The sequence below is a fragment of the Haliotis rubra genome, unplaced genomic scaffold (genome assembly GCF_003918875.1).
Source record: "Haliotis rubra isolate DU_JTF1 unplaced genomic scaffold, ASM391887v1 Scf112, whole genome shotgun sequence".
NCBI classification, from domain to species: Eukaryota; Metazoa; Mollusca; class Gastropoda; order Lepetellida; family Haliotidae; genus Haliotis; species Haliotis rubra.
Window position 1 is genome coordinate 1,686,916 of NW_025765026.1, and position 132,435 is coordinate 1,819,350.

At 39.4% G+C, this 132,435-nt stretch overlaps 1 protein-coding gene across 2 annotated transcripts; it reads right to left on the reverse strand.

The window, feature by feature from the left end:
* Window positions 1-45,546: 45,546 nt before the first annotated feature.
* On the reverse strand, window positions 45,547-119,635 carry LOC124289763 (acetylcholine receptor subunit beta-like 1). Of its 2 annotated transcripts, none has more exons than XM_046726423.1 (6): window positions 119,255-119,635; window positions 54,344-54,477; window positions 50,848-50,892; window positions 49,724-49,833; window positions 47,798-48,770; window positions 45,547-47,204 (listed from the first exon to the last, which is right to left on the reverse strand). In XM_046726423.1, exons 1-6 carry the CDS (start codon window positions 119,325-119,327, stop codon window positions 47,043-47,045), a joined length of 1,497 nt encoding a protein of 498 aa, XP_046582379.1. In that variant the 5' UTR covers window positions 119,328-119,635; the 3' UTR covers window positions 45,547-47,042. The 2 variants fall into 2 exon arrangements, with proteins under 2 accessions (XP_046582379.1, XP_046582370.1); XM_046726414.1 differs by lacking the exon at window positions 119,255-119,635 and adding an exon at window positions 74,522-74,695.
* Between the last annotated feature and the right edge of the window lie 12,800 nt (window positions 119,636-132,435).

Genomic DNA, 132,435 nt, shown 5'->3' on the forward strand with positions numbered 1-132,435 from the left:
AATTTTAAGGCGAGAAAGCGATGGCCCTAATCAGCCACCATACTCAACCTATGCATATCATGACGTTGTTGAAAGTGTTTCTCCACTTCATATTTTCACATCTACACAAAGGTCGTTGCACTGTGCTTTCCCATATAATTTTACATGGGAATTCTCCATGTAAGCCCTTGCGTTGGACTAATATTTTAAAGAGTAGTACAGGACTATTTGCTATTTTGTACCATCATTGTTACTGCAATAATCCGACAAGGACACTGAATTGAACTTCTATTTAATTCCCGTTTGACTTTGAATGTTCGACAAAGTTGATTCATAATTACAAGTACTTCAACATTGACTTACGTATCTTGCATGCAGAAGTTGCATGTGCTGCTGGTAGAGCAGACCATTCTGACATTTTGCACATACACTTGGAGTCTAGTCATCCATCGATATATTGTTTATTTCTTTCTAGGCCAACGGCCAACATGACAAATACATCATACATACTTTCAAAAGCGCATTGCCACTATTTGCCTCCCCCTCCCTACCCCCACTCAACCCAACCCACTTGCAAAGACCTTTCGTGACAAAAGATAGCACTAAAAAGGAAAAAAACATTCATGGATAATTCGGATTATAGTTTTGCTTTACCTGAAATATATGATAAACAAATTTGGCTAAGTTGAAGGTTAATACTTCAACTTTAGTTTGTAAAAGACTTATAAACTTCATCATGTTTGGAGACTTGTATACGTCCAGAGGTAGGTAGCGACGTCTAAATGTCAAGTACTTCGGACAAACCATGATAACATGATATTCATCCTCTATGTCATTTTTGCAAAAAGGACATAATCGGTTTTCTAAAGCTAGTTTTGGTCGAGCCCATCTTCCTTTCTCAATCATAATGGTTACTTTGTGTATGTTACGTCCACAGAATCTGTTTCGGCATAAAGAAACTGTCACATTAACTGTTGCAAACACCACTTTTACATCTGCATTGCACTGGACTATCTGGGCCAAATGATCCATACTTTGTGAACAATGTAACTTGTCAAAAATAGCAAATCGTTTAACAGGTACAGATGAAAGGCAAGCCATGTTGCTAAATGATTACAATGTTATCTTTTTGTAATGTATACATATCTTCGTGGTGAATTAATCAGGATGTTCAGTTTGTGGTGAACATGATTAATCAAATGAACAGTAACATCACTGAACAGTAAATTATATATACTGGCAAGTGTAGCTTTGTATCCTCCTGTCAACCCTTTCAATATTTCTCGGACCACCGTATGATCTATGTTTCGTGCCTTCATCTACACAGTGATTAAGAATATTGGCATGATGTATAACGACAGTGAGTGTAGTCAAACCCTATATTTGTGCCAGTGTACGCGTGACGTTCAGCAGCTAACTGAATGTACCTGTCGATGAACATAGTTTCAACATACTTCACCACTTTTCTGCCACAGGTTTCTAGGCTCGTACATTTCCTCTTCTGGTGTAAATCGAACGGAACCCATCCAATTAATGCTTCCTTCTTGTGGCCTCCCTTGCTTTATTTGATAACGATTCGTTATGAGTTATAACATCTTGGTAGTGTCGCAGTGTCTCGCTAGAGGGAGCCAGATGCTCACACCCATCACCGCTCTTTTGTAGAGGCACGTGCTGTTTCGAACTGCCCTCTGGCGGTGACCCTGTAAACCACGGCACATTACCCAGAGGAAATAATCAACAAAATTGCTAAAACTCGGGTTTTCTCTTGCACCAAATCCAGATCGAAGACGCTGAACAAATGCTTGAACAAGATTGAGAAGATTGATCTGCGGCTAATGGGGGGTCTGTGTATTTGGGCCATCAGGTCAGTGGACTGCACACACAACACACAACACACACATCCACAACACAACACATACACACACGCACACACACGCACGCACACACACACACACATGCTTAGTCTACTATAGGAAATTACACATCATTCATGAATCAAACGATTTGGAATAATCATGTGTTAATGTCCGTTCCATAAACAGAAACATAACTAAAATAATCATCCTGCTCATCAGGTTCACATTTATCTGTCTATTGGTTCAGAACGATACAAACAAAAACATAAAAACAAGAATTTATTGCCATTTAAAACAGAAACGAAAAATTGGATGTGTCAGTTTTCGCAGTTTCACGAACCAAAACAAGAATGGGGTGATATTAATCAGCTGTGATTGTTTGCCCGGGCTCCACGTCAATACACGGCTATAGTCATGGTCATCTCTGATAAATGACTTGGAAAGTTCGGCCCTTGGGTAATGATGTGAAAATAAGAAAGTGAGGGATGGCCGAGGGATACGGTGGCACAACACGTCTGACTTAGTGACTTGAGTCAAATGCCATGTGGAATGTATCATCCACTACTGATTGGGGATCCAAGGATCTCCGTGGCCACTGTCTTTGATTAGTGCTGCGGAATAAAATGGTTTTCAGGAATCAGTTTTGTGATCGTAGCTCTAGACGCGGACCAGGGTGAAGCTACTTTAGACCGATTGAACAAACTAGGCTTTGCAGTAGTGGCTGTGCGCAAAGACAGACATGTTAACGAAAGACCATTAGCTGGTCTGTGTAGACATGGATGTCACAGCAGCAATTAGTGCGTTGGAAACTTTAGAGTGACACAACAGACACGGGAACATTTGATGTCTCTATATCTACTTTCCATGCAATGAGATTAACCCATCTAAAAAGCCATACAATTATTCAAATGAAATGTTTTCCTTGACATGCGCTTGACATACTACAAAATGTACGTACTTTTAGATTAAAAACCCAGAAACGTCAGATGAATCACTGAGAAGAAGAAGAAGAGCTTTATTCCGCATTTATGGCCACATGACCAAGAGTACAATTCAATAAACAAAGTATAGCACATGGACAGGTAAAACAAAGTACAATTTATACAGGTAAATCAGATAAATCAATGAATTCTTTGTGTGGCTACCTGCTTGGGAATAACAAATATTGTATCTCTACTGCATCATGTTACTTTAAGCGTCTACAAGTACTGTTGATTAGTTGATATATACAAAAACATATAAACTTAGCAAGTTTACCACGGATGTCTTAAACATGTAAAATCTAGATAGCCAACGGGATCCATATATTGGACTGGTCGATTGGACCGGACGGGATAAACTATGAAGACTGGCGATTTATCACCAAAACACATGATAGTTTTAGGGATTGGTTCTTTGTAAAAATTCACAGTTTCGTGCAGGGTATTAAAGTTGGACAGTTATTGTTCATGGAAATATTGATCATATTGTTGAATGAATATTTCAGTCCCACTAACCACTTTGAAAACAGAGCATCGGCTGTGAGCGTCACGGGAATATTGGGCAGGCATTAGATCGTAGAGGAAGTTACTTATACATGGCACATTTCCTGGAATAATAACATAGGGTTGACAAGTGACATTTTTCGTACATGAGAGCAGTTCTTCATATGCATGCTCCCCATGATGGCTATCTGTATTTCCTCCATGTGAGTAGAAGGTTTCGAAATGTATTACTCAAGAGTATTTCCCATAGCTGTACATGTTTAGGTAAATAGCAAAGCATTACTTTAATATCTCGATAATATTCTCATTATCAGAACATGTCATATTTATACTTCTACAGAAGTACATAATGAGTTAGTGAGTGAGTGAGTGTGAGTTTAGTTTTACGCATTTGGCAATATTCTAGCAATATCACGGCGAGGGACACCAGAAATGGGCTTCCCGGGTCTTCAGTGGGACGGCGAACGCCACAACCACTACCCCACCGTCCCATGTAATGATAAGAAGCGTTGGAATATCCAGCATTATGTTCTTTAGGTTTAGTGTATTTCCTCTGAAAACAAAATTAACGTCAAAAGAAAATGTGCACATAGCGATGATATCCATCGTCCTGAAGTACTATCCTACCTCCAGCAACAGCCCCGAGTTGTTTTGCACCGTTGTTTTGTTGTTAACTTCCTTGACGCTTTACTGTCTACTCTGGAACATCTGGGACAGGCAAGTTAGACTTCGACAACATTCACCCCCAACAGACAAGAGTTGACACCGAACTCTACAGGTAGAATGAAACCGCTTGGCTCGCGACCTCATCAGACGTTTAACGTTTTGGGCTCGACGTATAGTACGTGCATGTTTGGAGGCATAGGTGGCCATACTAGGTATTAAAGTGACACATATTGTGGCTGGAGCCACGTTCAGGGTTAGCATGATTGGTTGTTGGTTTGTTGTTTAACGCCACACTCAGCAATATTCCAGCTATATGGCAGCGGTCTGTAAATAATGGCGTCTGGATCACACAATCCAGTAAGCAACAGCATCGATCTACGCAATTGGGATACGATGACATGTGTCAAACAAGTCAGCGAGCCTGACCACCTAGTCCCGTTAGTCGTCTCTTACGACAAGCATGGGTTACTGAAGACCAATTCTTACCCTAATCTTCACGGGACAGTGTTTGAATGAACTGTGATGAAATATGGACAGTCGAAATTTACACCCAAGTGTGTGTGGTGCAATATTTGACTGTCGCACGCTTAATCTCAGATGGCCAATATTTAATGGAATTGTATTTAACATATTCGACCTAATCCTTTTGCTGTTTTTAGTTTTTTCATTTGAGTCATTATGTTCTGGTACAAAGGTAATTTTGCCGTTCAGTTGAGTATATATAACTCTACATGTATGCATTCTTAAAACAAAGCAAGCTATAACATTTTCCAGTAAACCCCCACAAGACCTTTTCAATAATCTTACGAATCCTTTGTACTATATTTTATTGTTTGTATTTTTGTTAAACCGCATTCTCATCAATTTCCACTTTATGACTGCGGCCTGTAAGTGATCAAGTTTGGACAAGACAGTCCAGCGATATTTATCAAGAATAGGGTGTCGGAGTATGGTGTCACCCAGTGAAGCAAGTTGCCAATCCTGACATAAATGATATATACAGTAGTTGGCCATAAGTGAGTCATCATTAGTGAAATTCCCATAGACTTGCATGTTCATTAACTCTCGCAAGAATAATTTTCATAAATTTAGTTCCGATCGAATTGCTTTCAATACTTATCTACCAGCTGGGAATCATGTCAGCTACATACACATAATTTCCATTTAATTTTCCGATGATTATTAAGAAAACTGCAACTATTTAAACAACATATATTAGACATACCAATCAGGTTTAACATGGCTGTCTGTGGGATAGAAAAAAAGTTGTACTTATGGTGTTTAATCAGGTGTCATTCGATAACTAATCAACGGGAAGATGAAAGAAAATTATGTACACGAAGCTGAATATGATTTCCAAGATGTTTGCAAAATATCAAAATAAAATGACTTCTACTCAATTTATGAAAGTTATTTTTGCAACAGTTAAATAACATGTACGTCCCTGGAAATTTCACTAATAATGACTCACTTATGGCCAACTACTGTACGCATTAATGTTGCTGGGGACCAATTCCTATTCTACGCATGACAATGCAAATTCGAGTCTGGACCAGACAATCTTGTGATCTACGATGACATGATAACATGCACAATGTCAAGAAGCCTTTCTTGTACCAACGGGTTTATGAATCACTGTCATGTAGGTGGTCGCGAAATAGGTGAGATGGTGCTGTCCCACAGGTGACACTCATCACAAACACACGCAAAGGCAAGTCATGAACAAAACGGGAAAATATGGGAAATGTATCAGATATAATTTTATCAATGATGTGTCAAATTTGGAAATATCCTTCGCATACCAATCATAAAACATATAGCTGATGCGGCGTTAAGCAATATTCACTCACTCACTCACTTATGAATCAGCTAAAAGTTGTACGGCGCTTTTTGAAATCTTCCTGGAAAAGGCATGATCTGTTGTAGCTCTAAGGTTGTTTAATGAAGACACCAAAGGCTTCTGATACTGAAATATTGCCCGATAGAAAGGGTAAATTGACTTTTGGAAAGATTATGTCATTCATCTTGTAGTGAGTGGGTGAATGAGTATGGTTTTACGCCGCTTTTAGCAATTCCAGCAATATCACGACGGGGGACACCAGAAATGAGCTTGACACATTGTACCCCTGTGGGGAATAGAACCCGGGTCTTTGGCGTGACGAGCCAACGCTTTAACCAAAAGGCTACACCACAGCCGTCATTCCTCTTGTAACACAGGCTTGTGGTTTTCCTTTTTATCAGTCTCAATGTTTATGCATGGATCTGGGGGTGGTTGGTTAGCCTAGCGGTGAAAGCGTTGACTCGTGGCGCCGAAACCCGGGTTTGATTCCCAAAGAGGGTAATATGTGTGAAGCCCATTTCTGGTGTCCCCGCCGTGATATTGCTGGAATATTTCTAAAAGCGGCATAAAACTATACTCACAGATGAGGCAGTTTCACCGGTCTCCTTTATTGTTAAGTATCGACTACCCACATACAGTTCATTGACAGAACTTTGATCTCTTTTACAAGCCCTTCAGACATATGTCTGTCGGAAGCTGAAAAACGTGACTGTTGTGTGTTTTGCTATTCATTGCTGCGAACATCCTCTATATCTATAGGGCTCGCATTTCGGTAAACCTACACCAACAGATATCAAACGATCTCAGATTACCCGCCCTTGATTTCCCCCGTGTCAGTTTGATTTGCTACGCTTCTGAGTCTTGCGAACCAATCAAAATGCTAGTTACACACCAGCCTCGATGTTGGGTTGGCGATGACAACACGGCGGCAAGTCCATTGCTTACAATAGGGTTTGCGATAAATTGAACGTTGAAATAATGACATGCACGCAGACGAAAGCCCTAAAAATATATTCCTCTTTGTTGGAAAGGATATTTCTATGTCCATTAAAGGTGGCGGAGTCAAGTCCTCCCTCAAACATTTCCCCTTTCTTTATTTTGACGTTTGATTGGTCGAAAAATGTTAACGAACTTCAATGGCGGATAATGTGATAACGCGAGAACCACAGGAATATATTAGGGGTTACCGTTGAGTTGAGTTGAGTTGAGTTTTACGTCACATCGGCATTATTCCAGCTTTATAGTGACGAGATCAAGTCTAAATTCATACAGATTTTAAGTACAAAGTATAAATGAGTTCCACTTTGAAAACATATATATTCATTTCATTAATTTATTATTTAAAAACAGAAAATGTCGTAGCACCAAATTCAAAAGCAGGCAATTTGTTATTCACATTACAGAGCTACAATTTATGTACAGGTCAACTTCCCTCAGGTAGCTAATAATGAGATGCCCTCTAACGCGGGAAAACAGGTCTTTCAGATTTATCGCTTCATAATGCGAGTCCGCAAAGTCCACGCAGTCAAGCAGTACATGCTTGATGGTGAAAACTTCATCTCAAAAGACACACATAGGTGGTCCATCTACATCCGTTTTCAGCAGACAGCCATGTGTAAACCGACTGTGGCCAATACGATATCGCAAAAAAACCCCTCATCATGTCTTGACTGACAACCCAAGTACGTATAACCAATTGTTGGCTTCAATGGCATGAGGTCCCGAGTATAACTTTTGATAGTGGGTTTGAAATCACTATACAGGATTAGCAGTGGAGATAAGGGCTTGTCGAACTGGGTATATGAAACATGTAAAACGAAAGGTGTTCAATATGATTTCATGCAGATGTATGGGGTTTCAGTGTCATATTAGAAATCCATATGCAAATACCTAACAGTCTCTATGTTTTAAAATTGGGATGGGTGACGTCTTTGTCTCAGTGCGCTTGGCAGGTTCGCGTACCTTACATTCGGCGTAACAGAAACATGATCATGTCTCCGGACCCCTGTCCTTACATTTGTTTTGTGCAGTTTAAGCAAATTTGAAAAATAATCATCCCATCATCAATCACTCACCCACTCACCCACAAATCCTTGTGGAAATCTTTGCAGTAAAGAATAATGTTCCAGATGGATTACAAAAACACCCACTCATCCAAAAGGCAGGCAGGCCCTAACTGACTGATCTTTGTATTAGCAACAGGTCCTTGAACCAATATCCACAGCGAAGAATAATCTCCTAGATATGGTTACATTATCTTCAACTGTATCCAGATCGCCTACGTATGGAATATGCATGTACGAGTATTACGTCTGAGCAACAGCCTTGAGTTAATTTAAATTGCAAACTCAACAAAAAAAAAAAAACAGATTCCGCATCAAGTGTCATCTAAAATTTATCCACGATGATGAAATAACGAGGGGACCATGGTTATTTATGAGCATGTTTTCGCCTTAGTTACTGACAGGCTGCCTCGAATGCACGCAGCGAATGATGTAACGAGTGGAGAACGGGTTTGAGCCAAGTGATAAAAGCTATCAATTGTCTTAATGGACGAAAGATGAACTTGATCTAATTTTAACAGACACTAAGACAATACCGTTTCCAATGTTATTGCGAACATTTGTATTCCGTAAAAACTACCTCTGCGTGTATATGTAATACATTCCATAACAAAGGAGCAGTGTGGTAGAGTCATTTCAGGCGCCCTAGTTCTCTTAGCAGGGTTACATCCTTTGTGTCTTGCAGAGACCTAGTATGGTTGTGGGTTCACAACCTAGTTCGCCCTCATTAGGGGTCTTGGTTGATCGTACAGTACTCCTTTAAACGTTTAAGCCCTGCGTCATTTTATGACTTCCTCTCTCATCAAGCTGACGGAAATCCTGAAAATTAATATATATCTGAAATACTTTTCAAAACATCTTTAAACCAAACACAGCTACTCACGAACTGGGAATCTTTCGTTCTGAGGAGTTTTTTTAGAATCAAATTCTGAAACAAAGAGAAATCAACAGGGCAGTTAAGCTACCTTGAATCACCTATACGTGTTTATGGAAATCATGGCGTTTTTGTGACGCCACTCTGAGTCTATGACGTCAGATACTTGTAATTCATAGATGACTTTAACCGTTAATACCATTGCTTCCGTTGATAATTTCCGAAGATTACTCCTCAAGCACGGTGTCGTGGTTTCTTTCACTTGTAATCATGTCATTACTATCGGGGATACCATACCGCTTGAACCAATTATCAGGCACACTTGTATGTATATACTGAATCATGATTCAAAATTGACGCTGGAAATATACTTGTTATAACATTTTGCTGCATTTCCTGCTAAGAAAGATTTCAGCAGCAATTGGCGACACATCTGTAATTTGAAGAAATTAGTTTGTCTGTTTTCCCATTTACAGGAGGGAAATCGATAAAATTTGTATCGGAGCGACAGTTTCTATGTCCAAACATTATCATTTTAAAGGAACTATAACCTGGTGTAATAGCTTCTGGACAAATGGAAATTTGTGAATCAGAACTACTTGTGGAGTCATTATAACCGAAGATAAGTGGTGAAGACTGAAGAAGCGGCGTCAATGAATTACAATATTTATTGAACATATTTTCATGGTCCATCTTACACTTGAGGGCGGAGAATTTATTTTGTGTAGTAAGTTCCATAAGCAACTAGTTCGGCCAAATGAAAGGTCATATTGATAATATGTACCCCTCATCAGAATTTCAGAATGGCTGCCAGGAATTCGGAATCAGACATTTCTGCATTTAGCAGATATTTCTTCTGGTTAGGCAGGTATTTACATAATTGGAAAGCTTCTTATACACTCGAATATACGTTGACTGAATCAGAACTGTAAGCTTGCACATGCATTCCAAGTAATACCTACAAATATACTGCTGTCTCCGGACATCGTGTTGGACAAATTAAAATAAGATGGTACAAATCTTTTGTTTCACGATATATATATCTTGTTCTTAACAATGCTCAAAGAAAATGTTCTTTAACCTCATGTATATATTGTTGGGACATTCAAGTTTGATGAAAAGTTACATTTTACATACAAATCTACAAAAAAATTAAGTTAGGTTGCAATCAGTAGCTTGAAGGTTACATTTCGTTTCACGCGTTTCGAAATATCATTTCCATTGTCCTGTCTTTCTAAATAAAGATCTAAGAAAATCACACAGTTTACTATTGAAAAGAAGTTAAGGACCGAACGATTCTCTCATATTTTACTATTGTTGATCTGTCATGGTATAACAAATTAACTTTAATAGTGATATGAATTGGATGGACTTAGTTTCTTTTCAATACATTGTCTTTTGTACAACTCTGTCGGCAATTTTTTATTGACCCAACGAACAATAGGGATCGATCTTATTCCCGAGAAGAAGAGTTTTTAATTTTTGTATTTTTTAAAACAAGTCATTTGTTTGCATGAATAGCAGATAAAATACTTTAGTACACACCTCATAATCTAAACCTAATGCAATGAATAACTCATTTGAAATAATGTACGTTGTAAATGAATCAATACAATGGACAATAATTCTCTCATCATTAGGGACACTTGACATAAGCTTGTAATGATTAGTATAAATTAACTCATTAATATCATGGCATGTGTCTCTACGTACACATTTATTGATTTACACATTAACAAACTTGAAAATATAATGTACATTAAAACAAAATAACTAGACACTAAATCTTCGCAGGAACCATCTTAAGATGTTCACCGTCATATCATTCTTCATCTGTCACTGGTTCAGAGCTCCTCGAACATCGGCTGCTGAAGTAAAGTTAATGACCAAACAAGAACGCGGTGGCAGGAGAAATATTAAGCTAGTATTTCACATCCAAAATTATATGAAGTCCCGTGAAATTGATGAACTAGACATCGAGAAATCATTTCATATTGTCTAACTCGGTGTGACTGCGATATGAACCAATGAAGTGACACGACTACAAGATGTTATTGATGGCTCCTCATTTCATCAGATAGACTTTGACATCACCGCTGGTGTGTGATACGGTTTCGGATGACGGCTGTGCCGCAGGAGGTCGTTATATGATATATTATTTGAAGAAATCAGATCGAAATGGCGCGCCGCGTGGTCCCTTTCGCATCAATATTGCTATGTCGAGATTGGAGAAGAAGACATAGATTAAAGCAAACATTACACTATTTAATTGCAGATTTATTTTGCAAAGATGATCGCTAGTCTTACAACAATAAAAGAACGAAAAATAAAGCATATTATTTAGTTTTATAGAGCAATATATCAACGATATTCACCATTCTGCAGAAATGATATCTTGACACTGTAATGAAATGTGGCATTTACGTGGCGACATTTTAAACATAAGATTGAAAAGGGAACATAATACGCCTAAACTAGCGTGCCCGTGAGTATAAAGGAGTATTTTAACATTTAAAACGTAACCCCTGGCGTCAGAAATGCTACTGCGTGATTTATGAACGATATAGATATGCATATCGGCCTACTCACTTTAATATATTCCAATTCCGTGCAGTGAGTTAGAAGATGCTCATATGATTGTCTTTGGAATTCGTTAATGATGGTTTTGTGTTATGGCCAATTGGACTAGGTTCGTGAATATAATGACACTTCTATTGGTCATTTTAGATTTGCTGTTGGGCTGCAAATAGAAAATTCGATTTCTTTTAACCCGAATATAACGCTAACTGCAACGTGGCGTAAAGATGAAACAGGCTGAAGCAGTTCTGATGTATAAAGTATCTCAACTTAGGTCCGTCTGATACCAGCTTTACTCTGTCTTGTAGCACTGGACACTCGATGTCTGCAGTGAAATGACAAGGTCGTCAGAGCCTGAAGCTGTCGCCTTAGGTTTAATCCAATAACAACATAAAAGAAGTTGAAGAGTAGATAGTCGGCAAATTTCTTTGATGTACGAACAGCGACCCCCCTTTAAAGTGCCAATCAAAGACATCCCCTAATGAATGCACCTCTATTGATTTGTGTACACTATTTCAATAAATCGCAAAGGTTTCACCGATTGTACGAAGAGGGTTTCTGCTGCTCATGTCCCGAGAGTACTTTGACTGATTGATTGAATATGAGGCCAAAAGCTGTCATCATAGATGGTCAACGCGTGTCCACAGATTCACTGCCCTCCAGATCGCTCGTGACGGGTAACACACAAGCTGAAGACCTGACTATTGTGTGATGGCTATTGATGTTATTCTATATTTGTAAACCAAATATCTCTAAGAGGTATTGTGGATAATAGAAGTCACATATATTATTATCTCAGATGTCGTACAGTAGGCACATATCATATTAAGATGGACAATATTATTGACGTGAAATGCATGTCAGATATGAGGTACTCTGGAGTAAATCTAAAGTAGGGCCTTCATTGCCACAGAAAACGGGAGCTATAATCCATGAGTTCTGGCCTTTAGTGATAGCATTTCACATATTTTAGGCCTATCGAGCGTTCTCTTTCAACATAGATTTCAAAGAGCGTCATATGATTCTTGCTCAAAACGTCTTTGATCAGGAACACAACATTCAAGTTGGCAGTAAGGTTTTCCAAGGTTTCGTTGTAAACATGTAGAAGTCCTTTCAGAATCTGACACATCAGTGTCTGGTATGGTTCCACATTTTGACTTTTCCCCTGTTTGTTCAGGTGAATCATCAACTTGCCTCTGTTAGGTAATTGTGACGGGTGGGACAGCACATAATCATCTTTCCACAAACATCTGGTGTGATCACTATTTATACAATGACTCATGGTTAAGACACTGCAGGTATTAGGCAAGGGACTCTACTTGAAACACATATTTCTTACTATTTCTAGATTTATTTACTGGAAATATACTGAACAACATTAGAAACGCACCACACTGAAATGCATCGACGATGCTCAGGTATCATGGGTACATTTCAATCTGACGGGGATATTTCGTACCATATGGGTGGTGCGTTTCTAATGTTGTTCAGTATAGTTTCTAGCCTGTTCTGTTAAGTCTAAAGAACTAAATATCAGAGATTCATGAAGCAAGGATTTCTTATCATTGTGGACAATATTTTGTCGGTATATTACAAACACCAAAGGTTTTTTATTCCAACATATACTCCAATTCCCTACATCGAAAATGTGAAAATATCAAGACTGTGCACCACAAGACCATTGCCACAATGTCTTCGGAGGAGCAGTCACATTCACAACACATGCTCATGACATAGTCGTTGTTTTCTTTAATTATTGCTTCCTCGGTAGTGTGTCATATATTGAGGACAATGTGAGGTTTCTGTATTTACATAACAGAGACGTCTCCGCTGATTCCCATGGTTTGTAAAACTGTATTGTCCATGAATAGATATTTTAGGGTCACACAGTTTAATGGTGTCTGTGTTTCCTCCTGTGAATCTTTGCAAAGAGGCTATTTTTGTCCAGGATGAATGTTCAGACTAAATATACGAAGAATAATTTGCCCGCTGTTATAAAACCACCACCAAGAGAGTAGAATAGTTTGGGGGAACAAGATGACGTTTCCAACGATTAATCAATACAGTTTATATTGCGATGTTACCTGGAGAAAATGGAAATTGTGACATCTGTACATTACAAGCTCTGCATCCATGAGCATCAGGTGTTGTACCCGACACAATATGTAGTCCACCAAGTCTGCCATGATACCAATGGTGAGAGTTGGCGGAATATTCAACAACAATTGCGATCGATCAGCACACGATACGAGTACACACGGACAAAATCTTGTCGAGAATTTTGTATGATTTTGTAGCGATTTAGGAAGCGAATGTGTTGCGTATTTGAAATTCATGTAAAAAATCAATCGTCCAGTGGACCAGTGTTTACTGAATTAACAAAGGTATGTCATGAAGCATGAAGAACTGTATGACAGATCGCCTAAACGATCATCCTTTACATGGTAAGGCTTCAGACCGGCTATAACCTGGTTGCCATTATATTTGGTTTGTATCCCTGTAGCATTCGTGTAGTGGAGATGGAAGGCTCTTTCAACATCAGTAATCGAAATCAGTTATAACGAAGTTGTATATCGGGGTGAAGGTTTCATTTGATTCTCGGTCCTTTGAGGGATCCTATTATTCATGTGTTTGCATTGATTTATGGGTGATCAAACTGCAAAGATATATGACAACATATATTGTGTTTGTCATTGGTGCCGGCTTGTCAGAGTTGTGGTGAGGCATCATACAGAAGACCCTGTGTCCACAGTTTATGTATGGCTGTAACCGAAGATTTAATATTGTTGTGGTTGAGGGAAGGTGACGGGTTGGGGATTGTTTGTGTGCTTGGAGTGTTGTTTAAAGAAGAATATTTATCTGTAATTGCACTAAAACAGACCATTGTTAATTCAGCAACGATCAGCTTAGACCAACAGTATGTTTTCTTATAATCTTTGTTTCTTTCGTTCAAACCAAAACCCAAATAACTTTAGAATAAAATCTCTATAAAAAGTTCGTGACAATAAGGGACCGTCCATAACTTATGGCTGGGGGGTGATGATGATTTTTATTGAGAACCATGTACAATTGGAATGACCCCCCACCTTTATGTACAAAGACAGTGACCCCGCCTCCCATTATTTTAAACCAATAATCTTTGATATTTTTATGTACAAAGATGCTCCCCCTACCATTACATATGTACAAAATTAATGACACCCCTTACCCCAGAACAAAATGGGTGACCCCCCTGAAATCATCCTCACCCCACCTTGCCATGCCATAAATAATGTCCCCAGAATACCAAAAGCAATCTGCTGGACTATCCATGAGTAACGGGGTAGCTTGACATGCAAACCAAGTCATCGACCCTGACCAAGTGATGTATTTGTTCGATTCTTGCGACCAGCACTAGATAGCCGGAACCTATTCCAGACCTGATCCACATTCCCAGTGGAGTTGCTGAGTATGAAGCTGCATGTATGAGATGAGATGCTGATAAAGAGGTCAAGATGGGCAACGTAGTTATTTCTTGACAGAAAATAATATTATTCAACCGTCATAAATAACGCAATTCATTTGAGCATCCATGTTTTCAGTCTGTTGGATTCAAAGTCCTTAGATATATGTCTATGGAAATATGTATGATCGCCCGCTGAGCATTCTCCTTAATCTAGTCAAAGGTACTGTCAAAGACCGTAGTTACTCTTATAACCCAAGGAAACCTTTCATTTAATATTCCGTAAAAACTATTCATTCATAAGTCCGGAACTGACAGAGGGTTTACACCCACAAGTAGCGTGTGAAATTACCGCTTCCTTTCAAACATGAAATCTAATGTACACAGCTCTATTTTCGATGAAAGATGGGCATCACGAGAGCACTTTACTCTAAAAGTATCCCACGGTCTGATATGAACGAGATCAGGAGCGTGTGATGAACTCCGCTTTCGGTTTCGTAAGGGGAAAAACTTTTGATTTACGCGCTGTGGGCGTCTTGGGTTCTGCGTGGCGAAATGGTATAACGTCTGCGAGCTATTGTCCTGTGCTGGTCCGTCCTGCACGAGATCCACGACTGGGGATTATATATGGCCTTCATGGCCAGCAGGTTCTATTCAAAACACGCTTTCTGTGTTGGAGAAAATATGAATTGAATAAAGTAATTTGTTGCCGTGATTATTTTGTGCACTCAAACAGAGAATAACGCTGGTGAGTTATTGATCACCTGACGTGTCATGTGACAAACTGCCAATATTTTCCTCATGACTTGTTACACGAAGCTATTATTGAAAAGCTCCAGATGAACGTCATAAAAAAGCGTGTTTGTACAAATAGGCTAAAATATTAAACTTTTGTCGATGCTTTCTGCTCTCGAAAAAGTCCCCAGGTCGTGATGCAGTGATTTATCAATAAAAATGATCATTAATCTGATACAGCGAACATCGTCAAGCAATATTGTATCCAATAAACTATGGAAACAGTTCTTATTAGCCTCACGACGTACGCTGTAAAATGTCTGAGTAGGGAGTATTACATTGACCAGCGGGAATCAGGGAGCCAATCAAAATGGCTTTATGAAACATTTGTGACTACACCCGCAGCGACACTGTCATACACACAGCGAGACCATACGTTTGATATTTGAAAACACCCCCCTCCCCCCAAAAAACAAAAACAAAACAAAACAAAAAAAAAACGAAAAGAAAAAATAATAATGGGAATAAAGAAAGAAAAATAAAATAAAACATGAAACAAAAACAAAATTTAAGACAACAACAACAACAACAACAACAACAACAACAACAAAACTCAAAAATCAATATAACTGCACATGATGTGTCAATTCCGAATCGAACTAAACCTAAGTATCAATCTGACGATCTAAGGATCAACATTTGAAGCATGAATGAATAGATATTACCTTACGCCACATCAGTAGGCGAGGCTGATACATAACTATATATGAGTGGTTTCAGGGTTTTTATGCCGTTTAAATTCAGTTTATACTCACTCAAATATAATCTGTGAGATGGTAATAATTGTATATCATTTGTGTCATTAATTATCTTTGTTAACATCCTACAACAGACCAAGTAACTGATAGATCGGTTTCTATATACCCCTCTGCTGACATACTTATCATAATGATACCTCCCGTGCGGTGTGGATTGCAACAATTACATCAATAAACAGTAGTTATGTCCATCAAGCACACGTAGTTTGGCCATCACAGACGAGGGCCGCTTGTCTACTGTACGTGATTAGTGAACTATAATCAGGGTCTCGGTTACCGTTAGTGCTCCATGCAGACTTCCAGGAATATCAGCGTGGCTAGAGAGCTCTGGACTGAAGCACCGTTATCATCTGGTCAGCTCCCTTCCGATAAGTACCGTGCGTTTGTTGTTGAAAACTCAAGCCAAGTATCTGACTCACTGTCACCGGAACGGACAAGACGAGTAAAGTTTTCAAATATTCGTGCAATCATAGTTGTTTCACATTTTGTATTCCCGATGGCTGGATTTTTATAGACGAAATAAAACGCATAAAATATAAACCTCCCCACCAGGGACAAATAAATGGTTTTCATGAACTGTTATAGACAGATATCCATCGTTACGAGGGAATGAATGCCTTAACTACATGCCTGTTTCATCACCTTGTGCAATGTAACACAGATAACAGAAATTCTTATCACTCTCTGTTAATCACACGCACGTGCATCATCAGACGTACATTTCAAAATTGAAAAATGTTATTTATCGACCATTTCACACAAAGGAATATATTGCTTTTACTGCTTTGAAAACAACGTAAGGTGTTACATATTCAAACTTTAAGTGGTTAATACTTTATTTTATAATCGTCAAACAGCTTTAAAGCACCCCTAAGATTATGTTTTCGAAATCTGAAGTACTTAATATTATTATTTGTGAATCATGCACACATTTCTTTGCGTGAAAGAGACACCTAATGGTAACTTTAAAACTTGAAATATATCAGGGCCATTACCAATACAAATAACAAACTGCCAACTTATCATGATCCAAGGTTTTGTGTATCTTGCTAAGAGATTTGCGAGAGTACAATGTATGATTCAGAATCTATTTTCGCCTTTTCATGCATATGATGACATGGGATAGCACATCACGTTTAGGCATCACTGATGTTGGGTATCGAACGCGGTCTTTCGATATCATGAACCAACATTTTAGTAACTACGATACTTCATCTTCCCTTTCTAAGACACTCGTGAAGAAACGGCTTAGAATTCATCTTCAGCAACCCATGGTTGTCGTAGGAGGCGACTAACGGGATCGGGTGGTCAGGCTCGCTGACTTGGTTGACACACGTCATCGTATCCCAAATGCCTAGATCGATGCTCATGCTGTTGATCACTGGATTGTCTGGTCCAGACTCGAGTATTTACAGACCGCCGCCATATAGCTGGAATATTGCTGAGTGCGGCGTAAAACAACAAACAAACCAAGCTTTCTGAGATAAGGGAATATATGACAAGCGGCTTTGCACTGCTTCTTATAATTTTTCAAAAAGGATATACAAAGGGACAACAGAATATACATGTTGTACCGGCATTATACGATCTTGGCCTTTGATCGCTTTGACCACAAAGTCATCCTACCTACAGAGAGTATGAAGGACGTCATCGGATATTACTAAAAAGAAGAGAAAATGATATACTTCCACGTGGACTAGAAGAGTAAAAAAGTTAATTGAACATCCTCATAATTAATTAGAAAACCCTCAATAAAAGAAAAAGCAATTAAAAGTACCCTGACCTTTTTTATGCTGTTAATTATATTTAGTTTCCCGCTGTGCTACATAATAGTAGTGGGACCTCATAACTCGTTATTTAATCAAACATTATCAAGGTAAATAACAGGATGTTCAACTGCTGTGATGTAACATCACATTGTTCTTTTAAACTTAAGAGGGAAAAACATCCTTGGAAGATTTATGCTAAAGAAACTGTACTTTTAAAACGACTTTGAATATTTCATTGGATTTTAGTCAAGGTCGAATGTTCATAGCTGTGTTAATTAGATGGAAAAAAAAATCTTATTGTGTTAAGGTTCGTGGTGAGTACCATGGCTGGGCCAGGATACGCTCATCCATTCGCAAACACATATTGTCATCGCTATTTGCTAAACACATGAGCTGATCTACGAGGATTCGGCTTTAGTATAGATTCCAAATGAGTGACAAGACACATGACAAGTGTGAAAAACACTTTCCACACTACTGCATGACATGAGGGATGACGTCAGGGTTCCAATAGTCAACCTTTACTCTGTCCAGCAATATTCCAACAGCTCCACCTTGGTGTCTACATTTCACAAAGTTTGCGCGCAGCGTAGTACGAATCAAGGTTAGATAATTCAAAGCTTCAGAAAAGAATTTAAAATGTTTCATGGTAGACATAAGGAGGGCATTAACAAACTTGACATATCGGTTTCAAAAATGATATCCGACCTCTTAATTTTGACTCATAGGGTATGTTGCAGTGTATGTTGCAGGTGGACAACTGACTTGCCTCTGCAACTGACATATGTATGAAACTGACATAAATAACGGGTTCCCTCAGCATCATCACTATTAGATAGTCATTTATAAACACATGCTCACAATATAGTCGCAATGGATTTTGCTTTAGAGATTTCGTGTGTCCATGGAAAAGTTGTTTTGAGGTTATTCATGATTATGGAAACACCTGTTGAGTGTATTTAAAAACAGTTTGAGTTCAAAATTTAACATGGACACAAAGTTCCCTGGAAATATCACACATGGTTCGGGGATACGTGTCAAGTAACCAGTGACTTGTTTCAATGTTCAAAAACATATTAACCAGCTGAAACCAAAAGCAGTCGTTGAAGATTTCATGTTTGTTGACGTTAGGATGCCCAGAATATTCGCGACAGTTACAGCGAGCGTGGGTGAGTGATTATATGAGTTACACACAACCTGACCACGATCCTTATGATGGTTCGCTTGATCAGCATGCTGTGCCACCTACTGACCCAGATTCCCAACAGGAAAGTTCACACTGCAACACACCGAGGCATACAAGCGATTGAAAGAGTGAGTGAGTGAGTTACTATTTAACGTCACATCGGCAATATCTCAGCCACATCGTAGCGATTGAAAGAACGCCACGTGCATGGTAATATGCACATTACTTTTACTGGTTCAGATAACAGGTCACTAATCTTTGTAAGTAGTTTTCAAATTTTTTTCTTTAATTCTTGACTATATCGTTAACCAAAGTGGTACACGAGAATGAATCTTCAAGTTAATCTTAAAGTCTAAAATATGGTGCATCTGGTAAAATGTGACAGATGTTACCTCTGCGTTCGTTTCACCTTCTTACCCGATGTTCGCCACCACTTAAGCAACAGGAACCTCCCCTTGAATATTCCCACAGTTCTGTTCAAACTAGCCGCCATTCTGAAGTCCCGCAGTAAATATATCCAGCAAATCCGGTGGACCTGTTGGGGACAAATAGTAGTCTCCTAATCAGACAAAGGGAGACTGACGTCAATCTGGCACCTAATTCTGATGTTTCAATTCACGAGCACTCGTATTTCAAGGATCGGTTACAAATCAATGCTTATCAGGGAACGAAGAGGGGGAATGTATTGATATCTATTGCCCTGTTACCCGACGTCTAATTACCTTGTCGGGGGATTTGTCCAATATGTGTGTAGACCTATGTCTAGAAGGGGGACAAGAGGTTAGTGGCTGGTTATCGTTCGTTTTCAATATGCTCATGTCTCTTTCAAACGGATATGGAGGGGCCTTTAACGCTCAGGAAATACATTCACACTACTTAGGCTTGGGGAATTGATATTTACGACCCCTAACAGCAATTTATAACTTGAAATGTCGATTTTATTGTATTGGCTCTCTATTATGGTCTGTCAACATATTTTACCATGTAAATTATACTTCGACGTTTCCGTACTCGAAATAGCTGTTTTCCTCATAAATACATTATGTCCATCCGATTCTAGAGTCAATCGTCACACTAAAGACTTTGAAAGCCTTTAAAAGGCAAATATAGACCACGTATAATATATTCCATGTTCTTTATTTTAGGTTTAATTATTGTTTTAAAACGTATTTAATGTACAACTAAATGAAAATTGTCAGGACATATAAGAACATGATTAAATCATGCTTAAAGACTTTTTGCAAAACCCCAAGCAGATCGTTTCCTTGGGTGAAACATGCCCTAACGTGCGAATAATGTTTACTGAAATTTGCGATTTCCTAAGACGTCATTTAAATTAACCTCAGCAATGAGAGTATTCGCAGCTGTTGAGTTGGAAAGGACAAAAAGATGTTTGGGAGTTCTTTTCTTCCCGCGGGCAGTTTGTCTGTTTGGACACAAAATCCTGGCTGAGAGCAATGTTTGTTGAAAACGAAGCTCACATTTACGGCAAACAGATCCAAAGGCCTCATGAAACAAACTGATATGGCCGTCTACCAGCGACACACCAATTCCAAATCAACAAAAAAAGGCGCACATTGCATTTAACCAATGAAGCAGATTACTGTTTTCCATTATATTTTTTTGCATGGTTGCTTTTGTTGGCATTATCGTAACATGCCGGGGGCTAAGATGCATCCACAGGACGATTCCCTAGTTTTAAATTAACCAGCGAGAAACCTGCGGTGTAATATATGTCCAAATACAGCAATGTGCGGTTGAAAAACGAGTGTTGTCTAAATACAAGTTTGTTCATGAACGAAACATGAAAGGTTTCCAAATTTACATCCAAATGCTTGCACAGTATTGTAAGGCCACTGTTTATAAACAATTCTAAGTGAAAGGCAATAGATACTGCAGCTAAAATTATCAAGGAGGACATTATTTTCTAATGACTATCTCCCTAACAAAATAGTGAGTGAGTGAGTTTGGTTTTACGTCGCTTTTAGCAATATTCCAGCAATATTACTGAGGGGGACAAAAGAAAAGGGTTTCACACATTGTACCCATGTGTGGAATCGAACCCGGATCCACGGCGTGAGGAGCGAACGCTGTAACCACCAGGCTACCCCACCGTCGCTCCCTGCCAAAAGAAAGGTTAGAGAGATTGTATAATGATGATACTACGTTAGCAATAGTTCGTGTGTGGATATTATAGACTGTCAAATCTCAAAGCTGTATATTTAACATTTACAGTTTGCTGGACCCCATGTGCCAAGCCTTCAATTCAGCTTATTTTCCCAGCACGAATAAGATCTAGAATTAGGGAGAATTTTTCAAAATATAACAGCATGCATAAACACTTTATCAGTATCATCGCAAGATACATAATATGCGTTGATTTTAACATGATGTGATACATTACACCACAATTCTGTTGTGTGCTTTATGGCCGAATACATATAAAGAGGGGGCGGTGGGGTAGCCTAGTGGTTAAAGTGTTCGCTCGTCACGCCGAAGACCCGGGTTCGATTCCCCACATGGGTTCAATGTGTAAAGCCCATTTCTGGTGTCCCCCGCCGTGTTATTGCTGGAATATTGCTAAACGCGGCGTAAAACCATACTCACTCACTCACATATAAAGCACGGGTCTATTGTTGACCTTCAGAGATAACAGTATCCGATGAACGTCTATTAAAGTTACCCGATCATGATCTGCCAACATGATGCTGTTTCCTGGGTTTCACACTCACTACCTACAGCACATGTTTCTCAATATTTCGTGTGGTCATCAGTTTTTGTGAATTTGGTCTTTTTTCCCTACGTTGACCAGGCTGAGAGTTCAAATCCCACATAAGCCCTCATTATGTACCTGGTACGGACATTTTCTGAGTTGCATTGAACTTTCTACATACATTAAAATAAATAAATCACACATCTAGTATACCTTAATGATGCGGCGTTAAACATAACTCACTCACTTATTTATTTATTCTTACTGCCATCGCCGACTCATATACCATGATTAACACACCCTGGTACCATTGCCAAAAACACGCTTACAAACTTCCTGAACACTTTGATAAACACAACAGTTCCATCAACGTAACACTTGCTATCAACCAAGCAGAACAAAGAGAGAATGGTGTTGAAGGGTCCAGTATATCCTCTCGGCATTTGCAATAATCATTCACTTCTTCCTGCACAAGATTTATACATGTGGGCATACACGAGAACAATAAACACTACTTATAACAAACTCCCAATTCATTACGGACCTGTTCTCCAGAAAGTTTCAGACATCTAGTTGCAAAATGAAGTTAGCAATCAATATAGTTCCGTCGTGTGTGTGAAACGTACGATGGAACCACATCGATCCTTCTCATCATATTTTGTTAGTAATTCACGATGAGATCCACGCCATCATGCCACACCGGCCTTAAGGCTGCAGCTCAAATTTGATTTCTTGCTAAATTTTCTGCTGGGCTACCCTGGACCAGTAGAAATTGTCTACATCTCTGTAAGACCTCTGGTGGGAGATGTACTGCTCACTTGGCTCATTCTATCCCCTTCTAATGAGAAACGGCCTACAGGCCCCTCAGGAGCAATAAAACAATTTTCTAAAGGCACCGCTCTTGTTGTCAAAAGGGGCTTGGAATAAAATCATCCGATCTCAAAAGCCTCCATGAATGAACTTCCTCCCGAAAGGCCTGTTTGTATGTATGAGACATCTGCCGGCTTTTACTACGGATTATTTGGTCACGTAATACCTGGCAGTATTGCCCAAACCGTTCTAGGGTGCTGAGTTGAAGGGATTTACATTTCAGGGCGTATTCAATAGTGGTAGAACAATCGTTTCAGACGTCTGGTTCTGTGTAGGATCAGAAGTTGCTACCTGGGGGCATGCAGACTACACACGGTTACAGCAACGTGTACTAAACAAGTGTTTCCTGTAGTTCAGTTTTACTGAAGAGTAGAAGTATTCCAGAATACACCATTGAAGGCAACACAAGGAATCACCTTTACACACTATACCTGGTGGATTCGGATCCAGATATGGACATGTCTCCACCTTGAACTCAAAATGAACGTGTGAATGAATGGATGAATGATATTACGGACACAAAGATAGAGAGAGTGAGCATGGTTTTACCCCCTGTTAGCAACATTCCAGCAATATCATAACGACAGGGGACACCAAAAATGGGCTTCACAAATTATGCCCATGCCCCCATGTGGGGAATCCAATCCAGGTCTTTGGCGTGACGAGCGAACGTTTTAACCATTAGGCTACCAAGCCGTTCCTGGCTTTGAACAGCGACTTGTCGCACCTTAGCCAACTTGACCATTGGTGTCAAGGAATCTGTGATGGTTTAGGTAATGACCACTTCCAAATACAGTACGTACACCACAGGCAGAGTACATAGCCTTCAGTGTAATTGACCAGCGTTCAAATTTAGTTTCAATCATTTTTATGAGATAGTAACATCACAAAGAATGTCCATGAAAGAAGTACACGGAACCTAACGTCATTCTCATGACATGAACATTGTTTGGGCATCTTTCAGAGACCATAATACTATATGAGCCCACAAACCCATACAGCGAATTCCCCAGGCGATTGCACATATCTGTCAAACAGCCAAAGCGACAGCTCTCAACCCTAACACAATCTAAACTCAACATCAATCAGATTATTGTGGACGACCACCGTATCCACTCTGTTTGGGGATGAATGACATTAACATCTTTGGAATTGATGATCGCCACTTGAGCCAGAATCCCTTTGTCAATGATCGGCACATTGACATAAGGGTGGCGTAATCTTTGTTGATTTCGTCACTGATGCTTCCTCTTTGAAAGCAGAGATCGCGTAATTGAAACAGTTAAGTACAACACGGATGGACTTTATTCCTGTTTTACGCTGATCGTGTTGGTTGGAATTGACATTAGTGAAGGGTTCTTCATTCTAAACAGAGTTCCGCGTTTTCAGGGTTATTACACAGGATTGTCAGCTATTGCAAGGCGACTGACATGGGCCGTGTTGATGATGAGATAATAGGCAATCTAGCATGGCAATAAACTCGCTGGGTGTCAAGTAGAAGCCATTTCATCCTGTCCCAGATTCGATCAGTTGAAATGAACATGTCAGAAGACTGGTCCGACGAAAAGGCTTCATTTACTGCTCTTTTGAACAAGGGGATTTCACTCAGTCACTCATCTATGCACTAAACTGGTTTGGTGTGAAAAACGGAGGGCAGTGGAGAGTTCCCTGGGGTTATTTTTACGTGAAGCATTCACTTCGGGGCTTGCAAAGGAAAGAGGACTTAGAACAGTGAAAGGTCCAAGAAGCGAGTCTCGAATTTGAGAAGCAATAATTTGTATTTTGGAATGCAAGTCATGTACATGTACTCCCGAACACGTTTTAGCAGTTAACAAGATTTTGTTGTCAATTTGTTTACAATTGCTCTTAAACTGTTCCCGTTGCTATAGAGCAGATACGATCCGATTGTTAATCTACGTTTCGTTGATCTTAACCTTGGTTTTACCGAAGGATTGAAACTTGAATGGTGTTGAACCCCAATGACAATATGGTTCCACACTAAAATAAGTGAAAATATATAATAAGTAGAACATTTAGCCATGTCAGATAGCATGTATGTAACATGTGGTGGCCGGAACTGGAACTTGTAAGGTCACGCCTTTAGATAGAAATCCTCTGAGAGTAAGCCTTCTTTTCTGAATGCAGCTGTTGAATGCTGACTGATATTAAATTGCACGGTATAGTACTTTGCTAAGTTTTGAATATCAGACTACAATCAAGGACATGGTACGGTTACGTCAGTCGATATTATAGAGTGTATAAAGTGCTCCAAAGAAATATGAAAGGTGTTTACTCTTTCATACCAAAGCATCGTATCCCAATAGCGTAGATCGATGCTCATGATCATTGGAATGTCCGATTATTTACATATCGCTGCCATATAGGTGGAATATCGCTGAGTGCAGCGTTAAAGAACAAACAAGCAAATCATACCAAAGACCGACATTTGGACGCATGATAATGAAATAAAAGAACGACGGAAGCATCCTCATACATCCAGTTGGTTCCAAACCAAGCAATACGATGGGTGATATGTGTACTAAGGTAATCCTTGTGTTAAATCTATAGTGACAAGTAGTTCCCCATCACAACTGTATCTGCACTGCAATGTATTATTGTCCCTTAAGGATTCCATGTCTGAGGAGAAGACGTACTGAAATCATTCGCTTATCCATCTTTGTCAAATGTCGTTTCGTCTCAGATGAACATGACATTCTGATTGGCAATTGATTCAATCAAACAAATTCATGTTGATCTGATTTGTTCAGGTGACGTTTATTATGATTTACGATCATAGATTTTCTTGCCAAAATTAAGACTTTACAGAAACAAATAATTGACAGAGAAAAATCACAGTCGTTAAAAAATATATGTTTGTCTTGGGCACGGATCAATGGAGGAGCACATTCTTGAATCCAAGATGGCGACTTCCTGTATGTCCGCACGCACTTGTTTTCCGATTATTGATTGAGTAAGTTTTAACCAATGAAAAGACGCGAACGTGAAGGAAGACAAATCATGTCATTACTTTACCACTTGTTCGAAGAGAAACAGAATCGCTCAAGCGGTGTAATTTTGGCGTAGCAATTATTCTTGTCATAAAATTCGATTATAGAAATGTCAGTAAACCTATTTGAGATCTTGAATAGCATGACTGGAAGAGCCAATAAGTTTTGATGGTTGTAAATACTGAAGTGAAAAATATCAACGTTTGCTCCGACCGTTCCCATTCATTTTCTTAGGAACCGACAATCGTCTGGACCAGCGAAAACACATTTGATCTTGTTCATAGGCAACAACTCTACCGATAACACTATCAAAGATGGTTGTATCTAACTGCAAATACACTTATGCTTATCTGCTTCGCTGAAGTGCCTTTTCCCATAATTTCAAAAACTAACACCCGTCCATCACAATAAAAACAAAAAAACCTGAAGTATCTTTTTTTGAATTACCGGCCCGTATACATTCCAAGTTTGTTGAATAAGTTTTTGGTAAATTAAATTTTTCGCCATTTTTGGGGTCATGGATCCAGCTGAAAACGCTTTCATAGCTACCAATAAGGACGTCTTATTGGCACGTGGCTATGGTTCGTGTTGATCCGCAAATAACCTTATAGATTTTTTCACTTACGCCAATCGTTGTATGCGATCATGTTTCATGGTAGTAAATATGCCTTTTACTTCACCATTGACATATGTCAATCATATTTGTTATCACTCAGATTTGACATTGATTCACCTTCTCGACTCTCCCGTGGTGATAGATTACAGCTGCAAGTCGTCATATCCATGCGTCTCTTTTCCGTTCTAATTTCCCGTTACTTTTTTCACAATCAATGTCCTATTTACCTGTTTTAATTTCATTTTAATGAAAGAAATGACATATGTATGTATTTTCGGTGAAAAAGTGGAACAGTATTAAGTTGTATGAACATAGTATTCTTAATGTAAATACTGTCTAGACGTAAATATTTGTGCGGACAGATCATGTAATTAGTTTATATGTATGAATACAGTCATTAAAACGTTCTATTCTATATCGATATTTATTGAGGTTTCCATCAAAATGAATTTTTTGATCAACTGACTGAAAGAATGAACTCTGCTATAAGATTCCTCTCTCAATCGACGTTACAACATATTACAATAAGGGTTCCTATCCCATGTGGGGAGCACGTATTTTTCAGTGTCTCAAATATCTTTTCATCAATAGTATCACTAACAACATCTGCGTTTAAGCTTCCGTAGAAAGAAGCATTCATCTTATCAACGTTCAAATGATTAAGTCCACAAAACAACCAAAAAGACGGATGATTACACGGAAAACTCCAATAAATAGTCATCAAACAAAATACCGTGTTTTTGTTGACTCGTTTTATGTTTCCATGTGACATGATTTTTTATGAACTGATTAATGTTACAATGTACCCATTGGTTTCTGAGTACTTTCAAGAAGCATCACAGCTGAAAACAAAGGATGATGCAGCTGGCTTTCTACGTCCTTGACCCAGCGGCTGTAACAACCTGTAAGAAAACAGACTGCTGTGATTAAGAGCCACAGATCTGCATATACTTTATGACGTAGCCATCATACAACCACCTTGTTATCTTGCTATAAAGAAGATGATATGCTTAGTGCTTCTACTGTGATGAAGGCTGTGTGATCCGCGTCAGCACGGCGGTGCTATAGCAGATGGCTAGCTGGTCATGTTATTGCCGTCATTTGGCTCTGAAGTACTCATGCCAACAATAAACTTTGAGATGTGACGAACAGATAGATAGGTAGAGTAAGTGCAACATTAAACTTTGAGATATGACGAACAGATAGAGAGGTAGAGTAAGTGAGTTTTACGCCACAGAGAGAGAGTCCTTTACGGTACTATTCTTCCTAGAAACGGTATCACAACCCGTTTTTCAGTCGACAAACGACAAATAAAAAGAAAACCCAAAACATTGACAGTGTGTTTTTCAATCGATAATTATCTTTTCTCTGTAAAACCTGAGGCAAATTGCTTTTTAAAGTAGGTTTCTTCTGTTGAGAGTATTCCATTGTTAAGATTAAATGGGGCATTCTGCATATAACATTTTGAAACTGCTGGTGGTGGTGCTACGAATGATACACATTAATACGACTGTATTACCCAGTGAAAATACAATTATAAGTTGACTAAAAGATGACTGTTTACTGCAGACCATGAAAGACGTCACTACCAGAATGGTTCTTTTGAAGATGGTGTCAGTTTTGTTGGAGTAATGACCAAATAAAGAATTACTCAGTGGTCAGTGATTACTGCGTCTACTCGGAGAGCGGGAGGTCTGTGGTTTCGATGCCCAACCAGGTCGTACCTGAAGACGTGAAACATATCATTTCAGCTCATCCGACGCCATCGATAAGTGATGCTGAATACAGCATAATTCATTATAATGAAGACCACCCGCTGCTAAATACATTTGATGCTAATGTCTGGGCAAAGCTATATATTATAGGTAGTGCATCTATTATGTATATGGCAGCGTGAGCTGAGGTCGTAGTCTAAGGTCCTGGTGCAGTCAGGGTATCAAAGCAATCTTCATCATCATGAACACGGGATGAAGTCCACCTTATTTACCTGTGTCTCACAGTCAAGCAGCTTTTCCATTACAGGTGAAATTTACACTTCCAATTAATCTAGCATTAGCTGAGAGCTGGTTGCTGGGATGTCAGTGTATCGTTGTCCTATGCAGCCAGATTGATGATGTAAAGTAGAAAACATAAAAGTGTCTTGAGTAATCTCAGACGTGTCTTCATGTGGCAGGAATACATTAACAGAGTGTATGCCTGTAGTTTTCCTAATGCACGAGCGTTAAGCTGAAAGAGGCAAGGACAAAATAGTCCGTTTAAAAAGATAAAACATTACGTTTTTCCAGTATCACATTTCAGGTGTGTGTGTGTATGTATTTTCTATTTTTGTATTTTTACAGAACTTCAATTTATGAGGTTTGTGAAAGTGTGAGCTAAGGAACTGTAGATATAACACTTCAGTAGCTTGGGGTATCAGTTGAATTCAGAACAAAGGTGGTTAATGTTGATGCATTTCGAGCCAAAAGGGATATTCTTGAAGTTCGAACTAAGGAGGGTCAAGTGAATCATGTTTGTGTACACAGCCAGGGCAGAGGTTTGCCGAGTGTCTCGGCTAGGGGGTTTCATTCTACACAGTTGGAGGCAGAGGTTTGCCGGATGTCTCGGCTAGGGGGTTTCATTCTACACAGTTTGAGGCAGAGGTTTGCCGGATGTCTCGGCTAGGGGGTTTCATTCTACACAGTTGGAGGCAGAGGTTTGCCGGGTGTCTCGGCTAGGGGGTTTCATTCTACACAGTTGGAGGCAGAGGTTTGCCGGATGTCTCGGCTAGGGGGTTTCATTCTACACAGTTTGCCGAGATGTCTCGGATAGGGGGTTTCATTCTACACAGTTTGAGGCAGAGGTTTGCCGGATCTCGGCTAGGGTTTCATTCTACTAGATCGAGGCAGAGGTTTCGGCTAGGGAGTTCTCTCAGCTAGGGGATTCACAGATCGAGGCAGAGGAGGCAGAGGTTTGCCGGGTGTCTCGGCTAGGGGGTATTCATTCTACACAGTTGGAGGCAGAGGTTTGCCGGATGTCTCGGCTAGGGGGTTTCATTCTACACAGATCGAGGCAGAGGTTTGCCGAGTGTCTCGGCTAGGGGGTTTCATTCTACACAGATCGAGGCAGAGGCATTCTACACAGCCGAGGTTTGTGTCTCGGCTAGGGGGATTCAGTCTACACAGTTCTACAGAGGTTTGCCGGGTGTCTCGGCTAGGGGGATTCAGTCAAACAGTTGGAGGCAGAGGTTTGCCGGGTGTCTTGGGGATTCCGGGGCAGATGTCTCGGCTAGGGGGATTCATTCCACACAGTTGGAGGCAGAGGTTTGCCGGGTGTCTACACAGTTTGGCAGATGTTTGCCGGGTGTCTAGGCTAGGCAGAGGCTGTGTCGGCTAGGGGTCAGTCAACACAGTTGGGCAGAGGTTTGCCGGGTGTCTCGGCTAGGGGGTTTCAGTCCAGTTGAGGCAGATGTTTGCCGGGTGTCTAGTCTCTCACACAGTTGGAGGCAGAGGTTTGCCGGGTGTCTCGGCTAGGGGAGTTCAGTCTACACAGTTGGAGGCAGAGGTTTGCCGGGTGTCTCAGGCTAGGGGGGATTCAGTCTACACAGAGGTGAGGCAGGCAGAGGTTTGCCGGGTGCCGGGTGTCTAGGCTAGGGGATTCATTCAGACACAGTTGGAGGCAGAGGTTTGCAGAGGTGTGGCCGGGGGATTCAGTCACAACAGGGAGGCAGATGTTTGCCGGGTGTCTAGGCTAGGGGGATTCAGTCTACACAGTTGGAGGCAGAGGTTTCCCAGGTGTCTCGGCTAGGGGGATTCAGTCAAAACAGTTGGAGGCAGATGTTTGCCGGGTGTCTCGGCTAGGGGGATTCAGTCTACACAGTTGGAGGCAGAGGTTTGCCGGGTGTCTCGGCTAGGGGGATTCAGTCTAAACAGTTGGAGGCAGATGTTTGCCGGGTGTCTAGGCTAGGGGGATTCAGTCAGTCGGAGGCAGAGGGGAGTCTCTTCAGTCTACACAGTTGGAGGCAGAGGTTGGAGGGCAGAGGTTTGCCGGGTGTCTCGGCTAGGGGGATTCAGTCTACACAGTTGGAGGCAGAGGTTTGCCGGGTGTCTCGGCTAGGGGGATTCAGTCTACACAGATCGAGGCAGAGGCGTGCCGAATGTCCGGGCAAGGATGTTTCAGTGAACACAGCTCGAGGTAGGGGTTTGCGGAAAGTCCATTCTTTCATCAAAGGTAGAAACATCTGTAAACAGAATTATGTAAGTGTGAAGTACAGATTCAGTACCTTTTCCGGTTAAGTTCCTTCAGGGATTCGCACCCAGCCTCTCAGTGTGCTGCACCTCGTTGCCAGATATCAAAGTTAGCAACCTGACCATTTCTTCAGGGGCTTTAATGCAGGTTAGATTTCTGACTTTGTACACTAGTGTCCCATTTTAAGTGTGGGTTCTTGTGCCTGATGGTACATAACACCCAAAATGCAAAAGGACTAAAATTTACACTTTTCGTAGAAGGAGCGATCCCAAATGTGTCATATGTTTGACCAGTTTCTGAAGGGCATTGCAGCATGTTTTATGCATTTAATCTGGCAAAGCATACATTAGCTGAGAGCACCGAAAACCCGTTTTTAGTTCCATACATATGTCCAACCAATTTTGGTGTCTCAAAGCCGTGGCTGGTACTGGAAGAACGGGATAAAACTAAAAATGCTAAATGTTAAGTAATATGAATATAAGTAAAATGAATTATTATACATATAAAACTCATGCATAACATAGATTAATCAAGTCATGATAATTTGATTTGACGCATGATGTATACTATGACCAAACAGTAACATTTTTTCTCACGATGCAGACGGTGGGGTAGCCTTATGGTTAAAGCGTCCGCTCGTCACGACGAAGAATCGAGTTCGATTTCCCATATGGGTACAATGTGTGAAACCAATTTCTGGTGATATTGCTGGAATATTGCTAAAACGTTGTAAAACCACTGATGCAAATAAAACTAAACGGTATATTAAAAATATATAAATATAAACACATAAACATAGATTCAGTTATATTCGACCAAACCCTTAAAACCATAGAAAAACAACAGTTATAACTACACATCACTCGGATATCTTTAATTACTGAGAGATGATTAGTAATCGTAAACGTTCAGCATTTTTGGGATGGAGATCAATATAAATGCAACGATACACTTCCAGATTACAGCAGCAGAATAACGACAAGGTTTCAGACACGGTTATGACACTGAGACGGTTGGGGCTTGGCAGTGAATCAAAGATAATGGGTGAGAGTGAGTAAGTTTCGACAGAGTCCATACTTTCTCTGTGAGTTTTTTTCAATGCAATAGACAGCTCCCTTCGCTTGAGTAACCTAACATGCTATTAAATATTCTAGGTTCCCGTTGCGTTGCCTTGTCCTACATTCGCGCTAATCAATTCGCTGATGTATGAGGTCGGCTAATCTCCCTCCGCTCAGGACGTTATCTTGTTTTGTGAAGTTATCGGGAACTATTCACCTAACCATGATGGTAAAAGAAAGTAGTTCACTTTGAGTTACATATTCATGTAGATAAGACATCGATCGATCGATGTAAAACATAAAAACTGCACTGTGATGCATTTGATACACGTATCACAATTGTGTTTTAGAGCTTAAGTTTTCCCATAGACTAGTAATTGTTAAAAGACATTAATAATATCCATCCATTCGACACATATCACATAAACATTTGTGCATACTCTGGGCTTAAAGCAACAATAAAAGCAAAAACATTTACTAACTTAACTAGTTTCTTTTCTGACTATAGAAATGTAAACACCCAAATTCCAGTCCCGCATAAAATGTCAGCTTCTTGAAAATGTCGGTGGTCACATTCAGCGGAAGACATCATGTCAAAACGGTAGAGAATCAAATATTGACATACATGGTAAATTATAATTACTGGATGGATGTTCATTTTTCAAAGGATAAACTTCTTACACATAATCAACCAAACACAACTGCCACATAGCTCAAGCCCCTCTGAAGGCTGTCCACGAATGCTGCTAGTCATACAACTGATTCTGATTTGGTGTTGCGAGACCTGGAAGACAGTTCGCAGCCTAACAACGTTTGACAACATTCTGATCGTACTTTTTCGGACAAATCAAATTTTCATGGGTACTGTCTTTTGCTCGGCAGTTTACATAAATGGGATGACGACTTAAGTATCATTTGAGAGAACAATACCAAAGCTAAAAACTTCAAAATATGCAAATTCGAAAACACAATTTATAGACTGAACAATAAAATATTCATGAATATTTTTGGAATGTTTTTATAAAATTGTGATGAAATAGTGTGCTCAGTGTTCACTAAATAAAAATATCCCCTGAATGATTCATGATACCACAAATTCGTTTTTCAGTATACACAGAGGCTCATTCAATCACAATTACACGGACATATAAGTGTTACTACTTGGACTTCCGTCGATTTCCGACCCTCCATTAGGGACTAGTAAGTTCCGTCAGGGATAGTCTTGATCCAATCCATCCAATACGTTTACCGACTAGGTCTTGCAAGGGCTATACTTCCAAATCGATGAGAATCTATTTATTTATTTTATTCAGTAGAAGAGCAGCCTTTCGTTTTGTTCGTCACGGAAGGACAACAATAATTGCCAGTTGGTGAGGTGTGGTGAGGTGTGGTGAGGTGAAATGGGGTTTAACGTCGTACTTGAGAATATTTCGCTCATATGACGACGTGCATGCGTGTGTATGTGTGGCTACTTGTACTAACCCAGATTTAAGCAATGATGCTTTTTTTTATAGTGCTAGCTCACTGAAATACCATGTCGCAGTAAAGCATGAATACTCCACTAAGACACATTATAGACTCCGTGCCGACCGGTCCTTATTTTACCCATTAACGCCGAGCGCCAGTGCCATATGTTAACGTCTTTTGATCTGGGGCGTCCGGGGATCGAACCCGCGACCTTCCGCTCTCCGGGCGGACGCTCTAACCACTACACCACGGAGGCGGTCTACAATTGCCAGTAACCTATGCCATATAAGAGTTGAGTCAAATTATAGCATCTATTACGTCATATGAGTTTATAAAAATATACATATAGAAACACAGTGTGTCGAGACAGCCTACTCGTACAAAGCAAAACAGTGTTAGTCCAAAACGTATATTTCTGAAACACCTCCTTCCGGAGAGTACCTTCTGGGCACATCTTCATCCATACAAAGGGATATTACTCTACATCAATGATTCATAAATTCGTTAGCGTAGGCACTCCTGTTCGAATACACCCCAGTAAGATAAGTTTATTGTATGAGGCGATTAAAGAATGGCGTGATCTGGGTGGGTGAGTCGATCGGTTGCGTGTCTACCTTGACAGCGAGGAATAGAATAGAATAGAATAGAATAGAATAGAATAGAATAGAATAGAATAGAATAGAATAGAATAGAATAGAATAGAATAGAATAGAATAGAATAGAATAGAATAGAATAGAATAGAATAGAATAGAATGCCTTTTCAGGAATTTTTGTTACATCAGCAGAGCAACTGACACATAAGAGTGATACCAAACATATTTACATATATGCTTTGATTTAAGTATCTTCACATTTGTTTAAGGGAGATATGGTACTTGGAATAAAGGATGTACGGGCTCTCATAGTTTTCACAATTGGAACTTTGTAGCGGCGGCCTGAAGGGAGGAGGTTGTATTCCGAATTTAAGTAGTGAGTACGGTAGTAGTGATATACCTTGCCCTTAAATTACAACAACTCTCTTCTTTAATCATATTCTTATCGATCACATCTTCAGTTTCAGTGTGTATTGTATCAGTCACAAGTTGTCTAGTACAGATTTATCTGTGTACCTGTAGTGTCAGCATTTGACTTTGGGGATAAAGCAGCACCTTTAAAGAATAGTACGTCGCTCGTTTAATTAGTATTTTTTTAAAGTGTCTCATTTTATACAAAACAACAAAAATAACGTATGAGTGTAACACTGTTCATTTAATTGGTTAAATGCATGTACACACATGGTTTATTCTTGCAACCAACCGGTTTGTGTATATTACCATTTTGTGTATCATACATGTATGTGACATATATAACTTGTACACGACAATGATGTAAACATATACCTCCAATACCACAGAACGCGACCGGAATGTAAATTTAATAGAGCTCAGTCTAGTTCATTACATAATTGCAGATTTCGATTTGTGACAAAACATGAAAGCTGAAATCATCACACCGTCGCTTAGAAACTGAAGATGTGATCGATATGTATTAAGTAAGATTAAAGAAGAGAGTTGTTGTAATCACTGTTAAGGGCAAGGTATATCTTCGATGCATGTGAAAGCATGTTTGAAAGACCACTCTCGATTCACTCTCGCCTAAGTATCAAATGATGAATTCTTTTATAAATATTGCAATGATGAACCCATCATACGTCCCATAACGTTGGTCTCAAACACGGCAGAGAGGCTGTAAATAATCAAGCAACATGTAGTCCCGACTGATGATTGATAACATGAGCAACATGCCACACCACTGGGTACCATGACATAATGAGTCAGAGAGCCTGACCAACTGATCCCCACCTTTACATCTCGCAACTGGGGAACACAATAGCACCCGGAATCCCAGATGACCTACAAGACCATTTATGAGTGAGGGTATGTTTATATTTGGCAGGAAATCCTGAAATAATATGTCCGAGAAGTTTATCGCTTCCGTAAAACCCAGGAGCATGTGTATAGTGCCTACTAACCTAGAAACGTCATCATCAGGATCAGGATCCGATCCAATGATCCATAGGTGTCTGGCGTGACCAAGGGGCGTAACACCGAGCAGAGAATAGTGGCTTCTTAGACGGCAGGGCCATCCTTGTCCCCGACAACAACCCCACCATCCCCGAGGTGTGGATGACTGAATAGAAAAGCAATGTATGTGGGTTGAATTTGATTGAATGTGACTCAGATGTGTAATGGGTGAATATTATTTTAAAAATTCAACATCCTCTCGTTTTTGTACATCTCTTAAGTTGCTGATTCATCTAAAATGATTGATTTGATCATTCATGTTGTATCCTGCTACATTTCACTTGTAACATATCACATAAACATTAAAAGGATTATAGTTTTTCTTATCCTTGCAAGAAAATGCACTTCCCTGAGAGTTAAGATGGGATTTGATAGTTTCTTCACTTTTTACAGCTGAATCCACAGATGAGCCTGGCTAGCACACTTGTCAATAAAGAGTATTTCCTTGCTATTTGAAATGCCTACACTAGGTTATTGATAGCGTTCAATGACTCGTTCTCGAACATAACAAGGTTTACTCCCTGCCTGCTCTTGGAGTTGGGATGTGCAACACACAGAGACAATGGTACGCTTTTTGTCAATACTGTAATTGGTCGCATTCATTCAGCAGGCGGAGACCTGGCGCGGCAGCCTCTAATCACAACATTATCCACTGTCGTAAATGCCTTTATAAGTAGTCAAAAACTCCCGAAAATGTACGCAGTATTAGAAATGTCCTTTAAGATTTATTTGGAACGTGAAGATGGTTTTGTTGCACGAAATCTCGTGTCGCCAACCATCCCAATAGCCAGTGTGATGCCTCTGTAAATCTTATCCCGCCCAAAGGGGAAATACGATCAATACCCATTTAACTTTGGAAGGACTTGAAAAATGCATCTTTCTTTTCTACATAGGATGGACATTTCGACTTCCTTCCTCAATAAATCTCTGAGGTTTTCGATATTGGCAGAATTTGGTTCCACAGTGCGTGCAGGCCTTTGTGATCTATAAAATAAGTTTAAGATTTTTCGAATTTCATAAATTTACGAGGATTTTGTAATGGGAGTCTCATTACAGATCTCGGCGTGATAGCTAGCAACTGTAGACAATTAGGAAGTAGACACACATGAACGTAATTTATGACTGAACGAAGAAGAAAGGTCGAAGAAGGTTACCGATGATAAACAAGTATATGTGCTATGACAAAAAGCTTTGTTGATGTCTATCACTCCATACAATCATACACTTCATACGATCATGTATATTCTTCTTCGTTGGGTGTAGTACAGCTTGATGTTCACTTCAGTGTTTTTGTCTTACATTAAATGACAGTCACGTTCACAGTTAACTCGCTATAGGAGTGAAGGTGATTCAGACCAATTACGATAAGCTGCCCTATTGACACAAGTTAGGTGATCAAGTTCACTCCCGCGATAACGGGCTACCAAAATAAAAGAAGTAAGGCCCTAATTTACACAGGGTATTAAATAGTGTCTAGACCGGCACTGGGCACAGGTACAATGGATAATGTATTTCACCTATCCGTGTTACCTTCTGATGTTCTCGACTCCATATTGCACAATTTGAGCGTTTGTCGATGTAACGTTATGAGCATAACATGAGCTTTGTTGGAGTTTGGTTGCTAAATATATTTCCACAAATACTTTTATACGTAATCCCCTCCAACGCTCAACATGTTCCTGTCATCGATGTGCCTAAATCCAACTAGACAAGAAGGTTTCTTCCCTGTGGTGCAAAAAGCCCTCCCCAGCAGAAGTGACATCATTATATACATACTGATTGCCTTAGAATTCCTTCTTTTAGTTCGGGGCGAGGTAGAAATGTATTCAGTGTATTCAGGCACACATTTAGTGCGTTGTCCCCAGCGTTTAGTTTTTACATTGTCAGAAGGTTGCTTAAGCAGATACGCATTGGCAATTAATGATCTGACCTTTCGGAAGTTAGTCCATCAGTGCGAAGCCATAACCTTGCGTCTTTGGACGAGGGGCCGAAAGATGTTTCCACTGTTGTGACTGTGGGTTAACGTTAGTCTGTGTTTGGTGGTGGTGAAGCCAAGGCTTGTTATCATAGGCTCCATAAAATTTGCTGGATCGGCTTCAAAACAACAGACATGATGTACCTGTTGCGTTTCTGATCAGGAGATATAAACCTTGGGAACCAGTTTGCTGAAACCATTGTTACGTCCAGTTCATTGCTCAGACTGTTCTCAACGCCCTCTTGAGAGATCATGTCATATCAGCATTTGAAGTCCTCCCTGACCTGTGGTCGTCTTCAAGGTACCCTCTTCCCATCTTAACCGCTGCCAATATCTTACCAGCGACAAAGGAGATAATGGACGTGGGAATTGGAGTAATACAGGTGACAGCGTAGTTCCTAGTTTTGTCCATTTCGTCATCAGAGAATACCTAGTTGCTTTGAAGTCTCCGTACATATGTCGCCTGGTTATTTGGTTTATAATTAGGTAAGGTCTGTGAGCCTGAAATATATTTTACTTACTACACGTAGACTGTTATGGGTACTTAATGCATCCTTCGTATTTAGGCTCAGAACCTTGCTGAGTCTTATCGAACAGTGATGCATGGACATTGCCCATGATACATCAGTAAAATGTTGACGTAGAAACATTAACCATGGCGCTGAGTGTATGTGATCGACTTAAATGAAGTGAGTGAGTGATTGAGTTCGGTTTTGCGCCGCTTTTAGCAATATTCCAACAATATCACGGCGAGGAACACCAGAAATAGGCTTCACACATTGTACCCATGTGGGAAATCGAACCCGGTTCTTCGGCGTGACGAGCGAAGGTTTTAACCACTGGGTTATCCCACCGCACCCTACTTACATATAAAGGTAAGGTTAGGCGACTTGGCTGATTGGTTTACGTTGTTCATAACTGGTCACTGATACCTGGTTTGTCTGGTCAAACTTCAATTATTTCATTGTTCAAAGGTAGCTTTTATAAAGCTGGCATAATGTTTGAATATTGTCGGAAAACAACAAAGCAAACAGTCGGTGCACGTGTACCGATGTTACCTCATTAAATATAATTACACATGATACTCTTTATTAAGAGCACACTTAGCGGCGTCTAACAGTTCGTGCAAATACAATAAAAATACAATATGATCTGTTCATCTGCATTATTCTGTGGACTTCTTTTAGTATGTCGATAAAACGAGATCTCCCTGATGATAACTTTTTCAAAAATAGGAGTTATTGCACTGTATAACATCACAAACGGAATAATGAATTTAAATGGAAATAATGTCTTCACTATCTCATTACGAAATGAATTTATATTTTGAATTTTGCTAAATGAAATTCTGCTTATGTCAGTTCAAAAATACATGAAAAGTGTTTGGATGTGTACAGACCACGTCATGGGAAATCCATACTATGTTATGCAACTTTGACTTGATTAAACTTTGCAATCCATGTGCATGGCATTTCTCATTCGGGTAAACAAACGCCACAAACCTTTGAATTTCATGTTTTTTCATCAAACATTTTCTTGTCACAAGAACGCCGGTATGTGAATGTACGCTGGACGCACCTGGAATTTCAATGATTTATAGAGACGACACTTTGTTTTAGAGATACCTTCTACAAGTGTTGTACAAATCGAAAAGGATCTTATCTACATGTCGAGTATCATTCATGTGGCTTCTCTGTTTTAGTGTATTCTATTGCATTGACATACCTCGCAGTAAATACTACAAAATGTTGCATCATATGCATGTTAAAAATGTTGGTTCTCCTACATTGATAGCCTAACAACGTGCCCAAGGCTCTATTTAAGGAAACAAAACCTGCTTGCACCTTGTGCAACCTTGGGTAATAACCTTGTTACACAAAAACAGGCTGCACTTGCTGATCAATATAGGATAATATACACGGATTGAGGTTTGGTATTGATGATATCGAACACCAATATTATTCTGGGCCTGCTAAGGTAATTTTACCTTAATTCATAACATTTCATGGGCAGTAACAGTCATTCAATCACTGTCCGTGCTGTCTTCAGAGTCACTGTTCCAAGCCAGTCTCTCATCATTCTGTTTTCCAACTGAAGTCTGTGTTCTTTGAACAGCAAACTATCAATAGACGCTTGGTCCAAGTTGGTAGAAATATTAGGTTGCATGTGCATTATTGCACGTTCTGAAAGCTTAAATCGTGCCCTGATCTCTGAATGGAAAATATTTTATCTAGACGATCAGTTATCAAATGATCTTAAAATTAAAACTACGTTATATGTCAATGGAAGCTTTGAATAAATATCGATGCGTCACTAAATAACAATAAGTTTATTTAGTACTAAATAAAAATTATTGTATACTTTGCTGGCATTAATCTGTTGCACAGTGTAAAGAGTGAGTGAGTGAGTTTAGTTTTTACGCCGCACTCAGTTATATTCCAGCTATATGGCGGCGGTCTGTAAATAATCGAGTCTGGACCAGACAATCCAGTGATCAAGAGCATGAGTATCGATCTGCGCAATTGGGAACCAATGACATGTGTCAACTAAGCCAGCGAACCTGACCACCCGATCCCGTTAGTCGCCTCTTACGACAAGCATGGGTTACTGAAGGTTCATTCTAACCCGGACCTTCACGGGTACACAGTGTAAAGAAACAAAGAAGGAGAGAAAACATTTTCTTAAATTAAAGCGACAAAACACATAATCAAAACAAGAATCCACCGTGCGATTTCTGCTATTTTATGAGAATGTGTTGACGAATCACTATCAAATGGTGCTATTGTGGACGATGTGTGAACTGTGTGGTCCCTAACTCGTAGTCCAGAAGCATGATGAACCTTTGCGGCAATCTGATTCGCCGTTTAAGCTTGATTTCATAAATCCATTCTGTACTCTTGTCGTTGACCTGGAACACCTGGAACGGGGTCGATCGTGAAGATTTTGGTTTTGTTTGTACCATTCCTATGGTCTGCTCATCACAGTGTGCGAAACAGTGAATGTATTGGCCACTGAACGCTGTCCTCAGTTTCGTATGCTTGGCAATAGCCTGTAAACGCTCCGGGCGTTGCTGACGCTGAATCGCTCGTTCACACACAAATAATGAATGAAATCAAGTAAACCAGAACTGTATGATAAACAGTCAATAAGATGGACACAAAGAATTGTCCAGAGAGATTAATCGACCTTTCATGAAAGTGTCAAATTCAGGGATGACACCTTACGCAAGTGTGTGATGCTAAGAACAAAACTGCCACCTACAGGATATGTTTTGGTGTTACGTAATAGGCATGAACGTTCTTTCAAATGGCTGACTGACTGAGTTTGGTTTTACGCCGCTTTTAGCAATATTCCAGCAATATCACGGCGGGGGACACCAGAAATGGGCTTCACGCTTTGTACCCATGTGGGGATTCGAACCCGGGTCTTCGGCGTGACGAGCCAACGCTTTAACCACTAGACTACCCCACCGTCCCTCTTTCAAATGGTGTTTTATTTGTCCTTAAGATTATTTTTGTCCTAATAATATGTATTAAAAATATATACCATGATCCATTTAAGAGTTCGTGATTATGATTTGAAGTAGACCATAGACTGTATCCCTACATAGTGAAGTAGACCATAGACTGTATCCCTACATAGTGAAGTAGACCATAGACTGTATCCCTACATAGTGAAGTAGACCATAGACTGTATCCCTACATAGTGAAGTAGACCATAGACTGTATCCCTACATAGTGAAGTAGACATAGTGAAGTAAACCATAGACTGTATCCCTACATAGTGAAGTAGAAGTCCCTACATAGTGAAGTAGACCATAGACTGTATCCCTACATAGACTGTGTGAAGTAGACCATAGACTGTATCCCTACATAGTGAAGTAGACTATAGACTGTATCCTACAACGACCATAGACTGTATCCCATAGTGGAGTAGACCATAGACTGTATCCCTACATAGTGAAGTAGACCATAGACTGTATCCCTACATGTAGTGAAGTAGACCATAGACTGTATCCCTACATAGTGAAGTAGACCCTACATAGTGAAGTAGACCATAGACTGTATCCCTACATAGTAGTAGACTAGACTGTATCCCTACATAGTGAAGTAGACCATAGACTGTATCCCTACATCCTAGTGAAGTAGACCATAGACTGTATCCTGTATCCCTACATAGTGAAGTAGACCATAGACTGTATCCCCTACATAGACCAAAGACTGTATCCCTACATAGTGAAGTAGACCATAGACTGTATCCCTACATAGTGAAGTAGACCATAGACTGTATCCCTACATAGTGGAGTAGACCATAGACTGTATCCCTACATAGTGAAGTAGACCATAGACTGTATCCCTACATAGTGAAGTAGACCATAGACTGTATCCCTACATAGTGAAGTAGACCATAGACTGTATCCCTACATAGTGAAGTAGACCATAGACTGTATCCCTACATAGTGGAGTGGACCATAGACCTTGATGAAAATGATAATGTCATACATACATGTATCTTTCTCCAAGAAGAAGAAATCGATATGGCTTCGGAAAAGGATAGCCGCTAAAACACGTTATTTACATACAGCACAGTGGACCTTAAAGAAAGGGACCTAGGACTACATAATATTTAGGTATATGCATCTGTGTGTTGACATTTTCCTATTCCTATGATCAGTATTAGGAAGGATGAATTCTGATGGACTGAACTCTTCAGCTGATATGTCTTGACACATTTTCGGAAACATTTCTCAGCAAAAAGACAGGACATTGTAGATACATTTTATAGATTTCATTGTGATAAAAAGGTAACAATTTTAGGACGGAAGCTAAATATAAATATTGTACACGTGTACGTTTCTCTGGTATGTTTATGTAAGTGTACATTTGTACTACAAAGTAACTATATTATCAAATTGTATTTCGCGTATATTTTATGACGGTATGGGATATCGAACTTTCTGTAACAGGCAGTGCTAATGATACGTACATGACAGTTATATAACGAAGGACACTGAAAGGCAAAGATTGATCGTTGTATGTAGTATCGGGGTTTAAGAAGGACACTGAACGGCATTTCTCTTTTGGAATGTTGATGATCACCTTTTGAGATGATGTCATGGAAAGAAAAGCCCTTTCAACCAAAATACATTTTTCAGTCCAGTATTTTGTAGTTTGTTGAAAACATTTCATCAGCTTGATATATATATGCATGCAGTTTTAATTCAGATGAAAATGAAGAATTCGAAGATGTCAAATACTATACAGCATGTTAATGAGATTACTGATTAATTAATTAATTTTTAATAGATTTCAGTAGTTTCGCATTTATCATAAGAAAAAGATAGCACATGTAGGACTGAAGCTAAATGTACATGGCAGCTTGTTAATATTACTATTGTGTTGTAATATTGTCAATGTAATATTTTATGACCGTTAAATGCTCCGGAGCTCTTATGAATGTAAACCAAATTTCCTCCGTGGATAATAAAGTCTTATCTTATCTTATTTTAAATAATGTACGCATACTCTCACGCACGAACACACACGCTTCATGATATTCAGTATTCGGAGGACGTTTCAACACAAAGGGTGCTCAGTATTTTAAATCGTTTTTATTTATTATTTCTGCTGTAGCAGATGTCTAATGGATATATTCCTTGACAAAAAGTTCCACGTGTCTACGTTATTTGTGGTGCTGTTGGTGGTAGGTGATCACGGGGAGGATACATGTATACCTCCAACATGCACTATGCGCCCCCACTGTATGCCCTTGAGTACAGTCAATGTGATGACCTTGCTGAACATGTCTTGGTGGGATATTTATTGACTTGTATGTATTCTCCACTTGTTCAGGAGTTATGTCCCTTAGCATCAATCGCATGTAGTAACTGTAAGTGATAATTGTTGGTCAGCGGATGTCTTGTTTGTAGTCATTGTTATCATCATCATCACCATCATCATCATCAAGATCATCGTCATCATTATCATTATCATCTTTTTAAAAACAAATCAGCATCATAATCATTGAAACGCAGTTCGCAATATACTTCGAATTCCTTCTTTCTGTGAGTAAATTGGAATTTCTGACCACCTTTTCGAGACACCTTGTGTCGGGAATCGAACTCGGGGCTTCGACTTAACAAACGAACGCTTTAACAATTACGACACCCATCGTCCCTATTCAACCGGAAATGGCAGCGCTCGGATGAAAAATGCTTTATGTCACCTGAACAGGGTGAAATTTGCTGTATTCCTGATACATGTACTCTCTCATCATGGGGACAATGTTGCATGAATTTTCACAAAGAATGCATTTCATAGGCGGGTCTTTCGTCGTGATACATATCTCGGGAAATGTGGTGAGGTATGTCTTTGTACCGACCAAAATATATTTAGAGATTGATTGACTGGTTGCCTGATTTAACTATCCAAAGAAACCAAAATAGAAAAGCGGACCCAAATCAGTGGTACTCCATGTGTGTATGCGTGTTGTATTAATGTTGGTTTCTAAGTATATATTACCTTTCAACTCAACTCAGACTTCTAGTGATCTCAGATGATAGTGTGAAAATGAATGGGTGATTGTTGTTTAACGTCATATTTACCAATATTCCAGCGAAATCACGGTTGCGAACATCATGTTATTTCACACATGTAGGGAATCGAACACGGGCCTTAGCTGTGAGGAGCGAGCACTTTAACCACTCGGCAAGCTCTTCGCCTAATTTAATATTTCTTGACTTCGAAGTGTATAATATGCTCTTCAATAAAGAAACCCCAAAGTAGAAAAAATGAAACTATCTTACGGAATTTTGTTGATATTCATACAATATGAATATCAAATATGAATTTCTCATGTGTGCATGCATCGGTAGTGATTTGTGCGGGTAGAATCAAGTACGGTTTTACCCCGAAAATGTGGGGGGAACGCAAAAACACAGCCACATGGCGGCTTAACACACACACAAAACGATTTTGGTTGTTTGGTTTGTTGTTTAACGCTGCACTCAGCAATATTCCAGCTATCTGGCGGCGGTCTGTAAATAATCGAGTCTGGACCAGGCAATCTAGTGATCAACAGCATCTACGTATGTGCAACAAAAACAAATGAACGTGCAACCTGACTTGCTGGGCTTATGTCTGTCATTTGTTCAGCAAGTGAAAACCTTACGTGAAAACATGTCACGATTCATAGAAGCTCAACCAATAACGTCAACGGCTGACTGCAGACAGGCGACTCGTCCTCGGCCATAACAAGGGTTTTCCACGTATCGCCAAGCACCATTACAAAACAATGGAACCGTTACCGGACGCAGAGTCCAACACGTGACCTACCTGGATCCGGTCGTCCACGGGTCACAGCAGAACAGGTTTCTATTCATACCGGTTCGTCACATACGTAACAGACTCACCACGACTACGTCTACGACTACAGCGCGAGTGAGTGAGTTAAAAATTATAGTCATATCGGCAATATTTCAGCCATAACGTGACTAAAACTAGATAAACTACGGCTACAGCAATACCAATATTGACTAGGGTTTCAGCCCAGACAGTGCCCCAGGTATTCGCCCGATTAGAAAAATGACCAGTTCGAGGCGTCATTGTGAATGTAATAGATACGATGTTGAGAACAGATGACCTTCACCTTGACATTCGATTGTTTCACGTGTGCCGTGATGAACCTCGGTCTGTGACAATGACTTGTGCCAAATGTGTTATCATCTGTGGATAATTTATATAATTTAAAAAGCATACATCTGAAAACTATTTTGCGTTTCTTTTTTTTTGCAACCGAAGCAATGTAACGTTGTGTAATAACGTAATACGACATAACTAGTAGGAGTTTGAGTGTTGGTTAACGCCGCACTCTGCAATATTCCAGCTATAAATATGTAATTATGTAAAAAGTTTGGACTAGACAATCCAATGATCAACGGTATAAGCATCGATCTATGCAATTGGGCTACGATGTCGTGTGTCAACCAAGTCAGTGAGCCTGACCACCCGTTAGTCGCCTCTTACGACAAGTATGGGTTGCTGAAGACCAATTCTAATCTGGATCTTTACGGTGAAAACAAACATGGGATGCTGATGACCAATTCTAACCAGGATCTTCACAGGTCTCTACTAGGAGTAATAAGCTGTGTTTTACTGACTGTTCCGCGAGAGTCACATCCCAAAGAATGTAACACATCTCAGTGTTCTTGTCCTGAAAGACGAGTAAATTAACTCTGTCCATCGTCAGTGAAAAGTAGACACATTCAGCTTCTAAAAATGGTTTTAATATAAAGCCAACCCAGGTTTGGACACACAACATTCGGGACGTCAACTAGAGATTATGAGATAAAATGTCTGAGACCGCCACCAAAGACAGACTCCCACCTGCTGACCAAGTGAGCTAACGAAAGGGATGTCTACAGAGAAACACAATAGGATATAAGTAACATAGGGCAATAGTGTGAACAGATACCCGCGCAAATGGCAATATTTGCACCAACAAAATAAGAACTCGCGTGCAAATAAATTATTGCTTCAGAGTAATTTACAACCATTTTTAGTGCCTTTTGCCTACATTCATTCCACATTTTACAGTCAACCCTGAATTACTTGTCTGAGTGTTTTAGAAATAAAGGTATCATGTTTTCGCTTATAACAATCGTAGTATGTAGTAACAGTGCACGGGTAAAATAGATGCGTCCCTCGTTATACATTTGCTATAAAATTCGAACCCGATCTAAATTCTGCCTAGCTGCACATCGGTTGACCGTTTCCAAATCCTGTAACTTGTATTTTTGTTGACTCCATAAATAGTGCAGATCGGTTGTATAATATTCTATTAAACCCAGACATTAACATTGGAATATGGATATATGACATATCAGTCCACAACACTTCACCAAAACACGCCTGAATAAAATGTATGTCTAACAGATCTTAATTTAACAAGCGTTAATGTGTATGTATTACTTGTCAAGTACTCAACTCCAATAAAATGACCAAACGTATAATTCACATGTAAAACCATCTTAAACATGCTTTCATGTGTTGGTCAACAATAACCCGATGATATTTACCCACCGTTTACTGGCGTAGACTATTGTGAATAGCATAACAATAATTATGTATCAAAACATCTTCACTGGTAAATCTACGCTAGCCCAATCACAATGTCAAACCTGCTGACATTGTCAGAGAATTGTACCATCTATCACATGAAATAAATATCCTCTACAAAGTAAACAACGTATTGAAAACAAAAACACTCGTGAGAATCCATTTTGAGAATTAAGACCATTTGCATTCATGATGATTATTCCTCGAACCCCATTGTGTGTACACAGAATTACGACGGGGAAAACTAGGAGACGGGATTATATAATACCCATTTCGCTTCAAACAGTGACCCGCCATTCATGTTTATGAAAACATGGAAAGGTCAAGGGTTGGATGAAGAACAAGTCGACATCCGTTGCATAAGACAACATACACACTTCACCCTTGGAGACCCTTGGAGACCCTTGGTGTTAGGCCTCAAACACCATTTGCATTAATGCACGATCGTCCAGCTTTCATTTATGACGTCATCGTGACGTCATACCTGTCACAGACTTGCACGTCCTTGCAAAGGTTTCCAACGTGATCAAGAGGGGCTGTGACTCTGTGTCACGTGACCAGACAATTTTCACGTGAAAACACCCTGTTGTCGGTCTCTTAGCAACCTAAGGGTGGTGCCAGCGTTCACGTAAAATGACGTCTTTATCCTCTCAAGCCCTCCAAAATTTTATCTTGGTCTACATATTCGAGAATATGTGGCGCGTTGACAAGGATCCCAACTGTTCCACCGAACGTGACGAAGAGAAAAATGAGCAGCATCATCCGATCCAGAACCCGTGCCACGTACTTCCAGTCACCGAGCACCTGTTGACGACAAACATGCCTGTGGTGAGATCAACAAACTTCGGTAGATTTGAGACTGAGTATCAGTAGTAATAAATGGAAATATGACAGAAACTGTATCTACTATCAACAATGAAAGTTACGAAATAAATGTGTTAGCATAAAATGTTGCTTGTTTGGTGTTTAACGCCGCAATCAGCAATATTCCAGCATTATGGCGGCAGTCTGTAAATAATTGAGTCTGGACCAGACAATCCAGGTATCAATCAACAGCAGGTGCATCAATTGGGATGACATGTGTCAACCAAGTCAGCGAGCCTGACCACCCGATCCCATTAGTCGCTGACTGACTGACTGACTGACTGAGTTTGGTTTTACGCCGCTTTTAGCAATATTCCAGCAACATCACGGCGGGGGAACACCAGAAATGGGCTTCACACATTGTACCCATGTGGGGATTCGAACCCGGGTCTTCGGCGTGACGAGCCAACGCTTTAACTACTAGGCTACCCCACCGCCCCTCCCATTAGTCGCCTCTTACAACAAGCATCGGTGGCCGAAGACCAATTCTAACCCGGATCTTCAGGGGTCGTTAACATATAATCCATCCTTACTGTTTCATAGTCTTCCTCTGTTTTCAAGTGCTTGTAGATGAATCTCACTGCTTCTGTTGCCTTGTAGAGGTCAGGCGTCATCCTGAACGCTTCTTCCCCGTCATCAATGCCATTCCCGCGGTCTAGCGGAGGATTCAATTTGCAGTGAGGGTGGTGGATCTCCGTTAGTTCTAGGAGGTCTGAGGTCATATTCAGAGGTACCCGCCTTGTTTCTGGTGTATTCTGATACGACGGTGGCGGAGTAATCTCTTTCTTCTTCCACCGTTCATCATGATCCGGTCTTTCCATGAGTAAAATCTTTGGAATATAGTAAAGAAATATCTTTCGCACCCAATCTGGCATCTGATGAGTACGAGGGGTCCTGTAATTTCTATTAATTATAACAACAGTCGACAAGATGGCTATAATATTCATGATAAACGTAAATAGTAAATATTTGGCTATCAAAGGTATCCTCAAGGAAGGAGGAAGGATCTTTGAGACTAGCAACAAAAACACGACCAAAGCCAGCAAGATGGATATACACAGAGTGATTTTTTCTCCGGCATCTGCGGGCAATGCGAACACACAGACGCTGACAAAGCTGATGAGAACACACGGGATGATAAGGTTCACTGTGTAGAACAAGGTCTTCCTCCTTAGAATGAATTTGAAAATAATCAATTTGCGTATTTCACGTCCATTTGTTTCATTCACAATGGTTCCCGGACAATCAATCAAATCCCAGGTACCGCTCTTCAGATAATCTGTCAGATCCAGCTTTGTTCGTCCTCCCTTGAACCCAAAAGACAGCTGGTTTCCCTGGAATGTCCAGGAACCGAATTTCATCTCACATTCTTGCTGATCGAAGGGAAAATAGGCGACGTCGATTGTGCAAGAACTCTGGTAAATAGCTGGAGGGATCCAGTTGACTTCTCCAGTGGAGTAGATGACGCAGTTGGACTTGTAGGTTACTTCATAGTTACCGTCGGCGCTGTATGGATGAAACAATCATATATGTAAGGTAATCTTTGACTTTGAACTCTATGGAACGTTATACTCATCAATACTGTAGAATAGTCTTAAGACTTTTCAAATCAACTTAGTCCAGTTCGTTGTTTTTCAGGCAAGAAAATTGCATAAGTACGTTATTTGATAAGACAAGACAATTGATCTGTTTTGCACGTATTGTTTACCTATTTTCAGTCTTTGAGGCAAAAATGAAAGTCTTTTTGGGAAAGGTTATGTTTAATCGAAAGAAAAAAACCCACCGTATCAACTAGCGCATATCTCCAGATGTTTAGTACATAATGAGAACAAATTTACCACACTCGAGGGACAAAATATTTAAGGTAAGGTAAAGCTTACCCAAGGTAAATACACATGTATTCGACTGAACTCTACGTGACCCGTTTCTGTCGTTTCTGAAATAATACTTACCGGGTGGACAACAGCCCGGGTGGATACGAAAATTGACTTATTTCGCTAAAAACACTGTTCGTATGGGTAAAATGTGAAGTATCTGCACAATGAGTACCATAGAAGGCCCGGAAACCTTCATTCTAATGCAGAACAATCGCAACCATAGCTAAACAAATGGTCTGGTCACAGCATTTAAGTACTTAAAAACGACAAAGAAGCGAGGATGTTCACTGGTGATTCGTTTTGATACACGAATACTAATTATCATATCTGAAACACACTGCTGTCCATATGTAAATGAAGCCAATGTCATGAGAATAAAGGGTTAATTTACAGTGTCTGTGACAAGGAAGTTAATATTTTCATAAGGTTTGTATAACGGAAGTAATTCCAAATTGGCGGTGAAGTGTTTCTAAAAGGCCGATGATATCTTTTGTTAGTTAATAGCTTTGTATGAATAGCACTGTTGGATGGAATACATTCATCCCGGGTTGTCAAGAGGGCGTTGACTCGTGTGATACTCACTTATTAAACAGAACGATATCTGGTGTCCATACCGACTCTGGTCGGATCCTAATGGAGTCGATGTTCCCGTACTCGGCGGTGTTCCAGAACAGCTGCGTGTCGTTCCAGTACTAAACAGATAAGTAGTAATATAACTCGTGATGGTTAATATAATAGTACACCGACTAACTATTTTGTGACATTACATAAAAGTTATAAGAGATATGGTTCTGGCATCTCATCTATCTCACAAGTTCTCGCAGTTTGGTTTGCTTGTGAACGCATGGAGGCATGCTGTGTGTATGAATAAGGAATTCTGTTTATGGACATGCAGCGAGAGAGAGAGAGAGAGAGAGAGAGAGAGAGAGAGAGAGAGAGAGAGAGAGAGAGAGAGAGAGAGAGAGAGAGAGAGAGAGAGAGAGAGAGAGAGAGAGAGAGAGAGAGAGAGAGAGAGAGAGAGAGAGAGAGAGAGAAGAGAGGAGAGAGAGAGAGAGAGAGAGAGAGAGAGAGAGAGAGAGAGAGAGAGAGAGAGAGAGAGAGAGAGAGAGACTGAGAGTGCGTGCACGACGGAAGTAGGTGTACGTATTATGTATGCCCACTCCGAGCTGACCAACGTTTGTTGTATCCCTCAATACCGAGTGACGGGCAGTGTAACCAGGTGTTATCTACTTGCCCATCGGCGGCCATGTACTAACGGACAATGTTTGAACAAGATATCTGTTTAACGTGATGAGTTATGTTGTTTTTCAGTGAGACATTTCTGAAACGAGGGACGTACATAATAATCACAAACATAAGTTCTTCAAACTAGATGAAACGCCACCAAGCATTTAATATTTATCGTTTTAATAATATATTTTGCAATCTGGACATCCGAACATTAAAGTTAACACACTGTAAAAAATGAAGGAGAGCAGATCATTATACTAAGACTGCGGATTTTATCGAAATAAATATATTATTATAATGTTTCATATCTGTAACTATGCATTCTGGAACTTTTATTTATTGGTTATTAATAACCAAGATGGTCGTTATCATTGTTCTTTCGAATCGGATATATCTTGTTGTGGTTTGAAACCCACTGACCAATCAGAATCGTGTATTTTTGACAGTAGTGGTATATCACATTTTAAAAATCCTACCATTTGCAGCCACACATTCGTCTTCATCACCTGGTTCTTTTCATCCTGAAAGAAAAGATGAAGAAACCCACATATATTATTTGTATAATCTGGATTAATTAAACTGTAACAGTGCTAGTGTGTCCTGAGCATGTTTTCTCAAGAATCTTCTTCAGAATATTCTGTGAAATTGAAAGTTTAAGACAACCGGCATTGTGATATCATATCAGGAAAAGAACTAACAGTATCTCCACTAAAATCGAACTCAACAGTGTCTCAAATGATTCGTGGTCTTATGTTCATAAAATACTGAGACAAGCACACGACTACAGACAATATGTTACCCATTCCTATTGCCCTGTTGTGACAATATATACTGAGAGGCAATTTTGTGCATGAAGTTTATTATTTGAACCAGAGAAAAAGTGTGTTTAATGGTCCAATAAACGCAAAAAAGCAGTTGTTCGAATTGCACGAAATTTGCAAAAAGCGTGACATTTACAGGAAAAATGGTCAACTAAGTTCACTCTAAAAGGCCAGAATTCGGACGACAGAGGTGAAGTGGGGTGAGGTGAGGTGAAATTGGGTTTAACGTCGTGCTTGAGAATATTTCGCTCATATGACGACGTGCATGTATGTGTATGTGCGGCTGCTTGTACTAGCCCAGACTGAAGCTGGTTTTATAGAGCTAGCCCACTGAGATACCATGTCGCAGTTAAGCATGAATACCCCACTCAGACACATTATACTGACTCCGAGCCGACCAGTCCTTGTTGTACCCATTAATACCGAGCGCCAGGCAGGGACCAACAAGTACCATATTTTAACGTCTTTTGGTATGACGCGGTCGGGGATCGAACACGCGACCTTCCGCTGTCCGGGCGGACGCTCTAACCACTACACCACGGAGGCGGTCCGGACGCCAGAGCATCGGCGTTGACGTCTCCAGTGGAGCAGACAGCACTGGCCATGGGTATCACGTGAGTGGAGAAGAGTTCTCGTCACCGATGAGTCACGTTTCCTTCGTCACGAGCTAAAAGCAGGACACGCGTCTACAGGTGCGCAGGTGAACGTTACATGAAGCCATGTGTTCTGGGAGGGGATCGTTTTGGCGGTGGGAGCGTTATGATCTGTGTTGGGGTAACAGCTGATGGTGATTGAGTGGAACTTGAACAGAACGGCCCTGGAATGACGTTTCAACACGATAACGCCAGACCACACGTTGCTCGAGTTGTATAGCAGTATCTTAATCAGAACAAAACTAATGTGTTACCCTGGCCAGCAAGACCCCCCTGGTTTGTGGACCACTGAACACGTCTGGAGCGAAGTTTACGATGTAATTCGAATCCTCTAACAACGCTTGACGAACCAGATTCTTCCTAGGATATGGTTTGATCTTCAGCAGGACTTTCATGGACGTTTAATGGACTCAAAGAGGCAAACGCCCTTCCATCAAATACCATCAGGAAAAGTAACACTGACAGACAGCCATCATGTACCTGGACAATTGCGGTGCGGCGTAAAACAATATATATTTGGAAGATACCTCGTAAGGTTCAATCAGCATACCGGGAGACACTGTGACCCTGCGGTTAAACCCTTAAATCTGTGGTTTCTTTATCGAGATGCACTTAAATCGAGTTCTTTCAGTGTAGCCTTGTCTGTGAATATAGACAAGTAACGGTGGTGGCAGTACGCCCAACAATAACCAAGTTAAACCCTATCCTTCCGCAACCACTGGAAGCAACACTTTCATTTGGAATTTTTCTTCTTGTTACCCTCTAAAATTGACATGCCTAAAAGCCTGAAGCACATTAGAAGACTTAAATGTATGACACGTTCAATCCCAGAAGAGATCCTAGTGACTTCTCCGCATTTTTCCTTCTGCTTTTTCTAGACAGCCTCCTGATAATTTGAATAGATTTTGTTGACAAGCAAATATTTACAAAGCTACAAGTTGAACATTTTTTTCTCTCCACTGTAAACAAGAAAAAGCCAATAAAATGTCATAATCATGTTTTGTTGTTTGCTGTCAAATATTTAGACAGCAATGGCTAACACTTCATTTTATTTGCACTACGCAATCACATGTTACAACCACTAAATTGACGTCATAATTACCGGGGGCAATGTGACGACTCTGGTATTACAATTTTTCTTGTACAAAAAAGATGTCTCTTATATTTGAAAAGACTATGCTGGGGCCTCTCAAAGATCAACGGGTAAGAGTCCCTGGGGCAAACATAATGTAAATGTTCAGTCTTCATCGTCAAAGCCATATAAAGGATTTTCTATTTGCTCCAGTGAATAAAGGCCTTAGTTTGGGACACATCTTCCAGAGATGATGGCCAAAAAAACCCTGTGTTATGTCATAATTTCTTTACCGTGTTTTCACTAACGGCATGATATCTTAATAATTGCCATGAAAACCTGGGCTGAAATGTTGACATTTACTCTCAAGTAATACATTGAAAGAGAATCGAAAATGAAAAGAAATAACATTTTCAAACACAAGTATTGGAATGTCAACAGAATATTGCGGCCGAAATAAAAGGCTACAGCTGGGGGAAGTCGTGTTCACAAACAAAATATTAACCAAAGCTATAGTCTGTAAAAATAATTACAATTATGTGTCATACAAGGTAACGAAAATCATGATGATCACCTAATTCTGAAAATGTTCGCGTGATGTCTCCAACTGATAATCCGTTTTTCATTAAATTCGATCTACATTTGCTTCGTTTTTTACTTGCTTCAGGTTGGTTTAGAATGACCAGAGAATTCCTGATTCAGAAACAAACTTTAGCAACAATGGCGTGACGTCATTATAATACTTTGAGTGTCAAACGGATGCATTACGACAATCATTAATAGTGGTTGAAGGCTTAAGTAGTGATCAACAATCGATGTCAATAAAATACCCGTAATGGCTGACTTGACAGATTTATTGACTAAGACGATCCAGTAAGTATGTGGAACAGTAGATGACATACAGGCTTTCCACTTAAGTAAACTAGAAAGAGATATAGACTTGGATGTTATTCCGAGCAAATGACAGGCGTTCCTATAGTGGACATTGTCAGTTGATGGCTCGGAGTCAATTCAATAGGATCTGCGATGGGGAGGAAGCCATGTGACGTCAACACAGAGTCAATTAGACATCTATGAAAATATAAAGCTGGTCTTCATCCACATTTGAACCATCAATTAGATTCAGCGTCAGATTATTAGGCTCGAGATGCAGAACGTATTACGGTAGCCCTCAGAGAGGTCACAATTTGCTTTTCGTATCACATGTAATCTTTACAAGATGCTTTTAAAGGTTTTTAAAGGGACGAGGCGAGAAAGTACAACCTTTTTAATGCCATCAAATATTTGCGTCAGTTTGATCAACATTAATCAGCTAACGTGACTTCACTTCAGGAAGGCTGTGAATAACTTCCATAGCTAACACCGATCACGGGTGATATCAAACACAATATATGGAATGAATATAGAAAGTGTATGCTATACTTACCAGGCTTATAATCTGGCTTAGCTGTAAACTGAAGTCTATATGGAGGGAATCGTTAACTTCATTTACTGGTCTGATGAGAGGATTGTACCCGTTCTTCGAGAAAAGGTCGTACACCAAGCGGTCTTGGTCCGCCGCTGAAACGATCAATTGGGAAAGAATTATTAAAAAAGAAAAGATGCATGTAAAAGACCCAAGTCAAAAGTAAATTACAATCATCATCATCATCATCATCATCACTTCAGAACAAAACCAACATAATAATAACATATTGACGTTCTCTGTGTTCTTAGGTTTATATGTACTGCTATTTTTATTACCAGCCATTCATTTGAAATGGGCCAAAACAGAAGAGGAATCTGTTGAATGTCTGTCAGAGTAGGTTCAGTCAGTGCGACATGTCACTGGCAGAATGCACAAACTGTACAGCGGAATCAGGACTGGGAAAAACCTTCTGGCTCAGCCAGCTGTTATCCAAAATTTGGCTTCTCTACTCGAAATGTTTGTAGTTGTTCCAACAGCCTTCATTTGCATTACCTTCATAATGTAAACATCGCTACATAAATCGTTTGATCAAAGAACAAGGCAAAAGTGACATATCGAAAAACACCACATGTTAGACCTGATACCTCGGGATGAAATCGACAAAAATCTTGTGTTAGTACTACTTTTTGGCTTGACTTAAAACCAGAAGACATGTCTCATTCTTTATTACACTGAATTCCGAAAGCTCCATAAAACTCGTACAAAGAGAGATATAATGCTGGGCCCGGCGAATGTACCATCAAATCCAGATTAACCATCATCTTTCAAACTATACTCATGCCAATAATGGTTTGTCACCCCCTTCAATTTGTTTAATTGGAGAGGAGGTGTGGGGTGGGGGTGTTAGGTGTGTGTGGGGTTGGGGTGGGAAGGGGGTTGACAACCATTATTGGCATGAGTATATTAAGAAAGCACGTACATTCACAGAACGTATGTGAGACTATCGGAATTAACACCATGTGGATTTTCAGACATACAAAGGATAGGCTTGAATTTGGACACTCTCACACACGGGCTGAGTTCTGTCCAAAACGTTTGATCTTTTAACTTTGTACACCAATATCCAACATGAAAAACCTAAGACAGAACTTCGTTGTGTGATCCACGAGGTATTCGTTGAGAGAACAGATATACTGGGGTATGTTTCTAGAGTAAATGTCATCTAAAGGTTACTGAGAAAACAATATATGAAATGCTAAGATTTCTTCATTATAATATACATACAAAATGTGAGGTAAAACGTTTAGACAAATGGGTATTACCAAGAGCAGTTGTGCTCCCCTTCTACCTGATCTGTTTCTTCCTAAAAGAGTAATTTGGCCAAGATATGTACCTTATAAGCTTAAGGTAGATCGATGATCAAACCACCAAACAGTTAATTCCCTTATACTGATTTACCCAACTGAACTAGAAATAAAGGAGAGATCGCCTCATGTGTACCACATTCAGATCTATGCATAAACATTTAGAGTGGCAAAAACCTCTACAAGGTCGAATGACTATAGTCAACAGTCCCTTCACGTCCAGTAATATCCCAACAGATCCAGCCTTTGGGGTTAACATTTACGAACTTTTAGGGTACAATCAACCATGCCCTCTTTGCCAAGATTTCATTTTCGGTAAAAACCGCCAGTGCAAAAGAATAACCAGGCTTAACTATCATCAGAAACAAATTCCGTTTGTGTAAAGAGGAAAATATCTGTGAAAGTCATATGATAGGATTACTGATAATCAGTGATGATACCAGGTGTTCGCAAAAAGGATAAGCATGTCTTGCCTTACTGGAAGCACCCGCCATTTACTAAAGCGCGACATATATGACTCTTACTCGGAGTTGTTTTAATCAAGGTTTCTCATTGAAGCTTTCAAAACGTTCTTTTGTAACCAAGCGGAGGATAGAAATGATGCCCGATGCAATTCCCTATTTTGACTTGTATATACGTTCTCGGTTGTTTTCAGGAGACCAACTGACTAGTCTTTATGGCCGTACCGTCGGCAGGATACGCTCAACGTTTCGCGAACGCCTCCTATAATCTCTGCATGACATTGATTCATAAACACATACTTAATATAATATGATATAGTCGAAATCACACAATGGAATTTTATCTTGGCACAGTTTTGATGGATGTGGAAAGGGTGGGTTTGTTTGCTTCTATGATACAAAATCCATTTTAAAGGAATCATAATATTATGAATTATGTTTTCCCCAAATGCTTCCGAGTCTGAAAACTTCAAACAATTTTAGAGCTTCTACTTTACAACCGCTTACAAATGTCAGCTCTGGGTTCACGTGTTCTGAAGGTATCACGTTATGTTCATATTTCCGTCAGATGCAATGTATAACGTTCTGGATGTTATTTTTTATGTCTGATATTTATAACATTTTCACTCTAAACAATCAAAAACATGCTGTGATTAAGAATACATACAGGAAGGTTTTATATATTTTGCAACGCATAATGCATGGTATAAATATGTTGAAAAACGGGAGATGTATGTGCTGTGAAATGAGTAAATAAATGAATGAATGAGTGAGTGGATGAATGAATGAACACTTGTCGTCGATGGCATAACACATTTGTATTGAGAAACTGTTAAAAGTATATCATGAGGATCTTGTTTTCCAGAAAAACCCCAAAAGATAACATTATCAGTGTATGAAAAAGGCCCGTCCGACCGCCCGAGACGGGCTAGATTTCTGACGGACAGTCAAAATTTACAGCTAGCCAGCCCGATGGTCTGATAAAAATTACAAATAACATGTTCCATACATCGGAGTAATTTTCTTTGGATTGTCCCGTTTGGTTAAATCCATTTTGGGCTGGTAACATTTGAAGTTACCAGCCCTGATGTCTCGCTGGTTTGTTGACTTATTTCATACACTGACATTATATAGTCCTACATCATTATCATTTTATTTTGGTTTTGATTGTGGTTTGTGCCCTTTTCAAACCAGGATTCCCTTTTCTGTAGAACCTTCACCCTGCCCTTTTTGTTGTCTGGAGGAAACACTATCATACTTTTAGTCAATTTTGTAAGGGATGTCCATATGACTGTCAGATACGTATCGTCTTTTGTTATGACTTGTAATCAAGGTTTCAGTCTTTTGAACTTATAACCTACAGCGGCAGGGCCTGAAGGAGTGGCAATCACAAAACAAAATCCTCACAAAGAGAAAGCGATTGTCTACCAAACATGCAGGTGTCGTTAAAACAACGTTTAAATCATGAGCCCATCTGCGAATTCGTATCATTTGTTTACATCATGTTGGTCGTTTGGTTTAACAGTACGTAGCAACAGAGAGGTTTGGTTATTAGTTCTTAAATAACTCCATATATAAGGTCACCATATACCTCTATCACCATCTACATCAACGTCTACATCATGATGTACAGATATGACAATGCAATATGTCCATGAAGAGTTTGGCGTGTCTGGGTGCACTATTCGAAGTTCGATTCCCAGATTTGACCTGAATATGTTTTGCATCTTAGTACCATACCCGTGGTAAAACCGTAAAGATTGGTCCTCAGAATAGGTCCTTAGCATCTTATAATATGAGTAAGAGACGTGGATAGGAGTCCACAATATCATTCACACTCCGTTCTAGGTTAAGTTACATACCGCCGTCTTATAGCTGGAGAATAGCTGAGTGCAAACAACACACAAACAACATACAAACAACATACAAAAACAACACACAAACAAACCGAATTGATCAAACAGGTCAATAAACAACCTACGTACTGTTCACCTCAGTAACGTCGTTAATATAATATTCATCACTACACATATATCATATCTAATCTCCAGATGAATAATAAAGATTGTAGTACAAGCACACCACGACATACCAAACCAAGACAGGAATGTGAGATACAACAACGCGCATACTAGATTGAAAGTTGAACTGTAATCCTCGTGGATCGAGAGGATCCAATATAATACTGCCACTCACTGCAAAATGAAAGGAATATTCCTAATTTCATTTCGCACATGACCCCCTGTTCCCGTCCCAAACAAACCACGGCGTGAAACACAGTGATCACCCAAGTGTAAATGTAGCTCGGTCCAGGGCCCACACTGGTTAAGTATGCCAGTGGTGCGGTGTGTCCCTCGATGCCTGTATTCCACGCCGGAACATTTGTTCTGGGCTGCATCTCTACTCGCACATACTTTAACAATGGCAATACAGGTAATAGCTGCATTACCCAAATTATATTGTTCTTGCAATGGATTCTAATCAAAGGGGGTCACTTCAGTATTGATTAAAATAGATAGCGCATGTGTTTTGGCTTTGAGTACAGAGACCGTCTTGGTTTGTTTCAGCAGCTTCTATTGGTGAAGATTGAGAAGGAAGATGACTCAATAGTCTATCTACATAATATTCCGATAACTATTCTCCTATTATATTATTTTTTTGCTGATGTGAAAACTTATACTATAATCTAAATAATATTTGCATACTTTCCAAAGGGTAATTTGATGAAATCTCACTGGAACAAATCTACACTTCCGTGTTGCATCAATTACTGAGTTAGATACTAAGTTAAAGATATACCAAATACATTAGACATGTAACCTGCAAGTAATAAGTTTTTAATACCTTTGCCCTTTTCCGTTCGGACTGGCGTAGACTAGACAGGACTGAATAGGGTAGATGTTTACTGAGTCAGTGTGGAATGGCCTATCTAGGTCGCGGAGACGCGTGTTGTGTTTTCGGTTGGCTGGTAAACTATGCTTATAGCAAAAGTGTCTGCAGTCATCCTCTTACAGGCTTCCTTCCACCAGGCACTATAGTTAATGAGTCTTTTGTTCTTTTTCTCAGATGAGCATGGAACTCTGCCAGGAGGAAGCTCTGGCACACATTCAGTGTCCTGATTTTGGACGGGCTATGACACACGTGGCAAGGTACACCCTCTTTAATTGGAATAATATTCTCTTTCCAGATACTCCCATCAGAAGGTTGGCTGCGATGTTTGAGGAAATGGAGGATAACGCCGTGGAATCAGCCTCGTGAGGATGAAACTCTCATAGGTGGTTCAAAGAGTAAAAAGACGATGTGCCCTCGCGCCTTCAGCACGCGCGGTTGCCTGGAAACGGAATTCTGATCGCTCCTGCTGCCTGATGGATAATGAAATCCCGTAGCATTCAAAAGCCAAACCTGCTCAGTATTGACAAAATCTTTAATTAACTGCATTGATATTTCTTTAAAAGGGATAACAAAAAGATATCTGGGTCAGAAAGGAATATTCGACCGGAATATTTGGAACCATTTCCTATTATTCCATATGTGTACACGTTAGGATAAAATCTCTAAGGAGGTCATTACGAGTTTAACTGAATATGAAAACAGATGTCATACCGTGAAATGAAATGATATGCGTTAGGTTGGTGTACTATTTCTGCCATTCATGCATAACAGACGACAATGAACAGTTGTGAAAAGATGCATCAGTTAATAATTCAGTGTTTCCAAAGTTAGGAACTGACGTTTATATTTCTTGGTGACATTCATTTCATATATCAAACATTATCAACCATCTTGTGAAAATATGGTATCATAAGAAACAGTTGTGTGGATTAGTATTTTCACGTAAGCGATTCAATACTGTCTTCGTTATTAGTGGATTTTATCATAAATTAACTACATTTGACAATGGAAATCATACAATTTGTCTATGCTTTTCCTTTCATCTGTACTGCTCAATAGTATTTCTCCTTGTGAACTGCAACATATAAAATCACGGTGTTTATCTGGAGCCCTTCGGGAGGGGAAACATTATTGTTACTTAGCAAAGTATTTTAACCCTCGTCGTTGCCCTAGAGACAATATTGAAACTCCGAATCGGCCATTATGCTCGCCACCTGTTGAATCAACCCACATCGGCTCTTAAACTAGGACATGATTACGATCAATATCTTCACGGGCGAGCTGCAAGTACGGGAGCCATCAGTGAGTTTTAGTTATCTTGTACGACATCACTGAACTCCCAGCACATGATATCACTTCGGGTCTATTTGTCAGTAGAACATGACAAAATGTATCGTTATACCAGATCGTATCGTGTTGGAATCCAGTTGTCATTAAGGATATGACTTGATCGCCCGAAATACGATATCAGAAGCAGACCTGCTTGTCATGTGAATACGAATAGGCCTCCTTACAAAAACAACATGACGGCAATAACTATATGTCACGAACAATTTATCTGAAATATCTACGTGAAATATTTACGTATCTGCACACATATAAGATAATTAGCTGGTCTTCGTTTACAGAATATGAGAGTATCTGCTCACATGTAGGATAATTACCAGGTCTTCACATGTAGGGTAATGTAATGAAGTAGCTCACATGAGAGGTCTTCTTCATGTGAATAGTATGAAAGTGTCTGCTCACATATAAGATAAGCACCGGGTCTTCATATAAATAATATGAAATGATCTGCTCACATGTAAGATAATTACCAGGTCTTCATGTGAATAGTATGAAAGGATCTGCTCACGTATAAGATAAGTACCGGGTCTTCATATAAATAGTATGAAAGGATCTGCTCACATGTAAGATAATTACCGGGTCTTCGTTTACAGAATATGAAAGGATCTGGTCGCACATAACATAATTACCGGGTCTTCATGTGTCTGGTATGAGAGTATCTGCTCACATATAAGATAACTACCAGGTCTTATTATATATAGTATGAGAGGATATGCTAACATAGACGATAATTACCGGGTGTTTGCATATGGAATATAAGAGGATCTACTCACATATAAGGTAATACCTGGATCTCACCTACATGGCAAGGGATATGCCCGTTATGTAGAATACGAGCAGATTTAACGTACAACATGGCAAGAGTTATACACGTTATGTAGAATACGAGCAGATTTCACGTACAACATAGCAAGGGTTATACACGTTATGTAGAATACGAGCGGATCTCACGTACAGTATGGCAAGGGTTATACACGTTATGTAGAATACGAGCAGATCTCACGTACAGCATGGCAAGGGATATACACGTTATGTAGAATACGAGCGGATCTCACGTACAACATGGCAAGGGTTATACCTGTTATGTAGAATATACGAGCAGATCTAACGTACAACATGGCAAGGGTTATACACGTTATGTAGAATACGAGCAGATCTCACGTACAGTATGGCAAGGGATATACACGTTATGTAGAATACGAGCGGATCTCACGTACAGTATGGCAAGGGATATACACGTTATGTAGAATACGAGCGGATCTCACGTACAACATGGCAAGGGTTATACACGTTATGTAGAATACGAGCAGATTTCACGTACAACATGGCAAGGGTTATACACGTTATGTAGAATACGAGCGGATCTCACGTACAGTATGGCAAGGGATATACCTGTTATGTAAAGTATGAAAGGATCTCACGTACATCATAACAGGATCTCTTCACATACAACATCACTCGAGTGTCTACTTGTCATATGGATATGAATCTACTTGTCATATGAATATGAATGAATCTCCTCACATTCAACATCACTAGGAGAGGTACTTGTTATGTAAATATGACTGAATTTCTTCATATAAAACTTAGTATGTGCTTGGATCTCCTCACATACAAGAAACCCGTGAAGATCCGGGTTAGAATGGGTCTTCAGCAACCTATGATTGTCGTAAGACGCGACTAACGGGGTCGGGTGGTCAGGCTCACTGACTTGGTTGACACATGTCATCGTATCCCAATTGCGTAGATGCTCATGATGTTGATCACTGGATTGTCCGGTCCAGACTCGATTATCTACAGACCGCCGCCATATAGCTGGAATATTGCTGAGTGCGGCGTTAAACAACAAACCAATCACATGTTTAGGTTTGCAGATAGGTGTTTACAGTCCCAAATGAAGGGAAATACGGAAAGGTAAACTATCATATACTACCACAAAGAAGAATAAGGTACATATACATATATATATATATATATATATATATGAAATGCCAACAGTTCGAGTAATGTACTCTCAGCACATGGTCATTATCTATTGGCACCAACGTCAAGCACAACTTTGTCGAATTTCCATGTGTAGAGAGTACGGTTGTCTCGAAGCAACAGCCTGATCCTAGCGTATTCCTTATTTCATCATTATGTCGAACTTGGTATTTTCGTAGCCTATCAACTAGGAAAGGGTCAGTGACTGTAATTAGACCCCACAGCAACAGAAACTTCCTCCTTAGTTTAAGAATGTATATTAGCTGATTCAACAGGTGGTGAGCATAATGGCCGATTCAGAGTTTCATTATTAGCTCTGGAGCCGCTACAAGGCTCAGAGTACTGAGCTTTTAACTCGTTGTGAAGACGTACCGCGTGTGATATACATGTATTGGACTACCTTCCAAGATACCCTTGGTCATTGTGACCGAAATAGCGTCAAATACATCATCATGCCTTTTGTGGTTGAAGCGTTCACTCATCACGCCGAAGGCCCGGGTTCGATTCCCCACATGGGTACAATGTGTGAAGCCCATTTCTGGTGTCCCCCGCCGTGATATTGCTGGAATATTTCTAAAAACGGCGTAAAACCATACTCGCTCACTCAACTGGCAGTGCAAACAACAGATGTTGTCTCTTCATAATTATACATTCATTGCTGGTCCATTACTCGGGACACGCAACACCAGACACACTCAATTCCTACGGCTACTAAAGACAGATCCTCCCCTTTTATAGCTGCATTACTCTATTTTGATATAAAACTTGGGTTTTATTGCCTCCAGTTTAATGTCAACTCTGGCTCAACGTTTACGATGATACGATGTGTTGATCAAAGATACATGGCCTTTGATGAAGCCTGTACATTTATTGGGACGTCAGTGTGACGCTCCTGTGGCTACAAAAACTGATTTTTCTCTTCTATTTTGACCATTTGATATTCCCATGAAATCTTCAGAAGTAATATTATGGTTCTTTATGGTAATGCGAGTCCCTTTTGTACTGAAACTTGACGACTTTCGTTGATGGCTAAATTGTCTGATGAGAAGAGCTGCAAATGCATGCATGATTGTTTTGAGAAAATGCCTTTTAGAATTATATAACCTGTGTCTCAAAATCACATACAGCATGGATACTCGTCTGTTTGGGAGTCAGCAGTATGAGACAGCTATTGGATACTCGGAATTTGAACATAAACATGTTGGTAAAAGGGAAGGTCTGTACATATTTGGCTTATACGTATATTGGGCACCGCCATGCTAATCATTACTGTTTGAGATCATTTCTGTAAGCCCTTCAGCGTGCTTGGAATTGCTGTGATACATCACTGGTGCTATTGACTCGGTATGGAATTACGGTTTTAAACTTATACCAGTGTTTCCATGGACCACGATTACCACTATCGCTTCAGTAGAATACAATAAACACTAACGTTTCAGTAGAATGCAATGAACATTTGTGTTTCAGTAGAATATAATTAACACTAAATTTTCAGGAATATACATCCAACACAAGTGATTCAGGAAAACACAATTAACTCTAATATTTTAGAAGAATGCAATAAACATTTCAGTGTTTCAGTAGAATACAACACACTAGTGTTTCAGTAGAATACAACACACTAGTGTTTCAGTAGAATACATCACACTAGTGTTTCAGTAGAATACATCACACTAGTGTTTCAGTAGAATACATCACACTAGTGTTTCAGTAGAATACAACACACTAGTGTTTCAGTAGAATACAACACACTAGTGTTTCACATCACACTAGTAGTAGAATACATCACACTAGTGTTTCAGTAGAGATACATCATCACACTAGTGTTTCACACTAGTGTTTCAGTAGAATACAACACACTAGTGTTTCAGTAGAATACATCACACACTAGTGTTTCAGTAGAATATATCACACTAGTGTTTCAGTAGAATACAACACACTAGTGTTTCAGTAGAATACATCACACTAGTGTTTCAGTAGAATACAACACACTAGTGTTTCAGTAGAATACATCACACTAGTGTTTCAGTAGAATACATCACACTAGTGTTTCAGTAGAATACATCACACTAGTGTTTCAGTAGAATACATCACACTAGTGTTTCAGTAGAATACATCACACTAGTGTTTCAGTAGTGTTTCAGTAGAATACAACACGCTAGTGTTTCAGTAGAATACATCACACTAGTGTTTCAGTAGAATACATCACACTAGTGTTTCAGTAGAATACAACACACTAGTGTTTCAGTAGAATACAACACACTAGTGTTTCAGTAGAATACATCACACTAGTGTTTCAGTAGAATACAACACACTAGTGTTTCAGTAGAATACAACACACTAGTGTTTCAGTAGAATACAACACACTAGTGTTTCAGTAGAATATAGTCAACACTACGATAAAAAGCATACTTCAAATATCAGTGCGTCAGTACAACAGAATATACGTTTCATTAGGATACAACAAAACAGATGATGCTTCAGTAGAATACAATAAACACCAATGCTTTGTAGAATATGATGAAAACTACAGCTACACTGGAAGACAAAACAATTATCAGTGCTTCAATAAACACAATAAACATAAGTTCTTCAGCAGAACACATCAAACAACTGTGCTTCACTGGAATAAGTCAAACACAGGAAACCGACGAGACCGTTTCAGAGCACATGCTTGAATAAACGATGTCGTTATACACCTGATATTTACTGAAATAAGTCTGTTCTTGGGCAACGCTTTTCTATTGCTTCGCGTGGGTCTTCATCTCTTCTGTACGTTCGCTGGGGGTCCTGGGTGTACAATCAAGGCTAAGTGAAAAAGCACGGCGAAGAAAGAGACGTTTCTGCCAAGTTATAACCAGTGCTCATAAATCACTCCATGTTATGACGTCACAACCCGGAAGCAGCGTATGCAGGCCGAAAGTGTTCCTCCAAAATCATCCAATGAAGAGTTGAAACAAACATTCAAAGATTATAGAAGATTCAGGATATAAACTCTTTATAAGACGCATTCTTTACAACAGAGGCATATACAACGGTCACCCAAATTCAATCAAAATTATAGTAATTTGTAGTATGCGTGTTAGAAACCGACAAATCATGGATATTGCGAGACAATCTATTAATAGCGTTAAACTAAGACGACAAACAAGGCCATCAAATAAAATCTCGTTCCAGATTGGTGTCGTATGTTCAAGCATCAATATATGTCATCGGGTGCAATGACCAACAAGGTCATCCAATAACATTCTCCTGGATATGAACGTAGTGTCACACACTTTAATCACTTTATGAATCCAGTTTGGTATGCATGAGTGTTCCTCGACAGTGCTTAATCCACCCGTGGTTTCCAGCAATGAGAAGCGTTGCCCTGGTGTCCTTGTTACAGCGGTAAATGAACTCCTGTATGGCTCATAACGTTTCAATCAAATGCAGGGACCGTATATATACCCATGTAATAAACACCGTGTAGGTTGGCTGGCATTCATGAAATCAATCCTCGGAGTGCCAAATACAAACCTTAATCCGTTCTTTCCCTATCTTAGACAAAGACCTAGTATATGTTATAGTGTTGTATATCTTGGTTTTCGTATTAATAAACCATCTGTCCATGTTATACAAGTCTGTAAGTTGTAATACAATATGCGAATAAATACCATATATAAGGATACAGAAATGTGTATAAAACAGGTATTTGTGGATATGAAGTTGAAAGTTCATCTGCGCGAATTTGGACACGCCCAACGAAAGACATAGCATTGATTTCAACGTTTCATAGCAATGGTCAGGAATAGATACTTTCTTGTCCCCCTCTCCCTCCTCCCAACAGCTAAAAAGATCGAGCCCCAAGCTTGTCTGTGGTGTTGGGCTTTGATGTATCTCTAAACATGTCTGTAATTGATAATGTTTCCCCACTGCGTTCATCTCATCCCATGTGCTTCCCATATGCAATTGTGGGCTATCTTCTTAATGGGCAGGCAATCTTGTGCATTCTGTCTTAAGTTGATTGTAGTCTCTAAGAAAAGGTATGGCACGTACATTCCCATCTGTGCAAAACAGATGATAGCATTTTGATTTTAAACTCAGAAAAATATATTTGAATTTGAAAATGACTGTAAAACACTTAATACAACAGTATAACAACACATATATCTTACAAATGCAGACTGATGCATAATTATTCACATTATGCTTTGACTTCTGTGTGCACCATGCAATGTTGTTGGCCCAATAGCCGTAAACGTTTGATCAATGAGGTCTGTATATTGGTACTTTGCCATTCTGTCTGTTGTCTTAATGTACTGACATACCATATTGCTGGGATCAGCATTATATACTGTGAAGGGGATAAAATATACTCTGGCCCAATTATACCTTGACGCGAGACTGGTCAGATCGCCGTTAGCATGAGACTCGCCAGGTCAATGGTCCAAAGATTTCCAACAGAAACATGTGGCCTGATGGCTGATCCACCAATACACACAAAGAACATGAAGTATACAAAACCAATTGGTTCAGTAGTTTACAAAATGATCAGAAGACAAACCTTACCGATTAATTCAACACTTTACAATATGGACAACGGATAAATCATATCGACCAGCTCACAAATTGACTACAGGTTACAAAAAGGAAGTGTACTGCAGTATCCCACACCAAAAGTTTCATATGAACATGTCGTTTTATCATCATAGGTTATCATTTCTAAAAGGTCACATGTTCTGTTTTATGCTGTACGTGAAATCTTCTTGCACGACATCCGCACAGCATATATTCCTGCCACATGAGCACTCACAGACCCACACACCTGTTGACCCAGGGCTGACAAGAAAGTGAGGCAATACTGGGATATGATCTCATGCTACGTTCATCCTCTCCGAGTAATTCAGTAGTCATTACTCAAGCTGACAGTGTGTCACTGATGCAGTGGCTAATATTTCTGTGTGGGTATCCATGTCCGGGACAAACCTGGACGAGCAGCAGGATTAGGGGGTATCTAACATCACACTTTACTCTCTGAAGCTGGAGAAGGTTCAGGTGATATCCAACATCCAGGAGCACTACGAACCATATGGGGTAAGAGTCACAACAACATAAAGAAAGAAACCAAGGCCACTACGTGAAAGAACATGCATCCACAAATTCACATCATTTGTAAAACGATCAATACTCTTTCACCTGGCTATGCTATGATCTTGTACAACCTTATGTTTCAGAAGCAAAAGGAAACGACCTCAGAGAGTGAGTGAGTTTCGTTTCACGCCACATTTGGCAATACTCCGGCAATATCACGGCGGGGGACACCAGAAATGGGCTTCACACATTGTATCTATGTGGGGAATCGAACCCGGGTCTTCGGCGTGACAAGCGAACGCTTTAACCACTAGGCTACACCACCGCCTCCAACCTCAGAGAAACGGTATAAAGTGCAAAACAAAAAAATATTATAACTAGTTTCTTCCAACCAAGGTAAAACTTTGGATTTTACTCCCCCATGCATGTACAGGATAAACTTTGGGCAATTTTGAAAAAATGATAAAAAACGATGGAAACGATTATTCTCTTCAGTAGCGATCTTAATGCCCACAGATTAGATAGATATATCTTTGATAATCCTAGTTTCTCCTGTGGCTTCCAGAACGAAGATTTCTCATCATTTCTTCTTTTCTTGTCGAAGTTACTTCTATATAAGAAGTAACATGTGTTTCTGTCGTACATCTAGTTCAGTCTTGTTTGGAAATTCCAGTGCTTCTACATGGGAATATCTTGAAAATTTAAATCCTGTCCATAAAAGTATTGATCAATCAGGGACGATTCACCAAATGTGTGTAAGTCTGTAACAGTGTCGATGTTTTAGTGTTAAATAATATGCCTCTGTCGTTTCATCTTTATTTTACAGCCTCTGGAACCTGTTGACAAGTGTATAGATACAATTGTGTATACATTTATTGATATCACTTGTAATCTGGAGCGGCATTAAGTTATAACTATCAATCCAGATCACATTTCAGGGAAATACATATCTTTCGAACAAATCCATCATGACAAATATCGTCAGGAGTTGGTGAAAGAATTGAGGTTACCCAACATGGCACGATAATGTCATGACTTGGAAGAGGAGCACGTGATAGCCTAATGACACAATACTGCCATGAGTTGGAGAAGAAAGGTGATATCCTTTATAACATATCAATGTCATGAGTTGGAGAAAGAAAGGCCATATCAGACTTGACACAACATGTCATGAGTTGGAAATGGAACGGGTTATATCATACACGACACAATACTGAGTTATGTGGTGTACATGTTGAAGAAACGGTAGTTGACAAAGCGGGTTACTTTGACACAGTGGAGAGTTCCTTCTGTTGTCGTATAATAGCACTGATCTGGGTTGTGATGATGCTATAATGTAAGTAAGTATATATTATGTGACCTTTAACAGCCACAATAGACAACGTGTGCAGTACACTATAAACATGAGCCTAACCAGATTGCTGGTACAACAATGTACATTTGAAGATAAAACTAATAAAAGTGTTGGTTCAACAATATACATTTGAAGACAAAACTAATAAAAGTGCTGGTTCAACAATATACACTGCAAGCCTCAGCATCACCAGGTCGCTGAATTCATCTATATACACATGAACACCAGATAAACCAGATTGCTGTTCAACAATATACACATGAACACCAGATAAACCAGATTGCTGTTCAACAATATACACATGAACACCAGATAAACCAGATTGCTGTTCAACAATATACACATGAACACCAGATAAACCAGATTGCTGTTCAACAATATACACATGAACACCAGATAAACCAGATTGCTGTTCAACAATATACACATGAACACCAGATAAACCAGATTGCTGTTCAACAATATACACATGAACACCAGATAAACCAGATTGCTGTTCAACAATATACACATGAACACCAGATAAACCAGATTGCTGGTCAACAATATATACACATGAACACCAGATAAACCAGATTGCTGAATTCAACAATATACACATGAACACCAGATAAACCAGATTGCTGGTCAACAATATACAACCAGATATAACAGATGAACACCATATAAATGAACACCAGATAAACCAGATGCTGTTCAACAATATACACATGAACACCAGATAAACCAGATTGCTGTTCAACAATATACACATGAACACCAGATAAAACCAGATTGCTGGTAACAACAATATACACATGAACACCAGATAAACCAGATCGCTGTTCAACAATATACACATGAACACCAGATAAACCAGATTGCTGTTCAACAATATACACATGAACACCAGATAAACCAGATTGCTGTTCAACAATATACACATGAACACCAGATAAACCAGATTGCTGTTCAACAATATACACATGAACACCAGATAAACCAGATTGCTGTTCAACAATATACACATGAACACCAGATAAACCAGATTGCTGTTCAACAATATACACATGAACACCAGATAAACCAGATTGCTGTTCAACAATATACACATGAACACCAGATAAACCAGATTGCTGTTCAACAATATACACATGAACACCAGATAAACCAGATTGCTGTTCAACAATATACACATGAACACCAGATAAACCAGATTGCTGTTCAACAATATACACATGAACACCAGATAAACCAGATTGCTGTTCAACAATATACACATGAACACCAGATAAACCAGATTGCTGTTCAACAATATACACATGAACACCAGATAAACCAGATTGCTGTTCAACAATACACACATGAACACCAGATAAACCAGATTGCTGTTCAACAATATACACATGAACACCAGACTAACCAGATCGCTGTTCAACAATATACACATGAACACCAGATAAACCAGATTGCTGTTCAACAATATACACATGAACACCAGATAAACCAGATTGCTGTTCAACAATATACACATGAACACCAGATAAACCAGATTGCTGTTCAACAATATACACATGAACACCAGATAAACCAGATTGCTGTTCAACAATATACACATGAACACCAGATAAACCAGATTGCTGTTCAACAATATACACATGAACACCAGATAAACCAGATTGCTGTTCAACAATATACACATGAACACCAGATAAACCAGATTGCTGTTCAACAATATACACATGAACACCAGATAAACCAGATTGCTGTTCAACAATATACACATGAACACCAGATAAACCAGATTGCTGTTCAACAATATACACATGAACATGAACACCAGATAAACCAGATTGCTGTTCAACAATATACACATGAACACCAGATAAACCAGATTGCTGTTCAACAATATACACATGAACACCAGACTAACCAGATCGCTGTTCAACAATATACACATGAACACCAGATAAACCAGATTGCTGTTCAACAATATACACATGAACACCAGATAAACCAGATTGCTGTTCAACAATATACACATGAACACCAGATAAACCAGATTGCTGTTCAACAATATACACATGAACACCAGACTAACCAGATCGCTGTTAAACAATATACACATGAACACCAGATAAACCAGATTGCTGTTCAACAATATACACATGAACACCAGACTAACCAGATCGCTGTTCAATAATATACACATGAACACCAGACTAACTCGATTGCTGTTCAACAATATACACATGAACACCAGACTAACCAATATACACATGATAACCAGATCTGTTAAATAATATACACATGAACACCAGATAAACTAGATCGCTGTTAAACAATATACACATGAACACAAGATAAACCAGATTGCTGTTAAACAATATACACATGAACACCAGACTAACCTGATCGCTGTTCAACAATATACACATGAACACCAGACTAACTGATTGCTGTTAAACAATATACACATGAACACCAGACTAACCAGATCGCTGTTCAACAATATACACATGAACACCAGACTAACCAGATCGCTGTTAAATAATATACACATGAACACCAGACTAACCAGATCGCTGTTAAACAATATACACATGAACATGAACACCAGATAAACCAGATTGCTGTTCAACAATATACACATGAACACCAGACTAACCAGAACAATATACACAGATTGACTAACCAGATTGTTAAACAATATACAATATACACATGAACACCAGACTAACCAGATTGCTGTTAAACAATATACACATGAACACCAGACTAACCAGATCGCTGTTAAACAATATACACATGAACACCAGATAAACCAGATTGCTGTTAAACAATATACACATGAACACCAGATAAACCAGATTGCTCTTAAACAATATACACATGAACACCAGACTAACTAGATCTCTCTTTCCTCAATATACACAGGAATATGAAACCAACTACCAACGGTGACAACAACCATAGGATCATTGATCCATCCACAATAATTTATGCTAGAGATACACAGATCTGATCAATAATTTTTCAAAAGAAAAATGAACATAGTGGTTGTGGTGCCACCTATCCGCGGCATCTACAGATCAGTTCTTGGATGCCTGATTTTGTTTTGACAGTGATTCATTATGATACACTTTACCACATTTCCTATTTGCTAAGTCAGTTGTATATGAACACCAAACGAACTACGATGTGGGGTAAGTTCAACTGAGATTAATTAATCAGGCACGACGCCCTGTGTTCTCAAGTGTCAAACTATGTAATAATCTGTGTCAAAACAACAACATAGTTGTATATGCATCCCGAGAACGCACGACTACCACAGATGGCTTCCGTTATCCAACAGCTGTTCCTTATGGATCAGATCTTTCACATCCGCCATATGCACGGCCCTGGTGTATACGGCTTTTAGAATGACAATACTAACACAGTGAAATAGATACATCATTTCTTTCAACGCGAGGAATTTTCCAGATAAAGTTGTGGTTATTACAGCTACAACAAAACTCAACTTTCCTCCGACTTCGACATGGACAACATAATAATCATCTGTTTTGGTTTATTATCATTCAGTATTTTACAGTAGGTTTCAATCTGCATGTACTTGTTATACAGATATTGATGTGGGGTCCACTCGATACATTGTGAATGATGGTGAGATGTCTAATATTGGCAATACGTCTCCCAGAATTAGATGTAATCCACGAAAACAGCCTATATTCTAACATGGACGGTACATTTGATACTTGATATAGCCTTAGTGACGTGAAGGTGGTCGATCTGTGCATCAAATATATAAATGATTAATATAAACCAACGCACTTGAGGAAGCACTAGATCCTCGCGACAAAGAGCCAAGTTTAATATTCCGAGGACAACATATAACATATATTTGAAATTATATGAGAAATTATCAAATAGCCAAATATTAAATAAGCTCATGTACGATTCATTGATTGGTTAAAGTTAAGGAATCGACTGTGCAAATATACGCCCTCAATGGGGATCATCAGTGATAAGGGCAACACATTACACAGCTGATTCACAAGGAAACCAATATACGATAACCAGGCGGCTGATGATGACGCTAATATGATGATTGAATGTGTGATGCCCATCTGACTAATCCACGGCTGTCTCCAGTGTTGAAATCCTGCTTGTCGCACTGCCCATGTCGCGGCTACATGTATTGATCTGCATGTGCTATCATTACCACTTTCATTCACGCACACACGACTGGTCCTTGGACGTGTTGGAATAAGCAACTGACAAGATGGCATGAAAATGTTTCCTTTGTATGTCTGGATCCTTGTGACTTTCAGGAATAATGCTTAATGTGTGGGTACTGAAACATCACTGTGCAGGTCATATTGACTCAGGCTTTCAACGAATGAGAATGAAATTATGCTTTCTCATGTGATGGTTGCTTTTGTGATGCATTCATGACGGTTACTTTCATACGAATACACACAACATGTAATTATACCAATAATGCTATTTGGTATGTGTTTCGATACAAAGGTAATTTCTATCGAGGTTATATGTGTGTTTTGGATGTTAAGATGCTTGTAGTGACCGATTCTGACCAATTACAGTTATAGAATACATACAGGAATGTATCTGCCTCTTCATAAAATCGAAGTTATTAATTATTGCCAGTATACATGCAATGGTGATTCATCGAGTGACATATATATGATATTACTTACATCCATTGCATGACATTTTCAACCACGTCAGACTGACTGCACAGACATTCAAATTAAACCTATATACAGCCGAATACTTATCCTATCAAAAGACACATCTTGACCCCAGATCTTGTGTATATGCATACCATAATGACAGCCATGCAGCATAGGGTTCAACAAGTATCTCGGATTGATGATAAACTCAGATATGGTAACGATTTCTTCCTCGTACGCTGTATATTCAAAAGCCCTCAATCTAGTGGAGTGATGGGACGATTGTAGTAAAGACTTTGTGTAGCAACCATCATGGGTCAATACTGGAGTTGAGACTCTCACAGCTTAGACACAGCGTGGTTTTCTCAATGCCTTAGTATTGAGAGACTAGCACAACATGTCTGTCATATATCACTGGCGGTGAATACAGCTCACACGTTGGCTTTATTGCGTCGACGCGCATGTTTCTTTGTGAACAAAATGTTATTAAGCCGCGACTGTGAAGATGAGTATGAATTGTGGTCTTACCGGTGTGTACCATATGAAAGTCTATCGTTCTAGTCATTAAAAATAATAGCCTTCCCATCAACGTGAAACTTTATCCTAATGGTGGGATTGATTGAACCCATGGGCTGGCTATCGATCAACTTATAGCATGCTAATATAATGAACGGCCGTGTCTTCAACATTTGTTCACATGTGGCATTAAACATTGCCGCGTTTACATTTTGCCGACGCTCATAGCTAAATTCACTCCAGTCAACATAAATTCCAAAGGAATATTCGTAAACACATGACACAAAATACATGGCGACTGGAAGCTATATCCCCATCTGATCAAACCCACAACGGCGAACACTTCTACGGTCAGTTCGGCCGTGTTTTGGTGATGAAGGAATGGAAATGGTTGAAGATACGGACGCTGCGAGATGCTGAGCGTCAAATGGATGAGTGTGTGAGGGAGAGCGGTGATTATTGCGAGGGGCTTGAATCAATGGGAGTTGGGAAGAGATGGCGCTTCAAGGGTGGCATTACTAAGTCTGTCTTACCTCGCTCCTCGTGCTGTTCTCTGGCTTCAACTAAAACACTGACCAGCGTCACCGCAGTTAATAGTAATCCCGAACTCCCGACCTGCATAGTGCATGATCTCTCCAACTCCAACACTCACTCCGAGTCAACATAACCTATTACTACAGGTTTTAAGGTCGGTTGTTGTTCGGTGTGTCAAGACAGTCAGTACGCATGCGTCAAGGTACTTCCTGTAAAGTTTATAGTTCCCATGGCAGCACGTGCTTTGGAATATCAAAGTCAGTTAATCGGATGGAAAGTGTTTGGTTCTGGCAATGAGACAGTGGGATATGTGTATCTATTGAATATTGTTTTAGCGTCTTTTTTCAACGTATGTTTCGCTCGTGTGTACGGCTGATTCAGACTTGTGGGGGAATGGCGAGAGGTGGCAGAGGAAACAGCCGGCGGGCAGAGTAAACAGGATCTCGCGGATGCTGGAGGAGTTAGCCACGTGGGCGCTGTGTTGCCACGGCCACGCCGACTCGGGCGGCAGCGTTTAAACATGCATATACACTAAGAGAAATAGATAGATAGATAGACAGACAGACAGATAGATAGAGAGATAGAGGACGAGAGAGAGAGAGTTATCATGATTGTTATTCTATGGGCAGAGAGAAAGAAAGGGAGAGTGGAGGGAGATTACTGATGTCAGTTATCATTATGATCATGATTATTATTCTATTGTCAGAGAGAGAGAGGAGGGGAGAGAGAGAGAGAGAGAGAGAGAGAGAGAGAGAGAGTGTGTGTGTGTGAGAGAGAGAGAGAGAGAGAGAGAGAGAGAGAGAGAGAGAGAAGGACGGTTTGATTAACTATGTCAGTTGTGATGATTATTATTCTATTGTCAAAGAGAGAGAGCGAGCGAGAGAGAGAGAGAGAGAGAGAGAGAGAGAGAGAGAGAGGACGGTTTGATTAACTAACTATGTCAGTTGTGATTATTATTATTCTATTGTCAAAGAGAGCAAAGAGAGAGAGCGAGAGAGAGAGAGAGAGAGAGAGAGAGAGAGAGAGAGAGAGAGAGAGAGAGAGAGAGAGAGAGAGAGAGAGAGAGAGAGAGAGAGAGAGAGAGAGAGAGAGAGAGGACGGTTTGATTAACTATGTCAGTTGTGATGATTATCATTCTTATTGTCATGAGCCTTGTGTGTAATTCATGAGTGTCATGTGTGTGTGTGTGTGTGTGTGTGTGTGTGTGTGTGTGTGTGTGTGTGTGTGTGTGTGTGTGTGTGTGTGTGTGTTGGTGAACTTCCAACGAGAGGATAGATCATTGTCTCAATGGTTAAAAATACATGAAAATTTCACTCTTGGCATCATTACATCCCCCACAGGTAGTGTTTGTTATTGACATTCTTAAGTTCATAGGATAAAACACTTCGACGATACCTCACGACGAGTGAGTTGTGAGTGAATATAGTTTTACGTCGCTTTCCAAATAAGCTTCACATTTTACTCATGAGGGTAATCGAAAACCCGAGCGAACGCTGTATCCACTAATCTCTTCCCCCCTCGTGTCATACCCCAAATTAACCCTGGTTATGTTTCTTGGGGTTAACCCTTTGCACGTGGCTCTAACATTGAACCCTAAGACCTGCATAACTTGTGTTTCATCCGACATCAAGACTGATGAAGAGACAGAAAACCCAAATTTATTCAACTAATAATTGATGACATGTTGTTTTGTTTGAGAAATGATTCTTTTTGTGAATAATGCAATACAATTATTTCTGTTATATGAAGTATCCGTCGAAACGGACGTAGAGAGTAACATCATTACAGCATTCATGAAGAACAACAGGAAGTCCTACACTTTTATAAAAACCGCAACAATCTCCAAACGTGATATGAAACCTTGTAACTTTAACCATCCACGACGGCATATTTGTGTGCGGGGGAGCGCCGTCCAACTGAGTGCCGTTATACTACCTCTGAGACTCATGGGGAATGCTTCCTGAATGACTCGCCTACCTTGTGAGTGCCTAGTCAGTGTACTTTGAATACAGCAAAGGCTAGTCATTGGGCTACGGGAGGTAATTCCAGGAAGGACTAACATACCGTGAAATTCCTGACGTCGTCAGGATGTAACATACCTAATGCAATCCACAAATAAAACTGCCCGCCGTGTCAACGTCAGATTAATGTCATGTTGTTGATTTCAAGATGAGATGTTGATAAGCGGGTTAACCTTTGCAATGACATGTCACTGTCATGTTTGACTCAACGTTATCCGTTATATTAGCTGATAGGGTGGGATAGCCTCGACCACCCTCACGGGTACAGTGGGTTGTACTATTGCTGTTGTGACGTATTGTATATCATCGAATCGTAATTTGCCAAATATCGACAATATTTTGAAGTCATCTAAGATTACGATTATTTTCAATTAAATCGATTTGAATACCGCGTGAGTGAGAGAGTGAGAGAGTGAGTGAGTTTGTCTTTTTGGACAGAATGTCAGAAAACCTCATTGTGGCACAGGACATTACATAGTCCTATGAACACAATTATTAGATTCGAGCTGGGCACCGTTTCACAAAGCACTCGTAAGCCATAAGATCTCGTAACTTTTCTCGTAGTATTCGTACTTCCTATACTGTAACTTTGACTTACGATAGTCGTAGCGCTACGAGAGATTAGTGAATCCTTGTACAGCTAATGGACATTAATTGACCCCAGGAGGTATGTAGTAAGTAGATAAAATCGTGTTTCTAAATACAATTATGATCTGTATACATGTTTGACTATGAGCCGCATATTAAACTAAGACGTCATTTTAAAAACTGAACTTGAACCTGAAAGTAATACCCGTTTACTCAGGGAAGACCCTGGTTAAAAGTGACCTTCATCCTCCATTGTAAGAGGCGACTGATCAGGTGGTCAGGCTCGCTGACGTGATTGATGATAGTCATCGTATCGCAGTAGCATAGATCGATGCTCATGATGTCACTCACTAGATTGATTATTTACAAACCACCGTCAACAAAAGGATACAAAAACAAAACAACAAAACAAAACAAAACAACAGTAAGCCCCTAAAACCAAACAAACATAACTACAACTTGTTTTGCTATGCAATAATTTGGCCTGAAAGTCATTTCTAAATCCATATAAAATCATTTACAGAAAGTACCACAAACACACACTACAAATCCCCACACAAGTATAGGATACTGGTCGCATAATGCAAATATGGCGTTCGACCATGACTCAATCCTTCTATCAATTTTATTGTGAATAATGTAGTGTAAAGCACAGCTTGTTAGACAGCTCCAGCTGTGCCTGACGACCAGCTGTTGTATTCCCCCGCCGAACCATCGTACATTTTGCTGTGATTACTTCAACCCCGACTCCACGCTCAATTAATGATCACATTCCGCTATAATTGACATGTAAACAAATTAGATTTATGTTGCAGCACAGGGGCAGATGTAATTGACATATGTCAGTTGTGTTGGAATATTTTACCCCAAAAATCAATTACAGGCTTTCACATTCCTTTCACGTGAAACGTGAGCTGGACGAGAATATGAATGAAAAGTCGTTAGAGAAGGGAAAAAAACAACAGAAATTTGAGATCAATGTTAGACATGTTTTCGTCTGAGTGTAATATTGAATTTGTATGTGAATGAAAATCGAGATAAGATGGCGCAGTTATGAAACACATGTATTGCAGTGATTATGCAACGTTCATTCGGGTCAGTGGAGTGCATGTGGTTAAATTGTTTGGTCGTGTCCTTTGTTGTAATTTCTTGATTGTACACACACACATAACCTCAATAGATATATGAAGTAAATAAACAGAACCTATCTAGCCATATGATGTAAATAAATAGAACTTATCTATCTATGTGCTGTAAATACATACACCCTATCTAGCTATATGAAGTAATACATAGAACCTATCTAGCTATGTGCTGTAAATACATACATTCTATCTAGCTATATGAAGTAATACATAGAACCTATCTATCTATGTGCTGTAAATACATACATTCTATCTAGCTATATGAAGTAATACATAGAACCTATCTATCTATGTGCTGAAAATACATACACCCTATCTAGCTATATGAAGTAATTCATAGAACCTATCTAGCTATGTGCTGTAAATACATAGCTATATGAAGTAAATAAACATAAATTGTCTATGTGCTGTAAATACATACATTCTATCAAGCTATTTGAAGGAATTAAACAGAACCTATCTAGCTAAGTGTTGTACATATACATACAATCATCTAGCTATATGAAATATATAAACATAAAATATCTATGTGCTGTAAATACATACATTCTATCTAGCTATATGGAGTAATTAAACAGAACCTATCTAGCTATATGGAGTAAATACAGAGAACCTATCTAGCTATATGGAGTAAATACAGAGAACCTATCTAGCTATATGGAGTAAGTACAGAGAACCTATCTAGCTATATGGAGTAAGTACAGAGAACCTATCTAGCTATATGGAGTAAGTACAGAGAACCTATCTAGCTATATGGAGTAAATACAGAGAACCTATCTAGCTATATGGAGTAAATACAGAGAACCTATCTAGCTATATGGAGTAAATACAGAGAACCTATCTAGCTATATGGAGTAAATACAGAGAACCTATCTAGCTATATGAGTAAATACAGAGAACCTATCTGGCTATATGGAGTAAATACAGAGAACCTATCTATCTAGAAGTATGAGAAATCTAGCATAGAACCTATCTAGCTATGTGCTGTAAATAAATAGAATCTATCTAGCTATATGAATAAACATAAACCTATCTGGCTATGTGCTGTAAATACATACAATCTATCTAGCTATATGAAGTAATTAAACAGAACCTATCTAGCTATGTGTTGTAAATATACATACAATCATCTAGCTATATGAAGTATATAAACATAAAATATCTATGTGCTGTAAATACATACATTCTATCTAGCTATATGAAGTAATTAAACAGAACCTATCTAGCTATGTGGAGTAAATACATACAACCTATCTAGCTATATGGAGTAATTAAACAGAACCTATCTAGCTATGTGGAGTAAATAAACAGAACCTATCTAGCTATATGGAGTAATTAAACAGAACCTATCTAGCTATATGGAGTAATTAAACAGAACCTATCTAGCTATATGGAGTAAATACAGAGAACCTATCTAGCTATATGGAGTAAATACAGAGAACCTATCTAGCTATATGGAGTAAATACAGAGAACCTATCTAGCTATATGGAGTAAATACAGAGAACCTATCTAGCTATATGGAGTAAATACAGAGAACCTATCAGAGGAGTACCTATCTAGCTATATGGAGTAAATACAGAGAACCTATCTAGCTATATGGAGTAAATACAGAGAACCTATCTAGCTATATGGAGTAAATACAGAGAACCTATCTAGCTATATGGAGTAAATACAGAGAACCTATCTAGCTATATGGAGTAAATACAGAGAACCTATCTAGCTATATGGAGTAAATGCAGAACCTATCTAGCTATGTGGAGTAAATACAGAGAACCTATCTAGCTATATGGAGTAAATACAGAGAACCTATCTATATGGAGTAAATGCTCTGGCTATATACAGAGGAACCTATCTAGCTATATGAGAACCTATCTATATGCTAAATGGGAGTAAAATACAGAGAACCTATCTAGCTATATGGAGTAAATACAGAGAACCTATCTAGCTATATGGAGTAAATACAGAGAACCTATCTAGCTATATGGAGTAAATACAGAGAACCTATCTAGCTATATGGAGTAAATACAGAGAACCTATCTAGCTATATGGAGTAAATACAGAGAACCTATCTAGCTATATGGAGTAAATACAGAGAACCTATCTAGCTATATGGAGTAAGTACAGAGAACCTATCTAGCTATATGTTGCAAACACAGAGACCTACCTATGTATGTGATGTAAATACTTAGACCCTATCTGACTACATGAAGTAAATACACAGAACCTATTCCACTATATGATTAGTCGGCCATACAGACCCTGAAACAAATGTCCAAGAACGCATGTATGTGTAGAATGTGTGGCAAATCTAGATTACAACTATTTCTGAAAATGAAGAAACTCTCTGGGCTCCCAATGTTATGATTCTAATTTAGGAACCTGTTTTCTGTAAAATATGTTCATTTAAGAGACTAGATGTCAGTCTAACATTATGATGTACACACACAGAGACTTTATAGCTATATGTTGTACACATACAGAACCTGTCTAGCTTTATATACTTAAATAAACACCAATTCAATTCACCACACCAATTAGAGAACCTGTCTAGCTTTATATACTTAAATAAACACCAATTCAATTCACCACACCAATTAGAGAACCTGTCTAGCTTTATATACTTAAATAAACACCAATTCAATTCACCACACCAATTAGAGGACTGGCCTTCAGCATCCTGTTCTTGTCACTAGTGCGGATCAAACTGGGGATCGGTTGGTTACAGGGTGTGACCATAGATGATACCCAGTCGGATCAATCCTTATGCCATTAACCACTAGCTTCTCACGTCCAGACCAGATTATTTACACGTCACTGCAATTCAACTGCAAAGTTGCTTTCTGTGGTATGAAACAATATTCATGGCACTGCACTCAGTCACCCCTTCTTACATATGCCACGAAATATGATATATATCACTGAGTTATACAGCCAGTTCCTACTGCACAATTTGGAATCGGGTCTTCGTCTGACTGCATACTTTGTCACCAGAGATGTATATTTTTTCAAAAGCGTCGCTCTGCGACCTGTGTTACTTAAGGCATTCCTCCCCACCTTAAGCCGGTGCGCCGATATATACCTGAATACGGTTCAAAGTACCATTCACTCACTCACTCATTTCTCCTTCGTAATAATCGAATTTTGATATACCTTAAAGTGAATCTTAATATAACATGCACATTTCAGCTCACTATCTAGGCAGTATTCTCGTCACGATATGGATGGAATATTGTCAATGTGTCGCTAAATATTACCTCAAAGCAGTATTACATAGTATATTCTTTAACCCATCTGATTTCTGGTATGAATTATTTGCAACATATAATCACGATTATTATTTTCACCATATATAAGTACCAAAGGTTAAAGCGTTTGCTCGTCACGTCGAACACCCGGGTTCGATTCCCCACATGAGTACAATGTGCGAAGCCACCTTGCTTTTGCTGGAATATTTATATAAGGGGCGTAAAGCCATATGTACACACTCATTCACAAAGTACCATAACAGTAACATTCATGCTTCATTTGTGTTAAAATGTGTTTAAATATGTACTTAGTACACAATGGTACACTGAAAAGCGTGTATGTGCCCCGGGGACTAGGCCAAAATATTTGAAAAGAAACCGTGCATCCCATACAAAAAGGCAACAATAGAAAGGGACATACATAAATCGATCAGGGTACCTCTGTAATTAAATGCTAATGATTTATTTTCCAATTTCTTTCTTTCTTTTGGTGTACGGGTCAAAGCACTCTCATTGCTGTAATAAATTCAATAATATGACCCAGAAAGCGCCCCAGCTACCCATTCTTGTCGATACGAGCACCATTGTACAACACAAGCAGGTCGACGCACCGCCATACCCTCATCTCAACCCACACAGCGTATCGCAGGAACACTGGTGCCTCGTAAATGGATTGATACAGAGATTGTTTCACCATACTCCCACAAAACAGGCAGGTCGTGAAATATGAGAAATGTTTCTGACAGTTTCAAGCTATTAATACGAGAATATGTTTCAAATTTACTTTCGCATTAGTATGATATATTGGAAAATAATCAAGTTACCATGATGTTTCAACCGTTGGTTATCAATGGTTTACCGTCAACACAGATAATATACTCAACAAACCCTGTGTGAGTCCCATAGACGCCTGGCTGAGAAGGATACCCCATTAATCATTGTCTAAATGATTGTATATGTCAGCCCATAGAGTCAAGAGACGATGTGTTGTTCTGATGACGTCGGTTCGAGACATCAAATAGGGCGGGGAGCTTGTCAAAAACAAAGACAATGGCTCATCATGCTGAGAACCTGTGTTCGAATTTTGCACCGTTTGTATAAGGCAGGGCCATTTCTGGTTACTCCATCTTGATATTGCTGTACAAATTTGCCACATGCTACGTAAAAACATACAAACTCACTACCTCCCCATAAGCACATCGGATGCTGCGTTAAATGCCAAATCAAATGTCACTCCAATCATTGCACGTAATGACACATTGAATACAGGTACCAGGTGTTCGCTAAGTGCCTGAGCTGAATATAACAAGATTAAAATAGCAAAATATAAAAATACCACGGACCTTTTTCCGAATGTATGGGGATATGATGTGATCACAGAGAGGGTAATCAGGCATATTAGATTACAGTGGCACTGCAATGAACTAGACTACACAAGTGTCATTTAACTGACTGACATGGAAGACCATATTTTGCTTTAAAATGACTAGCGTCAAACACACGTGACTTCAAAATTTCATTACCATCTTTAACACATTAATCATTTTCCAAATAGTTTAAAGGTGTTGTCACAGTGAACATTGCATCACGAACAGTGTTGATCTCAAAGATGCCGCCGTGAAGGTTTGCTTGGTTAGATGTGAAGATGAAGATGTTCCGAAAACAGGAACAGACTATACATTATATATTGTGAAGAACAAATACCATGTATGGCAACAACAAAAGACTATTTTATGGCCAGTTTGGAGGTCAGTGTCTATAATACAACATCTTGTTCCCTCTGTTATATTTCATGTTTGAGTGAATTTGGTTTTATGCCGCTCTCGGCAATGTTCCATTCTTGTACAGCTAGGGATAACAAGTTAACGCATGTGTAGAATCGAACTCATGCCGAACTCGACAATGCTACTGTGCCTCCAATAATCATTTCTGGACCAGGCAAACCATTAACTTAAAAACAAAACATCGTCAAGTCTACAGCCTATTCCTAACTGGGTTCTGGCACCAAAACATATCAAGAAAACACACATTCCTAGTGTAAAGAAACGATATAAAACTGGAACCAAAAGGTGATACAACTCGGATATCAAGAGGAGTTATTATCCTGATGTAAGGAAGACATGCACTACTGACACAATATAAGCCTGAAACCACGACAGGAAGACACGCACTGCTGAAACAATATAACCCTGAAACCACGACAGGAAGACATGCACTGCTGAAACAATATAACCCTGAAACCACGACAGGAAGACATGCACTGCTGAAACAATATAACCCTGAAACCACGACAGGAAGACATGCACTGCTGAAACAATATAAAACCCTGAAACCACGACAGGAAGACATGCACTGCTGAAACAATGAAACCAACAATATAAAACTATATAATCCTGAAACCACGACGAAGACACGCACTGGAAACTATATAACCCTGAAACCACGACGGAAGACATGCACTGAAACAATATAACCCTGAAACCACGACAGGAAGACATGCACTGCTGAAACAATATAACCCTGAAACCACGACAGGAAGACATGCACTGCTGAAACAATATAACCCTGAAACCACGACAGGAAGACATGCACTGCTGAAACAATATAACCCTGAAACCACGACAGGAAGACATGCACTGCTGAAACAATATAACCCTGAAACCACGACAGGAAGACATGCACTGCTGAAACAATATAACCCTGAAACCACGACAGGAAGAAATGCACACTGCTGAAACTATATAACCCTGAACCCCTGAAAACCACGACAGGAAGACATGCACTGCTGAAACAATATAACCCTGAAACCACGACAGGAAGACATGCACTGCTGAAACTATATAACCCTGAAACCACGACAGGAAGACATGTACTGCTGGAACTATATAACCCTGAAACCACGACAGGAAGACATGCACTGCTGAAACAATATAACCCTGAAACCACGACAGGAAGACATGCACTGCTGAAACAATATAACCCTGAACCACGACAGGAAGACATGTAAACAATATAACCCTGAAACCACGACAGGAAGACACGCACTGTTGAAACTATATAACCTTGAAACCACGACAGGAAGACACGCACTGCTGAAACAATATAACCCTGAACCACGACAGGAAGACACGCACTGCTGAAACTATATAACTTTGAAACCACGACAGGAAGACATGCACTACTGAAACAATATAACCCTGAACCACGACAGGAAGACACGCACTACTGAAACAATATAACCCTGAACCACGACAGGAAGACACGCACTGCTGAAACTATATAACCTTGAAACCACGACAGGAAGACAGGTGAGAAGACAAGAAGAAATATAATCCATATATCGAGACACGACATATCAAAGATACAAAAAATATAACCCTGGCTTCAACCATGATATCAAGACAAGATATAAATCTGATATCAAGATGACATATAAGCCTGATATCATTGAGATATAACTCTGATATCAAGAAGACATATACACTCTGACCCTGATTTCAAGAAGGACGATCTTCCAAGTTTCATGATAGAAATATAACCCTGATATCAAGAATATACAAGAAATATAAGAAATAAGTAAGCCGTAATCCTGGACTCAAAAAGAGATTTAACCCTGATATAAGGAATGCATAAAATCCTGCTTCCAAGAATAGACACAACTCTGATATCAAGACGATATACACTCCTTTAACCCTGATATCATATCAAAGATATCAAGAGGAAATGTAATCCCAATATGAAGACGCGATATATCCGTCCATTGAGAAGACGTATAGCCCTGATATCAAAAAGACATAGTATCAATAGTATCATAGTATTGATATCAAGAAGACATAGTGTTGTTATGCCAACAGCCATTACCCTGCAATCAAAACGTGATATATCCAGACATCAAGAAGAGCTACATAGATATCAGCAAGAGATATACGCCGTCGGCCAGGAGCCTTTTCAGCGTTTTATAATGATTTCCATGATTGTCATGGTGAATGTTACAGGATGGTAGTTAAACAGTTCATTCTAAGACACAAGTACACACATTCCTACATTCTCCAGTAAAGATGCCGAAATGAAGACAAAATGTAACAGACTTTGTTACCGTCCATTTCTTATGTGTAGTATTTTCAATTAAACTTTCAAACAACTCAGATGCTTTTTATCTGAAACGGAGTGTTTATAGTGATCGTATACTGTTGCTTAGGCAAATTATACCCTAGTTAGTGTCCGTATCTTGTGGTTAATTGGATGTGCTTGATGGGCAACAGAGGGACATACACAAAGGGCACGGAGGCAGTAAAGTATAGCTAATGTCTTGAATATCAGTGCTTTGGGTGGAATGAGTCATTTTCTATTTGGCAGCCTTGTGTATGTTCTTTATTTCCTTAATGATTCAATTCTCTGGCTGTGTATGAAGTTCACAGAATCAGGCGTAATAGATATCAGCATAGAATGTCTGTGTAGGTCAAATAGAGTAGTGTTGTTTTGTGACGTACACAGAGCCGGTTTGTACACGTGGTAAGTGTTCTGTTTTGTGACGTACGCATTCCCGGAGAGTACTGGGGTGTACTTTGAGACGTACCTGTTACTCGTGAATGGGGTGTGTTTTTGTGTGACGTACATGACACTGGAGAATATTCGTGAAAATGTTGTATTTTGTGACGCATCTGATAATCTTGAATAGGGTGTTTTTTGTGACGTATATTTTGTGACGTACCCTCTACTTGTGAATAGTTTTGAGCGTGTGTGTGTGTGTGTGCGTGCGTGCGTGCGTGTTGTGTGTGTGTTGTGTGTGTGACAAATGGTATATAGTGCTGGTGAATAGGATAATTATGCGACGTACTCGCGGATCGGCAGTGGAGAGAACAAGTGATTAGGGTGGAGTTTCGTACGTACATCGTTACTGGAGAGTACTCGTGAATAGGTGAATGTCTTGTGGCGTACACGGTACAGTTGAGTACGATACAAAATACGATAGGCTTTAGATCGCAAAGTGGCGTTCACAACAGCATGTTTGTAGACATACCTCTGCTTATAAGCATAACGCACCGATAGCAGAATACCTTCCGATAGCAACAGACTGAAAATACCACAGAACTGGTAATGTTAATGTTACGCTTCTTTCAGCGAGTAAAGTAAAATACCGATTAGCATCCAAACTTGAATGAATCGGGCGAAAAACGTATTTGAGTTACGATTCAACCAGGTTGAAGTGGAAAAGCGCAAGCAGCTTTTATGGTTTTAAGTGAGGTACAGACTTTATGGGGCGTTTTGCACCGATGTCCTGACAAACTCCCAACACAGGGTAACAAATAAAGTCGGGAACTAGCTTGATGTTGTCTTGTACCTCCCAAGTGTATGGTAAACAGTGCCAATTTCTATTCTTCTTTTTCCATGCCATGCACTTAACCATTCATAGGAAACCATCAAAATATTTACAGGATGTAGACAGAAAAAGAGTATATATCTGTAAAGATGTGCAATATCCCATTTTCTAGACTATGAGGGAGACAACGTGGAGATAGTGCCGTGTTTATCAGTAAACACAGACACTATATGGCATAGTCGGTGTAAACATGGGCGATTCTCACCTCCTCCAATGAAAATCGACACTCACTTCTGGAAGTGGCTCTGACTTAAGGGAATATTGAACAGTAAGTGTCTCGAATCCACAAAGAACGTCTCTTGCACTGAAGGTCATAACTTTAAAAAGAGGAAATCAACATATGCTTCCAACGATATCATCACGGAAGAAGTTCATCACCAGAAAACGCACTAATGTTCACTCATGTTTTTCAATCTAAGATGGAACTACAAACAAAGAGACATGATAACGTTATAATACTGTTGATATAGCTGAACTGTTTACACATTATTTCGACACTGAATCCGTTATTTTTTTGTATTTTGTGTTTCAGAAGGTGTGCAGTGAAAGTCAGCTACCTTTGTGATAATGCTGATATGAAGCCTTGAGAACAAGTTCTTAGAAAACCAATACACGAAGGAACTAGCATCTGTCACGAAATGTCGCATTTAGAAGTTCAAACCATAAGTAACTTTTTAATGATACAGTTTCTATATACAAGGTGAATTAAATGATGATGTTATAATCTGCTTGCTTGATGTTTTCTCAGCCCGTATGTATAATTTTAACATTCATACTAAGTATCATATTGCGTCTTGTGTAACCAGTGCTTAATAATGCGTTTCGGTCTGTCAGTCTGTTGTTGATGAGGACTTCAAGAACAACCAGTGTGTGCGACGTTAAACAACTAACACATAGCCTAGTTATTGTTATTTACACATAGTAATTACCTATATGTAAACCATCCCCAAATTAACTGTTTCATCGGGAAACAAAATGTTGTCATCCATAAAGCTGTATGTTTCATTATCCCCAAAGTAATATGGATAAAAAGTGCCAAACTTTGCAAAAACGGTACTTATAAATGTAAATGACACATTTAGAGTGTTTTCTGCTCCACTGATGACACCAGGCTTTCGGGGGACTCTGAGCTGTTTTCAAAGCCAATGACTCTAGGTTTCAAAAACACCAAAGGTGTTCTAGTGTACTAGTGCCACCATCGGAAAATGTTCAAGAAAACGGGTGGCATTTTCTGTTCTACCGTAAGCACCCGCTGACCTATAAAACTGTAGCAAACATTGACATCCGTAAAATATATATCATTAACCTACATTCCCTGTGTGCTTTTCAACAGCTGTTTGGCTGAGCTGGTGACTTCAACAAGGCTCACACCAAGAGCTGTCACCGTTTCAGATAAGCTCTAAGATCAGACATCAGACCAACAGCCTGAAGTTAAACATAATAAACTGAATGCTTGCCCTTGTAAATGTCTGTCTGAATCAGGCTTTTCCCTACTGCAAATGTACTGTTTAACAAAGAAATGCCACAGACTTATGCCCCGTTTCTCTCTTCGCCAACTCTTTAGAAGGGTAATACGAGGAGGGAAGTAACTATCCTATGCGAAATCAATACTGGCTTGTTTTAGTATCCTAGCCTGCTCCAAGTGGTGTGTTTTGTTTTGGCTTTGGTAACCCCGGTCTGTCATAACACAAACCAATTAAACAGTACTTTTGGGGTCCCAGCTCTGTCAAAACAGAAAGAACACAGGTCAACGCCATTTCGGGTACCAACTAAAACACCCATCCAAATTTGGTGAATACACGAATATAATACTTTTGCAAACGAAAACTATTCATTTACAAAAAGAATAATAATTGTTTCTTTAATCAATAAGTGATAATATTATGTGAAATTTTATCTAACCAGAGAATTGATCTCGAGCAATTATCATACCGTTAAATACGTTGGCGAGTTTGCACCTTTGGCCTCCCGAACAACCTTAACTAGATATACTATAATGAAATTCATGCTAATGTTTCAATTCTACCCATGCATCTAAAGATGTCTAATGGGCTAAGGACACAATGGAGCACTAAAAGCGTTGGTCCAGCCACTTACAACTGGGACGAACGTGTAATACAGACCTAAGTCGACCGTTTACGCCAGTAAAGAACAGGGATTACAAAGCAAGAGATGGACAGCGGTCCACACACCCACTTCCTTTCACAATAAAATCATTACACAAGTAACTAAGTCACGCAATAGCACGAACCCAAAAAGTACCCTCGTGAATCTTCCCGACAAGATGGCTAGGCCGTCAATGAACTCCATTTGAAAACCGTCTATTTTTGTAACCGTGTACATTTGCGACATGTTTATGTGTATGAGACAAATAATTTGTTTTGCTTTAATGATAATGGTATTCAAATTACATGCTTGATCTGTTTTAAAAAAATACCCCTGCAAGTTTCAACATACCGTCTTCAGCAGATATTGGACAGAGTTGGATTTCATGTGTATCTCACATGTATCCATTGGATGTCGTTGCAATGCGTAATTGTGTCTAGGAGAATGTGCAGGCCGATGGAATTTGTATGTCAAGACAAAGATACAGAACCGTAATTTTGTGTGTTCCCCATGCCCCATGACCACCTTCCCCATCTTTATAAGGAACCTGGTGAAAATATTGTCAGAATGGACAAGAGAATGCATACATACGGAGTTATCATATCAACCGAAGAACGCATAGCGACAAATACCCTGTTGAGACAGTTAGGATGACAAAATTTATAAATTACACATACTATTTGTTTCCTGTTTACTATTTAAAGTATGTGAAGGGAATTAACGAATGTATACTTATTATGACATCAGAGCGTACGTTATAAAGAATGCTATTAATACACTATGTAATTAGTTTAATTGGATTCTCGTCAGTCAGAATTCGAAAATCATGCACGAAAATCTACACTCGTTCACTCTCCATACTAAACTGATGTGCAGTTATATATTATTGATGAACCCCTGAAAGAAATCACAGAGGTTCGTAGGTAGGAAACCCAAATACGTGTTAATTAAGTATACTTAATGTTGTCATCATGGATTGTGGGACAAAGGAACGACGACGAACATGTATTCTTCTAAAACTGTACATCAGGTGGCATTAAGTCCACGAGAACGACGATGTCTCCGATTAATAAAGGACAGGAAATCCAACATTGCCCACATCAAAGACTTGGTTAATCTTCGATATTACCATATGCCATCCGGCGACTTAGCATAGTTAATGGTTCTAGTATAGCCATAAAATGAAGTTAATAACCGAAACTGCTCAAGGGGAGGTCTGAATTTCATTCTACATCCTCCTTTGCAACTCTTTGATACAAGGCCGAGAGTGGGGTATTTGGTGACCCTTGTAAACCATTTTGAAAGTAAAATCTGAAACTGTATAAAGCTGTAGCTAATACCGCGGATTAGATGCTGAGACTATGCAATAAACTATCTCTAGAGTGCCATGGCTCATTTAGAAAACGGAAATAAAATTCTACGCGGAACCTTCATAATTTGTGAAAAACCAAACCAAACAGACATCACTCGCTTTTGGAAGATATGGGAAGCTACACCATGCTAGAGTTTATTGAGATAAGAATAGACAAGCTGTTCAAAGAATTGACACCAAGTAGATTGTTTTGGTATTATTCTACTGCCTCGGAACCTCTTTAACCACTTTAGGGTTAGGCACGAACGCTCCGGTGCCAGATGGTGTGAACGTCTTTAGCGAAGCAAATTACAGTCTGACCTTATCTCTTCCTGGTCATGACCTCTGTACCGGAGGATTCGGAACGGTCATTTCCTTAGAAGTCATCTAAATATTCTATCAGAGTGCTGTATCATTGTTTTAGCACTGGTTGTAATGCATATGTGCTTGAAAAATTTAAGAAACGAACGTGCCCCTTTAGTTCACCGTATATACAATTGTGCTTTATTATTGTAACTGATTATTATCTAAGATCGATTCTAACGGTGTGGTTTGATTAGATACGATTGTGAAAGGGTCTCTGTCAACAGTGCCAGACAAACCGAAAATGGTATTTATGTACATGAAGCTTGAAATATCAATGATATCAGAATGAGGATAATTTTTCATTGGCTCGTTTAACATTGAATCCTTATCTGGAGGATTTAGAAAAATATTCCACAAGGCATTTTTGCCTGCTTATTTGTTACCATTGAATATAACCTAAAGAATAGATGCCTTTCACAAGGTACAGCAATCTTTTTGTTGTTAGTCATTATCAAATGTAATCAAAACAGTATCATAAGGATATGCAAAGATTATTTCTACGCTGGCATTCGTTTCTAAGAATTATACTTAGAATAGTGGCGATAACAGAACCCGAATATGTATCTTTGGAGGACAATTGTTTGAACTACACAAACGAGATGAAGTAATTAATTATATGTCTTGTGACGTGCAATGGCTTCCAGGCATTACTACCAATGAGATGCGCGTCTCGAGCCCCCCACTGACTAGGGCGAATGCGTCATCTAATACCATTTATTCAGAGACAAATGACATGTAAAGAGGCAATTATCACAATTGGCAAGTTCGGAATCGCCTCAGGAAAACACTGATGTTGTCGAGCGCAATCCAAGGGGAGCAACTCTATTTCATAGCTAGCAAATTTGGATAAGAAGTAGTGAAAACCTATTTTCAGCTCACGTTCTTCGCCTACCGGAAGAGAACGGGAGGCTTAAGATATTTTGTTCGTTGTTGTAGTTACTTTCTAAGAAGATTCCCGAAAAAATATATCATTTTGTCTCAACGCATCCATTAGTAGAGATGTCACGTGGTATCCGGTTGTGATTTCTGCAGTTACTTTCGTTCTGACTACTGCACTTTGTAACCTGGGAACACGACATATGGCGGATTATTCACCAATAGATTTTAAACTGAAAAGAAAACATATAATTCAACCGTAGATATTAAGCAGAAATGATCCTTCACCGGTAGATCTGAAGCCGATTTGTTGTAGTATTTACAGTCGTATAAGAAGCAGATGTGACACAATTTTCACCAGTAGATAAGGAGTAGATGTCATTTAATATTCAACAGTAGTCTTGAAGAAATAATGAATAAATATTTGCCAGTAGTTTGACGCAGATATGACACATTTTTCACCAGAACCGGGGAATCTGTAGGGAGCAGCATCTTAATTGTGTCTTATACGTAAGATGACAGTGATTAGTGACAGTAGGTTTCGATAAATTCATCATTTCCTTTTATCTGAAACTGATTCTTGTTACATAAATGACATACTAATGTGTGTGCTACTGGTATGTTCATGTATTGCTAGGCAGAAGTAGGAAAGTCACCCGGAAAGCTGGGTAACTGACCTATACGGGTTTCACGGTATCCGACCTTTGTTTCAGGTATAAGGCATATACTGAAAATGATATGAGAAATATCGCTGCTGTTGAACAGACGTTAGTCGATACTGTTTTGATATTCGATTTTGTTTTAAAGTTGCTACATCTCACCATCCTTAACACGTGACAATGACGTGTTCCCTGATAACCATGACAACGGACTCCATTGATTGCTTAACGTCCCTTGGCCATGTAAGAATGTAGTTTGCGTTATTGAGGTCTCCGTCGTATTACGTCATAAGCTGTACAACAAAATTAATAACATCGCAGGTATTCGTGAGAACATGCGCTAACCGTTCAAATTATCAAATATTTTTCTATCCCAAAGTCTAATAATCTTCATACGTCTTTTGTTTGTTGCTCTGGTTGGGACAATTTCCTTTGAAATATAATATCATGTGTTAGGTCACTTTATTGCTCTCACATATGATTTGATATTCTATGAAAGATCAAGGCGATACTGTAGGGGAGGTATTGATGGGTATCGATTCTATGCACAGATGGGCTGTACATTAACGACTTCAACAGCTGTGGGCTGCTAGGAAGCCAGCTGTAAGGGAAGGAAGTCTGCCGTTACTGACGTTGCGGTTTCACCATCTCAAGAGAATACATCGACGGTGCGCAGGTAGTAAAACAAAAGCAGCGGCAGTAAAATGTAAACACCTGTATGTGATTAATGCCTCTTCGGAATTAGATTTTATATGTATCTAAAGAAAAATAACTCTTCGATGTGAATATATTTTGCGCTTTTGATGATGAGAGTATGATATAAAATATCTCACTACATTAAACCGATTTTCGGCATGGTTTGATCAAGTGGATTCATATGTAAGCAGGTAAGTAGGTCCATGAATGTATGTCGATATATCGATATGTGTGAAACATTTGGCATTGCCTTTGATTAGCAAATCTGTCTTTATAACCTTACAATTGATACTCAAAGATGTAGTTGTAAAATCGTGTAATAAAATATCAACTCATCGTTAAATCTCCTTTTATCATTAAAACCCAAAATATCATTTAATGGAAAGAATATTTGTGAACTAGGGTTCTCGCGAGTCGCAGAAATTGTGTTACCTTCATTTATAACAATCGAGTCGAAATTGAGGGTGGGGTAGCCTAGCGGTTAAAGCGTTGGCTCGTCACGCCGAAGACCCGGGTTCGAATCCCCACATGGGAACAATGTGTGAAGCCCATTTCTGGTGTCCCCAGCCGTGATGTTGCTAGAATATTGCTAAAAGTGGCGTAAAACCAAACTCAGTCAGTCAGTCAGTCAGCCTTACGTGTATGCACGTGAAGAATATTCTTTTTAAGGCACCGTGGCATAAATTTTCCACAACGGCTTGGAAAAACTTTAATTTATTAATTATTTCAACTCGGAATGATAATTTAGGGCGGCTACAAGTTATGAAACACAGAAAACAATAGGGACAGCCTAATGTAGGTGACAATTAACGACATGCATAGTTTACAACCTTTGTTAAATAAGGTGACCATTCCAAATATTTGACACCAGGGTGTCAAGGGCAAACAAGAGGTGAATTCTAGATGAGCAGATCACTGACAATGTATGAGACACCAATAAGTGATAGCGGAAAGGGTAACCCGCTCGATATCAGCTCTCCACAAAGAGATACAGAGTTTTGGACATTGGTTTAAATGTGGATGATGTAAAGCAACTTTAAGTTTGTCCATTGTAAGTTATTTGGCAGTCATAAGACCGACATCTCGAACGCAACTGGCACCAACAGCAGAACCAATGTAACATTTCATTTTTGTATTGCTCAGACCTATTGCTACAAACCAAGAGCTAAATACAGAGCTTCTGTAGATTATATATCTGTGAAAAGATTTAATAAATCTCTCGCTTGTTCCATGTCCCCCACCAACAGCTGTATGGGAAAAGACAGATCTATACTACCCAGAGTTGTCTGGCCAAAATGGAAAGCAAACATGGACTCGACAGAGGGTGAACACAAAACGCGCGAGTAGCTGTGCCCTCCATTGATTGGTTCCAAGTCGCCATACAAATCTCCTAGCCAGGGGTTAACGCCAAACACTAGATCGGCAAAGGCCGACCTTGTCGTTTTATTCAACGCACTTCTGTTTGCACAGTCTTTGTTAGGGTAAATCTGTCTTGAAACATACTCACAATCGAAACACCTAGAGCCCAATTGCTAAGTCCCACATTGATGGAGATCAATTCACACCGACATTTATGACGAGTTATCTTCTTCAGAATCTATGGATGGACACGTGTTAGAAGTCTTAGGAACTGATACTCGAACAGTGGTCAATGTCCAAGTCTTGGGTTTCGTCGAGACGCTACGTTAATTCGACATGGTGTGGAACATCGAGTCCAGTGAAAGGACCATACATAAGAATCAAAAAGAGGAATGTACTCTGACCATATCGTCTTAAGAGTTGAATCGGAAAACTTGACTGAACATTTAATAGAAGGGCTTGAGGGCGACTGGATTGATGAGTTCGGAAGGGGAGTTGAAAAAACTGACCAAGGTCTATGCTTTTACAAAAATAGATACTTATAAATTTCAACATTATTAAAGGACTGGTCACACATGTACATTATAGGGAAGTGGTGTGGTCACTAAAACTATTACAAACATTTGAGGAGGGGATTGTCATTAAAAAGTATTACATAAACAGGGAGAGCAAAATATGACATAATCATTTTGCCAATCCGAACTCTCCTTCATAAATTACCAGTCCATAAATAGGTTCGAATTAAGAGGCTTCACTATACACAAACACTATTAAACACCCACGTGTGGGAATGAAGATCCATATGCATGATAGGGCTGAACACAACCATTATAGTTTAGTTAACGGGGATTCAATCTAAAAACGGGGCGGTGGAGTAGCCTTGTGGTTAAAGCGTTCGCTCGTCACGCCAAAGACCCGGGTTCCATTCCCCACATAGGTACTATTTGTGAAGCCCATTTCTGGTGGCCCCCGCAGTAATATTTCTGGAATATTGCTAAAAGGGGCGTAAAATTAAACTCACTCACTCACACTCAAGCAAAAACATAACCTGAAGAGCGAACACGCTAATTGCCAGGCTACCCTCACCACAAGATGACCTGATGAGAAATAGTTTTATGCAAGTAGTATCCAGACTGTAACACAACTTTATGATATAAAACATCCATGTTTATCATATGGTAATCGTCGTCAGATCATACAATTACCTTGTTTTATTCATTTGACGTATAATCATCTAAGTGGTGTAAAAATGCCATGATTCATATTATTTCATAGTTTATGGCGGGATATAGAAATTATTCATAAATAACCCAAAACAAAAAATAGAAGTTATATTGTTGTTTAGATATACTGCTCTTTAAACCAAAGTTATTTTCATTTGATAGGTGGTTTTTGAGGTATAAACTAAAAATGACGGTAATTTGGCAGGGAGTAGATGCCATCGTGATTTACAACGATTCTTGATAATATTCTCAAGTATGAGAGACTTACCCTAAGCCTCAATGGGTCGCCAATATTTGCACGAAAGACACATTTGTCGATTTGAAAAATTCACTTAAGTAGTTTTATAGATCCGAGAGAATTTTTATTCTCCCATTATCTCCCAGAAAATTACTGTATCTAGACATGATCAAAGAGTTCTTTTCGTGCTGCGGGCAAATAAAGCGAACAGGCTGCGTGAGGCTGGATTCCGTGTTCGCTTCAGCTGATCTGGTTCATATTTTGTACAAGAAGACTGACACCATGGCGAGCGTGAAGTCGTTATTCTCAGAGCGTAGGAACCCTGATCGCTGTTGGTGGTAAGCTCACACAAATCATGGAACAGGCACCCGTGGACATGTCCAATAAGGCTCAGTGAAATGTGTTATCCTTTGGGGTGAGAGAAGCAGTGTTATATTTGATAAGGGACAGTCATCTGATCATGCTGAATGCACTTTTGAACCTCATTATTTAATCGTAGGGAATCATTATAGATGACGCGAGGACATGGCAAGGCATGCGATTTGCGTCAAAGAGTGTTGTTTGTGAAAATGGTTATATCTATGCGCCTCTTGGTCCTTAATGAGTTTAAGAATGTTAGCAGGAAAAATATTATTTCAGAAGCCGATTTACATGGTTTAATGTGCTACCCTCGGTATTTGCTCCACACAGACTGTAGCGATGATGACGTCCATATTTGGAATGCCATCATGTCAAGGGAACACTGTTGAAACGAAGATGCATTTGTACGCGTTTGTACCACAATCGATTGTTACATGAATTGGCCTGAGTAAACATTACTGGGTAGAGTTTACAAAGTAGTCAGAACTGGAGCAAGCGAGTGAGTGAGTGGAAGAATAAATGGTATTGACATGAATGTATGCAATAGTATAGCAATGTAACGATTCCTGGGGACAAATCACAGTGTAAAATCCGCGAAGTGAGTTTCTCACAGTGAGTTTCTGAGAAAACACAAAGGGTAGAATCTGCGAAGTAATCAAATCGGAACCAGAGTGAGTGAGTAAATGATTGGGTTAATGAAAGGTATTAACATGAGTTTATGCAACAGTACAGCTATATAACGGTTTCTGAGGAAACATCACAGGGTAGTATCAAAGCAGTAGTTAGATCGGATCAATAGTGAGTGAGTGAGTGGGTGAGTTGTATAATTTAACAGCAGTGTATACACTAGTACAGTTATGTAACGGTACTTATCGTACGTGTGAGGGGTAAACAGGTTGTTGAAAGACTTTATGTCTCCTGAGGCAGTACACGTGGTCATTGATGCCAAATTTCGACACATAAACAGTCTAACCAAGCAACTCAGGTCTATTTGTTTGCGCAGTAACTTTCCATTTCAATTTGCAAGATTGTAATCTGAAGGAACGTCTTTAAGAAGTTCCTTTCAAAGAGAAATAAAACGTCCCAAGGCTCAATAAAACCGTACCTTGCATATAATTGAATATTACAAACTGAACGAAAAGTGTGAAGAAGGTGCGCATGGATCATTAGTCAAGAAATATTTGTGTCATCTTCGCATTCCTGCCGCCTTCCTAAATCTTTTCCTGAAGAATGCAAACCCGTTTGATCAGTGCATTAAGTCTACCGCTTGATGATTAGTGTTCTGGAGTTAAGATTAAAGACTTGTGATGAACTCTGGAAGAATGACTGCTTTCAATCAGTTGATGAGCATTCATTACAGGGGTTGGTAAGTACGTAAAGAGAAAAAAAGCAATGTTTAGATGGAAAAACACTACACCAGAGCTTCTAATCTGTGCATGTTCGAATCCGATAAACATATGGCTGGTTGAACATGATGATGACAACACATCCACAAACATTTCGTTAAATGTTTTATGTTTTCGAATTGTCATTGATATTTTGCCTAATAAAACAAAATACAACATTACGATTCCTGAGAGGCTGCTATATGTTACATGTTCCTTAAGTGAACGACTCCCCAGGCTCCGTGTTGTGTCATTATCCGGGTCTACTGTTTACACAGTTGGAACACCAACACGTATGGTAGGTACTGACTGTATATCTTGTAGTTTACACATAAATTAATGACTACTGTTCACGTTAAAACTGTTTCCGTATGAGATACATGAAACAAGCTTGAAAACCAGTATGGATTGCTTCTTTGTTTGACATTTGGCAGTATGGATTATTTAAAGTATATCATATTGGTACAATAATTGTTCATGAACTGGCAATACACTTGACCTTTGTTAAAGGTGTCACCGACTAAAACACGCATTTAAAATGTGGCACGACATACATACACTTACACACACACACACACACGCACGCACGCACGCACGCACGCACGAACACACGAACGCGCACACACATATCGCCAGAAGGCTACATGCTCAGAACAAAGACATCCGCCTTCACTGACTACAAGGTCAAATGAGACATGACACGATATGAAATATGGTTGAATAAATCAATGAAACAAAAACAAATCTTCGTGCTCTAGTCGAATTCATTCAAAACCAGAATTTAAATAAATTTCATTTGTTTCATTTGATTTATCCCAAAGATCAGTCACTGTTTACATATATGCCAACATGAAGGATCACTTCTGTCACACACTATCAATGCATCAATCTGCAACATAACCCATCTGATGCTGAAGCAATCACCAAGTAGCATAGTATTTACATCAGTTATTAGTTTCCAACCATCCATGTTTATTTAATGCTAGGAACTTGCAATTCTGCAGTATAAATGCTTGATCTTACTGTTACTATGACGTAGAACGCATCCATTCTTTACTGTGTGGCTGATTATAGTGGAACAACACAAACCTACCATCACCTAAGTGGTCATTAATGTCCGAAATGATGGATTGCTTGTCCATCTGCATCATCTATAAAGATTCTGTTATGTGCTTTCAGTGTTTGCATCCCATTCACAAGTCCGTGTTTCAGTTATAGTTTAGCTCAACCAGGCTTGTCAGAGTGCATTCTATCGTCAGCGTGCACGTGTTAACATTCTGGTAGGCTCAAGTTTACGGCCAAACAAGCCGATACGACACAGCTGTTGGTCAACAATACGCCATGATATCTTAATAATCTCGAACATTAGCTAACAGAGCGTGGTCATTTAACCAAAAATACACATACAGGTATTTATTCTTGCTATGTTTTACGTTTGCCCAAATAATTTTATAGTTGCCATTTTCATTATTTTCAGCGTTGTCCATTGTTTTGACACCAATGTTCTACGATAATTCGATATCAAGAATACTAAATAATTATTTTCAGATGCTTTTAATCGTGTAACAAGCTGTGATCTAGCGACACCATATATCCAGCGATGGAGTAATGGTTACGTGAACCAACTGCCACCAGTATCCAGATATGTTGGAAAGAGGAACCATTCCAATGTAGGAAAGGAACTAAACACCCTATACCTGAAAGAGGTAATTTGCTACCAAGAGCAAATCTCGCAACAGATAATACAGAATGTTAAGCTTAAACAACGTTATTGCGGAAGCAACTTTCAAATTACTCATATAAGAGTTAGAAATATGATGAACGAAATGCATTACACGCGTTCCCCCGTGACGTGTTGAAAGCCACAACCGCTATGGTAATTAACACATTAACAGTGCTTAATTCCCATCAGAAATCTCCCGTCTTCACCATGCATACAGTACTCGCGGGATTACACTGAACAGATCGTTTTTCAATATGGTGAAGGGTCAAGGGGATAGGGTGTAGCCGTGTGTACTATTAATACATGCATAGCAACTACTGTGGTTATTTTAAGGTCATGTTCGCAACACCAAGCTCTCGGAGGAGAGAGAGGTTTGTCTGGTAGTGAGGGAGAAGATGTTTTGTTAAATTTAGCCTTACGTTTCCCGCGCAGCTGTGCTTCTAACACAGCTCAATGTGTAGCCAAGTCTCTGTTACTATTGTGACTTCCCAGTATGCATTGTGAGTTGTAGTGTAGCTGGATAACATGTGCGTGTTTTGTATCTTCCCACCACACCGTTGTGAAAATGGGTCACTAGCACCATACCCATGAGAATACAACATATTTTGCCTTATTAAATATTTATGCATTCATACAATAATGTCCGTAAATTCCAATATGTTCAATATTGTTTCAAGATTAAACACATTATTTATTACATATGACTTGCAATTGCGTCTATCTGTCAATCTATATGTATGTAATAACCCTTCTGTTTACATTTGTCTATTTATCTATCCATCCATCATCTATCTATCTATCTATCTATCTGTAGGTAAATGGGTATTCATACATGGTAAACTAAATGGATTTAATCCAACAATACGTACATACGACTTTACCATTACTATCTAGGTAAATAGGTTCCGTACCAAAAATGTCCAACAACAAAGCTTCTTAAGGGATTGTTTACACAAATGCAACCCTTAGGCGAAGAGCACATTCTTGGTTTATCGTACTCACAACTGACAGACATTACAAGAACACCGCCCCACAGGCTTCCTACAAACACACCGAGAACAACAAGAAGCAGCGATAGGCACCCTTGTCACGATGGATGGAATTTATCAGTTCATTGTCTGAGACGTACTTAGGGGGGAGAAACCTTCAAGAAATCTCGACCAAGGTCGTTCCTATAGGATTCCGAGTTGATCTAAGTTGGGCAAGTCAGGGGCTATACTGAGCATACCTTCTTGCTCTTTTTGCTGAACCGTTGAACGAATTACCTATGCTTAACCAGAACCGATATTCTTGCAGGATGCCAGAGAACTATATTTAACCGGCCGCGTGCGTGTCTTTACGTCAATGTTACGACGATCATGAACACATGAGACGGATTGTCTCAATCCGAGATATTTAGATTGTATGTCCACAGTGTATCGTATGACAGCTGGTTTTCTGGCAACACGTACCTCACTAGATCATGGCTCCGGTGCACGACGTGTCACTTGGCATGTCATCGGTGTTCCTGAGATAACACATGCTTCAAATAAACAATACTTACTCCAGGAGAATCAGGTACATTTGACTGTTATGCTACATCCTTGATAGGGGCGGTGGGGTAGCCTAGTGGTAAAAGCGGTCGCGCGTCACGCAGAAGTCCGGGGTTCGATTCCCTAACTTGGAACAATGTGTGAATGACGTTCTTAGAGACCCCGCCGTAATATAGCCGGAATATTACCAAAGGCGGTGTAAAACTATACTCACTCACTGACAGCATCCCAAAGAGGTATCACTTTTTCAATGACGTTGAATTTATTTCAGAAAATAATTTTCATTTCGGTACCGTTACATGTTCGGTACTTGTTGCTGCTTGATGGTATGAGAACAACAAATAACATGTACCCGTTCCATGCCGTTTCCTAAGGACATCAGGTTACAAAACACACGATTCCTTTGCCAACATATGGTAACTGAAACATGTACCTGTTGAAGGGATGCCGGTGGTGTATGTACGTCTACATAGATATGTGGGGCGGTGGGGGTAGCCAAGTGGTTAAAGTGTTCGCTAGTCACGCCGAAGACCCGGGTTCGATTCCACACATGTGTGAAGCCCATTTCTGATATCCCCCGCCGTGATATTGCTGGAATGTTGCTAAAGGCGACGTAAAACTAAACTCACTCACTCACATAGATATGTTTAAGCTAATCGTCACCTTTTGTGAGTGTTGTACACAACATGTGAGGACATGATATGACTCCTAAACTCAATGTACATTTACGCTTCTAACCACTGGATTTATCTTCACTAGAGAATTCAGACTGATTCTTTAACATTTTCATGTTCGGAAATAATCCCCAGTTATTATCTTATGGCTTTGACATACCACAAACACTGATGATATGATTCAAATTATGCCAACGTTACATTACATACCAGATTAATTAAATATTTACTCTTACGGTATGTTCACCATATACATTTGCCGTTAAACAACTCTAGATGTGTGGATGTCGAACAGCCTGTTACACTGAAAAGGTACTATGGAACCCTTCTAAACCGGCCTGTACTGTTCCCAGTGAAATCGCAGTTGCCCGAACAAAGGGGTAATGACCTTTGTATATGTCGACGACCCTCAAAATTCGTGCGTAGGACAAAGTTTCCGGTTACGAGGACCGAATTATCGAGATGTCACCATATTTAGAAGGACGTAGAGAGAGTTGATATCTTTCTAATCAATGTCAACTTCACAGTACAAATTCGGTCACACATTGCTCACTTGTAAACAATTTACAAATATGTGTAGTATCTGGTCACAGAGAACTAATCAAGCATCACACATTATATCTGAAGGTGTTTCTGTGAAATTCATTGTGTTCCCGTAATAAGCTTACATGCTAAAGACTTATATAACAATCGGAGACTTGCAGGTGCTCTGAGGCTAGTAATCTACAGCAGCTCTTGTAGTATTTGAAATATTTTCAAAGAACGTAATTATAAACCAGACCATGACACCAACACGCCATACTATGACAAGAAAAGCATACCTGCAGTGAATATTTGATAAAGCATATTTTTTAATCCATGTGCTTATTTTGTATGCTGTAACAGACCTTTCAACAATAGAACCCATATTTGTTTTTCGTTCTAATCTTGTACTAATGATTAATGATGTGAATATCTTGAAAACAAATCCGTATTGTTTTTCCTTTTTAATTCTTTCAAGATTGTTGATTACGTTTTTGACATTTTCTCGATGTCAACCTAAATCATAAATTGTGAAACCCATCCATATTCTTTTGATGGAGTGAAAAAATTAGCAACTGTTCCTAAAATAGTTAATCCTTTTTAGCCGTTCTTTCAAAAGAAAAACAAGCGTCGCATCTCAAAGGAAAACATCATGGATCTCATACCGATTCGTACTCCGACTGAATGTGAGCTCTGGGAGAATTCTTTGAAAAACATTAGTGCCTTAATGCATATGACGTTAAATCATTTAAAGCATCTAAGGATTAACCTCCGAAAGTGGGTCATCAAAACCCACATGATCAATATATTTCAATCAGGATTCGCCACAGATTAAATCAGTCTCGAAGCTGTGAAAAAGCCTGAAATCAATGAACTACATGATAAATCGCTGGAACGGGAGGTAACCCGCCAGAAAATGTGTCATTTCCTGAAAAGGGAATTTATTGGAGGGATAAGGATTATACAAGAAAGGGAAGTGGCAGAGTATTTATCAGAATTACAGATCAACATGGGAGATTTTCCGTCTGTCTACATCGCCATTGGAGTGGGCTTGGGTTATATGCAGCAACTGTAGAAAAACCGTATAGTATGATGCCACCTTCTGTTACTTAATGCAGACAAGCATGAAGCTGTTTGCTGTGATAATACTTCTTGTTTTAGAAAGTGTCTCGCAGAAACTGGATGAAACAGGTAACTAACGATGTCTATAAAAATATCTTACTCTAGAAGCATCGGCTGGCTTTGACGCAATTTGTGTCTCAACACATCGTCTCATAACACAATTTGTGTGAAATTAGAAAAGGGTACGACATTGCTCGATATCAAGCCAAGTACATATATCAGTTAGATAACATGCTGTATTTGAAGGTGTCTATTGTTGTTTTTGTCAGTTTGATGGGCCTCTACCACATCAGTCAAAATTCTGTGGTCTGTAGATGATGATCAGGTAGCCTTGTGATTGATATAATGAACATCTCTCAACGCAGTTGGGATTACGGTGACATGCAATATACAAGGTCACTGAGCTCTGACTACCGATCCCTTAAGTCGACAAGCATATGTTCCTGAGTACCTGGATTCGTATGCAGAACCCACTGGAGCCTATTTCGTGTTGTACGTGGAATACGTATGCTAGTGCAATTGTGTTTGAAATTTGAAATATGTCATTTATCCCCTGATTGATCCAGATTAGAATATGTGTTATTGAAATCTGACCACTGTAACAGCATTTACAAAGAGCGGGCTAAGTGAATCTTCAGTTCACCTATTAATATGGCTACACTTAACATTCTTTAAGCATAGCTCCAATCATAAGTCAACTTTAAACGAACACCTATCCTTCGTACTTCATTGTATAATTCATTGCATAAATGGATTGTTCCAAAGTATATGGCACATATGGCACTCGAAAAATTATGATGACTTCATGAAGAATCTTGCATTATTCTCTGATAAAGATTCATCTGAAAAAGTCTAATCGCATCACTTCTGCAGAGGTATAATATTCTCATTTCGTTATGTTTTGTTAATAAAAATAACTTTATGTTTCCGGCCCAGAAAGAATTTATATTACTATGATGTGTCACCTCCGCTTCTCATTGTCCTGACAGTCGATATCCCTCAACAATGTTATGAAAACATACCTTAACATTATATGCTGCGGATTATGAAAGGAATAAGAGGCCATTTGACCATTTGATAGGATGAATGTCGTCGAATAGAATATTAGACCTGAAAGGCACACTCTTCATGTTCTAATAATAGTGTTTCTTTCCTCATTCTTCACAAAGAGGTTTAAGTCATCATTTGGCTTTATTTCTTGCGTGAGAAGAGATAGAGAAGGAACGAAAGACACGTCGACATGCCAGTGGATTGAGTGATGGTTTGTAACAATAAAGCATCACTATCAAAACGGAATAATGAATTCTTTGCCTACAGACTGAATAGCTCGCAAAAGACATTATATATCAGAAGTATTTTTTCTGTCAATACAATATGTAAATTGGAAATTCTGGTGACACTTGATGTCATCACTGATTTTCAGTAATTCAAATATTCCATTTTTATATCTGTATTCCCTTTACGCTCAATGGAAACTGTTTATGTCGACAGTGTTTTTTTTCTGGCGTCGAAGTTCAATGTATATTTTCTAGAAAATGCAACCACGCTTTCATATAGTATTACTAAAAATAACCTTAAAAAGTAACAACATTTACACTACGCATCAGGATGTAATACACCAATGAAAAATCTGCATCAACCTTCAAGAAGGTCGTGCCACACATACAGGTCCCACCAATCTCTAGGAGACAGCATATGTGCGGACCCAAGAATGTGATAGACGACAATCCGTTTCTATCATAGATCACAGAAACTACAAGGCATGAAGGTTGAGTTACACTATGGGTCTCAAACACTTGCAGTTATTTGTAGAGATGGTCTGTTCTGGCATCAAAAGTGGAAAAAAAATAAAGTGAAAAAATTACTCAAGAACTGCGCCGCAGGGAATGTGGGTATTGTTAGCATTGCACTAGCTGTAAATATGGCCACAGTGTCTCTATGGACGGCGGAAATTCACAAGCTATTTGTGTTATTCATCCAGAGGATCCAAAGGTGTTAGGAGGAATGATATGGGTCACCTATTTCCCGATGCAGAGTAGTCAGTGATGCCGTGTCCCTAATTTAACTGACAGATGCTTTAATATACGTAAATCCACTTGGAAACGCGAACTTCCCTCCGGACGCCATAACGAGGTACAATGCTTCTCATAATAGAATCAGATTAACCGCGAAATGAGGGTCTTCAAGCATTAATGATTATGATTCACCTTAAAGTACTTCTTGTCCGGATTACTTACATCGTGTTTGTAAAATGGTATTCTTTCATTGTTTCAGACCGCTATGCCCTCTTTATGGGCACAATAGGTTGTGTATCATATTGTATCACTCGAGTTATGTCTTGAAACTAGGGTCTTGCTGGAATAGAAACACATTTCCTTTTCTCTTGTGATTTAACGTTGCAAGAGCAAAGAGGTCTGGCACACTTCCAGCTGATTAGTAAATTGGTAAAATGTTAATTCGTAAACAAGTTTGCATAACCTAGGCATCTACACACAGCCGGTGGATGTTGTTTTCGTGTTTTAATACATAATACTTTTTAAACAGATAAAATCTGATAAAGAATGGATTTCAGTGTGATGATGTATTTTACGCCATTTGTTTTTCTTTTGCAATGTAAGAGATGTTACATGTGCGTCTTAGAACTAGTTAGACTTTGATAACATATGACCATAAATTGTGTGAATCATCGCGGGTTCAAGATTGAAAGATCTTACAAACTAAAACAATAAACATATAATTACAGCATGTGTTCTCGTTCCACTTAAGATTACCACTTGCCTTGCTTTGTGTGTTTCACGGATGCCACCATTTACAGCTACATGGTTATCATACAATCCCAATCGTACAATGGAATTTTATTTTTGTATTTGGGGAAAATGGGTTTGTGACATGTATTTATGAATTATAGTCCACATCCTGTCTTATTAAGAACAAATTCTCGAGATGTACTTTTATGTAAGTGTTTGGAAAGAATAATCTAAATAAAAACACAGAACTAAATGTTAGAGAGAGATTCAGATAGGTATATACCTCATGTGTACCTGAATGTTGCTGAAGCTGAGTTGAACCAGTCTCAAAACGCCAACTTACTTTGGCATCAATTTATCAGTTATGACACCAGATATTCTTGAAACGGCACACTGCCAACGACGTTCTTGCATTAACCACTGCTGCACAACATTGTTATCAAAACAACCAACCATAAAGACTCGTGACGAAACAGCAAGTTATATACACACGAAAGAACATTAAAAATGTTTGTGTGATGTGTTTTGAGACTTATGTGAAAGTAGTCAAATCTCATCACGTATGTCAACAGTGAGCAATCATATTGAAGAGCATCCCTGAAAGTCAGATTCCTCTACGACCTGCTTGTCATGTGTAGTGCTTCTTATCAGGAGTATCCAGACTGATGAAGTTTCCATTAGCGACCAACCTCCAGCTGGATGCGAGCATGGTTCGTAGCCATCCTTCACGGACTAAGAGCTTTGATGACTGACTACCCATCCCTGTTTGTTGGTAACCCACTTTGCTTTGAAAAATATCCATGCTTTCTTTGCTGGTTCATAAGTATTACGTTTCAGTTTTGAGAATGATTTACTTAACAGGTTACATTTATATGGAAGCCAGAAGAAGGTTGACGTGTCTACTATGCACAGGTGATATTTATTTTGAACATTTTGAAAGATTGTGTGTCATTCTTTATGCTAGCACAATATTGATGTTACCCATATTTGTAGTGAGCTGGTTAAAGATAAATTACAGAAAAATATCACTTTCATAATTTTAAAAATAACATTAACGAAATGTGCAATTCTTTAAACTTAGGATCATACTGATCAGCGTTGTGTAGGTGCATGTTAATATTAAACTATTGAATGTTAACTTTGAACTATTGAATGCTAATATCGAACTAGTAAATCATATTACAATCGCAATCGTAAACGAATTATCATGGTGACTATGCTCCTATCCTACACGGGATAAAATGAACACGAAAACCAGAAGGTCCTTTGGCATTAGATGTCCTGATTGAACGAATTACACATACACGCAAGTTCGTGTCCCATAAAGAACCGACAGAATACATTTGAAAGTAAAACTCAGCCAAATATTCCGGAACGACTGAACCAATGGGGTTTTATTCGAATAGCCTGGATAGGGAACTCCAAAGGGAGCTCGCCCCAGATGAACGCCAAGTTCTATCGGAGGCTCGGCACGCATTGATCGGAGTTTACTATCAATCGCCACATGTCAATCCTGCACATTTTCTTTCTGCCAGTTTCTCTCACATCAGATTTTTACTCCTGTAAAGTAGCAAGGAAGTGTATCTCTGTTCAGTCTGTCTGGCATGGAAGAGTTCAATCCATGGTAGTACCTCTTGCTGACATTGATTTCAATCTGGGTTTATAGGCCTGTCATCCCCATGTGCCATGAGGGCCCAACGCCGAAGTTTCAAACCCACTTCTCCATTTTCAGCTATTCTTCACAGCTTCGCGATTTACTTTAAAATCGGAAATTTGATTTGAGTATCAAAGTTTTCTTGCACTTGTTGTAATTGTTTTTGTAATGTACTTTTTTGCAGCTTGGTCGTGTTTTTTAAACAGTTATCGTGTTTGGAATTTGTCCTTACGGAATGTCTAAAATGATACCTATATTTTTTGACGTACTCGAAATGTACGGTTTTGTTTTCAAGACCTTTTTAGAAACACATCCAGCTCTTGACAGTCCTTAAACCATCTTCTATACGTCTATATACTGGTCGTTACCATCCCTATCAAAAATAGTCATGTCATGAAATTAACTATATGAAAATGGAATGATAAAACAACATGACTGAGGATGTTGACCGTTGCTCATACTGTCACCCACTGGGTTGCATGACCTAGACTTTATCTGTCTTCTGCCAAACACTTACTATTTTTCATTCAGGATCATCTCATCGTATGCATTCGAAAGTTGTCAAACAAACATTAAGTTTACAGAATCAACGTTCGACAGGGATAAGACGATTTGTGATTCATCTAAATATATGCTTTACTATGAGAACCTGTCTCGTGTATCACATAGCCACTCCATACTACAGTGTATACATTTAGTGGATGACAATAATTTTGAGGATGGCTATATATTCATCATTTTTGTTGTAAGAGTCATTTTCTATCGACAGTGACAACCAATTGAACAAGGTCAAACATTTTACTCACACATTTTGATAAATACAAACGAAATACTCAAACAATATGTCACACAGTGATGTACGCAGAAAATGTCTTTGAGATGTACTGTTGCAAATATCTTATTTGAAGGTGTACGGTGTTGAATACCTAGTCGGTAACAATGCAGATGAACTATCAGTATCTCTGGGGATATATGAATCTCTTGCTAATCCAGCATGGTTGGGTTCAGTATAGTTCTCAAGTCTATACTTTTCTCAATAACCTCTACATATCATAACCATATGTTAAGTTGCAGCGCTACAGCTAGCAACACAGGCTCCGGATGGCTGAAGTTAATTGATCAGACTGAGAGATTCCACCTGGGACCTTCACCTGCTCCTTGTAGGTTATCAAGATTTGCAGTACAGACAGTGCCCGCCAGTACACATCTAGCAGTGGTGGAGGTATACAGGAAAACGTTCATATGAATGAGAGAATGGGCTGGGATCAACGTTGATTTGAACAGTATTCCAGTTATCATTACAAAATGCCATTTAGAAAGTGGTCAAATGTAACAAATGTTATATTTGGGATTACTCTTCCTTAGTAAAGTACAAATTCTAGTGGGGGCGGTGGGGTAGCCTAGTGGTTAAAGCGTTGGCTCGTCACGCCGAGGACCCGGGTTCGAATCCCCACATGGGTACAATAAGTGAAGCCCATTTCTGGTGTCCCCCGCCGTGATGTTGCTGGAATATTGTTAAAAGTGGCGTAAAACCAAAACTCAGTCAGTCAGACAAATTCTAGTACCTTTTTTGGGATTCGAACCCACACCCTCAGAGTCAGGCACACAAAGTCAGCCGCCTAATCCGGTCAGCCACCGCGACATCCACAAAAATGAAAGTCGGACAACTGGTAGTCTTGACTGCGGACTGTGTGTACCCCTCTGATAAGTGTAAGTGTGTGTAAGTGTAAATTGTGAGTATTCCACTTACGTTCATTTATTGCGTTGACGTTCTTTAACGCTGGAAATAACAACGCGTCATCACAAACATGGCTGCCTGTATGTTGTCTGGTCAAAACAAACCAGTATGACATTGAGTGAGTTAGTGTTACGCCGCTTTTAGCAATACTCCAGCAATATCATGGTCAAAACAAACCTGTATGACATTGAGTGAATTTAGTTTTACGCCGCTATTAACAATATTTCAGCAATATCATGGCGGGGGACACCAGTAATGGGCTTCACACATTGTACTCATGTGGGGAATCGAACCCGAGACATCGGCGTGACGAGCGAACGCTTTAGCCACTAGGCTACCCCACCGCCCCCAGTACGACAGTCTGACATGTGTAATGTCGGGTGCTGGGGTCAAGGGCTTAATCTAACCTGATACAAACGTACTTTGAAAAGGTGTATGTACTACAGCTACAAATGGACTTTGTACCTGCACGTGATGGATAAAAGACTAAAATACGTTTGAAATGTGTGAGCACATCCAGTCCTACTGAGGACACCGGGTGTTTTAGAAACAAAACTACCCTCGTTTCTACCACTGCCAACAGTTACAATGCCTGGTCGCTCCAAAGACATGAGGGAGATTCTCAACATGGGTACAATGTGCAAAGACCATTCCGACTGCCACCCGCGGTTTATGGCCAGAATAATGCTAAAAGCTGGGTCTGTAACATCCGTTATCAGTTGGTTAGCGTTAACACCCTGTGTGATTCCATACTATAACATCACGGTGGCGGTTTTGTAAGGTACCTTACTCACAGTGATAGAGGAACGGTGTGTCCATGCTAGCGTGAACTTGTATTTACCAAACACAGTATAGAAGTCTTTGTCCATGAATGATATCAGTCAATGTCGGGCCCATGTACATGACGTCTATAACGTCTAGGTGATGCTGACCTTGACACACATCTCCTGCGTTAAGTGGGTGTCGTGATGAGGTGGCACGTCAAGTCGTTGAAGCCGAGGTTTGTAATACAGCCAAACACCGCTGTGTTGGAGGGACCTACGCAGGGCTCCAGATAAGGGCCGTATCGGCGTATGTACGGATAAAAAATATGCACGAGACGGTAGGAAATAAGTTAGAAACAGTAGCAGATACGCACCACAGCAGTGGTGTATGGTCTTAGAATCATTTACAGACGTATTTATCTGAAAAAAGTATTGTTTTATTGTTTTTTACCTGTTTACACAAGAGTAGCAATGTTGTGGTGCATATATGAAACGAAACACAAGATCACATACTCCATTAAATTCAATTCAGTACTCTAAAAGTTTTTCCAGTACTCCTATATTTAAAAATTTAGAATACGTACTCCTGATGTTGAAAAATTATCTGGAGCCCTGCTTACGTAAATAATTCTCCGAGGTTCCACAAAACCCTAAAGTAAGGACAAGATAAGGAACACACATGGGCTACCCTTTACTTCGATACAACCACACTTTCGATACAGTAGTTCGACATAATGATGTTTGACGTTATGGATGTTTTGTAGCATTGAGATGAGTTTTGTGCCAATTTAATTCGAACTTGTGATCAAACATGCTTAGAGATATGCACTAATGAACAGATACAATAGATGTTGTATAATATCTGTTAGATCAAACCCTAAAAGCTAGAATTGTACGTTGTGTAATCATGTTTGCTATGCAAACTAAACGAGAGTTAAAGATTCCTATCTCAGATTTTAGAGTGTAAAAATTCAAAATTTCACCAGTAGGGAATAGCTTGTGATAACGATGTAATCTATGCATGTTATCTTTAATCGTTATGTAATGTATACAGAAAAATCTCCTTTAACGAAAGCGATCCACTAATGCTCATTTGGTTCATTGTTTCGTGGCCCACTTGGACAGGTTATCACGCGGGTAGTGTTTCATCAAAGCGACATACAAGTTGTTTCAAGTACATTGCAAAATGAATTCTAGACACATTCCGGTAAATGGCACTTGTTTCATATTTCCACATAATATATGCTGATACTTAGAACACCATATCGATTTGTCGCAAGAGGTCTGTCTCGACAGTTTCCGGTAACGCCATATACAAGCTAGATTTACGTCATGTGACCAGCAACATGTTAAAATCAATTTTATGACTACTTTCACCGAGGGACAGGATGTGTTGGCGACGTAACTGATTTAGAAAAGTAGGAATCCTTGTACTTTGTACACGTTGACTACAGCTCAACTAATAACGTTTACTACAACAATGCCGTTAAATGTATTTTGGGTTACCCAACTGTTATGACGTTACCCAACTGTTATGACGTTACCCACAAAATCCAAATGTTCCTAACTGTGCGTCAACACACTGCCGACAAATACGACCGTTAGGGACCGTTCAAATTTATGGCTAGGGGTAGGTGGGTAGGGGTGTGTGTGATGAATTTGATGGAGAAGCATCTACAATGTGAATGACGTCCCCCTATATTTTATGTACAAAATAGGTGACCCCCCTACATGTCATGCACAAAATCAATGACCCCCCTCCCCTTCCCATAATTTCTAGCCTTTTTTTAATCAATTTATGTACAAAATTGCTGCCCCCCCCAGTAACCAGTACGTGTGTACAAAATTGCTGACCCCTAGCTCCCCACAACAAAATGGGTGGCCCCCCTTACAATCATCAACGCCACCCTGTAGCCATACATTATGAACAGTCCCTTAGCAATACTGTAACGGGATGTTCAGACAGACCTACACTCGCCACTTACAGAGAAGGTCTTGATCTAGTTCACTCAAAATGACACTGAATAATAAAGAAGCATTAGTTGTTTATAGAAGCGACAAAACCCTTTCCACACCCATAAGAAATATCTGCTAATTGCACAGACGATTGTACATTTGTGACCATATCATGAGTATATATCTGTTTCAGCAGTATTACAGCTGTACGATGTTGTTTCTAAACAAATCGAATCTGGACCAAAACCAGAACATACAAAGTGTCTTTTGCCAATGACATCAAACTAATGCGTGCGCTTAATTGGTCTCATTCCATGTAATCAAAGCGAATACCTGGATGATAGCGTTACTCCCCAAACATAATTCCCAAGCCGTTTTCAATGTAATGACTTCAGATACGTTAAATTCCAATTTTCCGATTTTTAAACGATATTGTAACTGGAGTTATTTTGACGTCAATTCATTCCCCTAAGGTTTCCCTGCATTAATAACAGTCAAACAATTCAGGTTTTCTCCACCGTTAGGCATAACAGTTCTATAAGACGTTTGGGACATACTTAAAACAATGCTAGTTTCTCAACTGTTTATCTATACTGTACAGCCAGTGCTTACGTGGGCGTGTCAGTTTAAATTGAATTTCGAACGACTGGTGTCGCGGTATCATCGCCCAAAAGGCCCCCCCATTGCAATCTGAGGCTTTAATCAGTCACAGCCTGATTTCTTCTCAACACTCATGTCAGCCATTTGGACACGGCAGTCTCTGCTCCAATCTAGATGCTCTTGATTAAGAACTTAGAGGGACACATTATTCTGCTATGTTGTAGTCAGTATTGATTGTCTGTATGTGTCCGGGATTCAGGCCCAATTAGCTGATCATATCTTGTAATGCTCTACTGTTTCATTTATCAACTACAGATGCAAATATTGTTTTTTGGTTGGCGTGGAGCCTCGTTTTGGTCATGTCTGGGTCTCGCGATGTGTCGGCGTTTTCCGCTACGTCACGTAGTTGATCTAATCATATTTGATCTGCACCATGAATGCTTCTTTCCGATCATTAAGTATGATTACATTAAGTGTAGCCTTATTGCTTATTCTTTGTTAGTCGATTATGGAAACGTACCCTGCATATGAATTGGGATATTTTGAACGCCTGTTCATGAATTCTACATTCGGGGCTTTTGTCAACTTTGCAGACATCTTCATAGAAAGGTAACCATTTAAGGAGCTAACTGTGCAATACTTACTTTGAAAATGTTCTAATACTGTTTACTGGGTTCTTCACTTAGTCTGAATGAATCCAACTGGTTTATTGAAACGGACACGTTCTACCCACAGTTTCACGGAATTGTCGATACGTAGACTGTTGCTTTAGAACATTCTTTATCTCCAGATGTATAAATGTTTATTCATCTTGGTACTTGTATATGTGAAAGTGAAGATTTTCTTTCAGGTGCAATGGATTATGGATAATTTTCAGTATTTGACGCCAATATGTATACACCGATGTATGGTCCAGCTGTTTTGCTTCTACCGTGGTATTTGTATTCAAATAGATTTGAAACCATAATGGCGACTTGCCATTCCAACAGTTCCACTATGATCCCTGTCTACATCTAGCTTAACAAAGACGACAATAATTCTCATGTCTGCTTACGTACCCTTGTTTGCGTGCGCAGTACTGTGAAATACTCAGTTCTACGTATTTTACAATCCAATACGTGAGAGAAGTGAGTGAGTGATTATCCAGCAATATCGCGGCGGTGGACACCAGAAATGGGCTTCACACAATGTACCCATGTGGGGAATCGAACCAGCGTCTTCGGCGTGACGAGCGAACGCTTTAACCCCTAAGCTACCCCCACCGCCCCACGTCAGAGAAGACTACCGATAATGACGAACAATATATGAATGAAATATTGAATTGTTCGCAACAAGGATGAACACCTCTTCCGGTAGTACCCGACACACAAACCACACAAACCGGGGATGAACATCATGAGCAATTATCTATGTCTATGATACGACGCCATGCTGTCAACAACAAGTCATTATGCGGACTAGTGATGTAAGGACATGACTGACTGACTGAGTTTGGTTTTACGCCGCTTTTAGCAATATTCCAGCAACATCACGGCGGGGGACAACAGAAATGGGCTTCACACATTGTACCCATGTGGGGATTCGAACCCGGGTCTTCGGCGTGACGAGCCAACGCTTTAACCACTAGGCTACCCCACCGCCCCGTAAGGACATGAAGCCATGATATATGACACCGTGGAAAGCTATGGCAACGTTATCAGATCATACGTTACACAATATGTCACTGGTGAATGTTTACGTCCTCGGGACGTGTGGAGATTGCCTCTACGTATGATACGGTATGGTGAATTCAACAACAGTAAGGGGCGGTGGCATAGCCTAGTAGTTAAAACGTGTACTTGTCGCGCCGAAGACCTGAGTTCGATTCCCACATGGGTACAATGTGCGAAGAGCATGTCTGGTGTCCACCGTGGTGATATTGCTGAAATATTGCTAAGAGCGGCGTAAAGCCATTCTCACTCACTCACTCAACAACTGTGAACTATCTTTTTGTAGCAGCTATACTCAGTATATCCATGATATGTGCAGCCTCTGATAGTATTTGTCTGCGTTGCCTTATCTCAATACTGCACACCACGGAGAGTGTGTGTTTACAAAATTTCACCTTCTTTTACCATGGTGCACTTATATAACAACAGATATTGTTTCTATTTATGTGTGCTATCGGGCATGTTTCACTTTCCGAACTGTCGATAAATCACGTTCTGATTACCCCTGTCATGCCACATTTGCAAGAGAAACTAATGCGACTGTGTTAGTAAACATTTTAATGCAACTGGACCTCACAATTTATAAAAACTAAAAACTAAAAATATTTTATTCAGTAAAGCGGAATACGTTAACTACGTGTTGAAAGAACACGATATGGGATATCATAGTATCAGTATATTTCGGGTAGACCACATTCACCATTGTCTATACTCTAAATGTATTCGTCTATATCGGCCTTGTACATGTATGACGTGACCAATAACACTGGATACATCGATGTCGTAATCTCCAAACAAGCCGTTGTAACGAACCCATTTCCAGTTTGTTCGAGTTGTGAACACCGTTACTAGTATAAGACAAAATATTATTATGGATGTCAAGTGCTTTATTGTATACACAACGTTTCTGGGCTATTCCTTGCCCCTTCGTCGGGTCATTCACCCATGCACTAATGAGTAGCTCAGAAACGTTGTGTATACAATAAAGAAGAAGTTGACATCCATAATATTTCTTATACTTGAATACCAACTTCTATATGTCTCTCAAGTAGTGGTGGTCCGATTAATTGAAATAATCGAAGAGTGGTCGTAGTGACTAAACGACAAAGCAATCGATCATAATTTCTCATAATCGAACGCAACCAATTTTGGAACACTTGTTTTCATTAACAATATTTTTCACATGGTTGGTTTTGTCTGTTGCATTTTGTAAGGACTACAAGCTCGTTTCAAGTCATGATTGAATTTATCTTAAAGGCTTCAAGGAATATATGTTCCTAACATACTAGTCATCCTTTTAAGATTTGAAATTTGCCAAAAAGCCCAAAAAGAACTACATGTTTTTTTCCTAAATTTATGTGCATTAACAAATTTCATAAATGACGCTAACCAATTATTTTCGATGATTGATCGGTTGTAATGAACCAATCATCAATTATGAGATTTTAACCAATCCCCAACACTACTCTCAAGAACCTCATAGTTACTAGTGATGTGTACGTCATCACATGAAAATTCTGAAGCCTGTATGTTTATTTCTGTGTGTTGGTTGCATATTTTGCAGTTTGTATTGTCAACTGTTGAAACAGTTTTGATTCCTATTTTGAATGCACACTTTGTCCATCTTTATTTCCACAGAATAATATATATGGCAAACATTTCACATCAATACACATTCACAAATCTCCATTCATACAATGGACAGATATCTTTGAATATATTCTGAATACCTTATCTATGTATATCCAACAGTGATAATAGCGATTACATAAACTGTACAATATGTATATCTGACATAATATCTTCAGTTAACAGATTATGGAGAGATGAAGAGAAGGTACAGAACTCGCTGTTGCTGCATGTAGAGTAAGCAATATATTTTCTAGTTTCATAGTATATTGATATCTCCCTTACTGCATGCTTGAAATTTGAAACTTGTGTTTGATTGCACATTTTGGAAAATAAAAATTTGTTTCAATAAAGAATATGTTTGTATTATATTCCCTCCATACTGCATGTTTTGTTGTTACTGCAATATTCAGTTAGTTACTAACATCAGTACTATCTGTAGAAATGAACACGTACTCAACACTGTGTGGTGGCACTGTCAGACAGTTTCTCCTTCATGTTATGCGTTTATACCAATATGATAGTTCATGCGAGCTTTCCAAAAGCATACCTACATAACCAATGTTTAATGAGTCGTGTAATTATCTCTAATAATGTGCGCGTTTCTTGGAATATTAATCACAGCGGATATATATGCTCCCCACTTTCATACGAACATGCTCGCTACAGTATACGTAACTACAAAACAAGCTACGCGTAGTTGAGAAGTGAGAAACTTGGAATCAGATATGTGAAATCTGGAAAACGGGTTCCTGCACATGTCGTTATCGAAATATTTCACATAATATTGAAATATTACGAAAAATGTTACCCGGGTCTCTCTTCTTGAAAGAAAACATTTTAGACCAGTTATTGCTATGTCGTCCAAGGGCTTACTGACGAGTGACCTTGACCTTCGACACAGCTAGGCCACCATTGTAATCACTCTGAATTACAAGGATGAGAGACCCTGGATACTTTAGACGTCGGTTCCATTACCGGTGTGACGCTCGAGTTGATGCGTGTGATAGTGATGTGAAACTATAGCATTGACTCATATGTACATGCATAACTATTTACAATAATTATTTATAATAATTCGAGATTCCCTGTCATTTCCTTAAACATGAGCTCATTAACAGCATACAATACACTCCTAGCAATCTGTATTTATCATCAGTTGGTAAGTATGTGTCAGTCTTCCGTTATGTGGAATTTGCTTTGCAAATCATTATTTAATGATAACTGCATTACATTGAAGTTAGTTTTATCAATACTTCATGTTTTGAGTATATGAGCGTGCAGTTTTCAAATCGCGGGTATCAGTAACAAGACCTTGCATCTTAGTATGTGTACCTGTATTGTACAGCATAAGAGTATTGCTTGTCATGTATACCTGTATTTGTCTGTTACAGCTCCATAGCTATATACCAGAACGTTTCTAGGCAAACACATCTGTATCAGTTCAATTTGTCAAAGGTATTAGCATTGTATTTGTCATACGTATTGCTGTCACGCGTAATAGTGCTGAGTTTGTCATCCGTATTAGTATTGAGCTTGTCATACGTATTGTTGTCACGCTTAATAGTACTGAGTTTGTCATCCGTATTAGTACTGTGTTTGTCATACGTATTGTTGTCACGGGTAATAGTACTGAGTTTTTAATCCGTATTAGCATTGTATTTGTCATACGTATTGTTGTCACGCGTAATAGTACTGAGTTTGTCATCCGTATTAGTATTGTGTTTGTCATATCAACTAGTATTGTGTAGTCATACCTAATACTATTGTTTGTCGTACGTAAAAGTATTGTGTTTGCCATACGTAATAGCTATATTATTGTGTTTATATTTATTATATTTATATTGTGGTTGTCATACGTACTCGTATTGTGTTTGTCATATATAATAGTTATAGTATTGTTTGTCATACGCAATAGTATTGTGTTTGTCATACGTAATAGTATTGTGTGTGCCATACGTATTAGTATTGTGGTTGTCATACGCATTGGTATTGTGTTTGCCATAGGTATTAGCATTGTGGTTGTCATACGTAATAGCATTGTGGTTGTCATACGTATTAGTATTGTGTTTGCCGTACGTATTAGCATTGTGGTTGTCATACGTATGTGTGTATCAGTATTCTGAGTACCAGTATGACCATTCTTCGGGTAATGAATATCAATATCACTCCTTACAGAGTATCGGTATCAATAGCCCACCGTGGTGACAGTGGCCACCATGATATCAGTATTGTTCTCCTATTGATTCCTGGTCTTTAAGGGGTCAGATGGTTGGATACAGGGCATGAATATGAATTTGTGCAGCAAACAGGCCATAAATTCGGCGAAGTTAAACAACAGTGGTCGTGGGATATAGATGGACGGGAGACAGCAGTTTGCCTTGGTCCTGTTCCACACTGAAGCACATGTTGCAAATGTAGCACACGTGGTTTTCCTTGGACTCAAGACTTTATTTCGAATAAGCTTCTTTTCGTCCCGCAGTAAATGGGTATCCAGTAGGATAAAACGGTGATGTGATTAACACTTACCCAGCTTGTGTTATATACTCCCCGGGGAGTAGATATCGATAAAATATGTGCAAATCGATCCACTGACAGTATAATGATGTAGCACTATGGGGACGGACTTGCTAATCATTATTATCATGATTACTTATATTAATGATCACTAGAGACGCGGACTGTCATTATAGGACCACAATTTGGTGTAACACTCACACCGTTTACATGAAATACCAGTGAGAGACCCCTAAGCGCCAGGTACCTACGCTGTGCCATCACAAGAAGCTATCCCACATACCATAAAAACATTATTAAACAGTCCTAGGTATCTGGTTTCAAGTCAGCTAAGCTTAGCATGTTTTACGGTGTTCGCAAAGAATTCACAGCGGGAGAAACCATCACACTAATGTCAACTGCATGTAGAGTACGTCAGTACGTCAAAATAGGGCAGGCTGGGTTCTGCCTCATGTGTCTCTACAGGTAATACATAGAGGCAGGGCACACCATAACTTACATCGGTGTCAGAAGTAACCAGTTTATGAATATACATGACACACGCTGAAGAGGCGATGAGGGCAGCGTGTACGCACGTGTGACGCACACACGCCAAAGAAATATAAATAGATCCCAATGGCTATATTGAAAAGAGGTGACAACTGCTTTAAGAAACCAAGAACACAGTTCAACCTGTCATGAAATAAATCAATTAATTTGTTCGCAATGGAAAACGAAAACAAACATAACACGGTGATTAACGTAATTCTTCACAAAAAGATGTTGTTATCAATCGTTCACAGTCTCAGTGAGCGTATGGCATTAGCCTTAAGATGAGGAACAACGGGTGTATATTGACATACTTACCTCCTTGGGCTGGTGGTAGTTTGGCGTTCACTGACACTGTCATGCTTGCAAGGATCACAAAGAATAGGGCCATGGTCGGTGTGGCTGTTTGGCGCTGCAGTATATTCCTATTACCAACATGCCGCCCCCTCTACGAGGCTATCTCAGTGATCTACACAACCCCAACAACCTACTCGATTCTGCAGGCTTATATTACACAGTTGTCTTAAAACACTTTCGGCTTTCTGCTATTTTCTCCATGGCCAAAGTTTGGGTTCAAAACGGGGTCGCTTGGTTATCGCAGTTCGCTAGTCTCCGCTAGACATCGCCTCGCTTCTTGCCTTGTATTATGAAGATCAGTTTGGCCGCTAAACGATCGAACCGATTTCCAGCCAATCAAATTGCCTGTAACAAAGAGTGGTGAAAGGTTAAACGCTAGGAGCTTTGGAACTGTATTGAACTGCTCTGCGAGATTTACCGGTAAGCGGGGTGATTAGCGACACAGTAGGAGTTTTGAATTAGCTCACGGGGGGAGGGCGGGGTACAATTAGAGTGGGGGCCCACATGAAACGGGGTCCAGGAAAATTTTACATACGCACGTCACAGAATGGATTATGTGCGTGTCAAAGTTCAATTTTGAATGAAGAGGAGTTGCAAGGGGGTGGGGCACCTCATCTCTTGAAGCAGCGTTACGTAATGTTCATACTTAAATATTAAACCCTAATATTTAATAACATAGTTTTACATAACAATGCCAAGTAATCGGGTATATACTGTATTTCCATTTATTGTGGACAAGTCGCCAAGTATAATACATATTTCCATTTATTCATAACGCTCGATCTTGTGACTCCTTATATATGCATAGCTACCTTCCAAGGTCATAAGTTAACAGACACAAATATACATATTTATTTCCGCGCACGCGTTAGCCTGAAAGTAGGCCAGTTTATGAGTACGTCACTAAAAATAACCCATGCATCATACTTAGGTTTTTTCCTAGCCTAATGATCATGCTGGCAGTTCTATCTTCCAGAACCAGAATATTAAGCCCAGCTTCCACCAACCTCATTACAGGCACCACGTGTGTTTATTTCCTTGCGGTGTATAAACATCAATAACTTTCTGAACACAGTGTCAATTAGGAGGGAATTAATACACGCTTTACAACTACGACTTGCAACAGGTGCGAGTCTTTGTTAGTTCTAAGCAATTGTTAGTGTTGCTAACTTGGGGACACCGATCGATACAAATAAGTCCCTATTTACGGACTAATCTTCACAAACCTGTTGGTATAAGGTAGGCGACCAGCGAAACCTTAAGACCTAGAAACAGAGCTCTAAGTTGGTGCAACATGTTCAGTCTTGAAGTGCTCTAATTACATAATACACTAATGTGGTTGAATGAAATGCTGTTATGAAGTGGCACGTATTGAAGAAGGTTTTGTGAATGAAGTTTTAATTATAATGTTGCGTGGACGTATGAATAGCTGGTAATGATCTTAACGCTTGTGGAATATAATACGGTTTTCTACGCTGGTTTAATACTAATTATAACGTTTTGTCTTGGTATCTAGGCTTAACGATCACGTTCAGCTGAATGGCATCTCTTATACTCCATGTCATTGCTGTCCTGATTTGGAAATATTTATTCGTCTTGAGATTGAAAACAAATATTTATCAAATCTATATATAGATCTTATGTACTTTTACTTATCATTATCATTTGAAAAATTCTATATAATCGTTTTCATTTACTCGTGTCAACATTAACCATATCGTTTTTCACATTTTCGTACACGGTAAGGGGGACAACTCTTTACACATTTACCTGTTCTCGGCGGTTGAACTCCCGAGTCTTCTCTCGTCGATATTGCGCAAACAAGAAAACGGAAGACATTTTTACCGAAGATGTAACTCGAGTAGAATATAAAGAAAGTGTGACATAAAAACATTAACGTCATTAGCAGCCATCAGTGACGTACATGCACAGTTGATATGCGTACAGTGTGTACATCAGAAGGTGGCGATACTAATTTAGGGAACATGTCGACACGGAGACAAAGCTTACTAAACTACAAACGAAGGATTGTCTTAAGCGCATTTGGTTATTTTGACCACAGCAATGCAGTAGTTGTATAACAGCGTTCTTCATATACGGTAGTTTTCATGATATTGATTCTTCTGATTTGTTTACAGTATTATATGAAATAAAGGTGAAATAACTTTTGGTTTTCAATGCGTTTTAGATCCCACATGTCAGTACGTCAGTAAGTGAATTGAGTTTTTAGCAGTCCCACGGCGGGAGACACAACTGCATATAACGTCGCTTTGGACATCCTGCCAGTTGTATCACAGTATGTCAACGGACCAAGATATCAGGGGATCCTGGAACGGCTAAGGGATGCAGTACTACAGTACTACTATATTGTACACATGAGAAAACTTGGACTCGGACCATCGGCGTAACGAAATACTAAGCTATCGTAGGCTTAGTAGAGGAAAATTCATAAACATGTCTCCTAAATTTGGAAAAGAGGCCCCTCCTCGGTTGTACCCTACCCGAATTATTTATGCTGTAAATTTCATTTACACATAGATAATGAGCTCCCTTTCATCTTAATATCGATTGAAACCACAAAAAATGATATTGCAGTTGCACTTGGTAACATAGCTGTACTGCAACATACGTAATATGAGGAGAACTCATAAAATAAACTCATTATCATTTTGGAGATTATCATCGTTATCATCTCTCCAGCAGGCCATCGCATTAATCATCGAATGTCATGAATGCATCTACACCTGTCAACAGAGAGGCTGAATGTATCCGCAAAATTATTGTGTCAATCCTGAGTTGACTAAGTTGACCAATGGGTTTTAAAGACTTCTAAAAGTCATTTAGAAGTTGGACGAACATAAATACATGACACGTTTTATGGATAACAACTTCTTTTAATTCTTTATCAGAGCTAATTCTGGCTCCTTCATCAGGTGAATGACATGTTCATTCTTTCAGTGAGATTTTTCGGTACGGATGTTGGTGACTTTGTAGCTGATTATAGTCATCATGATTATCCTGACATACAGGATCTGCAGTATCGACCAGTTGAATCCTTAAGCTTCGAACCAATCCTTGATCCATGTCTCGCAAGTTAACGAGGCCCAATGCTTTGTCTGTTGAACTATGAACATTAAGAAGGCGTCCGTGTGCTTTAGGCCGAATAACTGATATAAGACGTCGAATTGATATACGACGTCGACGTCAGTTTGAGTACTCTAGGTCAAGGTCACTTCGGGATGAATGCCTGTACTTGGGATACTGTGAGCTTTATGTGCTGCTGAACATCAACGTCCTTGCCCTCTGCTTAGTTTCTGATACATGTGCCAGGATACCAGCGCATGTTTTAAAATGGCCCATTCATATAAACTATTCATTTTCAAATCAATAACAGTTTTGGCATTTGACGTCGCTTGTAATTACGTTTCACGAATACGTTGATAACACAAGTATGAACCCGTTTGGTAGCGTGTTTTTCAGTGTTAAAAAAGTATGTTGATCTCTATCAAATGTTTGATTAGCCGATAATTTGCACTTCTGCTAACTCGTTTTTTTGGTTCTGCTATTTGATATGTGAAGCGATGGATGTTTGGACATTTTCGAAAAAAATAAAAGAGAATCTGTTCGAGAAATATGAAGGTTATTTGCTAGTTGTTGTGAAATAATTGTGCTTGTTGTGGAATCCTGGGAAACAGTCATCAGAAACAGTTATACCACGTGTGAGTGAGTTTAGTTTTACGCCGCTTTTAGCAACATTCCATCAATATCACGGAGGGGGACACAAGAAATTGACATCACACATTGTACCCATTTGGGGAATCGAACCCTGGTCTTCGGAGTGATGAGCGAACGCTTTAACCACTAGGCTATGCCACCGCCCCAGTTTTGTCACAAATGTCACATGTCTATGTAATCAAATATGTAACCATAAAGCACAGTCTTTACAATACTCCAGAATATCACGGCGGGTGATACCAGAAATGGGCGTCACACATTGTACCCATGTGGGGATTCGAACTCGGTCTTCGGCGTGACGAGCGAAGGCTTAATCACAAGACTGCCCCATCGCTCCGATATTTAAGTGAGCGCATGTTAATAGAATACTTATTTTTTAATGAGTATACGCTACGATATATATATTTCCAAATTTCATTTGAGTCATGCCAAGTAGTAGAGACTATCCATGTATAACTAGTAAGATTTGATGGGCGGTGGGGTAGTCTAGTGGTTACAGCGTTGGCTCGTCACGCCGAAGACCCGGGTTCGAATCCCCACATGGGTACAATGAGTAAGGCCCATTTCTGGTGTCCCCGCCGTGATATTGCTGGAATATTGCTAAAAGCGGCGTAAAACCAAACTCAGTCAGTCAGTAAGATTTGACTTAAGAATTAAATGTTCTTGTACACGGTAGACAGCAATATTCCAGGATATCTCGGCGTATTACACTGATGTAGGAGGACATACCGGAGTGATTCAGGTGTTACATGTTTACCGGGTGAAAGTCATAGACACAGATGTGAGGTGAGCAACCAGGATACATAATCAAGTCTGGGATTCGAACCAATGACCATAGGTCTCAGGCGACTGGCGGCCACCTCCGGTTCCAGTCCGAAAAGACGTCTCGTGGACACGTCCACAAGGGTCAACAAACATGTTATCCAAATACACCCAATCAGCTTACGTTGAATTCAAATTTAAGACTTGATGAAAACATATGTTTAGTAAGTTACAATTAATCTGTAGTTCTTCGAGATTCTACTCGTACAGACTGACTGTCATATTAGAATTTTTTAGGTTATATTGATGCTATTTTTAACATGAAATTTGTATAACCATTACGAGAACAACATTGAGATATTTTAAAGAAAACCAAAACAACCCTTTCCTTAACCATAAAATCTCATTAAAATTTGCGCTATTTCATAATAATTGTTATTCATACGCTCCCAAGCTATTGTTAACCTGCTTGTAATACATCCAGCAACTTCCAGGAGTAATTCTTATACAAAGGAGCGTGCTTATGTTTGTTTACGAGAACATTTAAGAGCGTCAATTATAAGCACATCTGTGTAAACAGGTTTCAACGTTCTTTTGAAACCCATTTGCTTTGATGCTTACACTCGTGAGATTGAAACGTCATCCTTGTTTATCTGTTTTTCGCAAATTACAAATCTCAATCGCGAAGTCTAAGAAAAAACACTTTTTATATGAAGTTATTTCCACCAAAACAATCAATGTTTTTCAGTCTTTGTATGCTGAAAACGCCATATGGATACAGAGTTCGTCTTTCAACATGTTACGAACCACTCTGTACATATGTTTTTATTGACAAAATATTTGAACTGTGTGCGAGGATATTAAACCTAAAGTATATCTTCTGTACATGGAATCGTAATGAACTTGAACGACTGACTAGGTATCAGGTGAACATAAATGTCTCTTCAGTCGGCTTGAATAATTTTGTATACTAACGGCAAAATGAACAATACACCTTGGATTTCGATTTGATACAAAACACATGATGTGTTCAGACTGAAACCCATGTTTTGATTGTTTAATTTTTAGTCACATGGGCTGGTTGTTTGGTTGGGTTGTTGTTTAACGCCGCACTCAGCAATATTCCAGCTATATGACGGCGGTCTGTAAATAATGGAATCTGGACAAGACAATCCAGTGATCAACAGCATGAGCATCGATCTACGCAATTGGGATACAAGTGTCAACCAAGTCAGCGAGTCCCAGCTTCCGTTAGTCGTCTCTTGCGGCAAGCATGGGTTGCTGAAGACCAATTCTAACCCAGATCTTCACGGGTCTAGTCACATGGGTGTATGCGTTCTTTTAACTGGCTGTATATATGAATGTGATCAACAACATTAGTGGGCATGTACCCCGAATAAGCGGAATCTTAATCTGAACACGACATTATTTTGTTGCATATTCAAACGACAAAATTAATATCAACACAAATAATGTAATTACATTGTATGCCTTCTGGTCACGAAGTTGGGACTAGCATTCAAAGACATAACAATTCCGAAACGCGATAAAATGTATTTCCTTGTAATACCATCCATTCGGTTGACCCTGTTCTCCGGTAATACATGCTATATCCGCAGAGTGTATTGAATCAAGGAAATACTGAGGCAGTGTTAACTCCATAATGTAAACACAGAGAGGTTTCCCAAACCTTACACCTTCCCATACACGACCTAGAACGAATTGGTCTCCGAATATCGATTGGCGATGTTAATCCACCGCGGAAAGTAGATCCGATCTGAAAGTAAAGCCAGAAGTGTAACGGTGGCTCATTGAGGGTGTTGGCCATGAGTCCTCTCCTTTCCATGTTTACATTTCCCATAGACTTCTCTAGCATTGATCCCCTCCCGGCACGCTCGCTGTTTGCTTTATTAAATGCGGGAAAATGTCAAAGATTCTCACTGATGCCAAGGAAATTCCTTTCAAAAGGTATTGTAACCATTGGTGACCATGCAGCCCTCTTGAGTTGCCTTGTCCAAGAATTTGATAAAGTGCTGTACGCGCTATCGTTTATTGGACAAAGACTTACCCTGGCTGGAGAAGGTCATGGATTTGGGCCCCACCATGCTGTCGCGTGCCCTTGGGAGTCAGGGTCAGGCTGCTGCCCATCCTGGCTACATATATTGAATAGTGTACATGTAAAGAGGTTCCCACAAACCATTTATCTTACCACGTCGTGGCTTGCTCAGCCTTTGAAACGTCTCAGTATTAAGGGTGCCATCTCACAGACACGCTCTGGGCGACATTTATCACACTGTTATCTTTAGTGGTAGGAACTGACGTTTTTCATTGGCAAACGGTCTTCTTTGTGTGTTGATGTTTCACACTAATGCTTATATTTCCGTAAGGTGATTAATCGATACCACTTTTCATTTCTGATAATGGTAGGGACAATCCGGCTGTCAAGTGGGTAAAGCGTTGACCTGGGTTCGATTTCTCGTATGGGTATAATGTGTACAGATCAGTCTGGATTTCAAACACCGTGATATGGATGGCAATTTATACTTGTGTCTGTTTGCTTGTTGTTTTACGCCGCACTCAGCAATACCCCAGCAATATGGCGACGGGCTGTAAATAATCAAGTCTGGACCAGACAATCCTGTGATCAACAGCATCAGCATCAATCTACGCATCATGTGTAGGATACGATGACATGTGTCAACCAAGTCAGTGAGCCTGACCACCCGATCCCATTAGTCGTCTCTTACAACAAGCAAGAACAATGAAGACCAATTCTACCACGAATCTTCACGGGTCTGGAATATCAGTGAATGAAGCATAACATCCCAAATACATAGTTACTTTATTCATTCATAACCACAGAATAAGTAGACCGGCTCCTTGGTCATGTGGAAAGAAGTCGATGTTAAACCCCATTTCAGTTTACCAATATTCTGGGATACCGCAAAACTTTAGTGTGATCCGTGTAAGTATCTCATGATTCCACTTGAGGAAGCGTATTCCTAAATTCCTAGCATTTTATAGAATTAAAGACATAGTTGTCTGTTTAATATGTCGATCGATTGAAGAATATTTACACTGCACTCCGCTTCGTGTACAGACCTAGCGTCTGCTGTAGAAAACATTTACCTCCTATATATCATTTTGTTTTTCCTGGGTAGTCGATATTTATCACCGAAATTGATAATATTTTACATACTGATCACATCACAGGTAATACCTTACAGATCGTTTCTCTTATTATGCACTATCTATGAGCTAATAGGTGAGGTGAGGTGAGGTGAGGGTGAGGTGAGGTGAAATTGGGTTTAACATCGTGCTTGAGAATATTCGCTCATATGACGACGTGCATGCGTGTGTATGTGTATGTGCGGCTGCTTGTACTGGCCCAGACTTAAGCTGGTTTTATAGTGCTAGCTCACTGAGATACCATGCCGCAGTGAAGCATGAATACCCCACTCAGACACATTATACTGACTCCGAGCCGACCAGTCCTTGTACCTATTAATGCCGAGAGCCAGGCAGGGACCAACAAGTACCATATTTTAACGTCTTTTGGTATGGCGCGGTCGGGGATCGAACCCGCGACCTTCCGCTCTCCGGGCGGACGCTCTAACCACTACACCACGGAGGCGGTCTATGAGCTAATAACTATGAAGGTATGTGTATTACTGCATATGTAATTGTTCAGGTGAAACGTTGCCTTCCCTTTGTATGTGTATGTGACGTTTGCCACCGGGGTGAACACCTGCTGTCATCACTGTTGACACCGACGTATAATGATATGGTTACGATATAGTTGGAATAGTACCGTGCCTGCGTTCAGCTGATATGTGATACGATACTGGGAATGGTTTTGTCGCTTTCATGTATTTAAACGAATATTCTTGATGAATTATAGCTTGAAACATGGTGATGGTCGAAGTGCATTCTTATAGTATTCATTCACTAGTACATAATGCACATAGTTCCATCTGTTTGTATCACTTAATATTTTCTTATAAAGATGTCCCCCGGCGGTTTGATACCATATTTGAGCTGTCTTTATCAGCATATATTTATCCAACTTATTTAGTTTTAGGTGCATTAGATGGCATCAGCTTGTACATCCCAAGTGTTTGGACATTAACCATCTTAAACCAGCTGCAGAGGTCGGTACACCATGAGGACAAGGGAACCATTACAGTAGCACTTCTTTAATGGCGTTATGTGGATCAGCGCACATGGAATCAAAGGAGCAGATACACTATCCCAGGAATTATGTCTGCACAACACAGCGGACCAATCAGGAAGGCCCTGTATACATTGTATCTATTCCTCATTAACAAAGTGCTGTGGATCTCAGTGCACTTACATCCAGAGGTGATCAGAATGACCGTTGACCTATTTGGTTCAGCTCCTAAAGATGCTTGAACTTGGGATTCCAGATGCTCACTTGTGTTAACACATATACAGCTGTAGTTTAAGATTGTTGTGCTTCTGCAATATTCTATCAAGGGACGTGGCAATCTTATAGAAGGTCGCACCAACTGACACTAGTATTAACACTGTATACATTCCAGTGATGCTGGCATTCTTATGGATTATTGTTTGGCACCCGATGTCTAAGAGGCATCAGCATTGGAATGTGTACCAAACGTTAACTAAAACCTACAAAACCATTTCAGTATTCACAAAAGGCCTGTCGATTTTTCGATTTCATCTGTATCATGAACATAAGACTATATGTATATCATGCGGTTGATCAGTATCAACTAGTCATGACCCAGGTGTTCCTGGTCTATCCATGGAACACGCCCACAACAAATGCAATCATTATTATGGCAAGTCAATTGTTCAAAGGGTACTACAGGAATGTGATGAGCAATTCAAAATGTGGAACTGCATCCGACATAACTGTCGTCACTGATGCCTCGCTGAAGCCGGGTATTGTTGAACATGTCACAAAGGAACTCTTTAAGTCGATATAAGGTTCATGATGATGTACTGTTTAGTCTGTGTAATCCTATCGATACTCACAATTATACTGGGACTCTCTATTATCGCGGGCTCTCTATTATCGCGGCACGCGAAAACATCGGGAAAGCAGAAACACCACGCCCCGCATCGGCTGTTTACATATGCAAATTACGTAAAATATATTCATCGCTCTTAAAAAAAGTCATTTATTTCATTTGAATGTTATGTGTAATCGGAGAAATATTAAAGCATTCATCTTTTCAGTAAGTTCTAGAACATTTTGAAACTAGTATGACCCCTACTGCCATTACATCTAGCATGAATCAAAACTTACTTCATCAAGAGCAATCCTGCGACAACTATAAGGTCATTTGCATATTTTCCGTGCTAAAAATATAACAGGAAGTGACGTATTATGCAACTTCACTCTGCACAAGGCAGCAACTTGTATGGTACGTTATAAGCCGGAAAAACAATATTTTGTAACGTTATTGTTACCTTGTATCCGAATCAATAGAAGTTTCAGATGTTTGGGTTAAAAACTTGATAATATTACGAATGTGAATGAAATTCCTAAATATTTTTAATGATCAAACTATTTAGATTCGTTACTTGTCTTAGTAAACGTTTCACAGTGTCATCTGCTTGTACCGCGTGCCATAGTAAGAAAATAGCAATACCGCGATAATAGAGAGTTGCTTCAATTTCCGGGTCAAACGAGACAATCGGAATTGCCGCAATGGTATTAAACGAGTTGCGACCATGTGTCACATTATTTGTGACAGAAATGAAGATTAAACATCAGTCAACTGAAAATATACATAAAATGCTAAATGTCAGTAGCCGTTCATAATCCCGATGGCGACAACATTAACTACCGCGATAATAGAGGGTCCCATGATAATTTGACGTTGACGTCTCCCTGTCATGTCTCAGCCAAGTTCAATGGCGGAACAGTCTACGTTCATTGCTGGCCATGGTATATCTTGATATTGAACTGCTGGAGCTGAGCAGTGAAGATTCGTGCACAGTGGGCACAAAACAAAACGTGGACCCACATGCTTTGTATACAAAAAATCCGCTTACTGTCGATGTGTTGTCCTCAGAGTAATGTTAAGTGACCATTCCTTACACAATATGGAATAGGACTGAGTGAGTCCTAATTATGGCACCATAACCGTTCCAGTGCCAAATCAGTCATGAGGTCACAGTGCTTATTTCAAGAATGCCTTCGTGGAAAACGTGTATGCGTCAAAATGTGTCTGTCATACTGGACGTCAGCTTCCCTTTCATGTGACCGACCTCTCCTTCAAAGAAAAAGCTGTATTGTCAATCAAAATATTTTCTTTTGCATTGACAATATATTTCTCGATCCTCTACTTTATTAAACAGTATATGTGCCTTCCCTCCAGCCTCCTGCAGTGTGATAGGATCTCGCTGTCATAATTGAGATATTGCAATGACTAAATATGGAGAGCCCGGCCAAGTGGACACTGACAATCAATGACCGGTTCCAGTAAATATACATATCCGTACGTCCGAGTAATGGGACAAGTATGCACTCGTTTACTGTTGGTTTACATGATTTCTGATGCTGTCCTGTAAAGGGATGATAGGTGTTTTACGCCAGTAGTCTAGACGGGGACAACATGTCAATAACTCACAGACCTACTGGCTGTGATTGACGGGGACACTTAAGAGCTATACAATAACTTACAAGGATTGAACCCCTCAATATCACATTATCAATAACATCAAAGTCTATCTTTTATGCAATGCAGGATGTAAGATCTTTGCTGACCTCTCAGTTGACAGACATAGGAGATGAATTGGCTGTCTGTTGGGACTGCATCAGTCAGGGAGGTTTGAGGTCCAATGGATGGGGAAACAGTGTGTTTGGGAAGGGAGGTTAGAGGTCCTGGTCGTGGGGGAAATGGTAGGTTTAGGAAATGGAGGATATGGACAACCAAACAGAATGGTTGACGGACGTTGAGGAAATAGAACTTGCTGCTACGTGTTACAGAGTACAAGACCGAGTCGGGACGCGACGCAGGCTTCCTGTTTGTTTGAGAACATTTTAGGATTGGATTTGTACGTTTCTGCGTGTTTGAACAAGGAATTGTGTAGGCCTGCTAGTAGATTAAAATCGTCCATCGGTTGGATGTTGATATTCGCATCTTTCTCGCACTGAAAAAAGAGGAAATAAAACTTGGAATAAACAAATTAATCTATATTCCCTTATGAATCACCAGGAAAGTAACTTTGTGGCGAAATGGGTTCTCAAATAGACAAGCATCTCCCATTTTCCGAATTGAACTTTCTACGACATTTACGAGACGTAAAGATGAGGAAATGTTCAAAGTGGAGCTAAGCAAGAGGTATGTGGACGGTGTGTCATATTTATATTGCCATCGGAAGATTAAAGTATAAGAAAATACTTAATAATATTTTAAAACCGAAACGCCCAGGCGTGATGGTCAAGTACATAAACCACTAGACACATTTTTGAGGATACAAATTTCGCAAAACAGAATTCCCAGTTTTAATGATTTTCAATAGTTCTAATAATTTTAACAAAGTTAGGGAAAATGATAAACTTATTCTTTTTATTCCTTTTTATACTTATTCATCCCTTGTCAAGCCCCGGATTCCATTTGTTATAATGTTATAAAGGTCTTACCATGTTTTTAGAATTGGCTGGGGATTGTTTTTCAAATTGTTTTGTGTTACCCGTTGGACTATCCCATCTTGTTAACATGCATCTTTTATCATCTAACAAGAAGAAGCGCGGATGACCATGTCGTCCAGGACATCGTAATTCGCTCTGCAAGGCTGCATCTGTCGGGAACGCCAGACACCTTTGATGGCGGCTTCGAACCTAGCGTCGTTTCTAGGTTTGTCCACACCATTCCCTTGCTGGTAAACGTCGTAGACCTGCACCACTTCGGATTTCTTCCAAAAAATTAAGAACACACCAAAAATAAAATAAAAATAAAACGGCGTTGGAACCCAACAGCTACGTGTGGACAGTTCAGCTGGAAGCCTGTAGCTCGGGGCTAACATTTTGGTCAGACATATTACTGGCGCACAGACATAAAGCTCATCTTAACCTGACACCCCAATAAGCACCTTCAGAAGTGATACACAAAGGCGTGTATTTAGTGTTATTTTCGAACAGAGCAAGTCTTCCAGGTACCCAGTAACTCTCAAGACCTGGAGGCATGGCTGTGGTCCCTTTATCTAAGGTAGAGTGGTATGTGATGTAATGGAATTCAATAACGTTTATATTTGAAAGAGTCCTCCCACAATGATGAGCTGACTACCAAATCAATGGTCAAGACGGTATATTCGGCTTTCCTTTTTTGTCTCACTGGACAGACGTGTGACCATATTTGCCGGTGCTCTGCTAGCATACTTTAACTACTATTAAATATATAGAGGATATAATATGAGTGCCCATGTCACACTATGTTTACGACACGAGTGCCTAAATGTTGGTATTTCTCGAGCGAGAGCGAGGGATACCGATATTTAGGCACGAGTGCCGGAAACATAGTATGATATGGGCACACATATAATATTCTGTTTATTACCGAAGTCGTCAAACTGAGGAAAATAAACTCAAATCTACTTTCAAACAGGCTGGCTACCCGCCGTCGCCGCATGTAGAACGCAACGTCACGGAA

Bases quoted from the DNA above. Each gene is read 5' to 3' on its own strand.
- LOC124289763 (XM_046726414.1), bottom strand. From the start codon at position 74,609: ATGCAGGTCGGGAGTTCGGGATTACTATTAACTGCGGTGACGCTGGTC. The intron at 49,834-50,847 runs GTAGGATTTTTA...TTATCTGTTTAG, and splicing joins CGAATGTGTGGCTGCAAATG to TACTGGAACGACACGCAGCT. The intron at 48,771-49,723 runs GTGAGTATCACA...TCATCCATACAG, and splicing joins GATATCGTTCTGTTTAATAA to CGCCGACGGTAACTATGAAG.